Below are 144,179 nucleotides of genomic sequence, written 5' to 3' on the forward strand. Positions count from 1 at the left end.
GCAATTTTACCTATCTTAAACAATCTTCAGACTAATTAGGGCTTATTAATTAGAACTTTTGTTAAAATAAATAAAATAAAATGAGTGTGGTTGTGAGCGCTGATTAGGCTCTCTGGTGTCAGAAATACATTTTAGTCTTCTACTAGCTGTCTCTCCATATTTGATTGGAGCAGTTTTGCTGCATCAGCTCTGCATGGAGGACCAGGCAGTCACCATACAAGTACAAACTGAATCCTTCATTCTATGTCTGCGTTTTGGTGACATGCCATACCTGCAATCCATTTAGAAATCACACAAAATTGCAATTAATTATCATGATTCTGGTACATCTTTAAATGCTGCATTCCAGAGATGTTAGAAAGTCAGAAATTCTGAATTCCTACTAGGAAAACTGTAATGGAACGGCCCCTCAAGTTGGAATTCCAAGTGGGAAACTATAACTCAACCCCGAGGTTTCTGAGATACAGTTATCTGACACCACGTTAACATAACCTGACTTTTCCGAGCTGGACCACTGGAACACACAGGTTGTAATTTCGACCTAGCAGCTGGGAATTTCTGACTTCCGACTTGCTTGTAAGGCAGCATAGTTATTAAAGCTATCCCAGAATAATTAGTATCATTTTGGATGTTTTTGGCTGTAGTTACGGCACTGTAGCAAGCAGGGTGGGGATTGAGTTTAGGTTAGGAGGCAGGGGGACTCAGGAATCCAATTAACCCTCACCCCTATCTGTCTATACCAGTTAAAATCAGTCTATATACCCAACTTGTAGGGAGGCTGTCTGAAAAAGGCAGTGTAAAGTTTCAGACTCATCCCCAAAAAAGATTATTAATCCTAGCACCAGTAGTGAGTATTTTGGTTTGCTTGTTTTTAGTGTGTGGTGATAAATACACTATGGCCAGCACCATAACCTCTTCTACAGAGTCCTTCCATAAGAGACTTAACAATTCACAGACATTATTCAACTAGTGTTAGTTATACTGCTCCTCCCTCATGACTGATTGTGAAGCCTGAACTTGCAGTGCCCCAGGTCCAAACTGTTGCTGGAAATGTATTTTAATCAACAATCGCTCTTCTGACAGGTATGTGTAAAATCTCTGGACCTCACGCGTAACTCCTCTGATTTTAGCAATTTTCAACTATCATGACAACCAAGGTCACTTTGAAGACAGACTGACGCTGTAGGAATGTCTTTTCACCAGGGTGGAAATACAAGGCTGACTTGGCATTTTGAGGGCCTAGAGATCTGGAGAAATGCTATTTCAAAACACTGACAATAAGGCTGATAAAAAAAAGTTCCATTACTATTTATCAAATATCCACAAAATAATATTATGAAAATGATGTAAGCCTAATAATTGGTTTTGATTAAATTTCATTTAATTTGTTCCATTATTCACATATTAATGAATAAGAGGGTTCAGGGCGGAAATGTTGGACAGAAGAGGTCTGTAGCTTGATCTTATTGGAGTAAATTCCAGTCGAGTGTATTTTAAATTAAATTTGTTGTCCTGAACCCATGAATGTATTAAACAAGGGAGAATAAATGGGCGAGTGAATATATCAGTATCTGAATCGGTCTTCAAAGATCCATTATCAGTCGACCTCTACTTCAAACTTGTCCTGGTGCTGAATCAAATTCTGCTTTCAGTAAAGGAGTGCAGAACTACCTGCCTACATCATGATGGCCAAAGGGAACACAAAGGTCTACTAGTTCAGTGATCATTAACTCAGTTATGCCTGCCCACCCTATCATGAAGTGAAATTGTGACTAAAAAATATTTCTCAAATCATCCAGTTTGTAATTTATATGATTTACAATGGAGTTTAAAACCTGTGTCAGTATACCTACAAACAATCTGCTTCAGGTTGCATCCAAGGTTCAAATCCAGTCTGAAATGGACTACTACTGGACGTATCACACAACCTCTGTATGACTACCCGACTAAGGAGGGACTTCATGACCAGCACATAGAGGGAACAGTCCCACTGTCCTCAACCCGAGGCCCCACTGATGCCAGCTGTGTTGGATTAGGCTGTGATCACATAGGACGCTTTTTTGAACACGCCTGCGCCTTTTTTCAGTCATTTTCAACGGTTCAGGGGCGGCAGACGCGCATCCTCAAAATATGCGCCTGCCGTATAGGATGTAGTGTATTTTGGGGCGCTTCCCTGGGCTCCACGTTGAACATGTCTCAAGTTTAGCCGCATTACATCAATGTGAAAATAGCCCTTGAAACGTCTCTATCTAGGAGGAGCTCTTGGATGAGATGATAAACCTGTGGATGCTCTGTTCTCTCTAGGAGGAGGGCATGTACCCACATCCTGTTTCACAATGAGCTCCTCGTCCTCTTCTTCAAGAGCAAGCAGAGACATCACTAACTTCCTCTGGTCCATTTTTAATTTCAATGTTATAACCTTTGTTACTTCAGGTTAGCTAGCTAACACGAATGATGTAACGCTCCTTGTGCCCTCTGACCTCTTGCTCTCTGTTATTAGCGACACTCACAGCTGAGCTTTGCATTGAGCAGGAGAAAAAAGCTCCTATCTGATCACAGCCTTATCCATCTGAGAAGGGCAACTAACGTATGATCATACAACCACTGGTTCTAATCCACTTAACTGAGAGTGGTGCTGAACCACTACTGCTACTATAAGGACCATATTGGAAATGAGCGTAGCAAAGATGACTTCACACACCATCCTCTGGCTGGACCTGCGTCTGATGATATTCAATGTCAGTTTTTCAATTCCAAATCGAGCGCTCAGTCTGTCCTACGTGTTGTACTCGTCGTCATCGCTAGGTTCTGATTTGATATGGTCTGGGTGTAGTAAAGGGAAGTGCTGCGCTGTAGTCCTGGTACAGACGTACCACTCCTTAATGTTAGACACCTGAGGTAAGGCCGGGTTGACCGACCGCTGGCTCCTCCGCGGGGTCCTAGTGCCCTGCTGCCGCTGGGCCAGCCGGCTCTTCAGGCCAGACAGCGAAAGGTCAAGAGGCATCGCCATGGGAGATGAACTCCGCAGCAGGAGCTTATGGTCCACTTCTCTGGCTGAGCCGCTATCCAAGTCATGATTGGACAAGGGAGGGAAATGAGCGTTGCGATCGGCGAGCGACGGAGAGTGGCGATTCATTTTGAGGTCGAGCGGCTCCAGGAGAGCCTGGTGAGGTTGTTGGTGTTGTTGGTGCAGGATGGAGTCGTAAGGGTCCTGGGGGTCGGAGGTAGGTGACGACTTGACGTGGACCTTCATGTGTTTGCGCAGGGAGCTGGGGTGGGTGTAGGACTTGGTGCAGCCGAGGGCCTTGCAGTCGTAGGGCTTGGAGGCCGTATGGACCTGCGAGTGTTTCTTCCGGTCGCTGCTGTTGGCGAAGCGTCGCTCGCAAAACTCACACTGGAACGGCTTCTCACCTGGAACACAAACATCGTATTCACCATTATCAACGTCCGGGACTTCTCTATGACTATTCATTGACATATAACGTATGATTTTAAGTGGTAATATTGAGAATTGAAAATTGCAACATTGCATATGACTCTAACTTCTAATGTTGTAGTATTACAAAAGTGACTGTAAATTGACAGAATTTTTTTTACCTGACCGACCTGGCTCAGAAAAGGTTAAATTAGAAAAATAATAAAATTGCCGCATATTGCTGCGCTGATTCTAATGCAACCAACCATGCACTAATGAGGTATATCGTTGAAGTCTGTGTCAGGCTGTTGCATCACTACCTGAGATGAGCCCTTCAACTTTTATTCTACTCTAAGGTCTGTGTTAAAATAATAATCAGATCAGAGTGGACCATCACTATTATAAATACAAACCTTTACATCCTTTAACTACAATTAAAATTCATTCATGTTTACCCTATACTGTCAGCCCTTGTATTAACAGCTCTTTCAATCAATTTGATGATGTCCTACTGTTTTGTTTTTTAATACAAATGGAAATTAGAGATTGCAGATTTAAATTGCTAGTAATCTTTTCATGTTGATAAAGCCTGAAATAAAACGACATCTTTAAGGAATGTTGTCAAATGAAATGTATAATGTATGCCATCTGAAAAAGCTAAATTCACATGATCAATCAATCAATTTCCCATAATCATCACCATCATCATCTTCATCCTGATCCTGACTCATTAAGCATTCATAGCTGTGATTCCTCTGGGAAGGGAAGAACATATAGAACTATGGTTTGTAGTATTAATATAGTATTAAATATTAATTTTAACTTTCTCTCTGTACATTAAGTTGCTATGGAACTAATAATTCTAATTATATTCTGTTTGACAACATAGGCCACGTGATTTTAAACGAAATTTAAAAAAATCACAGTAAACACAGTAAAAGCACGGGTATTTGTGTTGTGCAATCATTCTAATTCCGCAATCGTCAATTTCCTATCATCATCACCATCCCAATGATTACAGCTGGCTCCAGTCACCTTACATGACTCCAGAGCTGCAGTCAGAGCCGTGATTCCTCTAGGAAACAAGGGAGCAAGGAAGGACGGATATGAATCAGTACTGAACTGAGCCCATGTAAACATGGAGGGGATTCCTGACAGACTCAGAACATGATCTCTATTCATCCCTTTATGCACACTCTCTCTCTGTAAGCAGCTGTCCTAACTGATGACATGGCTGTATAGAATATAATGTCTATATCACACTGCTCTGGGTTTTATCACGGACACATGACACCCTACCCGTGTGCGTGCGCGTGTGGATCTTGAGGTTCTCGGAGCGTGCGAACATCTTGCCGCAGTTGGGAAACGCGCATGAGAACGGTTTCTCCCCGGTGTGCACGCGGATGTGGTTGATGAGTTTGTATTTGGCTTTGAACGCCTTCCCGCCGCGCAGACACTCGTCCCACATGCAGACATGGCTGAGGGCCTCGAGCCCCGCCGCTACGTGCTCGGTGGTGACGTGGTCCACCAGCTCGTGCATGGAGCTGAAAGTTTGGTCGCAGACGGACGTCGCCGTCCGCTCGAGCCTCTGTCTCGAGGAAGTTCGCTCGGTCCATTTGCAGATCAGCTCGGTTTTGATGACGGGGCCTTTGGAGTAGTCCAGCAGGCCGTCCACTCCTCCCCCGGGAACGTTGTCGGCGGAGGCGGTAACGTTGGTAGCGCGCTGCTGGGGCGGCGAGACGATGTTGGAGGCCCCGGAGTTGTTGTTCCCCAGCGGAGAGACCAGGCCATTGTGCCTGGCCACAACAGCCACCCGCTTCATGCTAACCGCGGCGGGCTTCCCCCGCTCCAGCCGCCGACCAGAAGCCTCACTTCCTCGGTAAAATCGTTTAAATCCGAATAGGAAACCGTTCAGTGCCGTCTTCCCTCCTTCCTGCGTGTTTTGGTGAAGGGAAGAGCGCATGCGGCAGTGTCGTTACCCCCCGCTGCTCGGTGTTAGATCCCGGGAGTCAGAGCCTCCATGCTGCTATTCACTGTGAATGGAGGGGAACGGAGTCATAGGAATACAACAGGCCGCGTCCCAACACTGTCACGCGGCGCCCTTGTCTCCTTCCCTTCTCCACTCCTCCTTTCATTCCTTTTCTTATAGACGAGCCCATTCCAAACCACAAACCCGCAAGGTTATCATAAAACATGCAACTACAAACACACGTTGAGTGAATATGACTACAAATGTACATAAGCCCCTTTCACACATGAAACCTGTAAAACTGCCGAAACCAAACCCCCTTCATTTTATCCCTGAAATGTCTTTAATTTCTCATTACATAAACATTAATTATCCATCAAAAATAACATAGCTTTAAGAAAGTACGGTTAGTATCATGGTTTAATAAGGGGTTTATTCATGGGTTGGTTCGTGGAGACACTAGAAATTAAGTTTTTTTTTTATTTTAAATGCCTTTTGTGCAGGTTTACAGGGTTATTAATGGGTTATTAATGGAAAGTTCCTGTCTCCCTGAATTTTATATTAAAATAGAAAGTAAGCAGTCAAACATGAAGGGGTGTTTAAAGTGGTTTTGATGGGGTCTCCTCCATTAATAACTCCCTTAACTCATTTTAAGGGGATTTTGCATGAATTAAGGGGTGAATTAATGTAAACGTAAGGTTGTTTTAAAGGATTACTGGTTTGTAGAGTTTGGTGGACTACAACTTGTAACTTAGCTTAGGCCTACTGGTTCTTAAGTTAATTAAAGTTAAACAACATGGAGCTATAAGCTGATTTCAAAGTAAGAACCCCGTCTAGATTAATGGTTCTCGAAAACGTGGGTGTTAATTGTTTATGGCAAGGAGTGGTACTCTCCATAGCCTTGAGTCCAGATTGATTTTGTATGATCTGTCTAAAAATGTATCACATTGACCAAATAATATCTTGTCAGTCATTAGTCTGAAATGGCAATGATGTAACATGGGTTTTTGGTTGTGGTTTCTGACAAGGAATATAGGCATAAGGTAGGCTATAAAAATGAAATGTTTTTAGATTCCTTGGTTCTTGAAGGAAAGGAAATGCTTTTAGTGCCAGGCATTAATCCCGTTCATTCTTCTGGAGACATAGCTTCCACTTTCATTACTTTAATGAAATGTCACATGCCGGTTGCTGTACTTTGTTATAGGCTATTCATTTGTCTTTATGCTTTTGTAGTTCATGGCCCATTTGGCTGAAATGATAATAGCCATATTATTTGTTTTCTCTGAAGGTTACATTGAAGTTTGTTTGGTTTTTGCTGAAATAGAATAATCCTAATTGCTAGTAATGCAATAGGAGCATACTCCTATAGAGTAAAACTGCACCTTGCAGACCCATCCTTAAATGCAGCACATAGGCCTATATGTAACATAAAAGGCGTGTTTTTCTTTTGAACATGTCCGTGTGTTTCCTCTCCCTGTCTTTTATGTAGCTATCCAGAAAGGCTGTTTTTTTCCAGCAGGTCTGGGGCTTGTTTTTTCCTCCAGGGGCCGAGGCTGTCTTTGAACTTGGCCCGCTCCTGTCGCGCTGTCAGCGGGGTGGAGACGCACGGAGCCTCGGTGACCAGGATCCAGATTCTCTCTCAGCATTTATAGGCTACAGGACAAAACCAAGTGCTGTGTTTTATCTGTGGCCTTTGAATGTTGCCGGTCCTCAGCATGCCCGCTCATTTATATCGAATAAGGGACAGTCTTGTGGTCACCCCGTGGAACACTTTACTTCCTAGCCTAATAAATACCGAACCTAGCCGACCACTGCCTCATAATATGGACCGCCAATTCCCTAAACTATGACAAAGTCTCTGCAACTAACATCGTTTATCATCAAAACTTCCAATCCACTAAATAGGCTAGGCCTATTATATCCACTACATTTCTGACTGATAGCCTAACTAACAATAGGCTAGGCCTATAGGCTATTATTAAAACTACCAACTTAGAGAGAACATTGGTGCTGAATGCTACCCGATGGGATTTTGTTTTACATGTGGCTTTCAAATAGATTTCTAGTCATTTGGCTTAATCTTTGCTCTCTATTACAGTTGACAAACACACACACACACACACACACACACACACACACACACACACACACACACACACACGTGGGCGGAGCCAGACTGGATGATAACTTACCTGATTGGCTGACAGACGGAGACAATTGTGAATGTGACCAATGAGAAATACTTCAGTGGGACCCCGGGCATGTAAAAGGTGATGGTATGAGGCCTGCTGGTCAACTGGAGCACAGACCATCAGTCCTTGTGGCATAGAAATACACTGGAGCCTATACGAGCCAGAATTTACTAATCATCACGATAGATATTTAACTGGGACAACTTTTATGAGAGACTTATTTTAGACTATTACATGCTGGTGCAGTAGGTAGCCTAGTTAACATTTCCTTCCCCTGTTCAGCAAGTTTTGTTTTGACTTTTTGACTGACCGCTGCTCGCGCTCAGTTCGGTTCCGGACTCGTGCCTGATGTTTCTGGAAGCCGGTTTACAGAGCACGAGCCCCAGGGGCCGCGCCACCTTTCTCACGAGACACCCCAGCGCGAGCGACATGCAGCAGCTGGACAGGGAGCCCGGAGCCTTCATGGATGCCGGTGTGCCGTTACACATGGGTACCGCGGCCGCCTACAAACTCAGCCCCGACCACCACTCTTCCCAGGGCCAGACCGCAGCAGCCTTCGCCGCCCAGGGCGCCCCCCACGCGGCCTCATTCGCCAGCTCCACTCGGGACTTTCTGCTGAGAAGCCGGGGCTTTGGGGGAGAGTCTCCCGCCGGGCCGGCCGGTGACCAACAGGTGCAGCAGCACCTCCTCCGGACTATGACCGGCTCTCTGCACCAGCACCACCCCGGCGGGGACGTCCAGTCGCACGGACACAGCCACCTCCTCTTCCCCGGACTCCACGACCAACAGCTGGGCGGGAGGCTGGCCGGGCTGGCCGCCGGGGTCGGTGATGTGTTTAGTCGGGAGCAGTTCCACCATGTGCCCGGGGCTAGAGCTGACCCTTACGGTCAGTATGGGGCGGCCATGGCGACTGGGTTGAACATGGGCATAGGGATGGCCCACCACCCCACCGGGGCGTTTTTCCGCTACATGCGGCAGCAGTGCATCAAGCAGGAGCTGGTGTGTAAGTGGGTCGATCTGGACCGGACCGGAACTACCGACTCTCGCTGCTGCGGGAAGACCTATGGCACTATGCACGAGCTGGTCACTCACGTCTCTGTGGAGCACGTGGGGGGTCCCGAGCAGAACAACCACATCTGCCTCTGGGAGGACTGTCCGCGCGACGCCAAGCCGTTCAAGGCCAAATACAAGCTGGTCAACCACATCCGCGTGCACACCGGGGAGAAACCGTTCCCGTGCCCTTTCCCGGGCTGCTGCAAGGTCTTCGCCCGCTCAGAGAACCTGAAGATACACAAACGGACACACACCGGTAAGACTGCTTGTAAACCGTTCAGAAGACGTTGCATTAGCATTTACTTTTATTCAGTGAAGTGAAAGCTCGTGCAGCTCTAAATGGCATCCTATTCTTATCCGTGTGTTTTCGTTTTCAGGGGAGAAGCCTTTCGTGTGTGACTTCTTCGGCTGCGACAGACGCTTCGCCAACAGCAGTGACCGCAAGAAACACATGCACGTGCACACGTCTGACAAGCCGTATGTGTGCAGGATGTGTGACAAGTCCTACACCCACCCCAGCTCCCTGCGGAAGCACATGAAGGTAAACACCGGCCTAGCACGAGTTTACGCGCAGCAACACCAACTTTTACGCACGGCAACACCAGCTTACGCACAGCAATTACGCACGACAGCTAATGATGATTTTTGTTCTCTTTCTGCTATTCTTTGCTGCAATTTTGTGCTTTAACTATAAGAATACTAATGGTATTTTGATTTTTTTTTTGTCCGCAGGTCCATGACTCTTCGCCTTCTCTGTCGGTCTCTGACGGATCTCCGGCGGCCAGCAGCGGCTACGAGTCCTCCACCCCCCCGGGCATGGTGTCCCCTGGGTCGGACACACACAGCAACATGTCTCCGGACTCCGCGGTGCTCAGCAGCTCTCACAGTTCCATCTCGTCTAACTTCAGCGAGTGGTACGTCTGAGGAAGGCCGCAGCAGCTCAGACAGTGAGACAGAAACTAAGACTGATTTCCCCAAAGTCTTTGAGGGAGACACCTCGCCTTTTTTTGTGCGGTTGTGCGGGGATGTTTCTGGGTCTCCCTGGGCCAAACGGACGCTGTAGACGAGGCATGGGTCTAACATTGCACTAATTGAGGCTACAAAGAAAAATAAACCAATTGTTGGATATTTTTTTACTCTTTTGTCAGTATTTTATGGAACTGGTTTCGACTGTGTTTCGACTGGCGTGACTTGAATGTGACTAGTCTATGTAGATGTCAAAGTTTAACATTGTGCCAGTTTTTATTGTTCCTATGGCACCATACCGGAAAGTGTTATTATGATGAAACAAGCCCGCTTATTTCAATAGCCTACATGGAATATTTAAAGATCTATTTTGTAAAATGCATGCAAGTAATGTAAGGCATACCGAAGGTTTTTTAAGGTATGTATTAAAGTGGCTAAATCTCTTCTCACCTATAAGATTGTCTCCTTTCTTTTTTTCTGCTTACATATCAGTGTGTTGGTATAATATATAACCCCACATCAATATCCATCTGGCTTCATCACAATGTTAACTTTCTGTTGGATGTCTATCAGTCCTGCATTTACATTCAGTCTGGACCTAAACCCAAACCAAATGTTTCTGTTGTATGGAAACTAAAGAAACAAAAGGTTCTTTGTAACGTCTGACTGGTACAACCTTGACAATTAAAGGAGAAAATAAAAATCCACTTGCTTTTCCTGAACTTTTTGCCAGGTAAACCATCACACTGGTCCGAACAGTCCGAACTGAATCTGTCAACTTACTGTAGTTGTCACAACAGAATGTGTTTTCTTTTTCTTTCTTTCTTTCTTTCTTTTTTAATATAGCTGGTAGTTGCAGTAGTGAACTGAGCTTCAAAATGAGAAAAACACCAGGCCTATTCAAATTTCAGAATGGAATTCGTCTTAGTGGGTTGCTCATGTAGGTCACATCAAACATGAAACAACACAAAAAATGGTAGGACATCAAGTATAAATTTAGGCAGTGTGTCTATAAGAAAATGGTATACGAGAAAAAAAATGGTTGCAAAAACTATAGGCCTACTAGTTTTAGTGAAACTACTACCCAACACAAGTGAATTATAAAAATCACATTTAAACTCTCGTTTCTTTTTCTTTTTCTTTTGCTGATTTTTTGTTGTTATGCCTATACCTACTGCTGTCAGGCTTTAAGCATTATAGGCTATACAAATCCACATTTTCTTTTCATCCGCTATTGACAAAATAGATCCACTCTTGCTGCCTTCAAGTGCCGTTGGAAATGTTGAAATTACGATAGACCGCACATGGGCGACCCGAGAATGTGGTAAATCTGACTGGGAAAGTCTGGATTTTATGATACCCAAGTTGCTAAGATGTGACATTTAGAGGCAGAGAGCATGGAACCTTGTCAACAGCTGATGGTAAAAAATGTATTACGTATTTTACGTATTTTATTATTATGTTATTGTTTGGCATTCATCGTTAATAATGAATATTAGAATATTAGAAATATTATTTCTATTTTCACTCTTTATTTAAGTGTGTGCAACAAGTCGTGTTTAGGAATTGGGAGCTTACCAGGAGCATTTGAAGGTAGCAGATATTCAAAGTATATTTTGGCCATCATGTGGATAAAAGAGAGATCCAAGGCATTCCAAAAGTTAGTTTAAAAACATTTGTGTATTTAACATGTATGAATACATTTTTTACCGTTTTTTTTTATATTTTGAAACATATCTAAACATATTAGTTTAGTAACAATTCAAATGAACAAATTAAAGGCGATGTCAGTATAACAACAAAGACATATCACTGCATTATTCATGAGATAAATAACTATCTTACAAAACAAAAAAATAAGTAAAGATACAAAATAAACATAAAAATACAAAAACACAGAAAATAATAGTGCTCATTGGATTGGTAATCAGGCGTCTTGCAAAAAAAACCCCAAAAACATTATGAGATGTGGTTTTTCTACATGGGATCTCTACTTGGACGTTTTCGAGAAGACTTTCTTATCTCGCTGTGATTGGACAAAGAGGAGACGCCCTTGCTGAAACGTCATCACGTCAGGACGGTGACCCTCGCAGCTCGGCAACATGGCGGCGCACAGCATCCCTGCAGCCCTCAACAGACTCTTGTTTGCTGTAAAGGTGAGACGACCGGAGCGTGTGTATGCTCTTCTCCTCCATGTGTAAGAGACGTTTCACAGCAGAAACACTGCCAGCTGTGTGTTTACCACGCAGCGCGTGAGCACCAGCCTGACAGCTGCTTGCTCGGTTAGCTAGCCTGGCTAACCCAATACACCAGGAGTTAGTACTGTTTGGTCTTGACAGCATGGAAGATAACTACAGCCCGGGAAAGTCCAGCTGAGCTGATGAGATATCCCGTGACATTAAAACTGTAATAAAACATTTGTTGTTGCACAAAGTTAGATCAATAATTAACGTCGTTTGGCGTTTCCTCTGTCGGTGGCGCTGGCGGTGTCAATGTCAAACCCGCGTTACCTTTGCCAGAGCCAGACAGACGATAGCCCCGTTACTGTCCGTCATGTATTGTATGAAGACAACTTCACCCCAAATTTCAATAAAAATCTGGCAATGTTTAGTGTTGCCGTGCTTATCGACAAACGCACACGCCTGGAAGAACATGGCGTAAGGTATGCACGAATCAACAGGGATACTCTTCAATTCGACATACATCCAGTTTACAGCGATTAAGTTTAACGTCGTTAGAGCTTCTGGAGTTGGTACACCTGTTATACTCGAAAGCTTCTTCAACCAAAACCAAAACATATGCTACAGCTGGATGGGAGGTCTAGCTCGCTAGGCTAATAGCGACCAGTGAACCAGTTAAAGTTGGGAGTTTAGTGAAATGAGTGCTGTTTGGTGGATTGTACGTATGCCGAATTTACTAGAAGATTCTTGTGATCCAGACATAGTCTTAAATCGTGTTTTACAAGGTACATATGCCCACTACAAGTCAATGTTAAGTTGCCTGAGACTGTAGTTTTGTGTGACCTTCTCTCGGCAGAACGGTAGCCTACTGTACATATGAGAGGATAGACGGATGCTAGCTATGGCGTGATGAAGTTGTAGGTGTGTGTTCAGTGTTTCTATACTGCTATGTTGTCACTTTTCAGAGGTCTAATTGATGACAGCTGGCATCATCAATTTCTCTTTTTTCCCCATGGATTTGGTGTGTAGGCCATAGAACCAATACAGTGGGATCTCAAGCTTGGACTAAATATGTAGCTGGGAGACGCTATGAGCCCCACCAACACTATAGTCAAATAATAAATAATAATAATAAAGCTGAAGTGGGGAAATTACAATTTAGGCATTTAGCCGACACTCGGTTAGTGCAACAGTACAATAAGTGACTCAGAAGGGCAAATAGCCAGATCATTCAGAGTGCCATGAAAACAAAAAGGACCACAACATTAAACAAGAAACGTAAAGAAAAAACATCAGTCATATCAGCAGTCGTGTCGTATCAATAAGCAAGTGTAAGTATAATAATGTAATGACAAAATCACAGCAACAGCAACTAAGTGCCTGACGTGTGTGTGTGTGTGTTGTGGAGGATACAAGCCTTGGTTCCAGTAAGGGATCATCATTTGCTCGCAGAGGGACAGGAGGTCAGGGGGCAAGGTGGAGTGAGGGACAGTCAATGAATGAATCATATCATATAGTATTATTATGTAAATGTTCAGCCTCCAAACCTTTATGGCTCATTTGACTGATTGTTAGTCAGGGGTAAACGTTATGAATTTTTTAAGGTTTACATTTCATACTATTATAAAGCTACTACATGAGTTTTTATATTACCTGTGGCATTTAGTTCCCACATGCCTAATGTATTGTGTTTCTGTGTATGTTTTGCAGCATGCATCATTCCAGTCCAGATGCTGTACGGTGGCCAGTAAGGCACAATACTCCACCGTCTGCGATCCCAATGAAAAGGTGATGGGTGTCGTCATCCCTTCCCCTCTCTGTTTTCTAAAACCTCTTTCAAACGGGACTAGTGAACCCCGAAAACCACCAGAAAGAGAGAAATCGTGAGGATAATTCCATAAGCTATAGGGAGCAGAGTAGAGTTGAATCCTCCAGTGGATATCCAGTCTAAAACAGAATCCATGTTATTCCATTTCACAGTATGAAGAACTAAATCACATTCCAGCGGTGTTGGAATTAACAGGTGTTCGGGGCAAAAATACCTTAGCAATACCCTTTTTTATATTTCATCCTAGCCACCTTAGGTAATATGTAATGCAAATATATTATTTCATAGTCTAATAAAAATGCCCTCTGGCCAAAAAAAAAGTTAATTTCTTACCCTGCTTTCCACATACTCCCCTTTCACTTGTCCGTGTAAATATATTTCCAGTACATCTCTCTCTCCACCTCCCTGCTATCTCTCCTGTCACTCTCAAATGTCACACAAATAACCTTTTAAAAACAAAAATAATTTGTTTATGCTAAACTGTGCTTGCCGTTCTAAGAAAGAGTCTCTCTGCAGCTGGTCTGGGTTCACCTCAGTGAGAGGAAGGTTGAGAATGACAGCGGAGGGTTTGTTGTGAAAATGAGTGGCTCTGCTAATCTGTGTGTTGTTTCCTTCCGTAGACCTTTGATAAGATCCTGATCGCCAACAGAGGAGAGATCGCCTGCAGGGTAAAGGACCGGCTCATACACAGCTGCCACCCAGCTACTGCTAACTAGTCAGCCACCCATCACACTCAGCTGATAGACAGGCTGATCACTGTTTCATCTACCTGATCACATTCTACGCCTGCACTGGTTATTTATGCATTTGACAACTTTGAAAAATGACTTTTCATCTCGTTAGATAATTTTGTTATAATATACACCTATTTAGCAATAAAAATGTACAATTTTCTTTTCTTTTCTTGGATGTTCACCAGAGGTGTGAGCAAGTCAACTTCGCTCGAGTTCCAGTCAAGTCCCAAGTCTTAATGTAGATTACCAAGTCAAGTCCATGTCATTAATGTCAAGTCTCAAGTCTAAATGTAGAACAGCAAGTCAAGTCAGAACAAATCAAGAGTCCAGTATCAATTTAATATCTTAAAGTCGAGATGAAACGGCATTTCGAGAGCATCTAACTTCCGTATCGTGACGTATTTCCGAGTGAAACAGGAAAGACAGGCGGGACATAACGTTGGGAGGAATTTGATTTGAACGTTGAAAAGTGGGTGTGCTGTTGCTAGCTAGCTAACTAATGAATCTTAGCCTCTTAGCTCTGTGCGCTAAAAGTTGAAGATTGATTGATGGGTGGATGTCATGATATTATTGGTTGAAATTAGTTACGGGCATGCTTACGTAAGCACACGGCATATTTTGTTTTACAGGAAGAAAACATGATTGAATTTTGATATAAGAATACAATGAAATTGATTTTTTTTTTTTTTTTTGGCATATATTGTTAAATAGGTGCACAGTATGACCGGGGATGTGATCTAAAAGGGTTAAAAAGGCATTTTTCATTTCATCTCGTCTTTAAAGAAAACTAAATATCTAGGACTTTTCAATGCAATATGGTTTTAATAGGATAAAAACTTGGTAAGAGCATCATGAGTTTGATTTCTATAATCAGTTTCAACTTCAATACATTCAATCATTCCATACAAATTCAGAAAACAGAATTTAAATTCAGTCGTCTGCTGGAACAAATCTCATCACTTTCAATCTAAGTCATTTACACAAACACAAGATCTCAAGTCAAGACTTTAGAAACCTTTTCAAGTCATCAAAGTATAAGTTCAAGTCAAGTCTCAAGTCTTCTCTTCATGCATCAAGTCAAGTCTCAAGTGATTAAAATTGTGACTCGAGTCCAAGTCATGTGACTCGAGTCCCCACCTCTGATGTTTACATAAAAATCCCATTTTATTTACTACCTGGAAACAGTATATTTGTAGTGGTTACTTCATGGTGTTGCAGTAGGCGTACATAAAAATTCTGACCATTAATACCATCACAGATTTTTGAACAATCCACCCCCAGCCGCCCCTCCCGACCAATCACATTTCTCTCGCGTTATGTCCTGCCTCAACATCCTGTGTCAGCAGGAAATCCATCAAATAAAGACAATTTGATATTGTGCCTGTGTTGACCAGGGTAGTAATGATTACTTTGGATGTGTTGGCTCAAAGGCAGAGTTCAAAAAAGGACATTAAGAAGGTGATGTAAAAAATCATATTGTCCTTTTTTTTATACTGTCCATTTATAATTTCACAACTTTCATTATCTATATTCAATCAGAAATAGGCTAGTAGGCTAAATCGTTTTACCAGCTTTGTTTTTTTATTTTGTTTTTGAAATTGTCTCAAATCCTATTCCAAGTAGCTTTAAAAAGGTCTTGTAAAGTTTAGCATTTGGCTTTATGAAACCTGCAGATAGCCTGATATGTACAGGAACTGTCCATGGATGGATACCAACATGGGGGGGAATATGTTGGCTTAATTAATTGCTCATGTTATGCCATAGGTCTATTGTTTCTCCATGTGATACGCAGGCTGTCCATAACTATATGATACTGATTCTAGACTGCCGCTTCAGCGTTAATGTTTTTGTGTTTCTCTGCCAGGTGATCAAGACATGTAAGAAGATGGGCATCCAGACTGTAGCTGTTCACAGCGATGTAGACTCCAGTGCCGTGAGTCACCATCTCTATTAACCTCCCCTTCACCTCAGTCCTCCTGAATGCCTAGGTCAGACTACAGGACTGGTCTTGACTAAATGCTTGCCTTGCCCTGAGAAAGGTGTTCACACCAGGTGACAAGCCCTGATATCTGCTTAATACCGTTGCTTGTGCAGTAGTCTGCCTATAAATGCAGCAAAAGGTTAAAAAAAATTGTTAATAGACTTCTCTTACTGTTCATTCTAATTCTTTTTACTCCTTGAGCTTACCTTCCATTGGCAGTTGCCAGGGTTAGACTGGACCGACCAAATCAAACCAAGACCAAAGTCTAAGTCTCCAGTCTTGAACCCATTCACCCTCCCCCCCCCCCAACACACACACACACACACACACACACACACACACACACACACACATACATAGGGTTAGAGTTATGTCATGTTAGGAAGAGTTAAAGAAACGGTAACTAGTAGAGGGAGAAGAATAGAGAGAAGAATAGTCTCTAAAATTGCCTCCACATCGGAGTCGGAGCAGTCAGAGCCAACGACAGTATTTCCAATTTAAACTAGACAACATCTGTTAGTAACGGATTGTGCTCTACATCACTTTGGATGTAGCCAGTGAATATGTAAAATAGCACTTAGTACAACTATATAGTCAGGAGTGAAGGCTGGACGCCCCCTTTTTAGCACTTCTATGGAAAAGCAAGCTGAAGGCCAAGTGGTCTAGTGATATGTACCCATCCCCCTGCAACAACACACACACACACACACACACACACTTTGCCATCTTGTTGATCCAGATGCTTATGTTAATCCCATGGAATTTGTCCTTGTGGTGACAATGTCTGTCACTCACCCAGCATGGGGGATTGAGGAGGTGTGTGTGTGTGTGTGTGTGTGTGTGTGTGTGTACCTGGTGGTTGTGGTATTGTATCATTCAGACCACACAGTTAGTGAAGTTTTGTGGCCATTAAAAACATACATAAGATTTGAAGCCAAAATATTTATTTTTTTTGCAAATTGTAAATATTCTATGCAAGGTTTAGTATGTCTAAAGCAGTGTGTGCATCTGAGTCTCTGTCACAATACCTGATGAGGTGGTGTGTATCATAAAGTGAAGCTGATTTAACTGTGTGTGTGTGTGTCTTCAGGTCCATGTAAAGATGGCTGACGAGGCGGTGTGTGTCGGCCCTGCCCCCACCGGTAAGAGCTACCTCAACATGGACGCTATTATGGATGCCATCAGATCAACTGGAGCACAAGCTGTAAGAATTTGTATAATGTAACTATAATATTCATGCTTGCCAACATTGAGAGTCCAGAAACGGGACGATTTTCAAAACCAAAGCGGAGAGTCTTGGGGGGGTCCTCCCAATTTGATCAAAATGCGAGATAATTGGGAGAAATGAGTGTGCAAATGAGATGTGTTAACAAGACAGTGATGGTTAGCTGACCAGATACTAGTTAGTTGTTACTTAGTTAGTTGGCTAGTTGACAAGCTGACATTGTCTAAACACAAAATCAATCAGATGTCACACAAAAACAACAAAATCAATCAGATGTATCAGTGGTGAAATCAGTTCTCAGTCAAAAACGGCACAGAAACCATGTCTATTCAATACCGTTGAGATGGTCATGTTGTATGTTTAGAAACACAGTCAGTTGTTCTCAGTCCAAGAACTGGGGACCTCCAACATGGCTGCTAGAGGGTGTTTTACAGCACCTGAAAGCCCTCTATAGCTGTTTCTTTGTAAGCCATAGTAACAAACAATATGAAGAGATGCTGTTTTTTTCTCTCTCTCTCTGTGAAGGTTCATCCTGGCTATGGCTTTCTATCTGAAAACAAAGAGTTTGCCAGGCGACTGGTAAGTAACACACACACACTTTCATACAAACTGTTTCTCTCTTTTGACACACACACACACACACACACACACAAACTGTTCTTATCTGTAACGTTAAAGGTGTGAGTGATTGTCAAGGTGAAAAATGTGATATCTTAAAACAACAGTCACCTCCAAAAGATTGCACTGGTAAGAAGTGAAAAGGATTTCAAGAGTCTAGATAAAGACACACAGATAGTCTAAAACAACACACCATAGTCCCAATTAAAGCTGGTACTGAATTGACTAGCTCGCTTAAACCTGGATGCAACATTTTGCTGATTGAGTTCCCATTTACCAAAAATCGGAATCAAGTTTAATCGCCAGCTATGTTGACATATACCAGGAAGTTGCTCTGTTGACTTGGTGGACAGAGCACAAATTCAGCAAAATACACTGACAAGCCATAATTTACATAACAGGGTAACTGCAGGTCTTTAAAATTTCTGAAAATTTGAAATTCGATTATCTAAATTTGAGGCATTAAAACATTTTAAAATGTCTTAAATACAGTTATTAGAGGTGTTATTTTTTTTAAACTTGTAATACAGGTTTATTTTTTCATCAAGTTTCATTTTGATTCATAGCTAGTCGTACTGATTTTTTACATTCAGTGATATTTAGTCAAGGCGGAGTTGGAAAATAAGACAAATGCCCTGAACAGGGTTTTGGAGGATGAGATTATTGCTAATATTATTGGTTTGAGCTTTTATGTACGCTTATTGGTACGCCATGAAGTAGCCACTAACTTTTTTTTGCTTTTTATTGTTATATAGATGTACATTATGATGTAGAGCAGGGGTCTCAAACTCAATTTACCTGGGGGCCGCTGGAGGCAGAGTCTGGGTGAGGCTGGGCCGCATCAGGTATTCCACAAGAAAAGCTTTGTTAAAAAAAATCCAATCTTCTCAAATGTCTTTATTTTTATTTTTTAACACAAAATAAGATTTAAACGTCTTTATTAACAGTTCTTTAACCTCAATGGGTTCTTCTGAATATGAATTGTCCTGAACATGAATGGAACATTGAAGAACATGAACTGTTCTTCTGAACATGGCTTTTCCGCTTTTTGAACGTCATTTCCGCTTCTTTTTCCTGTGACAGCAGCACGGTGGTCGGCGGATAATAGCCCGGTAGCAGTCTCCTTTGTTTTTGCGCTCGATGTTCATGTCTTTCATGATGACATGAACACCATGGCATTTGTAGATGGTAGAAAGTACCGGGATAGCGAGCGCAAAAAGGCGACTGCTCCCGGAGTATTATCCGCCGTGCTGTTGTTACAGGAAAAAGAAGCGGAAATGACACCGTGCTGTTGTTGTTGTTGTAAACGTAGTCATAGAAACAAAAAAAACAAATGACATCATATAGAAATATATGTAGTGTTCATCGTGTGAGGCAATGCAAATAGCGCGATGCAAATAAAAAATAATGACCCACAAATAACGGTGCGACCCTATAATTGGTCCGGGTTACCGGGGACTGTTATCGCCGACGGACAGGTGTCGCTATGTGACTGCAGACTACATTAGGCTACATTGAGTTCCTTACTTTTCTTTTATCCCGCCGCGTACGCATCACTTTGATTTATTTTGTCAGAGAGAGACATATATACGTATAATGTCCCGCTGGGCAGCAACTTTAAAAACTTTTTTTTGGAAGTGTTGTGAACGCAGCGAGCTGGGACGAATGTCCGCGTGTGCCCAATAGAAACGAGGCAGCCAGCCAGGCACGGAAGAAAACTCTCCATGGCAACGCTGCTGTAACTTTCACTCATTGAGAAATGTTTCTCTGCTTGCATCAAGCCCGGTCGATGTCCCACCCCCGAGAGCCATATACCCCACCGTGATTGGTAGGTTCGTTCAGCTCCGCACACAATACTGTAAAGTGCCATCCATATAAAACTTGCGGGCCGCACTAACATTAAACTTTCATATTAAGGTGGGGGCCACAAAATATCGTCTCGCGGGCCGCAATTGGCCCGCGGGCCGCGAGTTTGAGACCCATGATGTAGAGAATTGGCATGGTGAAAATGTCATTTTTCATTTCATTGTGACTTTAACATACATACACATAGTGTAAGTCAGTCGGGTCACTGTTAGGATTGGGACTTTAGCCGTGTGTGTGAGAGTGTGTATGTACCATCAGCGGCCTGTGTGTGTGTGTGTGTGTGTGAGTGGGCCATCAAGGGCCTTGTGTGTGTGTGTGTGAGTGGGCCATCAAGGGCCTTGTGTGTGTGTGTGGAAATGGAGATGTCATAACATTAGCAGCTGAATAGACCCCCAGAGTGTGAGACAGCGGGGGGACAGTTAGTGCAGCTTTATGCATTGCAAATGCCCCCCCCAACTCTCATGCATTGCCCCGGGGCCAGAGGGGGTATGAGTGTGTCGGGGGTAGATTGGGGGTAAGGACCCTCTTAGCATGAGAAAGAGCCTGGAGCTGAATAGAGAAGAAGGATGGCGGCGGGGGTGCTGGAGTGTGATAATAATGTAACTAGTGGTAGAGCACAGAGAGACAGAGAGTTTTGCATCATAGAAATATATACTTTTCATGCTCAGTCTATTTATTGAATGGACTTTTATAACATTTTCAACTCAGGAGCTTGTGTGAGAGTAGGAATCTCTCCTGAAAGCATATTATCACCCATCAGAAGTCAATTTTAGATCCTGACTGAGAATCTTTGCGGTGTAATGAAACATTTTTATAGAATATAGTGTTTTGGAGACAAATATACCATAAAATACATGATTTCCAGCTGACGAGGACATCGAAATGTATTGATGTATTCACCTTTTACATTTTAGTCACTTATGAAATAGGACACCATTATGTCCACCATTTAAACATAAGGAGAAGAAAACCAGTCCACAACTTTTCACAGGTTCCTCGACTAATTAAAGAGCTACTTCATTTGGGAGGAGTGTGACTCATATCGTCTTATGAATATTCATTCTTTAGAGTAAAACTGTTGGGAGCTCTCTGTGTTCATCAGCGTACTCCAAGATGTTGTGGGTTTGAGTTCAGCTCCAAACTTAGATGCGTTCCAACCCTTCTGCTTCATCCTGTTGCTGCTGTATGCTAATTGAACAGAAATACCTCAGAAACAAAAAGCACAAAATTTTCAGAGTGCCGCCCAAGCCAGTAGTCTTAAACTGTAGTAGTAGTAGAAGCAGTAATATCATTAGTGATAGTAGTAGCAGCAGCAGCAGTATTAAGAATTCTTTTAAGCAGCTCCTAAAAACCCACTTCTATAGGCTGACCTTTTCATGACAATGTGGAAAATATTGAACGTTGCACATGTTTTACTGTATATTTGTGTTTTGACTGTGTTATTTTATGATAGTTTTTGAAGAGTTTGTCTCTTTTTAAAGTTGTTACTGTGTGTCCTTGTATGTCTTTCATGTCTTTTCTTTCTTTTTATTCACTCTTTGTGAAGCGCTTTGTAAACTGTGTGTTTTAAAAAGTCATATATACAGTAAATAACATTTTACTTACTAGTAGCGGTCGTAGTAATAATAATGGTAGTTGCAGCAGTAGTAGTAGTATTTTATTTTATTTGGGAAACATAAAAATACAATTAATTTATATTTGACCCCACAGGGTAGCACTGGAAAGTCATACAACACAACACGTAATAAAAACAATCTGAACTTCATAGGATATATGGGGCACTCGCAAAACTGCCTTAATACTGACCACTTCAGTTTGTTCTACATTCGTTTCATTTATAAACATAACATAGTGGTAGTAGTAGTCTTAGTAATAGTAGTAGTAGTAGTCCTAGTTGTGTTTGTTTGGGGGAATCAGATATTTCAAGTTTCAAGTTTTTATTTAACACTCATATGGCAGTTTTACATCCAGAAAACTGAAATGCATGAGCATTTACAATACCCACGTCAAAATAAAAGCATGGTAATTGAACCTTATTTTATAGTTTTTCATTTAAGAGTCTTATTAAAAACGGGATGGGTGACTTCCTGTATCTTTCAGTGCGCGTCTTGGGAATCAGTAATTGTGTGCTTTGTCTGGTCTGTCGGTTGGATATTTGGGCTCTGGTGGGGGGGGAGCCCAGAAGGCTCTGTGCAAAGTCCCTACACAGTTCTTCTGTCTTGGAGAGTGGGTAGTGAAAGGGTTTGGAGTGCGTCCTGATAACTGGAATATGCCCTGCCAATAATGATCCGGCAGGCGCGTTTTTGGATGTGTTCTATCTGTTTGGACATAGCCTCTGTTAGATTTCCATGCCACACTGGAGAGGCATACTCCAGTGTGGGGCGGACATATCCAGTATATATTGTTGCTAAGTCTGAAGTGGTAACACCAGACCTCCTTAACCTCCTCAGGAAATGCAGCTTGGAATTGGCTTTCTTGACCATGGCAGCAGTATGATGGTTCCACTGTAAGTCCGACTGTATCAGGACTCCAAGCACTTTCACAGTATCACAGGATGGTAGTTGTTGGCCGGACAGGAAGAGAGGGATGGGGGGCGGTGCGCTGATATTGGCTCATAGATATTGTGTATCATTATTACTCCACTGTTCATTTTCAGGTGATTCAGTGGTTAAACTATGGAGTGATTATAGTGCAAATACAATTTTCATGTGTTTTCTAGGATTCACAAATGTGAATAAAGTTTTGTGGAGTGAAAAAAACACATACACTTGGTGATTGAAGATCAGCAAACAAAATTCACATGTGTAAATGTATATCCACAAATGCACACCGTTGTGTCTCACAAGTACAAAACCTGTATTTTGAGTCACGGATGTGCATTTGCACATCTGTCAGTCTCATCCTGTGGATACAAACCGATGCAGAGACACAAATCTTTTTTTGCATTGTTATTCTGTGGGAAGTGGAGGGAAATCTACATGTGCACGTGCACCCACCAATCAAATTGAAGTTTCGTATAAGATTTGAGCTACTACAGGCAAATTAAACCAGAACACAGTCCACCAATTGTTATGTTACAATTTAAAGCTTTATTCCACAACTCAATATGGATGCTTAAATTAAGGATATTTATTTGATATATTTTAAGACAGAATTGGATGCTACTCACTTGCACATTTGCCATGGCTCACACAGGCTCCCACTCCACCTGCACTTGCCAACATTGAAAGGTCAAAAGATAATTATGCTGCTAATTGATTGGTTATTACAAACTCTTGCTCTGATTGGCTATAGGAAACTTCAGCTTGATTGGTGGGGTGCATGTGTGGTTTCCCCCCACTTCCTACGGAATAATAGTGCAAAACAAATTTTTTTTTCATTTCACAAAACTTCATTCACATTTGTGAATCTTAGAAACCACATGTAAATAGTATTTTCACTATATTCAATGATTTATTTTAAATAACATTGAATGTTGGTGTTGAAATAGCCTTCAACACAACTATTTGTCACATTTGCTGCATTTGCGGCATGGATACAGAAGTGTATTTGACATATTACCTCAGGAAAAAGATGCAGGTAATATTGAACCCAGTTATCAGCATTGTAGGTGTATCAGATCTAGAAATGTAGCCAGTGTGTGAGTATATACTGTATATTTCTCTGTAAAGTGTTTTTATCATAACATTGACCTGAAACCAACCTTCTCATACATGAGAGGTGATTTACAGATGGTTTGTTTGATGTGAGCAGGTATTGTTGGCATCTTTCCCCCAGGCCGGTGTGTTTGGCTTCATTTCCACACTTCCTGATGGAATCAGCAGAATTAGCGCTGCTCAGATGTCTGCTGCTCATTGTCCTGTATGGGAACTGCTGGGCCCATTCACTTTAATTGTGCTATATTAGCACTGATTGGGGCTCAAATCTGCATAGCAATAACAGCAACAACAGACATTCAGCTTGCTTGTGATTGGCCTGAGGCAAGACCAGAATGTAACGGCCAGGAAGTTATATCCAACCACAACAATAACACAAAAAGGCCCAATTGAGAGTAGTGTAAATGTTTTATTCACATCTGGCTTTGAAGAAAGCTGCAGCAGACCAGATTCTAACTGGTTACACTTAAAAAAAAAATCTCTAATTTTGCTTTAGTCTGTTACCATAAGATTGGGGGAGGGGAGGTGCGGGGGGGCTATGTTTACATGCAGGGAGAATTCTGTTTCTCACTAACCTGGTTTTGGGTCAACATGTAAACATCATAACTTGGTTAGAATAACCTGGGTAAGATCATACTCTGATTATGAGAAGCCTGGTTAAGAGGCGCAGGTTGGAGTTTATTTCTACAAACATTTCTCAGAGGCAGAGCTGCTCTGGAGGCAGAAATAATCTCATTGGTTGAGTTAAACCTCAGTGGGCAGAGCCAAAGAAACGGGTTCAAACTAGCCGTACTGGCCCATAGCTATCTAGGTAAGCTAGTTAGCTAACTGCGGACCTTCCAACATCATGAATGCCATGGTCATGAATGAACAAAAAAAAGAAGTTATTGCCATTTCTATTTTTTGTTATATTTTGACCAGAGCTCCTGCTCTGCCATTCAAGTTTGCCAGTTAGATAAGTTGCACACCGAAAAACTGTGGTACTTTGGCTCCGCCCATTGATATATAACTCAACCAGTGAGATCATTTTTGCCTCCCGGGCAGCTGTGCTTCCAGGAAATTCTTGTTTAGAACTAAAACTATCTGTTCAAGATACCTGCCTTACACCCATATTAAACAGGTTACTGTGGTATGGAAACTATTTTTACTTTTGGTTTTCACTGTCAAACTCAGCATTATGGCACAGCATTATGGGTACATTTTGATGCCAACAAAAACATGGTGGCAGCAGTACTGACTCTCTCTTTTGGGATCATCATTAGCTTCCCCTGTATTAGAAGTAAGCTACTATTACTCAGTTAAAGGGAGTGATTATTATGTTGCCTTCGTGTTGCTAGGCAGCAGAGGGGGTGATGTTCATTGGCCCAGACACCCATGCTATCCAGGCAATGGGAGACAAGATAGAGAGCAAGCTGATCGCCAAGGCTGCCAAGGTCAACACTATACCAGGCTTCGATGGAGTCGTGAAGGTATGTTCACACACACACACACACACACACACACACACACACACCTGCACACGCACAGGGCAATGCATGTATCCAGCAAGAGGAAAAACATGCATCTCTGTGACTCACATAAGCAGACAGACTCACACAGCAATATCCAAACCAGCGCACATATTTTTACGTGCAGACATTAAAACACAATTAAAACTATCAATTTGATCTCCATAAGCGATCTACGTATAGATATTTTCAAACTGGTTCAAAAGGAGCAAAAAACATGTCACCCAAACATTTAAAACACAAATAAATGCAGTATGTATCTGTAACCTACAATTTGAGAAAATGTATACTGACTTGTAACAATGTTGTTTACGCAAATTCGTGAATAAATGTCATAAATTTGTGAATAAATATATTTCTATTTTATTCGTTTTTATTAGTTTCAATCTATATTTTTACACGTTCAAGCTTTCGCGCTTTTACTTTGAAAGTAGATTCACAAATAAAATTACAACCAAAAATGCAAACATGCCAATTCACAAATAAGTTTAAGAAGTGCGAATATGGTTAAGCTACATAAATGGGCATGTTTGTGTGAAAATCTTGACATTTATATTTAAAGATTTTACTATGTAGAAATCGTGACATGTTAATGAAAAGTGAAAAGCATTTATGCACAAATTTTGTTACATATTTCCTAGTTTACATTTTTCAAGCTGCATTTATTTGTGTAATGTGACATACTTGAGTTGTGTGACATTTGCCATTTTTTGCCTCATTTTGAAACCGTCTCCATTAAAAACTTCTAAGACTTATCTGATGCCTCTCCCTCTTCCCACCCCTGGTATCCTCTCCTGTTTGTTTTAGCTTCAACACCTAGTATACTCACACACACACACACACACACACACACACACACACACACACACGCAGAGTTCTCTATAGGGATCTATACGGTATCACATTCCCTCCTCATGGGGTAACAACAGCATTTGCTGTTAGCTAATGATAACCCACATCATAGTTTCTTGGAGGCATTATAGTCTGACCGTACTTCTGGTAAACAGCACATCACAGAAAACTTGGGGCAACTACTCTGTGCTTGATTGATTCAAGAACCTTTCCAGTTTAAGCTTATCACAGTCTGTGCAGTTTATGGTCCTAGTGTAAAGGCTAAGGCCAACTGTCCCCTCTAGGGGCCGGGGCCAGTCACAGCACACACCAGTCTTAAGTCTCAGTAGCTCAGATGCAATGCAGATGTGTATAAGATATACGAAAGACAATGGACTCGTTCAGTAGAAAGTCTGTGTTGTCAGTAACCATAACTCTCTCTGTTTCAGACTGTTGAGGAAGCTGTGACGATTGCACAGGATATTGGTAAGTAGTCACTTATCTAGACGCTGAATGTGTGTGTGTGTGTGTTGATGTGTGTGACAGACCAGACCCCCACCCAGTTTTTCAGTGTAGGAGTTATCTACTACTCAGAGGACCCCCTCCCTCTTCACTTGGCCAAGGGAGATATTAAAGGATAATTTCTCTTATTTTCAACCTGGGCCTTATTTTCCTAGTATTTGCCACCATGCCAATCGATTCTGATCAAAAATGCAATTAATTAATTAAGTGTATAGCTATGTAACCTCTCAGTTTGCAGGGAGCGCTGGCCTTGAAGTCGTGTCCATTAATTTCTAGGTCATGTACAGGAATATGTACCAGCACTCACACAGAGATATGTGCAGAAATATGTGTAGGCTGTTGTGTTGTTGCCAGGTTACCCAGTGATGACTGATGGTTGTTTTGTTGTCCTGTTACCCAGTGGTGACTGACAGCTGTGTTGCTGCCAGGTTACCCAGTGATCACTGACAGCTGTGTTGTTGCCAGGTTACCCAGTGGTGACTGACAGTTGTGTTGCTGCCAGGTTACCCAGTGATCACTGACAGTTGTGTTGTTGTCAGGTTACCCAGTGATCACTGACAGCTGTGTTGTTGCCAGGTTACCCAGTGGTGACTGACAGTTGTGTTGTTGCCAGGTTACCCAGTGATCACTGACAGTTGTGTTGTTGCCAGGTTACCCAGTGATCACTGACAGTTGTGTTGTTGCCAGGTTACCCAGTGGTGACTGACAGTTGTGTTGTTGCCAGGTTACCCAGTGGTGACTGACAGTTGTGTTGTTGCCAGGTTACCCAGTGATCACTGACAGTTGTCTTGTTGCCAGGTTACCCAGTGATCACTGACAGTTGTGTTGTTGCCAGGTTACCCAGTGGTGACTGACAGTTGTGTTGTTACCAGGTTACCCAGTGATCACTGACAGTTGTGTTGTTGCCAGGTTACCCAGTGGTGACTGACAGTTGTGTTGTTACCAGGTTACCCAGTGATCACTGACAGTTGTCTTGTTGCCAGGTTACCCAGTGATCACTGACAGTTGTGTTGTTGCCAGGTTACCCAGTGATCACTGACAGTTGTGTTGTTGCCAGGTTACCCAGTGGTGACTGACAGTTGTGTTGTTGCTAGGTTACCCGGTGATGATCAAAGCGTCGGCGGGAGGAGGAGGAAAAGGAATGAGGATTGCCTGGAATGAAGAGGAGACAAGGTATTCTCTCCCTCTGTCTTTTTGTCACTCTCTCTATTTGTGTATCTCGCTCACCCTCTCTCCATGTTTTCTCTTCCTGTCTGTCTCTTTCCTCTTTCTCTGCCTTGTATCTCACACTATAGCTCTTGCTTTTCTTGTCTATTTTTTCTTTTTCTGTATTTTTCTTTCTCTGTGTCTGTCTCTCTCCATCTCTCCTTCTGTCTTGTTGAGTTTTTTTTTAAATGCAAAGTAACTTTTCCTTGCATCTCTCCATCTCTTTGTGTGTGTGTGTGTGTGTGTGTGTGTTGTCGTTGTTCCAGGGAGGGTTTTCGGTTCTCGTCGCAGGAGGCAGCATCCAGCTTTGGAGATGACAGGCTGCTCATTGAGAAGTTCATAGACAACCCTAGACACATAGAGATACAGGTATCACACACACACACACACACACACACACACACACACACACACACACACACACACACACCGAGTTATTCCCTGATTTTCTCAATGTGTCTGTGTATAGGTGCTAGCTGATAAGCATGGTAATGCTCTGTGGCTGAATGAAAGAGAATGCTCTATCCAGAGGAGGAACCAGAAGGTGGTAGAAGAAGCTCCAAGGTCAGTAGGAAACCCAGTCTGGTGTCACAAAATTTTGTAAAATGAGCACAATTGTATGTCTTAACATACAAAAAAATGTGCTCTTGAAAGTAATGGTGTGGAGGTTAGGGAGTGGATGGGCGCATACATTTACCTTCAACTTCGACAACCTGGGTTCAGTTCCCAAATCATGTCAGCAGGTTTTCTATTGAGAGCGAAGAAAGTTTGTCTCAGTTAACCATGACCAAAACCTTAACCTAACCAGTCTAAAACTAAGCTTAACCCTAACCAAAGTTGTTTTACTTGCCTAAACCTAACCGTAATTTTGTGGTGGGGGAACATAATCTTCACATTATTTGTGTGAACAACATGTTATCTGTGTTTCAGAGTTCATGCTTAAGTCACAAATTTTCTGAGACCATGTTGAGGAAAGCTCACCATACCTTGGTTTAGTAGGACTGAAAGAAACTATTAAGCAAGGTTACTACAGTCCAGGGATGAGTCGTAAAAAAGGAATATTCAACTATTTGTTCCCATGGACAAATGTCTACATTTGTAATTTGGGTGTTAAAAAATATTGAGATATATCATTGATTAATAAGAATGAAACTATGTAGTTGTGTTGTCAGATATCATAATTTTGACTTGTCATAGAAGAGACACAAATTTAGATCTTGTATAAGATATAATCCAGTCCAAATCATCTAAGCCTAATGTGTGTTTATGTTAATAAAATGGTAAACAAGAATGTTCTCTGACAGTGAGTATATAGCAATTTGAAAAGGTTTCCCAGGTTCTTCTGTCTCAAGGAGATCTTTTTTGTTTTACTCCCCATTTTGTGGACTGTGTGTATACTATTGGTACAGTTAACGTGAATCCCAGTTCCCAGCGTGGTGTGTGTTTTCCAGCACATTCCTGGATGCGACCACGCGGCGGGCTATGGGCGAACAGGCAGTACAGCTAGCTAAGGCTGTCCAGTATTCCTCCGCCGGCACCGTGGAGTTCCTGGTCGACTCCCAGAAGAACTTCTACTTCCTGGAGATGAACACACGACTACAGGTCCGTGTAGCGCTACATGTATACATGTATGATAGTTGTCAATAGCTGGATTTCCATCCACATATTTCTCTGCAAAATGATGATGTATCGAATTAGAAAAAGCTGACTGGAAACAGCAGAATTGAACAAAACATTTTTTTTTTGATGATAAAGAAATTATGCGATAAATTGTTGAATATGTAATGACGAAGGCGTAGGCAATGAATGGATAAATTTCATTACACAACCGTTCAAAGGTGGCTCTAAATTGTCAAAATATGTAAATTATCTGTAAAATATCTGTCCTCGAGAAGTGTCATACATTGTTTCTAACATGTACAAGTCTCTGTTGTGGATGTATGACCATGAGACACAAGCCACAACCTCTTCTCTTAATAAAGCCTGGTTCTGCTGGCAAGAACTTTGGCTTTTTTGCCTTTCTGACATGTCTAGCTTGCAATTCATTGTGCTTGCACATGGGCACGGAAGATCAGGGGGGTGTTAAATATACAAGACTTCGTTTATATTTCATATTGATTTTCACTGGCTTTCACCTGGGCCACCGCAGACAGTAAGGCCACAGCGGAGAGAAGGTGTGCAGAGAAGGTCCAAATCAAAGACTACAGCAATTGGATTGATGTTAATCATTGACATTAGCTATCAGCTACGTCATGTTGTTAATGTTATATTTATCTCCAAACCAACAAAGTCTTATTGTGTAAATTGTATCCTGCTATAACTAGTTTTAACGGTATCAGTTTTAACCAGCTAAAGTCACCTAGTGCTAGTAGACACAGCTAACATTAACAATTTGACTGTTTCTTTCAATCTATTTGCTTTAATCTTAGATTTGGACTTTCTCCAGCTATGCTCATCTCTGGAAGATGTTCCAGGATAGTTTTGGTGTATATTTTAATTTTTTGTCAAATGACCAAGTGAGTCTGCCATCGTTCACATCTGCTTCACTGTCTTCCATGTAGGGTTGTTTTTTGATGCTCAGGATTTATTCGCTTCAACCCAGCTGGAGGAAGCTTCACGAAGAAGCACACTGGTTCATGTACATAAAGTTCTGTCTACTTTTGTTGACCCCTGACCTCTGACCCCAGGTGGAACATCCAATCACAGAGTGTATCACCGGCCTGGACCTGGTGGAGCAGATGATCCGGGTTGCCAAGGGTTACCGACTGCAGCACAAACAGGAAGACATCCCCATCAACGGCTGGGCCGTTGAGAGCCGCGTCTATGCCGAGGTGTGTGTGTGTGTGTGTGTGTGTGTGGTGTTTGTCTGAATAATCTGTGTGGGTGTATTTGTATCAGAAATCCTTGTCAAGTTCTTATAGTTCTAAATATTAAAGTGATGTTGAACTTTGGTAGTATCTTGGGTTGTGTATCTTCCTCCATGATAAAACCCCAAATCACCAATTCTCTATTTATCTGTTGCTCCGGTAGTGGAGACTGGAGAATTGCATTTTTTTCTCTCTCCATTCACTGCATGGAAGAAATTATTAACTTTTGGTGGAAATCCTACATGTAGAACTGGCATATATTGACAACTGCATAGCATTAGCAGAGGTATGCGCTCCACTGAGTGCCATCTAGTTCCCCTAATTTTTTCTATGTTTTCGATTTTGCCCATGAGTTTCTATATTCTCCGTCTTCCTCTGTTAGGACCCCTACAAGTCCTTTGGTCTCCCCTCCATCGGACGGCTGTCTCAATACCAGGAGCCACTCAACCTCATCAATGTAAGTGTGTGTATGTGTGTAAAGCTGCACTAGGCAAGACTTTTGTGTCAAAATGTAACCACGTTATCAGTCTAAATCACAAAATGGGGCTGCAACAGATTGTCCTGCTTCCACTAATCAAGACTATTTGTCCAAAATAAATTTGGCTGTTGGTATGGTCACTGGTGGGCAATTTTCTCCACACAGAAAGCGAGGAATCAAAACTTGCTGCAATATGCAACAATCCAATATTTCCCCTTGAGACAGGAAGTGTATTGTTAGTCCCGCCCTCCTCCCTGTCAAGTCAAGTTTCTAATGAAGTTGCAACAGTGTTTCATATCATGAAACAAAGACAACATGAAGGTTAAATAATCACCACTGAATATCCACATTACCTTTTTCTGCTCCTTGGTCCGTCAGGTTCGTGTGGACAGCGGCATCCAGGAAGGCAGTGACATCAGCATCTATTACGATCCCATGATCTCTAAGGTCAGAGTTTATAGTCAATTAGAATGTTTTGTACAGCCTTATGATTTTAAGGGTGAGATTGTTCAACAAAAAATTAGATTGCAGTGTTGGATATCTGCAGGCATGTGTCATTATTTGACTGTTAGGCTCAATACTTCAATATGTTTCAGTCATAGGAACATTTTACTGGTCTGAACAGCCACAATTCCGCAAGGGTTTGGATTGGTAGTCTTTAGAAAATGGCTCTACAACCATTAGTATTGGTCTCAGAAAAGGTCTTTAACAGTAGACCATTGTGCTCTTTATAGCTGGTTACTTATGGTGCTACGCGAGCCGAAGCCCTTGCCAAGATGGAGGTCGCCCTGGATAACTATGTCATCAGAGGTAGACTGACAAATTGATGCAGCGCAAATACAGTTAAACAGGGCACACACCTCGCACACGGACACCTGCTCTATTCTTCTCTCCCCAGGCGTAACCCACAACATTCCCCTGCTGCGGGAGATCATCACCCACCCCCGCTTCATCTCCGGCGACATCAGCACCAACTTCCTGCCCGAGGTCTACCCCGACGGCTTCCAGGGCCACCAGCTGGAGGCGGAGGGTCGCAGGGAGCTGTTGGCCTCGGCGGCAGCGCTCCACATCGCTGCCCAGCTCCGCTCCCAGAAGTTCCTGGGCAATCTGAGGTAAGGACACCGTCTTGTAGACAAAAACCCCGATTTGTATGTGTACCAGACTGCTCCAAGGGCAGGTATTGGAAACTAGTGAACAAAAGCGCAAAATTCTTGATAGAATGAATGACATTTTTTTTTATGTGTAAATAATACAAAAATATTTGTAGTCTATCACAAGAGCCAAAAATACAATATACTCAGTTATATGTTCTATATGCATATGCGAATAACTACATACAAGGCAACCATCAGCTGCTTACAATGTGTTCTTGTGGTTGTTATTTGTCCTTAAAAATTAATGATACATATACAAGTAAAAGGCAAAATTGAGGAATCGCCAACATGAAGTGTCTTCACAGAGTTTTGCATTATGGTCCAACTGATGTGGGTTTTTGAATACCAATATTGCTGATGGTAGATATTCAGTATCTTTAAATTTGAAGTATTGATGAGTAGCTAGCTTGCACACACTGCCCTCGAAGCAACAGGTGGAATAATAAACGGAGATCAAATGACCATAGAGAGTGAAGGAAATCTTGTCTAGTCTAGATCACAATGTAAACAAAGCTTTTCAACAGATTGCCATTCTGCAATGACGAAACGGGATTTTGCATGTTGTCACACTTGTCCTTCAGGTGCAAACCATGTATGATGAGGCTACATGGAGTTCTAGGCCTTGTGAATGTTGACTTACACTACTCTTGCACTTGTAAGTCACTGTGGGTCAGAGTGGCTATGTACACACTGTCAGTTTTTGGGAGCGACCACAGTATTTACGAATGCGAGTGAATGTCATTAATGCATGGTACATTAGAATAGAGTGACTACTCTACGGGCAAAGGGAGTCACTCGATGGCTATAAATAACGTCTGTAACCATAGTAATGTTTATGCTTCAAACCAATATGGCTGCTGCCATTGCCAGGTTAGACAATATTTTCAATTCACTTGACAATACTGGTAACAGGAGATGTCAATTTATCCATCAAGTTTTGATAAAACCGCCATGGACAGCATCGTCGCACACTCTCTTCTTATGAACTAGTTAGTACTTTCAAGCTGTCTGTGGGCCGCAACATTTTGGGTTGCTCCTCAGCCTGCCATTTTTTTCAAATGAACAATGATAACATTAGGTAATGTAATGAGTGTTGCACCTTACATAACGTAACAACCAGTTGTCCAGTGCGGTTCTGATACACACCATTTGGACTAACTGAATCCACACTCAAATTTAGGAGTCAATACCTGAATATTTCTGGTAGTGATCGCAGTTGTTGAATGCAGTTGTCACTCTCATTCAAAAGCGAACTGTGTGTGAACTTTACAGGATTAAGCGTATTTAGATTTATTTGCAGTGCATACATGGCCAGTTTCACCTAAATGTCAACATTATAACTGTAAAACAACCATTCTCGCACTTTGGAATGCGGATTGGGGAATTGAATGGCAGCTTGGAAAACTCTAACCTTTCTTTTTAGTCTTTTTCATTTTGAGCGAATAGATTTCTTGGTATATCCACAGCTAGAACAGTACATCGCCTGGTGAAAATGTGAGAAATTATTCCTCCCTGTAGGAAATTAGTCTTTTTGACAATTTGAACACCAGATGTCAGTGTTCACTCGCCGCCTTTCATTTTTGTGGGAAAAATAATTTGGACAATGATAATAAAGATATAGGGAAGATGTGGAAATAGCAAGCAGATCAATATTCCTGACCATGTTGACGTATAGATGGAATGGTTTTTGGAGCTTGTTAACAAAAGCAAAACAAGTCATAACATAAAAGGAGTCTCAACTGTGGTGTGTGTGTGTGTATGTGTGTGTGTTTCAGGGTGTCCGCCACCCATCAGGAGCATAGTCGCTGGGAGCTGTGTGTGGAGCTGGGGAAGGAACGTCACACTGTGGAGGTTACTAGATCAGGAAATACCTACACTGTGAGTCTGTCTCTCTCTCTCTCTCTCTCTCTCACACACACACACACACACACACACACACACACACTGTAATATATAGGGGTGTGGGTATCACTGTAGATGTTTTGACACCCCCCTGATGTACATCTGGCTCTGTGTTGAAACTGAAGTTCTTTTCCTGCTGATCCTTCAACCAAAACACACACACACATACACTCTTCTCACATAACAGTGTCTCCCATGGGTTCACACAGGATCCTATAGAAACTCCACGCCAATAATAGCAAGAATAAGAACTAACTAGCTAAATCATAATAAACTTAATATAAAGAGTGAGCTGAGAATAGTAGAGATAACCAAAAAAGAAGGGATACACTGATCAGGTTTTTTGGGGGACAATTACCAATTTAGCACAGGTGTAATGAAGTGATCACAAATCCGATCACCTATTGAAATGATGTATTTTAGCCAGACCTACTAACAACAACACATCATGTATAAGTGCCCAGCCAGCAGAAACAGCCCTGCCTTCTGTTCATATTGTCCCTATGGCTGCCTAACCTTCAACTGTTTCTAATCATATAGGCTATGAAATTCATAACACATCATCAGAAATTAGAGCTGGGCGATATAGCGAAAATATCGATATCATAATATCAGACTAGAGATCCTCTGGGATTTTGGCTGTCATAATATTGTGATATAGCTTAAATGTTGTCTTTTCCTGGTCTTAAAAGCTGTGTTACAGTTTCCTTTTTACAATTTGAACTTATTTGACAGTTCTAGCATTCTAGAGTGAAATTAACAGCGAATGCCTCTACCTGCTTCTCCATCATATCCACATTATCCACATTTCTCAAAATGTTCTCATGTGTGAATATCTTCTGAAAGTGCAAGTACTCCCAAAAACTTTGTCACATTATCGATATCCAGGCGTCGGGTCAAAAATATTGTGATATTTGATTCTGGTATTGTGAGCTGTCAGTGTTGTTGAGAAAGTAGTGAAATGAAAAGTTTAAAAGCAGAAAGGCCACTTAAAGAACAGATGGATGCGCTCTCTATTAATCTGTCTCCATGAGCCTTTCATACCCTGTGACTGAGTCTCCCTGTTACCATGAATAAACCAGCTAACTTTGACTGAGCATTAGTAGCTTACTACTAATACAGGGGAAATAAAACTGATGATGATCCCAATAGTCATAGTAACCAGGTGGAGAACAGAATTCTTCGTGCATGTTACCATAGCCAGTGTTTGCCTCTGTCTGTAGGTGGAGGTGGATGGAGGGAGGGTGGAGGTCAGTGGAGAGTGGAACCTGGCCTCGCCCCTGCTGCCGCTCACCGTCAACGGCACACACAGGATGCTGCAGGTAACACACACACACATGCAGGTTCAGATTTGTATGTGAACAGTACATACTTTGTCACATCTTATTTTCCATTAACCACATATTTGCAATTAATGGTACTAAAGCTGTTAATGTGTTTTATGCCAGTGTGTCACAATACTAACCTATTATGTTGTCACACTACCATGTATGAGTGCAGAAAAAAAAACTGTGGGAGCAGTATAGTAATGGAAGCAAGTAGGGATGGGACGATATATCGAAATTCAGTATATCGCAATACAAAAAAGTGACAATACGTATCGTGGGGCAGGAAATGAAACACGATACTAGCTATAATTTATTCTGTTGTAGTAATCACAAATGAGTTAGCTTGCTGCAATTTCACAAGCACTCCATTGAAATTATGTTGTTTAAACTTTGTAAAGACATTTTTAAATTGTTGTTTACATTCTAGCAATCCAATGCCATTGCTAGAAAGATTTGTGGCTCAGAAATAAACAAAATTCTGCACAGTTGTACTTTGTTGTCGTTGAACTTTTATTTATTACATCATATCGTGGTTGTATTGAATAGGGAAGCCCATATCACGTATCGAACCGTATGGTGACATGAGTCCCATCCCTAGAAGGAAGTTAAAGGCAAACTAACCGGCCGTTTTACAAGTGTGTCTTGTTGTTATACTCTTTAGCATTTGGATAATGGCATGGGTGTTTTGTCACATATTAATGTCACCAACACAAGCTGCTGTTCTGTAAGGAACATGACTCTTCATACTCAAGTTAGTTTCTATAGTAAGATAGTTCAGAATATCCCATGTATTGTAAGGGTTTGGTATTGTGATATTATGGTAGCGCTGAAGGATCATGCAACAGACCATAACACAGGATTGAAAGCCATTTTTATTTGTTCAAACTGTAGCCCAGCTGACAGATAATGTCTCTTGGCAACAAGCTGCAGTCACACTACAGTAATATTGTGCTGGATAATGAGTTGTGTAAAGACTCATATAGCTCTCGCTAGTGGAAGTCAGGCTTCTGATATGGAAACCAGGCTGCTAAAGCTATATTCATGACATGATTATAGAATTTGTTTTGACAGATTCTGCTTTGTCTTCTGTTCCTAGTGTCTATCCAGAGATGCTTCAGGAGAGATCACTCTGCAGTACCTGGGCACATCGGTAAGGCTGCCTGTGTCTGGATGTGTGATTGTAATTATACACACACACTCTCACCGTTCACTTTATTCGGTCTACCTCCCTGATGCTCCTCCAGACAGCGAGTCGGATATAAATGAAGCACCAGTATGCAGCATTCAGACACGGGGTGGTTCAGCTACTGTTGGGCTAAATGTTAGAATGGACAAGACACTGATTTAACCCATTTTGAACGTAGTCTGACTGCTGGTGCATCCTGCGTTTTTCTCTCTTGATGAGAGAGGTCAGAGTCTATAACAGTAGTGTGCAGAAGGGCATCTCAGAACTACAACGGATCCAACCTTGACGGGGACAGGCTACAGCAGCAGAAGACCATGCTGGTTTGCGCTCATGTCAGCTAAGAACAAGAACACGAAGCTACAATGGTCACATGATCACCAAAACTATTTATTTACACATTGACACTATCTGCAATTTACCCCCTGTAGTCCTCTCTAGCCTTGGCAGCAGTGTTACTTGTGTTGCTGTAGTAATGTTTGTGTATTGCTCATATTTACTCATTATAATCGTTTGTTCTTCTTAAGAGAAGAACACAAATGTCAGTAATTTCTTCATACATTCTTTCATACCCACTATTACAGTCTACTTAACATGTTCAAATTGTCAACATAATCCCACAATTATTCATAGGCTATTGCTTTTATTGTTTGATTATTTTCTACTATTTTTATTTCTTTTTATATTCTAGATGTGTGCTTATATTCTATCTCATTTTCCATTGTTCGGCTGTGAAGCCAGCTGTCATAAAGATACGCTGACTATGTTGAACTTGCTTCATGAGACAGGCCCTTGGTTTCTGTTGACATGCTGATGGCAGGCTGACAACATGAATCCTGGTTTCTGTTGTGACTGGCGGTTGGTTAACAACTTGTCAGATGGAAACTTACAGCAGGACAAAGATGGTTCAGGAGCATGACAGTAACTCAAGTTCAGTCCTCTCAACCCAGTAGAGACCTTTGGGATGAGGCGGAGCAGGATGTTTGCGACGTGAAGATCTGCAGGAACCGAGTGGCGCTATCGAGTCAGTATGGACCAAGATGTCTGCAGCACCTTATTGAATCCAGGTCTTAAAGAATTCTGGCTGTTCTGCCAGCCACCAACTAACAGGACGATTGCCAGTGGCACAGGAAGTCCTTCCACTGTCATTGTTTAAAGACCCCCTGTGGTTTTAGCGTCAAGCTAACATGAACCTAATGTCTTCCTGCTTTTGTGTTGGCTGTGAACCCCTGCATGAGCATACAATGTCCCGATAGCCAGTTGACAACCATGCAAGATGGAGCCAGCTAAAGCAATGGCCTCACTTTGAATGTGTCGCATTCTTAGCAATTTGGCGTGCTGAGAAGAACTCCTGGAACGCTGATATTCTCCAGGTTGTCCCAACATCCCTACCTTCCTGTCCTCTTCTGTAGTCCTATCCCTGATTTACACTTCCTGACTGTGTCCTGTATTCCTGGGAACGTCCGGGAAAACTACGGTAAAGCTGTGGTATTTCTACTGAATCTGCCTGTGGGGTGTTTCTGTCGGGGAGGATTTAGACACGAGGCTAAAAGATGGTGCGGTGGAATCTTTGGAAGGGTTGCTCTTTCTGTTTGAGCAGCATTGTGTTTTGCCCCAGAGATTGTTTTAAGGTAGAGAAGTAATATCTGTTTCAGCCAGAGGTGTTTGCAGAGTGAGGTCACTGATGTGCCATGGAGTGAGCTCAGGCCTTTAGTTTGCTCAAATGTTAATAGAAAAAATGTCAAACACGATTATCATACTCAATTTAAATTAAGTACCATAGACTTGACTAGACTAGCTGTTCCTACTGGTCCTTTAGAGGTCATAGATTACTTAATGACCCTTTAAATTTAAATCATTTCCTTGAAGTGAATGTAATTTGGGCCAAGCGCCTCAGCTCGCTTGCTGGCCTTCTTGCTTGATGACACGATTTATGTGACATGAATTTTGCTGAAGAAACCACAATACAATATTGCCGAAATGCTGTAAACCAAAAAAATCTATATTCCAGCGCACACCAGGATATTAGGATTGACACTATTTTATTAACAAATTACATTAAAAACAAAAAGGAGCGAACTACGCGTTTCGCATGTTGCTTCATCAGATTCACTCTGTGCTTGATTGCCATCAGGTGTGTCTTTAAATAATCAGGTGCTGATGAGCGGAGAATCCAACAGGTTCACATTCCCCAATGCAAATGCACTTCAAAAAGTCAACAATAATAGGCAATAGCAAATATAATTCTACCGTACAAAATTAGATATAAATATTACATTTCCATTTCCATAAGATAATGAGATACAATTAATGTTAGAGTACAAAATACATAGTCTGGCTATTTCATCTCTAATACTACAGAGGATATAGATCCAGAATGCATACATATCCATAAGATAAAGTGCAAAGTAATATATCAAAAACATTACAAACATTAATTGTATCTCATTATCAAATGGAAATGTAATATTTATATCTAATTTTGTACGGTAGAATTATATTTGCTATTGCCTATTATTGTTGACTTTTTGAAGTGCATTTGCATTGGGGAATGTGAACCTGTTGGATTCTCCGCTAATCAGCACCTGATTTTTAATGATATTTAAAGACACACCTGATGGCAATCAAGCACAGCGAATCTGATGAAGCAACATGCGAAGCGCGTAGTTCGCTCCTTTTTGTTTTTAATGTAATTTGTTAATAAAAAAGTGTCAATCCTAATATCCTGGTGTGCGCTGGAATATTGATTTTTTTTTTGGTTTACTGTGGTTTACCCTGCACCAGCTGGCACCCAGGAGAGAAGCACTGCTGTGCACGGGGTATCTTCAGTTTATTGCCGAAATGCTGTCGAGTTGAAAATCACTAACTTAGACTTTCTCCTCCATTGGTCCTTCCACCTCTAGACAAGTTTGAATTTATAGTGTGCTCCCTCTTTCTCTTCCTAAGAGGGCTAAGCAGTCTAATGAATCTCTAATCTGCTTAAAGAGGCTGTGACTTAACGAGGATGGATTCAGTTACTCAGAGCCAGGCCTGTTATAATTAAGCAGCCAATTAAAATGCTGGAGTGGACAAAGGCTTGGCTCGGGTGAAAAACAGGATGGAGGATGTCAGTCTGCTGAAAAGGAGGAATAATAGGAGTGGAAGATGAGGAGTGGTCAGTGTTGTCACACGAAGCTACCGAGTCAAAAATGACTATAACTTCAGTAATAACAAAAATGAATGCTGAAGGTTAGGGTTAGGCATCAGAGGCCCCATTCATAAGAGTTTGCCAAAATATACCCTAAATATTTCTGGAATGCAATGAGGCACAATACACCTTATTATCATCATGATGTTTAGATAGCACGTCCAACTCCTTTATAATCAAAGAGGCAAGGGAAATCCTGTTTTACACCATATGGGACCTTTAAATTTGGCTTCCTGAAACCTGCAGATACCCTGGATTTTATTACTGGGGGAATTCTCAAAAAACAACTCTATTTTAGCCTGGCATCAGCCTAAAGGTGCATCCTTCTGTAGTACTGTGCTCCTGCGTTTCTAATATCTGTGTTGTGTTGTGTTGTGTTGTGTTGTATGTGTGTGTGTGTGTATGTAGTTTAAGGTCCATGTTCTGTCCAAGCTGGCTGCAGATCTGAGTTCCTATATGCCAGAGAAAGTTCCAGAAGACACCAGCAGCATCCTGCGCTCGCCGATGCCCGGTGCAGTGGTGGCCGTGTCCGTCAAGCCTGGCGATACGGTAAAAAAATGTTAACAACATTTTAAGACCTACAGTAATTCACATTTTACTTCCACCTGAATTAGTGTGTGTGTGTGTGGCGTCCATGAGATTGGAGACTTGGGGAAATACAATGACACACAATAATTACCAGTGCATTTTCAACAGCGGGGGTGTTCACAGCTTCAGATTTGATTATTCTGTAGTTGCCATGACTAAAAGTCAATTATTCAGATTTTGATGGCGTAGTATGCAGTTTATTGAAATCCTTATTAGACATGAGCATGTGCATTATCGTTGTTCAGGTTTAAAAAAAAAAGGTTTGGTTTATAGTTTTCATCAGTTTAAGTGTGCAATTGTCATATATGAGAATAGCTTTTATTTCTTTCTAACAAAATGTGTTTTTAGACGGAGCCTTGGAGTGACTGCCCTGTAGGGAAAAATGTATTTCATGGTAACAAAGTATTAACTCATGTGCATGACATTCTAGTGTGCACTATATATAAAACCCGCAATGCAGTTGCATAAACAGTGTGTAAATAGATTTAAAACATGCACATGTAATAAGTTAATATATAGAGCCCATGTCTGAGTCAGGATGTTGTAGAGCTCTAAGTGTTGACCAATACAAATCCTTTATAAAGTCTATAACATCCCTCCATTCTGCAGGGACCATCAGTTGGGTCCATCAGCTCTCAATAATGTCATCCAGTTTCTTACTATCAATAACAGGAGGCAATGCTTTGGGAACTCATCCTCTGTTTTTACCTGAAGTAAAACTTCATTAATGAATCTCTATCCATTGTACCTTATCAAAAGCCTGATTCAACTATATATAAATTCAACAAAATATCAGGCTAAATAAACTAAATCAGTGCAATCAGCAAAATTCAACTTATTATGGTAAGTGGGTGAGATCAGTTTGAAACTTGTAATTAAATTCAATCGAGCACAAGCTTTAAAAACATGCATTTCATTAAATTGTTGGCGTGTTAAATTGTATGCCCAAATTATGAAATTATGTGTGCAAAATAATGAAAAAGATGGCACAAATTAACCAAAATGGGTGAAGGATATGTATCTTCATCACCATCTGGTGCCCTCGATGTGGTAAATTGTAGCTTCGAAATAGATATTTCCTTCTCCTGCAGCTATTCCCAGGTTCTGTATCTTAATAGTACCGCTACAAGTTTTTGAACTTGACTGATAATGGGATAATGAGCCTTTGACTTTGAAATAACCAGCATATCCTGCACATAAATGTACTACACATTATAATTTAATGCACTGTTACATGTGTGCTTTCTTCTGTAATGGAACCTCGATCATGCTGACCGAACACACACACACACAGCAGGGGTCTAAGATGAATGTACAAATGTGTTTTTTTTAATCATAAATATTATATGTTGTGTATCGAGCCAGGCATCAGTTAATGCAACGTGTGTGTGTGTGTCGGTGTTAGATGATGATGTTGGATGTCAAACGATCCTGTACTGAGAAACAAGCCTCCAGCATTATGGGGTGAACTACACTAGTGGTTCGCAACATGGGGTCCGGGGACCACCAGGGGTCCTTGAGGGGGTTCCAGGGGGTCCCCAGCAAATTGTCAGTTGCTAAACTTCACCATTATTTCATTTACAAGAAGTTAACACAATTAGAGAATGTAGAGGAATGACTATTTTGATCATAGTTTGACTGTTATCTCTCTACCTACAATACAGATAGTCATGGGGTTCTGGACAAAATTGTATCTGATGTGTGGTTCACGATTCGATTCAGCCACGATTCATACAAAGTATGATTGTACAGCACCATTTTTTATTTGGCAAAACTATACATCTTTTTAGCAATGTTTTTCTTGCAATGGTAAAGAAGAATAGTAGCCCAATCAGAATAAAAATGCCTCATATAACCACCTCAATCAGAATAAACTGGCCCATTCTGAATGAAATTTCATTCTGTTCTGTAGGCTATTTGATTTTACACCGCAAATTATTGTACTACGATATATCATGGAGCTGATCTCCCCTGACTGAGGAAAGAATGGTGCTCACATGCCTCACCCTGCTTTGATGCTCGCCACCATCCTCCTCATCTTCATCATTCTTATCACTATTTCTAATATTCTAACATTTACTTGCCCTTGGTTCTGAGCAACAGATTCAATCATTAAATATTTTTTATGTAACAAGAGGAGGGGTGCTTTCAAGTAAATTTCTTTTAAATTGATGAAAAATAAGCTTACATTACTTGATAATCTTGTCTTTTGCGGGGCCCTCAGGCTGCCGGGGCCAAAGGCAGTCTCTTTACCTCATGGTACGACTGACCTGCTTACACACTCTGCTCTTGTGTATGTGTGTGTGTGTGTGTGTGTGTCTAGGTCGCAGAGGGCCAGGAGATCTGTGTGATTGAAGCCATGAAGATGCAGAACAGCATGACTGCTGCCAAGACAGCCAAGGTAATAAATAGGCCTTTTATCCAAAATGTACTGTATGTGTTAAATGTTTTTGCAAATAACATGAGCTGAAAAAACTTCAATATTAATGTCATATTAAAATTCAAGCCTTGCATGGCTCTGTGTTCAACCATTCTGTGCGTGCGCTCTCCAGGTGAAGAGCGTCCACTGCAAGCCGGGGGAGACGGTGGGAGAGGGAGACCTGTTGGTAGAACTGGAATAAAATACCACCTTTAACACTTTGACCTCTGACATCACCACCGTCAGGGTCAGCCTCACCCCCCTTCCTCCCGTCCAGAGAGGGATTTCCACACCGGCAAACCGACGGGACGGTGATAGACGTTTGTAGATGAGAAGGCGTGTTCCTGTGTTTCTCTCTTTGGTTTCGGTGGTTTAGTCCAGACTGTAAATGTAGCTTTTTTTTAGCTTCCATACCAATTGAAAAGAAATATGCTGCCAATGAATTATGCAAATAATTGGATATGTGTGTGTCGGACTAATGCACTACTCTCTGCTCTAATCTACAAGTATATGGACGGACGAAGTAATCGGTGCTAAAAGGAATGGCAGCACCTTTTACACTGCAATGAATGACAAGTTAGGCAAGTCATTTTATCTTGTATCCAGATTTCTCAAGCTTATTCCAGGATGTTTTTTGTTAAATTTTCTCACTAACGTCGCTGGTTTCACGAAATGCAACTTTAACTTTTTATGTAACTTATTTCAAAATATTTGCTAGGAGCAAGGGATATTGTATTAGAAGTCCTTGTTTCATGATCTTTGTTTGAAAGAAATCATATTGACGTTAATTGAGTGAAATTTATTGAAATTAGAAAAATGATCTGCCAGGGCAGTGATACAATTTGACTAAAAATACCCTGAAATAAATTTGGTATGTCTGGATACAAGGTAAAATCCCTTTCCAACTTGGTCATGTTTTGCAGTGTACCAGTCATTTCCCTGTCTATCAGTACAGGCAAAAGTACAAAAACCAGTACTTCAGCCTGGCTTGTTGATTGGCTTTTGGTCCGATTTAGACTCCAGCTGTGCCTTCTGCCCTGCTGTTAGTTTGGTGTTAAATACTGAATACTTACTGGTAGAAATATACAGGGCTGACTTGCATTCACTTCTAACTAGGTTACATCATTAATCTCAACTCTGATAGACTCGTACATGGTGTAGTTCTTCACATTTCAACGCAACTTAGGCAAGAATAGATTCCAAGCCAGTTTCTGATATTTTAACTTTGATTTAGCTTGCCATCCTTTTGCCCAGTCTCCACAGTAGCACCCAGCAACGTTTATTTTCCCCCCATAGTGACTTTAAACGAAGATGTCTTGTCCTTTTCTCCACATTTGAAACTCCTTCATGGTACTGGGTCGGATACTTGAATGCAACTGACTTCCACACAGCTCCTGTGAAACTCCCTAGTCTGCTTTTGTGTATTGTGTGGTTCCCAGGCCTTACTTTTGCTTTGTGTTAGTGATACACGACATGCTAGATAAGACAAATCAAGTGCTCCTTTTTCTTTTCCGCGTATTCCCGATGGAACTGCTATGTTGCCACGTCAGAAACCACAGATCAGACGAGAACTAAGACGCTACAAGCTGAAAGGTCTACCGATGGACAGGATGCTGTAAGAGGATGCGGTGCTGATGTGAATTCATGTCAGCTGCATTTTTCTCTCTCACTCAGACCGAACTCAGCGTTTTGTTGTATATAAGATATGCTACAAAGCTGCATCCATACTCGACCTCTTCAAGGACCAGACTGGCATTAAGCTGCTCCCCAAACACCATCCGTTCACACTGTGAGCAACTGGGTTGATGAACTTGGTTGATGTGTCACTCTATTTTGACTGACTGTGGGCAGGGCCAGAGGCTCAGACTGCATCTATGTAGCTGTCTGCAGCTGCGTTTTTAACAGGCAAAACGTATTTTTTTGCTGCTTTTGTATTGACTTTTATACTGTTGCATTGTTTTGATGAGTTAATATAGCTAGTTAGCAAGTGCTAATTAGGTAGCATCAATCAAAAAGAAGCAGAAATTAGTCAATAAAATGATTTCAGAGATTATCATCGAGCCCAGCGATGCAGCCGTTCTCCAAGCATCGTTTTCGAGACGTTTAGTTGCGGAGAACTGGGAAGCTTTGAATGGCTGGAATCAACTTCTTGCCCATTCTTGCTAATTTCCTGTCCGTTTTTGTTCATGACACTAAATCACATTGGTAGGAAAGCAAGGAACTGTGGAAATCTGATTTGCTGTTGATGTCCTAGGATGGCGAAAAGTTCACCCATGGCGACATGGGCCGAGTCTCCCCGGTCACTCAGCTCTATAGGAAATTAATGGACTTCCAGTGACTTGTCGGTCGTTTTGCTCACAGTGTGAATGCAGGGTCACAGACACACAGTCAGTGTTTTGTTTTCTGACGTTATGGCGGCAAGCTGCTTCAACAACTGATGCCTCAAAGAGTATTGTAATGAATAAACTGTAAGAATAGATAGTAAAGAATATTTGTACCTTGTAGCAGAACCCATCACTATCCATCTGCCAGTGTGGTTCTACTGTATAGATATATGGGTTTGACGGATATGGGTTTTTGAAGATATTTTTTGGATTAAAGCTCTCCACAGCTGAAAAAATTGCACGTTGTTGGTATCATTATCATTGATAATTCATGTTTGTGCATGCTTGTGTTCGATCAAAATGTCACATTAGAATCAGTTCAGGTTAAGGTCTTACTTACTCTTATACTCCACACTGGTTCACCTGTTGTCAAAGCATTCAGTCTGATCACCTCCTCAATTAAAGTCCCCATGAGATGAACTCCCATTACCTTTACTTCCTGGAAAACTGAGTATCTTTCATGGTGACCTCATGCTGCACCAGTAGACATAAATACAAATTCCAACCAATAAAACCAGCTGGATTTTTACATTAAAAAAAACTTGGCTAGTGCAGCTTTAATTTTTTGGGCATACTGCATCTGTATCAGTGGCTGACCTCTGACCTTTATGGCAGAGGCTGAGTCGGTACTGATTTGAATGATGGTGTGACTTTGTATTGCAGCCGAGAGAGAAGAGAAGTGAAACAAAAAAACTCCAGATAGATAGAAATAGCCACAGCACTCCAGTCTCTTTATGGCTGTTAGCTTTGCAAAGTTATCAATCTGACCTGTTTCACCTTCCGCTGATGGTGGTGAGAAAAGGTGTTGGGCGGGGAATCTAAATTAAAAAACTATACATTTAAGGTTGTACATTTCCAAAATGTGGATGTAACCTACAGACAAGTACAAGAAGAGCTGACCTTTCATAGTCAGTAGTCAGTATTGGGATTCTGTTGACTCTTCATGGAATATGGATTTCACAGATATAATGCAAAAATACTGTTTCTTTTTTTCATCATTGGATCTTATTGCTTCAATAGCAAACAACAGCAAATGAGACCCAATTTAGTTCAGTCAGTGACTATAAATGTGGAAAAAGGCTGTTGCACAACAAAGACATGGTAATCTGCCTTCACACTGCTAGGCAGTCACTTCTAAATCCACAATGTTTTTCCATTCGTTTCTGGAGAATTATTTTGAATAAAATTAGATTATATTTGTTTTGTTGGATGTTTTTGTCACTGAGAATGGCAATAAAGCAATAGCATCATTTGAAGTGGATCTTGCCCTTCAGTGTGGATATCAACAGTTTTTACCTCTATACTGTGTACATCAGTGGTTCTCACCGTGGGGTCCGGTGAGGGGTCCTTGAGGGGGTTCCAGGGGGTCCCCAGCAAATTAATTTTTAAACTTCTCCATTTATTTCATTTATAAGAAGTTAACACAATTAGAGAATGTAGAAGAATGACTATTTTGATCATAGTTTCACTGTTATCTCTCTACCTACAATACAGATAGTCATGGAATTCTGGACAAAATCATATCTAACAATAAAAATATTCCCAGATTTGGGTCCAAGAGAAAAAATCTCATCAATCCGTTTCCCTAATGTGTACTAAATTAGGGGTCCTTGATATGACAAAGGTTGAGAATCACTGGTGTACATTACCTCTACCAACAGCAGTACTGATCTGGGATCAGCCAGTCACTGGCCATGTAAACATCACTTGGGCTTCAGAGCCAAACTAGCATCAGATCAGGTCTCCTAAGATAATTTATTAGATCTGAAGCACCTCATTGATCCAGAAAGTAACTCTCTCACATATTAATTCGTTCATTCATTCGTTCACTCTGTTAGCCTATCTGCCTCTAGTGGCCGTTAGGAGGCATGACACTGTCTACAGACACTGACCCAGGATCATTCACTCGCCTCCTCTCTGCAATACTGCTGAACTGTCTAGGTTGCTTTGCGTCTCTGACACTGTGTCCTTGTTTTTTTTGGTGAGGAGGGGAAAAATTAAAGTACTATAGTGCAGTTTGAACTCTGAGTATTTCGATCTGTATAGTAGGCTATTTTTCAGACCACACTTGCTCTGGTAAAACATTAGCATGCACCATAGCAAACTAAATCCTGGACATACAGAGGGAGAACCGCAACCAGTCTTCTCAATTCACAGACGTAACATGGAGCTGATTTGGCAGAAGTCTGCGTTTTCTTTTGAGAAATTGACGGGCAATGCTGGCCAAAGCTATAGGGTTAGGGTATTCTAGAACAATAAGGGTGCATAGGGTTAGGGTTCAAGCATGTTTGGAGTGGTTTATTTGAACTCTGGAGCCAGGTGAGAACAATTTGAACTCAGGTGACACCATATAACTGCACTGAGACACCTGAAAATGCAGGTCTCATTATCAATATGCGTTCTTGTGTCCTCCATGATGCGTTTTCTGTAATATCTAACCGCCGAAGCGCGATTCCAAAACAAAAAAACGACAGGACGGAGGACAGATAGAAAACCCGGAAGTTGTCCTTGCCAACCTCAAAATATCGACGATGCATCGATGGTGATTTGACTGACAAGAACAAATTGAAAGCCCCAAGATTCATTGCGACAACGGCGAGCACCTTGCGAGCAGCGCTGTGTCTACAGCACAGAGCCGGTTAACAGGTGGGGAAATTAACAGCTGTGTGTCTTGATTAATCAGCACGCGACATAAAGCTAACAGTCCATCTCAAACTATAAGGAAGCTTCTCTGTGCTCTATACTTTCATGAGAAGATTGTTCTCCACGAGGACACAAGTATCGACTTGGCGTTCATGGATTTGATAATCAGCCCGGGTCTCAGTCCTCTTCCAAGAGAACTGCGGCGCGGTTTGTTAAGAGTGAAAACATAATCTGCACCAGCTACAGGAAATTGGCCCAAAACCCAAGGGTTTATGGGTAGAAGGAAACAGATGTGGACATAGCCAGCAGTTCCTCATGTTTGGAAAGCCTAGCAGAACAAAATAAAGTCTGGACTGGATGCTCATATGCAGCTATTTCTTCATGTGTTCTTAACTGAACAACATAACATAACAATGTTGATGGCCATCTCTATCTGGGAATATATAAGTTTAACATTGATTGTGAGACCTTTCTATGCATGAGGCTCCATGAAGCTCAAGGTTTGTTTCACCTACCAAGCTCAACCAAAACCTTTCAATACTTCAAAACATTTTGACCAAGCCTCCTTTGGCCCCACTGAGGAAAGGCGTCTCTCGATTCCCATACACACACACACACACACCACAAGACAACAACCTGATGAAAATTCATTCTTTTATGTAACAATGTTGTTTTGCAATTTACACATTTTTACAAATGTAAATAAAATACGTCCCCGGGTTTCAGTCTCTTCATTCGTTGGATTCCCACAGGTCGGGTTTGGAGGAACGTCTTCTTACCAGTCAGTTTCCATCTGTCTGACCAGGAATGGGCAGAAACAGGAGTGACATCCCTGCTGTCTATCTGCCTGTCTCTCTGCCTGTCCGTCTTTCAGTCTATCTGCTTGTACAGCCTGTCTCTCTTTCTGTATTTTTCATGTCTGCCGCTTTTACAACCTTCACATCCCTCTATCTGTCAGTTTGTCATTCTTGATTGTTGGCGGGAAAGCACCAATTATTGTCTGATGAATAAAACATGTGGACTGTTCCTGTCAAGAGCTTCACATCCAACTCTGGCGGCTGTATTAGCTCCAGACAGACAGACAGAGAGGCAGGTAGACCAATGGGGAGATAAACAGAGAGTTAGGCGGGCAGGAACAGTTTTCCGCTTTAATATAAACCCCTAACCAGCAGGGATGAAGGTTTACCATGCAGCCAGTGTCTTCACACCGGGAATTCCCATAGGAATGTCCATACAGCACTGGGTGATGTAAGAGCCATGACAGCACCTCATTTATGGCAATAAAAGAAGATAAAACATTAGTAATAAACAGTAATAAACCTTAGTACAAGGGAAACCAACTAAGCGTTTGATAGACCTCTGAAAGGTACATCGCCCTTGGAAATGTTATTTCAGTTGAATAACATTCAATTTGTTTGATTCTTTATATGTTCAGCAGTGAGTTAAAGTTAAAGCTAAGTTTTTTTAAAAAGTGTGTGTGCTTGGCTTGGTTTGTGCTTTCCATTCTGTATAATAAGGAGCAGGCATTGTTTCGTAGAGATACAGCGATGATACACTGAGCAGGACAGAAAGAAATTCCAATAAAGGATTGAGTAAGCATGCCGCTAAAATGCTTAACATTTTGATCCCAAAGGGTCTTTGTCAGGCTCTTTTTGTGGACCCTACCACCTATTCATAATTTAATAGGAATCTAATAGGAGACATGATGTTATGGGACACCAGACAAGTGCGAAATCAAAGGCTCCCTCCATGTCACCACATTCAAATTTCAAAGCTCAACTGAAACCAATTTTGGGTAGATTGTCCCGTTGGTCAACTTCCCTGTTAAGTGATGAGAACATAGACAACACATAGCTATAGCACATACACTATGTTGAGTGATAGCAGGCCACTGGCATTATCTCAAAAGTCAAGTGAGAAAATTACTTGTAGCGGCTCTAAAGCTAAATGGTGAATTATTGGAAACAAAATAAAGAAATATCACTCAACACAGTGCATGCTGCAGTGTTAGCATGGAGCCTACTATCACTCATCATAGCGTATGCTAAAGTGTTAGCATGGAGCCTACTATCACTCACCAGTGCATGCTAAAGTGTTAGCATGGAGCACAAAAGCAAATGATTTATTGGGGGACACATGGATGATTTTGGTGTCTATGTTCTCCATAGGTAAGGGGGAATCTACCAAAGACTCACTGGATTCCTTTAAAGTGATGTCTGATTATGTCCACCAGTCCCAGTCAATGTGAGGTTCAGGTTTGTCTGTCAGCCTCATCGGAAACATTGAAAACAAGTTAAGGTGAGGAGGAGAGGAGCTTTAAGCCTTTTCAAATGTGGGTTCATGAGAATTGTATAGAGAGACAGTAGAAAGCCACTGTGTCCTTATCAGCAGTATTGGCTGATAGAGAGCCACAACGCCATATTGCTGCTGTCACATGACAAAGTCTTACTGCCCATTTCAATTTTTTCTACTTCAATTTAAAGTTTATATTCTCCTTTATGTGCGGAACGAGTTTCATGACCCCGAGGTCCTGAAAAGCTTGAGAGTTACAAGGTTTACATCTGACAGCAGCAACATCCAGCGGTGCAGAAGTTGTAGCTGGAAACAAGAGCCATACTGTATATCTGTAAAGACTGGTGTCGCTGAATCAACAAAACCCCAACAGTTCAGTTTTCACCTTCTGGCCAAAAATTGCTGTATCTTTGAAAATTGATGATTACATTTTCCATCCTTAATTAAGATTAGAGAATTAATGTAATGTCTCCAGTCAAGCTAAAGTTAGATGATTCATCTGCTTTGTAAGCCTTTGTAATTTGGCCACAAAATAACAACCCAATAATGTCTAGTGCTTCCTGATAGACATTGCCATTAGTTAGTACTGCCCAGCACTAAAATCAATGTAGACACTAAGTTTTGCTTAACAGCAAAATTTAGTTCTATGAAATAAAAACATAATTTCCGTAGTCTGGGTAAATTCCAGATCTCTCAGCGTCACACCCTTTTTAAGATGCAAAGTTTTGGATAGATCTGACATTTAGACAAATTTCTGCAGGTTTTACCATGAAGTAGAAACATCACTGTAAGCATATAGATACACATGGCCCAGGTACCTGCAGGGAAAAGCTAACTGGCCAGTATTACTACCAAACCTTCAATCTGTTGGCAGTAAAGACAGCCAAATATGTCAGAGTCGACATAGTGAAGACAAAATACCAAATGGATGTGTAGGCTTGGTTGACTGGCGCTAAATATAGCCTACTCAGCAAACATGCAGACAATGAATGGATGTCTGCAGGTCATGTAAACCTAAAGGGTTGGATGTGAATCAAATGCTTGCTGGGTTTGGTTTAATAGTGACTATTATGAGGGACTGTAATCACTACCAGAAGGAAGGTCCAAGAGGAAACACTGGTGGTGCTTCTCAATGTGATAGGGCTTGCTGTATAAAAAATGAATTAAGGCAATATTCCACTTAGTTTTAACATGGGGGTTATTCTGCATTTGAACACTACAAATCATCCAGCTGCATCTGATCTTGGTGAGTAGTTTATATTCTGGGTTTCATGGTGGTCAAGAGCCGAATAACCCCCATGTTAAAACTAAGTAGAATATTGCTTTAATGATTGTAACAAAGCTCAAGCTATCAGTGGGATTTAACAGTGATTCAAATGACATAATGTAATGAAGGGAACAAAAGAAATCTCAGTAAATTCTGGTCAGTTGGACGTTGAAGTTGGTGGCACCTTAAAGTGTGTAAATAGAATAAATAGCAGTAAGCTGTGGTCCGACAAACATATTTTCATCACTGCAGTGTCAGCCGGGTTGCTGGTTCACTTCATACAACACTACTGCACCTGATGCGCTGCTGCTACCTACAGGGTGGCTTCAATTCACTGTGAGGACAATGCTTTGAGTCAACCAATAGGAACACTCTGAATTTATGAAGGCTCCACTTTAGTGTTTTGAGAGCCAATTTATGAAAAACACCCCAAATCAGTCCCAGGCCCAGTGTGAAAAGGAATATACTTGTGCTATCTGTGGTGGGAAACATACAGTACAACCCCAGTACTGTCTGGCTGTGAAGGTTTTCTTCTCCTCCCTCTGCCCTGCCCTTCCTACATCTCTCCATCACACTGTAGCAAACCTAAAGGGTAGCAGCTGCTAATGTAATAGCTAATGTAATAACTTGTCAAAATGCACTAAAATGCCCCTTTAAGTGGTTGAAAATGTAATAAAACCTGTTAATGTATTAAATGAATGCATATTGTGAAAACATCATACTATTACATTACATTATCATAAGGGTGTAACCTATTTTTAATTGATGAATGTAATAACTCATGCGCATAAGAAGTACATTCCTAATTAGCCATTCTTATTATTGCATCATCATTTAAAAGTATGTTGCACCCCTTATGACATTATAATGGCTGGTTAATGTAAAAATGTGATGATGCTGATTATCTAGGAGCTTATTACATTAACAGGTTTTATTTCAGCCCATTTAGAGGGCCGTTTTTATTACATACTGACGTTATTATATTATCCATCAGTTATTACATTATGAGTTGCTACAGTCCCTGCCATCCCTCCCTCCCTCCATACATTCCTTATTCCATTCCTCTTGTTATCTAAACCAATGCGGAGTGATGACAGTTTGTACATTTCCTTGTATAAACCCTGATCCAAAGCGAGTAGAAATCTTTTATTCCTTCGCTGGCGGTCATGGCAACATAGGAAACATGAACAGCCCCCCCCCCCCCCCACTGTCACCATTGTCTCTCTGCACTGAGTCACATGGTGCTTTATCCCCTCCATGTCCACCTTCTCTCCCCTCTCCCTTCTTCTCCCCAGCCTCAGACCGTAGTGACTCTCATCACCAGCTCTCGGTGGCTGTCTCGGGGCCGCGGCGGGGCGGGGCCCAGTCCCTGCTCCTCCGGATTCTGCTGCTCCATGAAGGGCCGACGGTGGCCCAGCAAGTGAAGCAGGCTGTACGTCCAGCGGTAGCTACGGTTCTGCTCCGTCACCGGCGACAACGAGTTCCCGGTGTTGTTGCTGGGCTCTGACTCCGACGTCGTCGTCATTGTCGTGGGCGACGTCCCGGAATCCTCCTCATCCCCGTGATGCTGCGCGGCCGCGTGGCCGGCGGCGGTGACCCTCGGCAACGAGGTGGCGGCGGCTACGGCCGCTAGCAGCGAGGAGGTGGAGGGGGAGGGGCGTTCGGTGCCCAGTTGGCCCCCAGACGGAAGCCTGATCCTGGGGTCAGCTTCGGTCAGGGCTGGATGTCCCCTGGGAGTGGAGCCAGGCTTCTGCTGCTCCTCCAGGTCACGAGCCTGATCAGAACAGAACCAGAATCAAGTTGAATCACAAATGAACACTGATATAGTCCAGGCATGTTTAAAACAAAAAAAATTATTATTGTGGGCGTCCTGGTGGCTCAGTTGGCTAAGGCCCATACCATGCACCCACAACATTGTGGGTTCAAATTTGGCCTGGGACCTTTGTTGCATGTCATCCCCTCCTTCCCATCTTTCCTGTCTCTCTCTACTGTAGATTATCCAACAACAAAAATGAAACAAGAAAATGTGCTTAGTAGAACACAGACCTCCATGTCTGACAACACCCTGCAAAGAAGTTATGCACCTTTTGGTGATATGCCACGCCCACCACCACGCCCCCTTTTGGCCAATTGACATAAAAAGTAAATCAGTTTTTCCTTGGCCCATAACTAACCTTCATACCAGGTTTTGTGTAAATCTGTGCCCAACTTTTTGAGATATCCTGCTAACAGACAGATGGACGGACAAACACACAGACGCGGGTGAAAACATTAGCTCCTTGGCGGAGGTAATAAAAATAAGCTTAACAATGATTGTTATGGTGTTTCTGCTTTCCTGGCTACCTTAACAAATACATAAATTTGTGCCTTCATAGCCAGCTGAGCCACACTGCTCCATGCTGTGGTAATTCAAAGTGCATTCAGGAAAAAGGAAACCCCTGACAGAAGGTTCAGTGTTGTAATGGGTTCCCTAATCAATTCCGTACAGCTATACATATCAATATATTATTTGTATATTTATATACAGTATAATACAGTATATGACATACAGTGGCTCTGTCTCAAACTCAAAGACGCTTCCAATTTAGGTAGGAAGTAGAATGTTTGAAGTTGTAGTACTGTCTCATTCGGATAGGACACATAGGAAGCATCCTTTTAAGATACCTTGTTTTGGCTGATTTTGAAGGAAGCATACAGTGGTTTCTAAGGCGGAGTAGGAAATCCCACAATACCTTGCAACATCAGCAAAGAAGAAGAAGAAGAAGAAGAAGGAAACGTCCCCAACATCTGCTAAAATTAATAGCTGATGGAAGGCCCCGCTTCGACAAAAAGTTTTCCAAAATGAACATATGACCATAAAAAATAACATTGGCCTACATCCAACACTTTCACCGTTTACATGGCAGTGTTTCCATCAGAATTCTATTCTAGACTAATGAAATTCTTTTAGGGTTAGCAGCTAAATGCGGAATGAGGTCAAAGCCACACACTGTGTTCTGGTGCGTTAGATTCGGAATACCTTATCGTAGTTGAGGACCTTCCATCTCTGGTTGACCGCCTGCCACCGGTGGAAGATACGGAACACTGACGGACCCTCATGAACGATCAGGACTGGAATACACACACATACACACATATCAGTACATGACACAAACTCAGTGTCTCTCTGACTTTCTCTTTCTCTCTTTCTTTCTCTCTCTTCATGCCTGTTGCCCTCTTCTCTCTGTCCATGCTTTTGCTCGGCAACCTGCCACTAGTGATGAGACAGTGTGTGTGTGTGTGTGTGCGTGTGTTTCAGACGTAGGCAAAACACCTGGCAAATACTGAAAACTTGAAGAACCAGCAATTATATAAATCTTATCTCAAAGTGAGGTGTCCACTTTTGAGTCTGTTTTAACGTCTGACATGAAAAATCAAGCACCATTCAGTAGTACATGTTTTAAAGTGTTGACAGGGATCTATAAACATCCCAATGCAGTTAACTTTGGAAACTTTTTGACTGAGCAATACTAGCTTACTTCTCATACAGGGGAAACCAACAAAATCAACAGTGAAAGCAGTAAGATGTTTCCATGCCACATTTGGGGGTGAAGGTTTAGACACAACTGTAGGCTCCTAAACTGCTGAAGCTTCTGATCTGATCTGCTTGTAATAGCACAGCTACAGCAATTATATTTTAAATAGTGATGAACTATGGTGGTTCTGATATAACTTATGGGCAATAACTTAAAGGAATAGTTCACCCAAAAAATTAAAATTTGGTCATTATCTACTCATTCTCATGCCAGTACAAACGGGTGAGTGTTTTTTTCTTCATACAACTTACCTGGAGTTCTCCAGGCTCGCTGCTGGAGGAGCTTCTTCCAGTGAAGTGAGTGAGAGCGATCGTCAGGCGTCAGAAGACTTTGATTATACTACACGAGCTTTATGGAGTAATTTTATGGACATTTATTGCCCTTTTTGAAGCAGAACATCCGGCTCCCCATTCACTCCCCATTCACTGGAAGAAGCTCCTCCAGCAGCGAGCCTGAAGAACTCCAGGTAAGTTGTATGAAGAAAAAAACACTCACCCGAGTTTGTACTGGCATGAGAATGAGTAGATAATGACCGAATTTTAATTTTTGGGTGAACTATTCCTTTAACTATCCAACATGCACTTTAGACATTTCAAAGTTAACCTATGCTTCAAATACTGTAGTCTATCAGCTCTTTGGCAAAGGAGTAGGTAGACTGAGTGGTAATCTAATAATAGGAATATGTGAATAATCAACTCACTAACATAATGACTTATGCGTTATCGAAATGATGGTAGTAGGTGCGATTACTTAATTTAACATTATCCTTTGAAATAAGGGACACACACTCTCTCTCTCTCTCTCTCTCTCTCCCTCTCACCTATGCAGACCACGTCCATGAAGCCATACATGGCATAGCAGATCTGGAAGAGCAGGTCCTGGCGTTGCCAGCGGGCATGGGGGCTGAGCGATGACCAGACCAGCCAGGAGATGCTGGCCACCAGGAAGAGGCTGCCGAGCACCGCTGCTGCAATCTGCACCTTTTCTATCACTGTCAGGGAGATGGACTGCCACTGGACAGACACAGAGACAGATGACAATAATGCATGCATGCTGATTATCAAAAAAGTGAGCCATCGTATTTTATTTTTTATTGTTTTTTTTTTATTATTATTTTAAGATCTCCAATCCAGGTACCCCCACTGACTCTGTATCAGCTGGTTCTGAAGCTCTACCAGTCCATCTACAAGCTGGCTCTGAAGCTCTACCAGTAACTCTACCAGTTGGTTATGAAGCTCTACCAGTCCCTCTACCACCTGGTTCTGAAGCTCTACCAGTAACTCTACCAGCTGCCTCTGAAGCTCTACCAGTCCCTCTACCACCTGGTTCTGAAGCTCTACCAGTAACTCTACCAGTTGGTTATGAAGCTCTACCAGTCCCTCTACCAGCTGGCTCTGAAGCTCTACAAGTCCCTCTACCAACTGGCTCTGAAGCTCTACCCGTCCCACTACCAGCTGGTTCTGAAGCTCTACCAGCCCCCCAACAGCTGGCTCTGAAGCTCTACCAGTCCCTCTACCAGCTGGTTCTGAAGCTCTACCAGTCCCTCTACTAGCTGGCTCTGAAGTTCTACCAGTCCCTCTACCAGCCTCCCTACCAGCTGGTTCTGAAGCTCTACCAGTCCCTCTACCAGCCATTCCACCATCTGTTTCCCTCTACCTAAAGTGATCTCAAAACAAAAAGGAAATTCCATTCCAACCACACCTCAAAGCAAACTAGACTTCTATTTGAGTCCAGACAGACCTAACACTGGCAGAACTGACAGAAAACTGACTGACAGTATACAGACTCAGTGACACAAGCTGGACACAGGTTAAAATATTACTGCCAAATTGTGTTGTCATCACACATGAAGGGAAATGGACAGCAGTGAATGAAGAAAAATATCATTATAGGTAGACAAGCAGTTCAATTTGACTGTTATTGTTCTGTAGTAAATGTGGTTCATTTTGTCACCTTCTGCTGTGGGAACATGCTATGGAATATGCTATGGAATCACCCTGTCATAACAATAAATCACCCACTGAATTGAATTGAGACGGTTACAGGTGTGTGTGTGTGTGTGTGTGTGTGTGTGTGTGTGTGTGTGTGTATGTGTGTTCGAGAAACTTTACATCATGCTTAAAAATCCACAGAGAAAAGAAGAAAGAAGAAACATCCTCAATTCACAATAAATGATAGTTAACACATCAAATACATCCTGCAGACTTAAACCACACATGTATACAACCTGTAAAATTCTATATTAACAGTTACACCAGCTGGACGGAAGCTCTAGCTTGCTAGGCTAGTGAGAGAGAGAGGGTCAGGGAAAATATCAGAAACAAAGGTGAGAAAGAAAGACAGAAAAACAAACAAAAAACAGTACAAAGACAGACAGAAAGAAAGGAAGAACAGGGAGAGAGAAAAAAAGAGACAGAAACACCAGTCGAGGTGAAAACAAAGGTATAACATCACACACACACTCTCTCACACTGTCTCTCATTCTCTCTCTCATACCTGCAGTGGGATTTTGGTGCACACAAACACACCACACACACACACACACACACACACACACTCGAAGCCAGCCAGCCATCCAGAGAGTGTGTTACCTGCAGTGGGTTCTTGGTGCTGATGCTGATAACATGGTATTTGTAGTAGCAGAGTTCGCAGCTCCAGGCTCCTCTTTCGCTGATCCATTTGATGAGGCAGGGCTCGTGGCTGCAGCGCACCGAGCCGCTGCAGCGGCACGGGCTCAACAGCTCCCCCTGCAGGACAACACACATCATTACAACACACATAAGCCAGACGACGACATAAGATCAATATACCTCACAGTCTGATAAAATGCTGAGAAATTATTGTGAATGTGACCCTAGCCCCTCAGACTGGCACTGTCCCTGTAAATGTCCATGGGTTTCCCACTCTCCAGACAGCGTATCATGTATTACTATATCACTCACAAAAGTTACTGAGGGAACGTAGTATTCCCGTCAGAATGCGTCTATCGCACAAAGTACTGTAGGTAATTTGAAATGTATAATTTAGAGGTCAATCATGCTTTTATCTCCTCTTGTTTAGATGACTGCAACTCCCCATGTTGCTGCCTCAGTCAAAAGTCTCATGGTTCAGAATGCAGCAGCTCCTCTGTAGAATTCTAACTGGTGCCAAAGAGACCACATATCCCTGTTTTTAGCATCTTTCCACTAGTTATCAGTTAATAAATATACAATTGATTTATAGATCTTATTGACTATGTTTAAAGCTCACCTAGGAGCCACATCCCTTCCGACTAGACTCAAGACTAAAGGTGTTTGATGCTGACTGTCCCTCAGAGACTAGTTAGATATAGAATTGATTTATAGATCTTATTGACTATGTTTAAAGCTCAGCTAGCTATAGCTAGATTACAAACCTCTTAGTTCCCTAGGAGCCACAGCCCTTATGACTGTCCTCAGTCTAGACTCAAGACTAAAGGTGATTGATGCTGACTGTCCATCAGTCTATACTCAAGACTAAAAGTGACTCAAGACTACAGACCATAGACCTCTTTTCATGTAATGTTTTTTTCTTTTGACTACTTTAATCATGTTGTTCCCTATATTTTAGTTTAATTTATTTCATTGTATTATTCACTTTTTATTATTAGTATTCATCATTGCATATTATTATTTTTTTTTATCCACTTCTTCTGAATGTATTATCTCCTTTTTCAATATTTTGCTATTCTTGTTTGTTCTTTGTAAAGTCAGCATTTAGATAATACATATATAAATGTATTATTATTATTGTAGTTGTTTTTGTTGTCTCCAACTGTGGATATTTATTGTGATGTTTTGATTCACTAATATGTCCCCCAAAAGGTAAAAATGTTTATGCCTTTCAGACCAGGTCAAACCATTGAGCATGAATCGTAAAATGCCCAAAATGCATTATCAATGGGAATATCAACCAGTTTTACTTAATTCCTGAAGAGCCAACATAGCTATCATCATGACAGATTAACAAAATAAAAACAAGACGTCACATTCAAATAAAGTGATCATTAGTCTGTGTACATTTATGTGCATGCATGTATTATGTATGTATGTGTGTGTGTATGTGTGTATGAGCTCATGCAGTCTGTGTGAAAAGAAACCCCTCTCTGATTAATCCTGAACGCAAATTCTGTTACATGTGGAGAAGAGGTGTGTGTGTGTGTGCGTGTGTGTGCGTGTGTGTGCGTGTGTGTGCGTGTGCGTGTGTGTGTGTGTGTGTGCGTGTCAGAGTGAGATTTGCGTTTCAGGGCATTCTAGCGTGAACCTGTCAGTTATAATCCTCTAAAAGGGAGAGGAAGGAAGAGAGATTGAAAGAAAGACTTGAGGGAAAGAGAGAGAGATAGTCAGCGAACATACCACACACACACATATACATTGTATATGTGTGTGTGTACGCCCTCACTGCCAGAAAAATGTAAAGACTTTGAACATTTCTCATCTAGCTTTATTGCTTGCTCCAACCAAGCAAAGTAAAGTTAATTCATGTCATTATAAGAGACATTGCTAAACCACAACAGCTACTGAAACTGATACTGGAAATACATTCAGGTGCAAACTCTAGTTCCAGAAAACAACACGCCTTCAGTGATTTTTACTTCCTGGAACTGCATTTTGTTGTTAGGCAACATTAGCCAAATACTGTCTCGATTTGTATTTTTCCTTTCAGAAAGATACAGTAGATACAGTGTGAACTAGTAATGTGTTGTTTATAATGTAGTAGTGTAATGTTATATCATTCATTCATTTTCTATACCCACTTATTCCTATTCAGGGTGGTGGGGGTTGGAGTCTATCCCAGCATGCATTGGGTGGAAGGCAGATGTTGATTGAGCTAATGTCAATCAATCAATCAATCAATCAATCAATCAATCAAATAGACATAAAATAGAATAGAATAGAATGGAATAGAATAGAATAAGCAATACATTACTTCCATAGTTCTAAACTTACAGTATTTTGGACGTGGTCACTACTGCTGTTGTATTAACTGTGAACTCAGTAAAATCACATTTCCCACATTTTAATGAAAGTCAGATGACAGAGGAAACATGACAACATTTCTGTTGTCATAATCACGTCAGAGAGCTAATCCAGCGGATTATTTGTCAGTAATGGATAGTTATGACGTTGAAAACATTGAAGACCAATCACCCAAGAACAGCACTGAGCAGAGCCAGATCATTGTTTTCAATTGATAATGTAGCTGTACTTTCGTAAACAGCTGTGCAACCAAAAGCAATGTGTACTGTGTTTTGCAAGGTTTTGTGTCCACAATTCAAATAATTTAAACTTTAACACCCAATGGGGCAACTAATCGGATTTGGTCAGTTAGTGACCGGAGGTAGGAGGTTTTGTGAACACCAAATTCGATTAACAAGCAGCACAAGAACTGAGGAGAGGTTGATTTTACCCAATGGCAAGGGCTTTCTTCTTCTTCTCCTGGATGGGAATGTCTTTCATATACAGTTGGAAAATGAAAACTTCCTGCTTCTTTCTTGTTGTTTACTTTCTTCTTCATTACACTGTCTAGGTTGCGCCCTACCTTGTGCGGAGCACAGAGCATTCTGGTCTGGAAGCTCTATGAGGGGGCACATGCCCCCCAGTGTTTGACATCTAACACCTCTTGAATAGAGCGACAACGAGGCTACCATTAGCATTATCAAAAAGGGTTGATCTTCTGTTCCTTTTATTAACAAGCTTATGAGATGTCTTACTTGGACATGTTTGACATGCAATTTTTCGCTCCGCTCCGTGCATATACCAGGCCTTGATAATAAAATAGCTGATGCTTTGTCCCGTTTCAAATTCCAGGAATTCAGAATCCTGCCCGAATGCCTCGCTATCGAGTCTGCCTTGCCCAGCTTTCAATCAAACCATCCTAGACTAGGAGAGACCCTGAATTCCTATATGTCCACTAGGGCTGGACCCGAATATTCGACTATTCGGATATTCGTTTGTTGGGTAGGTATTCGGTTTTCAATTTTGGGATTCGGATATTCGTTTTTTTATGTAATTTTATATGTAATGATCGCTGCTTGGGTGTCTATATAGTGACGTCACACTTCCGCTCTTGCGGAGTCAGAGCTTGACCTATATTACAACAACGTCTGCCCTTAATAAAACTACAGCTTAAGTATGTAAGTGTGTAAGTTTTTTGTCTGGTGTTCATCTCTTCTTCTCTAACGACTCCCCGGAGATCATCCACATCTCTACAAATGGCGCCCGAACTGTCTCGTGATCACCTCGGATTTAAGCTGTGGCCACTCTCTGAGTGAGGTCGGACTGTTGTTTGAGTTCAAGTGGATTCAGCAGATTATAAACGGTGCTAAGCTACATTTTCCTTGACTGCTAACTGAAGGAGCTACAAGACCGCTAGCTGGCTGGTTGCCAAGAGGTTGCCGCTGAGTTTGCTATCCCGTTTTGGACCGTGTAGTATGTTTTCAGCGCTGTGTTTTTGTGAGGAGGAACTGTGACTATGTGTGAACTTTGTTGGGTGAACTGTTGCCCGTGTATGGAAAGCCAAGCAATTTGAAGGTGTGTGACTCTTAACACACACCTCGCTGTTGACTACTACCGAAGCTCCGGAGCCCAAAAAATGGTATTTGGGACAGCCCTAATGACAAAAGCTTCCCACTATATGAGACTTGGACTGGCTAAAACGAAATTAAATTAAAAACGTATGATTCTGCATGGTCTAACTTTACTTGTTTCTGCACAGCTTTCTCAGCTCCTGTGTTGCCGGCTAACATCCCCATGGTTTGTGCCATTATAGCTCACTGTTACAAATTACGCAAAATGCAGCCATCTTCCATTAAAGCACTTGTGGCAGGCATTCAGTTCCATTTAAGATGTATGGATCCATCAGTCATAAGCCTGCTCGGGAATCCCTCCATACGTCTCCTCTTCCACGGCCTAAAAAGAGAGAACCCAGAAGGCAATGATAAACGTCTGCCTCTTACCTTTTAAGGCAGGGTTCTTTCGGTTTGTATGTGGATTCACTGTTGGAGCCTGTCTTTCTCACCGTATTTTATGGCTTTCTGAGGTGCGGGGAATATACTACTCGCACAGAATCTTTTAATCCACTGCATGATCTTACCATTTCATATCTCTCTGTTGACACACATATGTATACTATCCACCTTGAGCACTCCAAAACAGATAGAGAAGGTAAAGGAACATCCATAGTCATTGCCCAGATTGATACTGCTTTCTGTCCCCTCTCCTCCATGACCTTTTACCTGAGATGTTGCCCTAATGTAAGGAAAGATGAGCCCTTGTTCGTGACTGATAAAGAAAAAGCCATGACCAGGTCCTGGTTCGCTTCCTGCCTTCACCTCCTCTGTAAACGCTGTGGTCTCTCCCCCGATCTGTACACCGCCCACTCCTTCCGAATCGGTGCGGCTACTTCAGCAGCCGCAGTGGTCCCAGCGTGCACTCTGAAGGCCATGGGTCGTTGGTCTTCCGCAGCTTACGAACGCTATATTCGACGAGGAGTTAAAGACATCATCACAGCCCAAAAAGCCATGAGTGCTAACAATTGATGCATGTTGCCGTTGTTCTGTCGATAAATTGCATGTTAAATAAGAGAGAATACTGCATAGCGTGGTCGGTTGGGTTCACTTATACTGATTCAGGGCATTGGTTTGAATCATCCTTAGGTTCATGCAATTGTAGAATGACATCTTACAGGATGCATGCTTGTATCTATTCTCTGTAAGTCCGTCTTATGATTTAGCCAAGATCAGCAACAGGCTGTTGCTTCATATAGATTTCTCACATAACAGTAGAATGAACTCCATCAGGATGCATGCTTGCATCCCCTTTTAACTCAGGCTCTTCTCATGCCACCAGTTGAGGTCTGCAACAAGCTTGTTCCTACACATTGATCTTTCTATTTCTGATCAGCTGGTGCCTTTTTAAGAGTCGGCTGCACCAGTTATGTTTGGCTTATAGATCTGTGGTTTGGGGGATTTGCACGGCGCCCCTGCTATACCTTCAGCATGCTTGCTGGGTAAGTAGGGAGCAGATAGAGCAGAGTCATAACTGCCAAACATAACTGTATTACCATTTGTTGCAATAAATGGTTTTATCTTGTGACTATAGTGTTCCTGACTGAACTGCTGTTGCCAGAAACTCTTAAAGCTTTAGCTCCGTTTGCTCTGGAAGAACAGTGCCCTCTTTCTGTTTTGTGCCGTAAAGCAAGCAGATTTCCCTCCAAATCCGACCAGGTGGAGAAACAATGTAAAATACAGTGTCTGTCTATCTATGTTCCGTATTGATTTGCATTCTGAATTTGAGTTCCCTCAAAAATGATACATGCATTAGGCCCCGTGTCCCCCAAAGACCTGTGAAAAAGCGCTGGCGATGTTCTGTCATTAATTCCAATGGAAAAGTAGCGCTTTCAGCGCCTACGACCCAAAACAGGTGCCTCACCTCTTTTTAGCGCTGGGTGCCGTGAGCGCACCATTTGTCAATGTCACTTCAGAGTTCTACCAACCAATGAGGATGAAGCAGGGGCGGGACCAAGAGCCGGCATCCTACCGTTTTGTTGCTATAATGTTAGCTAGGCTATCGTTTAGCATAGCAACAACACCAGGAGACATGTTCTCAGCGCTCCTCGCACCAGCGCTCACCTGATGCAGCCAAAGCGCTCAGCACCAGCGCTTCAAGTCGGTTGGTGGACACGGCCCCTTACTCCACTGGTGTCTCCATTTTCAGCCAATAGCTGGTATTTGATTCTGAACTGCTGACTACTAGGCTTACCTCAGTCAACCGTCGTGTCACACACACACACACACACACACACCTAATCTTGCTTACACACATTAGTACAACAAGCTAGGTATGGGAGACTGTATGTGGCGTGTGTGTGCGTGTGTGTCTGACTTTCTACTTCACCTTTTACTAAAGCAATTCATCTCTCAGCAAGACAATGTGGTCAGACTGCATAGAGCTCTTCAGAATGATCTCTCTCTCTCACACAAACACAGTTGAATGATTTCTTCTCTCTCTTTCTTTCATACACACACACACACACACACACACACACACACACACACACACACACACAGCCTGGGGTTCAGTGAGTTGCTAAGGTAGAGACTAGTGGCTGTGAGAGAGGCATGCAGGAAGAGAGAGAGTAACTAGGGGGCTTTGCACACTCGACTGGAGTGTGCCACTGTGTGTGTGTGTGTGTGTGTGTGTCTATGTATGTGTGTGTGTGTGTGTGAGAGAGAGAGACAGAGACAGCGAGAGGGAGAGAGAGAGAGAGAGGGAGAGCGAAATCGAGAGAATGTGGAAGTCATTCAACTGGGGCCAATCCGCTCTCCTACTGTTAGCTAGCAGCCAGTTTGTACAGCTCCACTCCTCTTAAGTCCAGCATATATATATACACACACACACACACACACACACACACACAGTACACACACTATCTTTGTTGCGAGCACGTAAAACCCAAATATACCATCAGCCAAAGAAGCCAGAAAACACACACACACACACACACACAGACAGACACACACACACACACACACACACACACAGAGTGTGTGTGTGTGTGTGATAGAGAGTTGTTAGAGATTTCCTAGGGGTTGAGGATGGCATTTCAAACAGAGTTATAAAGAGAGACAGTTGAGTTGTCACACAACTGTTCCCCCAAGTAGAGCAACAATGGAACCCATGACAGTGAAGGAGAAGGGCTGAGTGGAATACAGCCAAAAAAAGAGTGATAAGCTGTCAGTTTCTAATGTTTTGTTAGTTTCCATCTTTGGTGCTAAGTGCTCATTGCTGTGGTGTTTCTGCCACAGAAATAGAATGGATACAACAGTCATTCTATTGTTTGCCATGGTAATTTGGTTTGTACAGCATAAACTGGTGATGGAAGTTTATTGCTATGGTGACAACACATAGTCTGGACGGTAAGTAACTGTGCAGATGTTTTGTGTTGTAGAATTGTGAATATTTGAATCTGTAAGTCAGAGTCTGAGGTCAATGTAACATTATCAAAGATTGTGCTTCTCTCGCAAGCTCCTCTAGTCAACATCTGCACATTAGCAAACCTAACTGGTAAGCATCATCAAACAGGTTCCTATACTGAGCAGGATTTTCCCCCTTGAAATAGCATTAACTCATCCAAAAATTATCCTACTCAATCATGACTTAGGCCCATTGGTAGTCTGTGTGACAGTGTGTGCATTTGCAGAGACCCCATGCCTTCTGCCTGGATTTTCTAATTTCTGAATGTTTGGGACGTTTCTGGGCGTCAACATTTTGGCAGCCGGTGTATGTGGCTGCAACCAAAACCACTGCTAAATCGTTTTATATCTAAAAGCCACGCTGGCTGCGGTAGCGGTCCCGAACTCTAAAACAGAGCAACTGGTCAGAGCTAGTGTGTATCGTGAGCTGGCAGCTAGCTACCGTTAGCGTAGCTTCGTTGTAGTAGAAAAGCTGATAGCTAAACTAACCGGCACCTACCTTTCCAACAGAAAACAGGCCAACTCTGCGTTGTTCTTCATCCCCATCCTCTCCTTCAATACTCTCCAACGGATGAAAGCCAACAGATTCACTCTCGTTTTGGAACAAGCCTTGTCTGCTTTTTTACAGGTTTTTACCTTTCTGGCAACCGCAGGGAAGAGGGGTCAACTTTGAAAGTTGTGTTTACAAGCCACAAGCAGCAAAATCCTACTCAGTATGCCTTTAACTTAACATAACCCCTTAGGGTTAGGGTTAGGGTTACCCCTTATATGTTATAAACGAACGTAGCGCAGCCTACCTTTAGTGGAAAAGTTAGCATACGCTAACTAAAAAGCTAACGGACATCGGCTGAGACTGAGATTAATGCTGCCTTCAAATGGAACTCGTGAGCTCGTGGTTACGACATGGGAAGTCGTGTACACGACTCGTGAACTCTGAGCTTTCAGAAAATTTCCACTTCCGAAGTCGTGAATTCCACAGGACGGGAGCGTTCATATGGACTCTTCTCGTGAACACGGTAAACACGACCCCATTTGAAGGCAGCATAACTCAACTCTAAAGGCCCAAACGCACTGAAAGCGTTTGACGCGCGTTTTGAAGTACACCTATTGTTTTAAATGGCCGAACGCGCAACAAAAGCGTTATGAGGCGCGTCAAACTGCCTTGACGCCCCTACTCCGACCTTGTTTCGATTTTGGAGCGTCAAATGAGGACCCAGCGACCAAAGCTGTTTTTTTCTGCAGCCGTAGTACCTGTTTGGAGAGTGCTCCGGTACAGTAGGTGGCGTAGTCCGCCAGTAAAACCAAAGAAGAAGAAGTGATATGTAGCGGGGAACTGACATCAGAGCTTGATCAAACTAGATGGCCACCAAAAAAAAAAAAAAAACTAACGTTAGCCAGCTGACTTGAGGAGCAGCCAAAGCATGGACGAGGAGAAGCTCATCAATGAAGTCCAAAAACGACCTGTGATATATGACTGCAAACTACTGACTGTTTACTGTTACTATGGCAACAGGTGACAGCTGACGTTAGCTCCGTTAGCTTAGCTTAAAACTTTATGAACAATACAATTGTAATTCTGCAATGCTAAATGAAAACAACTACCACTGCCAACAGCTATACTACTATAGATCTTAACCGTTGTGTTGTCACATGTCAGATACTAAAAATAAGAAAAATAAAAGCTTAGGCTCTTGGTAGTTACGTTAGCATAACAGACCCACCCCGTATCATCTATCATGAATGTTTACTGACATCTACTGGTCATAAAACTTAACTTGCTACATAAACCTAACAACAGCAATTAATTAACATAGTATAGAGTTATGATTAGCTGTGCTTTATGTGACTTTCACCCACCTGGAAGAAAAAATAAAAGATGAAATGAGATGGCTGGTCCCCAGTGGCTTTACTGGTGTTCTACTGCCAACCAACTGACGAAAGCAGCAGCACTTACCCAAGAGTTGCCCTCCTGCCTTATGTAACGTAACGTTATAGGCTACTCAAATAGAAATGTATAGAAAATTATGGGGGGTATCTGTAAAGCATACAAATTTGGGCCTGCCTACATATAAATAGCGACCTTTTCCCAAAATACTGCTGGTTCTGTGGTGTTGGCCTTTCAAATCTGATGCCTGCAGTGCGCCATAGGAGCATTAATTGACGCGCGTCAAATGAGGCGCGTCAATTATCGCTTTCAGTGCGTTTGGGCCTTAACCACTTCTACTAACTGTGCCCAGATGTCAAAACTTTTGACCTACTTAAAAAGACAGCAGCAACTGGTACAACTGATAAAAGACCTAGTGGTGGCATGAATGACAACTTCATTCAGCTGCAATGCTTGAAATGTTGCCAAAGCTGTTGTTCCCCACTAAACAGAAATGTTAAAAAGAAGTTAGTATAAAAAAATACCACTGCTTATAACCATGTTTTCATATTATTACAATTGGAAGTAGAAAAGGTCTCTGGCCATTTATCATTAGTTTCTTCAAAACCTTCTACTGTACACTCAGCATTGTAAAGACAGACGTTCAGCCTGACCTTGTAGGACCTGTTAGGTTTGTCCGTATAAATGAGCTCTGAGGGAGAGGAGGCAGTCATAACTGTTGTTGGCTTGTGTCCAACAGCATCATGGAGAATGTGAAGCTCTTTGCAAGTGTTACATTGTACACACATCTGACTTTATCCCACATTTCCAGCATCTTCTTTTTCCTATAACCAGTCAATGACATCCTTTGTACTGTTGGAATATTTGGTCAAGGTGTCAGACAGAGACTTAAGCAAAACAGTAAACTGAAAAGTAGGCTGACAGCGCACTAACTCAACACATCATCCATGTGAGATTGAGACTTAAGTTCCATGTACTACTATCCACAAAATTAATACAATTAATAATTAATAATAAATTGTCGCTGCCATTTTTTTAACAAATGCAACACCACCATACTGAAGAACAGTGTTGCCATTATCATCAGCATCATACATTAGGTACCCTTTGCCTCTCTCAGTTCCTTTCAATAACTGTTAACACGCATGTGAGCATGTAAGTAAAGAGGTCTTTACTTATGTACTGCTGTCAAATATGGTGTAATGACACATTCTAATGCTATCAAATACAAACCAACCACACAAACATCAATGTTACAAAACAGGAAACCCAATATTCTTCTTTAGTGCCCTTGTTTAACTCAGTGTAGGAATTCTGCCACTTCGTTCCCTAAAAGTTGCTTAAAGTAGAGATTGAATGGGAAGTAGTGAAATGTGCTGATAAAATTCAACTCAGGAAATATAGTGTGTGTATGTGGTTATCAAGTGGCCAAAACCACGGGTGAATTTTGAAGCCAATAAGGAAGTGGCTGAAAGCTGCAGTTCCTATAATGTCTGCTAGGGTCGGCTCCAAAAAGACTCTAAATTCCGCCCAAGTCCATGCAAGTCAATGGGACCACAGCCCAACTTCTCACTCAAAATATAAAGTCAATACATTTTTTTCGACAACAGATTATGGTCTCAGTAGCTAATTTTACTTCTTCTATGTGTCCATGTGGTGATTTTCAAAATAATTGCGTCATTAAAGGGATATAACAGTTATAAAACAGGGTAGTCTTCCGAGTGATTGACAGGTCGCCTGTCCAGTGATCGCGCAGGTCGCTGATCACGGCTCAATAGCCGTGGGGTTTTTAGGAAAGACCTACCAGATACCAGGTGTTTAGAACTACAAATGTAAAAGCTTTCATTAACTGGCTATAGGTTGAATCACTGTTGTGATATATCAATCAGTGACAGAGACAAGCAAAACTGACATTTATACATATCAAAATGTTGCTGTTTTTTCTTTAAATTTGCCCTCCATCCAGATTGAGAACCAGTGTTGTAATTATCCTCTGTTTACCCATGTTTGGCACAGTTATGGTCTGATTTCCACAGCTCAAACAGCCTACAGGTTGGACAGACGGGGTGATGCAATTGAGTCAGTTAATGTTTTGGCACAACCAATTGTCCATTTGGGACAAATTAAGTTGAATCTTGAACCTCTTCCTCCTTCAACCCTCTCTCTTGCTCAGAATTTACATAAGAGTGAAAAAACTGACTGTAAGAGTTCAGTCTAACAGTGTAGTTAGCCTGGATGCTACAAGAGCCAAACAGGGCTAGCAAGGACTTAGGCTCCAAATCAAACTTGCCACATGAAGTCATGCACCTCCGTCCTTCAGCCAAGACAAAAACTACATGAGACATGATTCACATTTGTTATCAGTTGGGCAACAGTTTGAAATACACACAGCTTTCATTGCTGTAATTACAATCTCATCCATCCTCCCAGGTGTCCCTGCACTTGGAACTGTCCATCAGCAGTCCAGATAGCTGAGTTAATCTCAGCCTACACCTCCTTTCTGCGTCTGCACTTCCTGCTCCATGGAACACTCTGCTGACTACTCTGCTGCTTACAACTTCAGCCAGTCACCTAGGCTTTTAGCCACTCTCCTAGGCCTTCAGCCACTCTTCTAGGCCTCCAACCACTCTCCCAGACCTTCAGGCACTCTCCCAGAACTTCAGCCACTCTCCCAGACCTTCAGGCACTCTCCTAGACCTTCAGCCACTCTCCCAGACCTTCAGCCACTTTTCTAAGCTTTCAACCACTTTCCTAGACCTTGGCCACTGTTCTAGGCCTCCAACCACTCTCACAGACCATCAGCCACTCTCCTACACCTTCAGCCACTCTTCTAAGCTTTCAACCACTTTCCTAGACCTTAAGCCATGCCCGTAGACCTTCAGGCACTCTCCTAGACCTTCAGCCACTCTTCTAAGCTTTCAACCACTTTCCTAGACCTTCATCCATGCTCGTAGACTTTCAATCACACTCCTAGACCTTCAACCACTCACCTAGACCTTCAGCCACTCTTCCAGACCTTCAGCCACTCTCCTAAGCTTTCAACCACTTTCCTAGACCTTCAGCCACTGTCCTCCTGGGTTTCCTCCGGGTACCCCAGTTTCCTCCCACAGTCCAAATACATGCAGGTCAGGTGACTCTAAATTGCCCATAGGAGTGAATGTAAGCGCTTGATGTAGTATGGTATATGATGTAGCATATGTAGTATGTACAGTATATTGTTATGATGTAGTATGTAGTATGGTATGTAAAGCCCTTTGAGACATGCTTGGGATAAAGGGCTATAACTTAGATACCTTTAAGCACTCTCCTAAACTTTCAGCGACACTCCTAGGCCTTCAGGTCGTGGTGGTGGTACATATTTGCTCATCTCAAATGGGAATATGGTTTGCTTCCTATCTATCAGACTGCACTTACCAGGTATTGTGGAGAGGAACTCTGTCTTTACTGTCTTCACTGTGGTCCCCCAGGGCTCAGACTTGGGTCCCCTCCTCATCTCTCTATAATAGATCGCTTGGCCCTGCGATCAAATCCCACAGCTTCGTACCACTGCTATGCCAACGGCACTCAGCACTACTTTTCTTTTCCATCCTGTGACACTCAGGTTGAGTCACACTCTCGCTGACATCTCCAAATGGATGTATGCCCACCGCCTCATACTCAATCAACAAGGCAGAGCTGCTGTTTTTCCCTGGAAAACTGCCTACTACAAGATTTCGCTATCACTATTGACTAGACCATAGTGACCACCAGTGGTTGTGTTAGACTTTCTCGTTGTCCGTCATTTTGACGGACAGGGTCGTAAAAATTCCGTCATAATCTATTATTACCCGTCATTTTAATTTTCATTTTTTTAATGATAATGAGACCTATTTAATAGCATTTAATTTTCAAAAAACAATCGATCATAATAACATTTAATATACAGAAGAACAAACTTAGATTATGCATTTATCATAGGCTACTATAAAGCAAGGAATCTCTGTCTGTCTATCTGTCCTTCGCATATCTCGAGAACCGTTCGTCCGATCTACTTCACACTTGGCGGGTGTATTGCTGGGGACCCAAGGACATGCAGTGTCGGATTTGGTGCAATTTGGACACGCGACACGTTCAATATTAATAAACTTTGAATAAACAAGCGAACAGCACTCTGTGCAGCAGTGGCACGAACGGGCACTGCACTAGTAAGAGAGAAAAGATGAACAAACGGAGACACCGACCGTCCTGAACAGTCAAATATGAACAATGCAATTTTACAGAATTAGACAATTACAATTAAAATATGAACAAACCATTTACAAGAAATTAAATTGAACTCAATTGACCTGCTGTAGCCTAGCCTGAACTCAAACCTTCCTCCTGGTCCGCACGGACTTAAACTGGGTGCTCGCTTGAGCGTAATCAAATGCATCAAGGGAGATTGCTGCAGAGGCGATTGTCATTAGGTTTTGCGTCTTTGCCTCGGACAGACGGCTTGTCATGGCCGTTTTAATTTTGTTCTGAAGGCTGAATCCGCGCTCTGCTGCCACACTGGAGACTGGAATAACCAGCACCACTTCAGCCAGAGTTTTGAACTCAGGGAACATTTCTCCCAGGGAAGTGATCAGATGTCGGCAAGACTCTCTGAACGTGGGATTTCCCGATCCTGCAAGCACTCGCTTCACCGGGAGGAAATCCTGCAGCATGCGCTCCTTCTACAGTAAACAATAGCTAATTAATATGCACACTCGCCACCAACTGGACAGGGGGGTCTACTACAGGTGGTCTACATGGTTAAGGGTTATTGACAGTGTTGCGTGTGAATTACTTAACGTTAGGGTAGATCGCCCTCAGTGTAATCTGTCAAAATGACGGACGGCCTTCAGATTTTTCCGTCATTGTTAAAAAAATTCCATCAATGATGGAAAATATTCGGTTAACGCGACCCCTGGTGACCACACTACGAAAAATCTTTGTGTGACTTTTTGTGATGCAAGGCCCACATTGCAGCCACAGCCCGATCCTGCAGGTTTCGACTTTAGAACATCTGTCGAATCAGACCTTTCCTCACCATGGACTCTCTTTGTTCAAGCTTTATCATCTCCTGTCTGGACTACTACAACTCCCTCCTAGCCGTTCTCCTAAAATGCTCTCTTCAGCCCCTACAACTCTTCCACAACACTGCAACATGCCTCATCTTCAAACTCCCGAAATTCTGCCATGACACACCCCTGCTACACTCCCTCTGCTGGGTACCTATTGTTGCTTGTATCAAATTCAAACCCTGGCATACAAGGCTGCAAAAGGATTTGCACTCCATACCTGCAGAACATGGTCCAATCCTACACCCCCCTACCTTCAGGCCATGGTCCAGGCCTTGGGCCTCATTAATAAAACTGTGCAAAGATTCCACACTAAAAGGTTAAGTAGTACAAAAGAGGAAAAAACTATGATTTATAAAACCATGCGTGCACTTTCTGTCATCCAAGTTTCCTTCCTTATAAATCCCAATCAACATGAGCCTCAACAACGAGCCTCACATCCGACTCAGTCAATTCCCACAATTAGTCATAAATGAATGAAATGCCCTTTATGAATAGTGATATGCATGTAAATGTGCTTGTCATTTTGTTCTCTTTCGGTGACAAAATGACAAAGTCGGAGGGTCTAGACTAAAAAGAAATTTCAGAGTGTGAAATTGAAATGCTTGTTGGGAGGTCGAGGCAGGGTGAGAGCTAGTCTATTATTTGGTGGCCTCAGTTTGGGTATCATCAACCAAAAAAAGTTATTTGATTGGCAACATGTCACTGTAGCTCCCATACAAAGGTTGATGCCAAGAAGCGCAGAGCTCTCCCCCCTTGACTGAAGTCTCGCCTCGATAATGGGAAACCCTAATTATTTTTAGGGGTTGAGTCTGATGAGCTCTTCCAATAGCTCTGCCCTGGAGAGCAGAGGGTAAGATGGCGGCAGGTGTGTCAGGTGTGCTGGCTGCACTTCTAGCATATGGATTCATTTTAAATTCTATAAACACAGGCCCGTTTTTTAAGGGTAAACCTGATTTTAAAGAAGCCAAAGATTTCTACGATAAGCTAGATGCATCACCGAAATGCTCTGATCAACACGTTCATCTACCCTTGCCAATACCAAGAGAGACACTGCAAAACCAAAGCTAAACGCCAAAGGAGCAACTGTATCATAATAACACTATGCCTACTCTTATCCGGAGATATCCACCAATGTCCAGGCCCGAACGCAAGCACTAATGCCAGAGTCAACAAAACAACTCAGCATGGGACGAACGACTCGGGCCGACAGGTACGTACTCACAGACCATTTACAGGCATTGATCTCTTGTACCAACCTAATGTTCCTGCTTGTGTGTGCTGTCCGAGCGCCGGGGGGATGCCGGTGGCGGGACGCAGCCGGGCAGAGGGCGGGCGCCTCTCGGCGGGGATGGGGCTCCCTGCAGCGGCCGAAGCAAACAACAGGTGTTTGGAGCGAGCATCTTTGGACCTTTGGACGACGCGATAAGCCGAAGATGTACAAAACTGTTCCGGGAGTGCGACTGGGCCTGCATTGACAACGCCGAGCTCTGGGAGTGTCACCGAGAGGCAATTTCGCGTGGAAATCTACTCCCAACTGTGCCTCGCGCTCCCGTCCTGCCGGCGGCAACTACGAGTGAGTGCTGTCCAACAGACACGCAACACGGAGTTCATCACAACATCCAAAACAAACACAGCTGGACAATGAACACTCAACACAGAGTTTGCCGTGACTCTCGCAGCCAGACAGCTGGAGTGAATCTGGTCATCAAAAAACACCGCAAATTATTTTTTTTCAAAACTGTAAACCAATCTAAAGTTATTTGGGATCCACAATCCAAACCCAGGGGACTTTTAGGGGGTCATTTGAATATCTGTAGTGTGATTTCCAAAATTGACAAAGTTCACCATATTCTCAGTGATTCCAATTTAGATTTTTTATGCTTGTCAGAGACATGGTTACATAGTAACTCGCCATCCGCTGCAATAGATGTACCAGGTTATAAGGTATTTAGACGGGACAGGTCTAAGGGAAAGGGGGGTGGGGTGATGATTTACATTAAAGACAACTTTCACTGTGATCAAATTAAATGGTCATCTGACAATGACTTAGAATGCATAGGTCTAACTGTAACTCTCTCACCTCAAATGCCCTTTGTCCTTGTTGTTTTGTACCGCCCACCTTCCTCTAACAATGAATTCTATGAAAATCTGAAAAACATATTCAAAGAGTGCGATTCTAGGAAAGAAGTCATATTGATGGGTGATTTCAATATCAATTGGGAAGATAGGAGAAACAGGAAGGCCCTCAAACAGATCACAGATAACTTTGAGTCAACTCAATTGATTAATGGGCCAACTAGAATAACCACCTCTTCCCAAACACAGATTGACTTGATCTTTAGTAGTAGACCTGAAAGAGTAGTAAAGACATTCAACTTTATCACTGGGCTCTCGGACCACAACTTGACATTACTATCTAGAAAACTCACAAAGAAAAGGTTCCAAAGTGGTCATACACTATCTGAGCAGCTCAGGATCCCTAAAAGTGAACTCGAAAATTTTGAAAGTGCCTTATTGCCGGGGTTAAATGCGGAGGAAGACAGCAGTATATTCATACATGAAATTCAGAGTATAGCCCATAAATTCACAAAAAGAGTCAAAGGCAAAAAAAATCAAAAGAGGTCACTACCCTGGTTGAACTCTGATTTACTGAAACTGATGAAGGAGAGGGATCTTGTGTTGAAAAGGGTCTTAAAATCTAAGCAGGTGAACGACAAACGCAAATTTATTATGCTGCGGAATAAGGTTACTAAAGAGATAAGAAAAGCTAAAGCAAACTTTTTCATCAGTATCATTAGTGAGGCGAAAGACAACGCAAAACTAATTTGGAAGCAGATTCAGAAGCTGATAGGGACCAATCATCTTAGGTGCAGTAAGCAATTGGACCTAAAAATTAACGGTAACCTATTGCAAGATCCAGCGGAATTGGCAAAAGCCTTCAATGAATACTTTATTGACTCTGTCGCCGAGATTGCACAATGTTTCCCTAACACGTGAGAATCTTATTCCAGTGAATATCACTTTGCCCTCTTTTAACATTAATTACATCACAGAGAGTAAAGTACAAATGACTATAAACTCACTCAAACCTTCCACAGCTAAAGATATCTATGGGATGGACTCAGCTATGCTTAAGTGCCTTAAAGAATCTTTAGCCCCCCCCCCCCCCCCCCATTACACAGATCATTAACCTGTCAATCTCACAGGGGGCATTCCCAAATGTTTGGAAGACAGCCGTCGTATCACCCATTTTTAAGTCAGGTGATCCTCAGGCTATTTGCAACTACAGGCCAATCAGCATCTTGCCTGTAGTGTCCAAAGTAGCAGAGAAGTGGGTAGCAGAACAGCTCATCTCCCACTTAAACAATAGTCCCTTTTCACTGCATCCCATGCAATTTGGTTTTAGAGCTCATCACTCTACAGACACTGCTAACTGCTTCTATCTAGAAAAGATAAAATCACTGATGGACAAGGGAGGTGCTGTTGGGGCTGTATTCCTTGACCTGAGAAAGGCATTTGATACAGTAAACCATAAGGTACTCATTGCCAAACTGTCCACATTTAACTTCTCCCACGATGCCCTCAAGTGGACAGAGTCATATTTAAATGACAGAACTCAATGTGTGAAGGTCCACAACCATCAATCAGCTGCTCTTAATTCCCATACTGGTGTCCCACAAGGATCTGTACTAGGACCACTTCTGTTTAGCCTTTACATCAATGATCTACCCTCTGTGTGCTCTGACGTGGAGATTCAGCTATATGCTGATGACACGGTGATCTATGCACATGGCAGCACAAAACAACAGGCTGCAGCAAAACTCACCAATGCACTGGGCCACATCACAGCTTGGCTAAAGCAATCATGCCTTCAACTCAATATAACTAAAACTGTCAGCATGTTTTTCTCAAAAAAGCCATGTACCACTTTAGAACCACAGCTATCTTTCAAATCGCATGTGAAGAAAGTATGTCATAGGGTTAAGTTTAACTTATCTAACTTCAGATTCATCAGAAATTCAATGGTCACTGACGCAGCCAAGTTATATATGAATGCAATGATAATCTCACACCTCACATACTGCTTGACAAGTTGGGCACAAGCTAATAAAACAACACTTAAGCCACTTGAAACATTGTACAAACAAACTCTCAAAGTTTTGGACCAGAAGTCAAACACCTACCACCACTGCCTCATTTTAAGAAAGTATAAACTTTTGAGTTGGGATAATCTAATTAAGTATGCAAATCTTTGCCTTGTCTTTAAAATCTTGCATAACACTGCTCCCCCTCCGCTTCAAACATTCATCACACAGAGGTCAAATACCAACCAGGCAACCAGAGGTTCAACTCGAGGAGACTGTGTTGTACCCATTAGAAAAAGTGCCTTTAGCCACTCTGCATTCTCAGTTAAGGCGTCGCAGGAATGGAATTCAGTAGCAGCGCATATTAGAGAACTTAGTACTTACCGTTCCTTCACAGGGCAGCTGAAATTATGGCTTATTAATAGCCAGCCATGTATACATTAGTACTACAACCGATTAGGGGTGTCACGATTCGATTCGACTTTCGATTTAAACTTCTTTTTTTTCAGCACTGACGGCTATGCCATTGTTAGACTATCGAGTCTTGATTTGTAAAGATCAATTGGTTTTATGCCCTGACAACTGTCATTTACATTTTCAAATTCTTCTTTAAAAAGATGGTATCAAGTGTGATATAACTGCCATATTTTTTGGAATGTACCACACTAAGGCCATATGGTCAAATTTTTTCAGAGTTTTTCCATTAAAAAAAAACACAACTTTCCCTTTTATTTGGTACCAAATACATGGCAAGGCGATTCAAGGCGTCTCCTTACTTCAGTCAGTGTATGACAACAAAACAGATCCTTCCTATCTTGGCTGACGATATGCTTTCAACATACATACAAAACCTCCAGCGCTTCAGCCCACACAGTAATAAGATCAGACAATAATAGTCGCCAAACAAATATGGAAAAAGTCACCAAACTTATATGGATAAAAGTCGCTGCAACCCGGCCAGTCCTCCTACCGACTCTTCGGCGCACTGCCTCCCGGAAAACAGCATCCGTCTCCGGCGGTGAGAGCAGGTAGGTCCCGCTGTTTAGTGAAGGTGATCTTGTGTCTTGTTTTATCGAGCAAGAACAAGCGATTTTGATCAAAGGACTTCAACTCACAATGTCTTCGTAACTTTCCACTACATACGGCGGGTCAGGTTCTGTCTCACAGCACAATCTGACAGCTTCCAGAAGGTTTTAAAAGCGTGACGCTTAGCCGGTGAAGCCATTTTTACCGGTGGAGGACGACTAAACCCGGGGAAAATCAAACGTCTCAGTGTCACCAGATATACAGTATTTTACAGAATCGCGAACCTGCTTGTGATTTCGAAGGTCGAAATCGAACGCTCATTTCAATCGATTTTCGATTTAGAATCGAAATTGTGACACCCCTACAACCGATGCTTCTGCTGGCATCTTGCCAACTGTCTTGTCCTGCTTGCTTGTCTTGCCTCTAGTATGTGTATTTGTCTTGTTCAGTGCATGCTATTGTCAATGCTGATGTGTATGCTATGTGCTCTAGTGTCATATATGTGCTTTTACTGTAGGTGTGTTTGTTCTGTCCGACGCATGCTATAGTCTATGTTATTGTGTCCGCTCTGCTAGTGTCTTATGTACACTATGCTTATATGTGCATTTGTTTTGTCTACATGCCATTGTCTGCTAATCTGTCCTTTCTTGTTTTATTGTCTCTCTTGTGTCACTTACTTAGTTCTTTATCTCTGTAACACATGCATTTTAATTCTACCTTATTTGAAATTTTAGGCTGCCTTTTAAACATCTGGCCAGGGACAGCAGATGAAAACTAGCCTTTCTGGCTAACTCTGGCTCATTTACAGTTTGACTGTTGATTGATGTGCATTGTCCCTGAAAAAATAAACCAATAAACAAACAATCACATTGTGCCAGAAAAAGAAGGTGACACCAACATGCCATTAGAGGAAGATGAGACTGCTGCGGGTGACCAGGTATTATAAATGTGCCTTTTGTTTTTGGAAAGAGTGAACTAGGGATGCACCGATCCGATACTTGGCATCTGTATCGGGCCGATATTGGCCTAAAATGCTGGATCGGACATCGGTGGCAGCTAACGTTATAATCCGATCCGATCCAGAGCAATCAGTTCGAGCCCCCGGAGTAATAAACGGGCGTAGTCGCCTGCCGTAAAACATGCCTGAGTTTACACGTGACGCGACACGAGTGAGTGAAGAAGTTGGAAAAAGAAAGCGAGCGTGCAGGCAATGTGATGATGTAAACATGTCAGCGGTTGGGAATTATTTTAGCCACAAAGGGATGCTAGATGGCTATGCCATTACTAGCGTCCCAAAGATCTTTATCCAACTCACTTTACCAAGAATGTCATCTGGCGACGCCTTCCAAACGCCTGCTCCTTAGCTCAAACTTACATCGAGTGTCCTTGGGCTTAGTATCGTGTACACGCCACCATAAAGGTTTCAATTAAGTCTTCCGTTTTCACAAAACAAAGCTTTTTGGAGATGGGGGCTAAAGCTAATGCTACCGCGCTGATGACGCTGACGCGACCTGTGTGTGCGTTAGCGTCAGTGACTGTCAACATTGTCAGTGAACAGAGGAACAGGCTGACAGCAGAGAGAGGTGAGATGCTTCTGTTTCTGAAGAAAAGCCTGCCTCTTGTCCTTAAGTGATTAAAACTAGACTAGACTTGGCACACACTGGATGTTATGCCCAGAAAAAGCCTATGTGTAGCAGTATTTTTTCTGTCAGCTATTCACACTAAAGAAGAGGAAAAAAAATATAAGCAAAGGCTGTATGGTTGTTTCAATATTGTTTTGTAGCAGTATGCACTGGTCAGTTTATTGCTCTTTTGCACTTTTGGGAGTTTTTTTGCACTGTATCCCTATATTGCAGCAATCTTTTATATATCCTAGGAACTGTCATTCCTATTTTGGTCAGTTCTTTTGCCCTGCTGCTTTTCTTTTTTTTAACAATAAAATTATTGTTCCCATGTTATTTACATGTTGTATGCAGCTGTGTAATTACAGAAGAAAAAAAGGGGTCAATATCGGATCGGTATCGGTTGATACTCAAAATTCTGGTATCGTTATCGGATCGGCAGTAAAAAAACGGTATCGGTGCATCCCTAGAGTGAACCCAACTACGCATTCAACATTTCACACTCATTTTGTTTTACTAAAAAATGTGTAACATACCCAAGAAAAGATTTGACAAGTGTTTTATTCTCATTTGTGCGCCTGGCCCCAGCGTCTCCAATGCGCCCTATGTGCCAGGAAAGAAGCCATAACACATCATTATGAACCATCACTGCATTCAGTCCAATTGCCTAACACCTTGAATTTGTAGCAATGAATTGGGACATGGGACATGCAGCTTATGAGCCCATAATGAAAGTTCATCACAATAGGGTTTTTGGGTAAACTAGATGGCGTTTAGACTAAAGTAACAAATAAATTATTAAGGCCTGAATATTCCTCTGGGATATGATTATCAGAAATCTGTGTAACTTATATGGAGCATAAAGAATTGATTGAAAGTGTCAATAGAACATTTTACTTTATTCCACTGCTTTGCCACCCCAGTCACCATTTCTCAGTATATCCAAAATGTGCGTACCCAACATTTCTAAATGAGGCCCTTGGTCATCTCTCTACCTGGTCTCCACTCTTTTCCCTTTTTTTTTTGGTGGAATGACCTTTTACCTTCCTAGTCCAGTCAGAACAGCAGTTCCTCCACTCCACATCCTTTGCCATAGACTGAAAACTCATCTCTTCAAGAATAACCTCTGGTCACTGTCTCCCTACTGAATGACTGAAGAGCTGCCCCGTGGTCCACCAATCTTACACATGATGGTTCTGTGGTCACAGGAATATTGTAAGGGCGCTAAGCACTCATAACTATACGTTTTTTATTTTTTATTTTGGTGGCCTAAGAATTGAAGCTTAAATGCCTATGCCTAAAATGTAAACGTGAAAAAATAATCCATGGCCCTAGAAAGACACATTTAGACCTGATCTTCAGAAGTCACTAACGAAAGACCCGATCAGGTTTTATTTTTCACTTTGTTGAATCCAGCTGCAGATAGAGGAGTTAGAGTACCCTATTTTAATTTGAATGAGACCAACGGTGTTGCCCCCAACCCCGCCCCCGTCGTCTCTCTCTCTCTCTCTCTCTCTCTCTCTCTCTCTGTCTCTCTCTCACACACACACACACACACACACACACACACACACACACACACTCTCTCTCTCTCACCTGCTCGGGTCCCTGGAAACAGATGCGGCACAGGGGTGTGCGGAAGCCGCTGTCGCTGCAGCTGTTGAGGGACATCCTCTCGTCCAGCTTCTCCTTAGAACAGTCCTCTGAGGAGCTGTAGTCCAGGGAGCCGGCCTGTCCTCCGCCAGCAGCCGGCCAGTCCTCCACTGCTTTCGGCTGCAGAGACACCTCTGACCCGCGGGCTTGGAGTTGGCGGAGGGTCTCTTGGGCCGGTGGTGGTTGTCGAAATGCCGCCGGGTTGATTCTGTGGAAGTCTTGGGTAGCAGGGCTGCCACTAATCGCATGGCTGTCTGAGTGTAGTCCGCTCATGGGGCTGGCGCGGAGCTGTGGCCTGAGTGCTGAGAAAACCTTCAGGTCGCCGCTGGACACAAAACAGCAGCAATATAAGCGGCAGCAGCGGCCTTCGGGCTTCCCCCAGCCGCCTACCAGCATCGGCGGGCGGCCCAACAATCCCATAAAGCACCGTAACGTTAGAGCCAGTACGACAACCAACAACATGTGGCGGTTCTTTCAGATATGGTTAAAGGATAGGTTTCAAATCTGTAGCCTAAAACACATAGGCCCCAAACGATATGTATGTATTTAAAAAAAAAAAAAAGAGATCTTACTGTTATTTGGCCAGCATGAACCCTCTTCCGTGGACAGGGAGCAGAATCACATTCTGTTGTTTATTTCCAAACTGTTTATTTACCGAATCCCCCTGCATTCTGTCTGGTAGGCTACCTGTCAATCAACTAATTACACTGACAACTAATAAACACCAACGAATAAGATGAGCGGGTTCTCACAGACTACATCATCATGGCTTAAATTAAATGTTCGGGGAGAAAGCGCTTTCTCTCTTTTTAAAATCTTTACATCCACAACGCCCCTATGTAGCATCCATGCAGCCTTTTCCATTGTTTACTGCGGCTCATTGTAGTAGCTCTGACCCATTCATATCCACCATCCACATACTCCCATATGTGCAGTCATTGGTGCCATATCCATGATTGTCGTGGGGTTAATATGGCCAAAACCAGTCGACGGTTAATAAAAAAAAAAAAAAAAAAATCCCCCCCTTTATGTCCACGACAAACCCTCTTCCTACTGTATTCCGGTAAGCCATCCACTCTCCCAAAGCTTATGATATTGTCATCCCGTTGTCCTTTGATAAATCAGTCCCTATGGTTTCCCGGTTTCATCCCTCGACTGTTGGCCCAGATAACCCGCTAACGGAGCCGTGTCCGCTGTGAGGAGCGTACCGGCGGCTCTCTCACCGAGCCCCGCATCCCTTCTGTCTCTGGCCAGTAGCCTTTCAGCCAAAGCCCCATCTTCTAATGGCAGAACCCCCTCAGATCCACATCAAACTCACTCTCGTCCCTTATTATTAATATTATTAATAATATTATTATTAGCCTATTATTAAGAGGTCTCACAGCCCGGCGGGTTCAGCACCTATTATTCCCGGACAGCTCCCAGGCTCCCAGGCGCGATCACGGCTCCTAACAGCCGGGGGCGCGCAGAACTCACCTCGGTGCAGACAACCCACAGCCAGCCAATCAGGATGCAGGAGAGAGAGAGAGTTTCATTTTCTTTTTCACAATTAATGACTGATTATTCCAGCAGCGGTCTGATGGGAAGTAGGCTGACTGATACATTTCGGTTGTGTCTGTCTGTCTGTCTGTCTGGACACAGCGGTCCGTCATACCAACACAGGCAGCAGCGCTTCAGTCTGATAAACTATTCATGTCTTCCTATGTATATTTCTGTATTCTGTGAAGCCTTGAACCCACTGAACCTCCCCAGCTTAGACAGCCAGGACTCTGTGGCCAGCTGGTTATAAATAGAGTCTCTGCTCCTCTCCTCTCCTTTTCTCTCCTCCTCTCTTCTCCTCCCCTCCTCTCCCATCTCCTCTCCTCTCTTTTTTTTTGTTTGTTCTGCTCTCCCCTCTTTTCCCTTTCTCGCCTCCCCTCTTCTCCTCCCCTCTCATTTTCTCCTCCTCTCCTCCTCTCCTCCTCTCTTCTCCTCCCCTCTCTTTTCCTTTTCTCTCCTTTCTTCTCATTTCTCCTCCTCTCTTCTCCTCCCCTCTTTTCATTATCTCTCCTCTCTTCTCTCATTTCTCCTCCTCTTCTCCCTTCTCATTTTCTCCTCCGGTCTTCTCCTCCCCTGTCTTTTCCTTTTCTCTCTTCTCTCATTTTCTCCTCTGCTCTTCTCACCCCCTCTTTTCATTATCTCTCCTCTCTTCTCCTCTCATTTCTCCTCTCCTCTCATTTTCTCCTCCTCTGTTCTCCTCCCCTCTCTTTTCATTTTCTCTCCTCTCTTCTCTCATTTTCTCCCCCTCTCTTCTCCCCTATTTTCCCTGTCTCTGCTCTCTCCTCCTCCCCTCTCTTTTCCTTTTCTCTCCCCTCATCTACTCTTATTTTCTCCCCCCTCTCTTCCTTTTCTCTCCTCTTCTCCTCCTCTCTCTTTTCCGTTTATCTCCTCTCATCTCTCATTTCTCCTCCTCTCTTCTCATTTTCTCCTCCTCTCTTCTCCTCCCATCTCTTTTCATTTTCTCTCCTGTCTTCTCTCATTTTCTCCTCATCTCCTCTCCTCTCATTTTCTCCTCTCCTACCCTCTCTTTTCCTTTACTCTCCTCTTTTCTCTTCTCATTTCTCCTCCTCTCCTCATTTCTTCCTCTCTCCTCCTCTCCTCTCCTCTCATTTCTTCTCTCATTTTCTCATCCGCTCCCCTCATTTTTTTCTCTCTCCTCCTCTCCTCTCATTTCTCCTCTCTCCTCTCATTTACTCATCCTCTCCTCTCATTTTCTCCTCTCCTCCTTTTCTCTCCTCTCTTCTCTCATTTCTCCTCCTCTCCTCATTTTCTCCTCCTCTCCTCTCCTCTCTCCTCTACTCCTCTCCTCTCATTTTCTCCTCTCCTCTCCTCTTTCCTCTCCTCTAGCCAAGTGAAATGTACATCTGTGCTGTCTATCCAGTCAGTCAGTCAGTCAGTCAGTCAGACAGTCTGCATTCCTTGGACCAGTCAGTCATCAGTCAGGGAGTCAGTAAACCAGTCAGTCAGTAAACTAGTCAGTTAGTAAACAAGTCAGTCAGCAGGTCAGTCAGTATTCAATGGACCAGCCAGTCAGCCAGTCAGTAAACCAGTCAGTCAGTCAGTATCCTAGAGTAGTCAGTTCTAAATAGAATCAGAGGACTCCTCTCCCTCCTCTCCCTCTGTTCTGTATCTCCTCCTTCACCTCCGATCCTTTCCTCGCCTTCCTTCTCTGCTGTGTGCTCTCTCCTCCTCTCTTCTTGTCTCATCTTTTCTTGTCTTCTTTCATTCTCCTGCATCTCCCGTTCGGTTCTATCCTTTCCTCATCCCTTCCACTGCCCATGTGCATGTGTTGCTCTCCTCAGTAGTTTACAGACTGTTCTGCCATACAGTGTCAAAATCATTTTTAATCTTTTTGTATCTTTTTTTAAGTGTTTTTTTTTTTTTGCTGATCACATGTTTTCTGTCAGCACTGCTTTACATTCATTCTGCTTTGTCTGATATTTTGGAATCTAAAATAATAATAGGGTTAGGGTTAATTAGGGTTTGGGTTAATAATTACTATTGAAATTGCAATATTAATAGTTAATCTTAATTAAACTACAGCATTATACCTTTAGTTAACACTAAATTAATAATATTGATCATTTAACTAAGGGTTGAAGGATAAGGTGAGGTCTTAACAGCAGAGGTTCATGCGTTATCTAATATAGACACAAGACCCTTTTAGAATCAGCACACAATTTATTGAATAAGAGTATTAAAATGTAACACAAATGAATACAAATTATGTACAGGCGTGTGTGTATGTATGAACATGGATGAGAGTGTGTGTGTGTGTGTGTGTGCGTGTGCGTGTGTGTGTGTTTCTATAGGCTATGTGTGAGTGCGATGGGTGCATAGCTGGGTAGGTGTGTGTTGGTAAGAGAGAGAAGAGCAAAGGCTCATAAAGGAGGGAAGGTTGTATAGGCTTAGTGGTCTGATCTACGTATATATTCTTTGATATTATGAGATCATGAAGTCAGATCACATTAGTGGAGGTAAAATACATGCAAACCATAAGTTTGTGTATTTATCTTATCTAGCATGAGAGATTATGTGGTGTTAACAGATTAACAGTATGTAAAGGCAATGCATTTACAAACATCGGTAATGCTTAATTTTCCAGGTCCGCAATTTCCTAATAATTTCCTAGAAAGGAACTGTTAATTTCTTAGGAAGTTTCCTGGAAAGAACCATGAAATTATATTCTAATTATAGGGAAAATAGAGAAAGAGTTCAATGGTAGTTGGTAAATTCCTCCAATTTCTTCTGTTGTTTCCAAGACAGAACCATGAAATTATGTAGTAGTTATATAGAAAATTAGAAACTAACTACAATTAATTAAGAATTCAACAAATAACTATATTATATAATTATATGAATAATGACTTCTGATAACTGACCTCTGCCTATTATTTTTCCAATAGTTTATATTTTTGCAGTTCTTTCCAGGAAATTATTTTAGAAATGTACAGTATCTTATCAACTCCACCAGACTGTTTACATTTTCTATATAACTACAACATCATTTCATGGTTCTTTCCAGGAAACTTCCTAAGAAATTAACAGTTCCTTTCTAGGAAATTATTAGGAAATTGTGGAAACATCTAATATCCAGTAACATCCAGTTGTTACTTGGAGTCCTTTGTCACGTTGCGCGCGATCAGTGGCGCTGCTAGGAATCTTGGGACCCCTGACAAAAGTACATTTTAAACAAATGTACAACATAATAATATTAATTCAAACTGACAATAAAAATCTATAATCCCTGGCATGTTAAAGAGCCCCTGGGGGCCCTCTGAATTGTTCATGGTACCCTCCCCCTACCGGAACCCCTGCATGAAGTTCAAAGCTCAAAGCTTGTGGTTTCAAACTCTGGTTTCCCAGGGCAAAAAGGATTGTCCCGTTGTGTCCTGATGTCTGGTTCGGAGATCCAGCCGTGTTTCTGTTGGTGGCGTCTGTCATGTGGAGAGAGAGAGAGAGAGAGAGAGAGAGAGAGAGAGAGAGAGAGAGAGAGAGAGAGAGAGTTTTGTGCACTCCTCAGCGTGTCTTCTGCCGTTGCGCAGGGAGTTTCCTTTCACATCTGCAACTTGGTCTGCAGGGAAGAGAGGATAGATTTCTTGTGCAGGCCTCTGGTTCTGGCCTGGTTTTGATCGCTCTGCTTTCTTAGCAGAAGAATTTCCTTTCACATCTGCAGTTTTCTTCTGCAGGGAAGAGAGGATAAGCTGTGCATATTAACAGACAGCAGACAGTATAGGCCTTGGGCCTGCATGGGTCAGAGAGCAGGAGAGAAGGGAAGCCGACAGGGGGAAAAAAGAGAAATTAAATAAATTCCACCTGATAGGGGTCCTTAAAGGGGTACTGAGTAATCTATCGACCTTTATTGACGATCTAAGAATGAAATTTGAAACGTTGCTCTCCTCTCCTACTCTCTCAAAGCCACGGAGATGATCATTGATCCACGGTAGCCAAAATAATGGGCTGCCCAGTATTTTTTTACATGACCTTAAGCATGATGGGATGGTATGTAATTGTCTGCATGACCACACCTGTGTACAAGCACCAGCTTTCAGTATATACTATGTATTCCTCAGTTACTCGTGTTTCCTTTATTTTGGCAGTGACTTGTAGATTAGTAAAATAGTAGAATCTCTCCTGAACTTTTGTTCATTAACAATGATAATATGGTAACACTTTACATTAAGTGTTCATTAACTATTGTTAACTAATGCATTTACTAACATGAATTATATATGAATAACATTAGCAAATATTAGTTAATGTTAAATGCACATGAAAAACTGCATTCATGTTGTTATACATGTTTGTTAATATTGTTAACTAATCTAGTCTTGTTTATTTATATAGCCCTTTATCACAAGCATGTCTCAAAGGGCTTTTACATGGCATCCTATATCCTATATCATGTCATATAGGTTACATACTTCATATACATCATATACATACTATACATCATATACTACGTCATATACATCATTTTACTAGATTACATACATACATCATATACCATACTACACAAACACACTATGGGCAATTTAGAGTCTCCAATTCACCTGAACTGCATGTCTTTGGACTGTGGGAGGAAACAAATGTGTTTACTAACATGAATTAAGCATTAACAGTGACATTAAGAAAGATGAGTTCGTATTAAATGCACAATAAACAACTGCATTAAGTAATGTTGTTATGCATGTTTGTTAATGCCAATGCATTGTCTAAATTGAAACCTTAACTCTTCATGTATTACTTAAACATATCCTGGCATTAACTAAAATGACTAAGTCACGACAAGCATTACATAGCGTGAATAGTGTGTTATTCATGTAATTTAAGGTTATTCATGTAATATGAATTTATCTTGGTTAATGTCACTGTTCATGCTTAATTCATGTTAGTAAACACGTTAGTAATATTAATATTGTTGTAGTAGTAGGCTAATTAAAATACTGCAGGCTAAAAACAGACCATTCCTGCACAAAAAAAAAAAAAATTAAAAAAAAATACAAATTTCTTCTCACAATCTAGTCAGTGGGCCCACACTCCTTTCTGGAACAGAAGCCTGAATAAATGGATGAATGTATAGATAGGTGGATGGATGTCTGATACATGGATGGTATAACTGGATGTAATATTATGTAAAACCTTCTCCACATTTCACTCATGTCACGCTTCTGGCAATATGTCAAGTTTCAGCTGAACAAAGCATGGTGTAGATGGCTGTTTCACATGCACATGCTCAGTCATCCCTATGTATACTTCTGTTGGAGCTTTGGAGAAAGAGAGAAAGAGAGGATTAGAGAATACTGTCTAATATATCTCCTTCTTCTTGACGCATAGACACACACACGCATATGCACTGGGTGTGTGTGTGTACATATGTCCTTTTGCTGTGCTCCAGTGGGCTTTAATCCCAGGGAAGTGACAGGCTGCCACACTATCTCCCAGATTACACCTCACTGAGCCGACAATACAGAGCTAAAGGTAGCAGACACTTCAGATGACAGCCTCAATCAGACCACATAGTCAATCTATTGCAGAAGGACAGTTACACAGAGGCAGTGTTAGATCAATATCACAGTCGGGACGTGTGTGTGTGTGTGTGTGTGCGTGTGTGTGTGTGTGTGTGTGTGTGCGCGCGTGTGTCTAAAGAAATGAATCAGAGGAAAGTGAAAGGGAAAAGGGCCCAGGGAATTACATCATTTCTAATTAGTAGTTGCCTATCGCTGTCTAGCTCCATGAAATCACATATTCCACAGCCAGCCTTGTAGAAGAGCTTTAAATGGTAATCTGTTATGATATGACAAGCAATTAATGGCTGCAATTACATTATCTTAGATTTTATCATATCTACAATATTCTATGCATATTCGCATTGAATGCTTTGAAACTTCAAGTCTGTGTAACAAGCCAGCAAAAATACCAGCAAAGTTGACAAGTAAATTAACATTCATTTTACTAACAATAATTAAATTTTGTCACAACATAGGTCAGTTTGGCAGTGTGGTGGAAATGTTATAATGCCAGAATGACTAGCAGTATCAGTGTGTCATGTTATTGTAGTCAGCTTAAGCAAGCTTTACATTAGAAATGATCTATAGCAACATGCAACATCATACCACTATAGACTTACTAATTAGGAAATCTTTTGAAACATTTAAGATGTAGTGGCTTGAGTATGTGTCATAGAGATTCATAGTTTGTGTGGTAAACCCCTTTCAAATAGAAAGAAGATTATAGCTGCAAGCAGCAATATGGCAACCGGGCTAAATCTAGCCAGTTAGTAGTTTACGCGAGAAAAAAGGAAATTAAATTTTTTTGTATTCATTCAGAATTGTTTGTAAGCCTACAAGCCTATAAAATCTAAAACAATGGCATAACAGTTTAGTCAGGGGAAAGAAAGAAATAAGAAGAGAATGATTCAGTGTGCATTATATCTTTAAAAAAAAGTCATTAAAAAAATCAGGATTCAAGAAAAAAAGTGGAAAAATTCCAATGCTACAGTTTTACAGTTTTTGAAAGAGTAATGGACTTCATAATTTGCTCTAGGTTGCAGCATATGAAAGTTTCTTCTCACTTACATTTTGGGCCTACATTTTGGTGAAACTTGCAAAGCCATAGCATGTACGGCGGATTTTTTATGAATTTTCAAAGTTTTTAAATTTAGACGGTTGCTATAGCGCCACCATGGGACCATGGGGAGAATTGGCACCAAACTTGAGTATACGTCGTGGACCTAACCGGACTGCTGTGCAAAATTTTGTGCATTTTCATTCACAGGAAGGCAGTTTTAGTCAGAAGAAAGAAGAAGCAAGAAAGAAAGATGGAAGAAAAATAATACCAGCAAAAACAATAGGTTACCGGCCCTCTGGGCCCGGTCGCCTAAAAATGCAGGTGATTTGAGAATGATGTTCCAGTTTTGTCACTGAACCAGACACGGACACTCTCCAGACCTTGGCTGCACCTTAATATCCTGCCCATGAATATCAAACAGGAGAGGGGATAAGGTGCATCCTTGTCAGAGTCTGATGCCCACCTTCAACGAACTTGACTTAATGCCAAGAATGTGACTTTTATGTAATTTTCACTGTATCCTGACTTTATACATTAGTGTATGCAGTTGGTCTGCAACAAAGACATTTACAATGTTATTTGAACTAGCCTGGTTAAATAAATGTTAAATAAAATAAAAATAATTTAAAAAAAAACAGGTGAGTGAACATAAGCATGTATCATTTACTCTTTGGTGGATGGGCATATAGATAGATAGATAGATAGATAGATAGATAGATAAAATATAACATAAAAGACAGATATAAATGTCAGATCACACAGTCCATTAAAACACATAGGAAAAACAATACATTCCAAGAGGACATAAATATTGCCAAAGCCAATAAAGCCAAAGCCAATAAAAATGTATTGTGATACCAATATAATGCAGTGCCAATACATACGATGAGATATAGGCTTATACAGTACAAGCCAATACAGCAATACAAAGCCAAGTCCTGCTTGTTATGAGTGTTTCTCAATCGCAAAGGTGAGTTTGTTTTCCATCAATTTCAGCATATGGAGATACTGTTGTGCAAGTTTACTCCTACTCACAGGTGAAATGTTAAGAATAATTCTAATCCTAATTCCTTGTCCAAAAATTAACAAACACACAGAATATGAAAACATATGGAACAGATGACTAGGGCTCGTGGAAAGGTGGAGCCATTGTTCGACTCATGTTATCTGTGTGTCAAATAGGACAAAGATTTTTTTTCTATTTATCACAGCATGACAATAAATGCACTGTTTCTTGATTGCCTGTCTTTTTTATTATCACAACACACATTTAAATGAATATAATTTCTTAAAATGTCAACATACCATCATGTGACTTGGTAGGTCTCTTTAAAATGATTCAGACCAAACTATGGAGTTTCAAGTGTATTGATTACTATGTCATGATTTTACAGTTTATATGTACAAACAAATCCAAAATTGCATTTGCAGACAAATATCTGTTTCACATCTCTATGACTAACGGCATGGTGGAGCTGAGCCTTTATGTTCAGGTTATGAGTTACCAGGACTATCTATGTGCCAAAAAAGTTGGCAAAAGAATTGGTAAAAAATGTACTGGTAAAAAAGTTTACCAATCAATGCCTGAATTATTGGAGTAAATACAGAATAGTGCAAGGTATTGTGGGTATTGGAGTCGTTATTGTCACAACATAACAGAAGTTCAAATGGCTGTATTTTCATCCAATCTCAACATATCAATGTGGGATAGCAGACATCTTTAAAATTATGTTTCCGACCAACCTGTACAATTTCAAGTGGATTACTTGCTTTGTCATGATTTTACAGTCAGTTGAACTTTTTGTGCAAATTTTTAAAAATGGATAGGTTAATAACTTGGCCATTTTTAGACCAAACTTGGTCTAATATACAATGTACAATGATGTTCAATGAGTATGTGTACCATATTTCATATTGATCGGACCTACTGTTCATGAGAAAACGTTTTTTAGTTTTTTTGTTTGTTTTTTTTAGATAATTTTTCAGGAGAGCCAGGAAAGTATACTCCAGCCAGGAAACATCAGGACTGGAGCTTCAAAGGGGTGCGACCTGTGCTGCTGCTGGGTTATATATAATCAATCTTATTCAAATCCACAAATTCAGATTGACAGTTATCCAGATGCTACACTGTACCATTTCTTAATGGTCTGCAATAAAACAGCTACTGATCCAGACACTAAGCCAAAACAAAACATTTGATTCGGAGCAAAAAAAATTGGAAAACAGAAAAAAAGGCAATGTTTTTTTGTTTTGTTTTTTTCCCGTTTTCCAATTCATTTTTTTTTTGCTCCGAATCAAATGTTTTATGGTCACGATTCATCTCGTAGTTGGTTGGCTTGGTTACAGGCTTAAAACTCTTTATATAAGGATTTTCTGAAACGTCAATGGAGGAATGAATGGGAAATTCACTTCCTGGAACCGGAGCCGTTCAAAAGTGGGCGGTCACTGTTGAGCTCTATAGATGAGTTTCCGATAAGCGTCACATAAAGTGTGTGCGCGCATCTCAGGGGCAGAAAGGCTACCGGTAGCCACTCAGTTCACCTTAGTTAGTTAGTAATCTGATTTCCCAGAAGCGATAGTATTTTAGTTAAGTAAGTGCATGGCCATATATTTTAACATCATGCCTCGCAGTTGCTAGTTGCTAGTCGCAGTTGCACCCTAGATTGGAAAGAATAAAAGCAACCCCCGAAATCAACAGTTACAGTAGGGTCCAGCTGCAGCCCTGGACTGGCTACCGTTAACGTTAATGGGTAAAGGCTGTTGTGTCCGTGTTTTCCCGAGAAGAGAACGCATTTAGATCGGAGGTCGGTAGTTCCAACTCTGAACTACCGACCGCAACAGCCTTTACCCATTAACGTTAACAGTAGCTATCTGACAGCTCTAGTAACATTAGCAGGCTAGTTCATACTAGCAAAGACTTCCATAACCCCTATCCCTAACTTCGCCTAGCCTAGCCAGGGGCTTCTCCGGGTCTGCAGCTGGGTGCTAACTCAGTTCGCTAGCTTCATTCTTCCCTGACTGACACTTACCCGGCCATACAATTTGTTGTCAGACGTCGCCTTTTTCAGTATTCACACTTGATTGATGCTGGCTGGGCTCTTAACACACAAAACTCACCAGAGATGTAATGTCAAATTTGTTGCACATGCCGACGTGTGAAATGTGAATTTACAGTATCGACAGATTTGTATGCTCGGAGACTGTCTTTTGTATATGCTAGGCTTTTCATATACATGTCTGGCCATTGGATGGGTGGCCACTTGGCCATGTCTACAAGCCATTCATCAACTGGATTGAATAAGGGTCCGGCAGTTATTCACCAGTACTTAAAACAAGTTTTTCTAAATAATCTGCGCAATCGGAGTCTGACAAACTAGCCAGGTACACCATTGTTGTCCGTTTGTTTGCTGTTACCAGTGCGATAAATGACAGCCAAGTTGCTATAGCTACGATAGCCACAACGGCTTTTCTGCCCCTGAGCTGCGTGCGCATCCTCGATTGTTTGTAAACGGGAAACTCATCTATAGCTCCCTTCTCTATGATGCTGTCCCAACCTCTATGCTATTCTCCTTTCTCTATGATCTTATCCCTCACTCACCTGAACCTCTATGCTTTTGAATCTTGTTTTCACTTTAACTTCAGGAAGTAGGATGGAGGAGTAGACGACCCTAATCTTGACCTATATCTTCTTTCTACTCTGGTCTTACATTTACCTTCAGTCTGGTCTTATGTCTAATTCTGATCTTTGGCTCTGACCTTTGATGTTTTGTCTTGATTGGATTCTAACCTTGGTCTGTATTCTAATCTTGACCTTTCCTTTGATCTTTGGCTTTGGCCTCCTCTCTGGCCTTGACCTTTGTCTTGACCTTTGAGAGTGGGCCTTTGGCCTTGGTCTGGACTCTGGCTGGGTTTTCATTTTGTTTCATTTTGTATCTTTGTTTATTTGAACCCTAGAATGACCTTGAATCTGAATTGGTGTCTTCTTTTTGACCCTAATTGTATATGTTTAGGTGTATCTTTTTAGGGTTTAGGATTTTATTTATTTATTTATTTATTTTTGACAAAAAGTGTGGTTGAGCTTGTTTGTAGGCTGGTGTGGTTTACTCATGGTAAGACCAGGAGTTTGGTCTAGTGGTAAGATTGTGGTCAAGAAGCCTTAGGAGGTTGGAATGTGGGAGAGTGGGGTTTGAATCTCGGGGATGTGGTGATTCTGGATAGGAGTTAATTTCTGACAGAAGTTGATTCAGGGGGCGGAGTTTGTTGATGAGGAGGGGAGCAGTTGGCTCAGCACCATGAGTAAGGAGGACAGAGAAAGAGAGGAGTAGAGGGAGTTAATTTTGGGGGGGGATAGACAAACAGCATACATTGAGACAATCCAAAGGTGTAAGGAATGAAAGCATGCATGCATGCAGGCTGGCCACCACTCCCCTGGGTGTAGAGTAGTTATGATTTGTGTAATTTTCATGAGTCATACTCAGTTGGGTGTGACCTGCATAGACTTTGTGGGCATGCCCAGTTAGAGGCACGATCTGTGCAGATTTCATGGGTGTGCCTATGGGACAATCTAGATTTACAGTGGAAACAGTGGTCTGGATAGGATGAATGAGGATGGAGGTTGGATAGGGGGTGTCTGAGATACATGTGCTGGCCCGTGCACTGCCCTCAACTACGCCATTTCAAGCACATAGCTTTCGGGCTGTGTGTGGGGAGTAGTTGTTGTAATTTAAGTTCACCTAACTCTGAATGGCCCAAATTGTTCCACTCCACTGCCACAGAGGGGCAAAACAGTCCCCACTAGGAAAAAGGACAAAGAACCACAGAGGATGTCACCGGCGAGGCTCCTGGCTGAATGGGTGGGTCTGGTCTCATCGATAAGACTAAAGCCTGATTTATGGTAGGGCGCTCGACACCTAACTCAGCTGGTGTGTAATTCTCCTTTTCCCTCCATGGGGTTCCATAACACAGAGGCGGTGTTATGGGTACTAACAGGTACAAACATGATGAGTGGGTCCAAAAGCAAAGTCAAATTGACTGACCTAGGGGCGCTAGTGAGCCAGCAATGGAGTAGCACGTGCTGGGAAAAGCTCCTGCCTAGCTTCGTCTAATTTATTGTTTCATTGCACACAGTTTCCACATTTGATGTGAAATTTGTTTTTTAATGCATGTAAGAATACTCCGGAGCAAGTTTGAGCTATATTCGTTACGTCAATGGCCACCAATCTCCGTAAATACAAATACAGCGGTCCCTCGAGCACTAGGCCCAAAGCCTCCACGTCACAAATTTCTACAGACTGCTGTGATCTACCACTCAGCCCACAGACAGAATCGAAAATGGACACCATGGATTTGAAAGCTGACATTCTCTCCTTACTGAGAGTGGACATTACTGCTGTTATCAAGTCAGAGCTAAAGAATGCACTCGCTGAAGATTTTAGTTTTCTTAAAAGCGAGCTAAAAGAGGTTAAGTCTGAAATTGCAAACAGCACAACGGCTATTGCTCTGAAATGGATGCTATGAGGACCACTGTCAATGACGTGGAAGAAGGCTTGTCAACATGGTCGGGTGAGGTTACTGCGCTACAGACTACAGTGGCTGAACTCAAAACTGAGATGGTGAATTTGAGGGAGAAGTGTGAGGACATGGAGGGGAGGATGCGGAGATGTAATATCCGAATCGTGGGCGTTGCAGAGGAACCTGGTTCAAACTCCACTGCGTCAACTTCCAAGCTTTTGAAAGAAGTGTTACACCTGGAAAAAGACATTCAGGTCGATTGCTCGCACAGAGGTCTCGCACAGCGAAAGTCCAGTGGAAAACCACGGGTCATTGTCGCCAAACTTCATTACTACCAGGACTGCGTTGATGTGCTGCGCCGAGCCCGAGAGAACGGCCCGCTTCGATACAAGGGAGGACCGATTGCCATCTTTCCAGACTATACCGCGAGTGTTGCCAAGGCCCGTGCTGCGTTCAATGACATCAGGAATCTTCTCCGAGGCCGACGTGACATTCACTATGGTGTATTATTCCCTGCTCAACTCCGCATCTCGTTCAACGGGGACGACAAGGAATTCCTGGACCCGGAAATAGCAATGGCCTACGTGAAAAATACCATTACAACAGCAGAGGCCGCACTCTGACCCTTCATAATTTGATTTCTTTTGTTCTTCTTGTCTCAACCTAATTATTTTTTTCCTCAAGCGGATGACACTATTTGCAAGGTTTTATGACAGGTAGTATAATTTTCTTTATCACCTATGTAGCCCTTATTTGCTCCACTGGCATCATTGAACGTTAAAATGTCTTGATGCGCTTTCTATTTTTTTTTCCAACTGAAGGGGGTTTGGCAGGAGCCGGCCTGCTGGACACTAATTCATACCTCACTACCAACACATTATGTGTGGATTTTTCTGCGAGGGGTGTTATATTCACCAAGTTCAGTTAGGTGCCAGGGGTTGGGGATCTACCAGACCTGTACGTGTACTTGTTTATTGTGTTAATCGTTTTACATGTCTTCAATTTTACTGTTTTACTTTTTTGGGGCGTATCTATAGTATACTATCCATTATTACCCCTAATAGGGATCCTAATAAGTAAAAATGTGCCATTTGTAATGTCTAGCATAGAATCTGACTCCACAGGGCGTTATGTTATTGTAGTTGGTCGATTGTACGGAACATTTATGCTCCAAACTTTGACGACAATGCATTTTTCATTAATATTTTCTCCCGACTGCCAAACATGGATACGCATCACCTCATTTTAGGTGGGGACACAAACTGCGTGCTTTCTCCAAATTTAGACCGTAGCTCCTCTATGGTATCATCCAAGTCAAAATCGGCGCAATCAATCGAACTTTACGCATATCAGACATATGGCAATTCCACAATCCTACCTCTAGAGGTTACTCCTTCTTTTCTCCAGTCCATAAGACGTTTTCGCGAATAGATTATTTTTTTATTGATAAAAAGCTTCTCCCTATGGTAACTGATTGTGAATATCAATCCATAGTCATTTCGGACAATGGCCCCTTGACAATGAGAATGCGCATTCCTGGTGCAGTGCCCAATTATCGCTCTTGGAGACTTAACCCTTTACTTCTTTCCGAAGAACGTTTTGTAAATTTCATAAAATCCGAAATTGTATTTTTTCTTGCCTATAATCAGACCCCAGATGTGTTGCCCTCAACGGTTTGGGAGTCGATGAAAGCATACTTAAGGGGCCAGATTATTTCATACTCTGCAATGCTTAGGAAAGCGGACACTGAATGCCTCAGGCAGTTGACAGATGATATTTTGAAGTTGGATACAGTGTATAGCCATTCACTCACGGATGATGTGCTCAAACAACGTTTGACACTTAAAATGGAATTCGATCTTCTCTCGACACGCCAAGCAGAGAATCTTATTTTAAAATCTAGGCACGGCTTCTATGAGCATGGGGAGAAGGCTGGAAAAATTTTAGTGCATCAATTACGTCAGAGGACCGCCAATGTATACCTGAAATAAGTGATGAACAAGGTTTAAAGCACACCGATCATTTAAAAATAAATTCATGTTTTCATCATTACTACTCTTCCCTTTACACGTCAGAGCCACCAGACGACGAGTCTGCCTTAGATAATTTTTTTCATAATCTTGATATCCCCAGAGTGGATCCGGAATTAGCCGTGGAGCTGGAGGACAATATTTCTATTGCAGAGATTGTAGAATCGATTAGGGGTATGCAAAGCGGCAAATCTCCAGGACTGGATGGCTACCCGTCTGAATTCTATAAGACATTTTCAGAACAACTTGCCCCCCTTCTCCTCTCTGTATTTCAGGAATCACTTTCCTCTCAATCCCTCCCCCCAACTATGCGCGAGGCAACCATTTCGCTTATTCTAAAGAGGGACAAAAATCCCCTTCAATGTGGCTCGTATTGTCCGATTTCACTCTTGAACACAGATGTAAAGCTTCTTGCAAAGCTCTTAGCCCACCATCTTGAATTGTCCCTTCCCTCAATCATTTCTACAGACCAAACAGGCTTTATGAAGAACAGGTACTCATTTTTTCATTTTCATTTTCTTCTAAATATTCTTTACAATCCCTCTTCATCCGACACTCCAGAGATTTTACTATCACTTGATGCTGAAAAAGCTTTTGATCGGGTGGAGTGGGATTACCTCTTCTACACTCTTGAAAAATTCGGTTTTGGTCCAAAATTTATATCCTATATTAAGACTCTATATTCTTCCCCACAAACAATAACCTATCCGCTTACTTTAAATTGCAACGAGGTACGAGACAGGGGTGCCCAATGTCTCCTCGCCTGTTCGCGGTCGCTATTGAACCACTAGCACTAGCCCTGCGACAGGATATCCATATCAAAGGAATTGGTTGTGGAGGCCGTGAGTATAAATTATCGCTTTATGCGGATGATTTGTTATTGTACATATCGGACCCTTTGTCAAGCCTTCCTAGACTGTTAGACTTATTAAGTAAGTTTGGCAAAATATCCGGCTACAAAACAAACCTTTTAAAAAGTGAGTTGATGCCAATTAATGCAACTGCCAAGAGCACCTCCTTTAGTTCAACTCCCTTTAAAATTAATACAAAGAAGTTCAAGTATCTGGGAATCTGGATCACACATAATCACAAAGACCTTTATAAGGCTAACTTTCTGCCCTTGGTATCCTGTTTGAAACAGGACATTGAACGTTGGGATTTGCTGCCCCTCTCTCTGTGTGGAAGGATCAATACAATCAAGATGAATGTGTTACCTAGATTTGTATACCTGTTTCAAAGTCTTCCTATTTTTTTTACCACATTTTTTTTAGGTCCATAGATACACTTATATCAACCTTCATCTGGAACAAAAAACCCCCGCGTATACGGAAATGCATATTGCAGAGGCGTCGCCCCCAGGGTGGTATGGCACTCCCAAATTTTCAGTACTACTATTGGGCAGCCAACATTAGGGCGTTGATGTACTGGATGAAGGACGTGGACGATCCTGATGCCCCTAAATAGAGAGTTCATCCTGTGGCCCCACCTCTTTACCAGCGTTACTGTGCTCCAAACTCCCATTGGTAAAGCCCATCTCTTACTATAGCAACAACCCCATTGTTGCACAGTCAGTAAAAATTTGGAACCAGTTTAGGTGGTCATTTGCACTTCACAATCTCTCACTATCCGCTCCGATAGTTAAAAACCACATGTTTACCCCCTCGACATCAGATGGAGTGTTTAATATCTGGTCTAGGAGTGGGATCCCATTATTACATGACCTCTATATAGACAATAATTTAGCATCCTTTGAACTGGTGAACTAATTTAGTATTCCTAGATCACATTTTTTCAGATATCTACAACTACGGAGCTTTGTAGCCTCACATTCTGACTGTTTCCCTCTATATCCCCCCACGTCCCTATTAGACTCTATTTTCAAACTCAGGACAGACCTCAAGCAGATTATAGGTAGGATATATGAGCTTCTCAATCTACACAATTTGACAACTTTAGACTATCTTAAGAACAGGTGGGAAGAGGACTTAGATGAACAAATTCCAGAAGAAATCTGGCAGAAAATTATTCGAAGAATTCATTCATCATCCATCTGTCAACGGCATGCTGTTGTACAATTCAAGGTAGTACATCGACTTCATTGGTGTAAAGTTAGACTGTCTAGAATTAGACCAGATTTGGGTCCTACATGTGATAGGTGCAAACAAGCTCCTGCAAGTTTATTACATATGTTTTGGACGTGTCCAGGACTACATCATTTCTGGCAATCTATTTTTGATACTTTCTCTAAAATTCTAGAGGAGCCAATAGACTACTCCCCTTATATTGCATTATTTGGTGTTGCACCGCCGGATGTCAAACTAAATAATTATAAGTGCAACATGCTGGCCTTTTGCACTCTGTTAGCCAGGCGACTAATACCGTTTAAGTGGAAAGACCCTCTTCCCCCTACTTACTCTCAATGGATCAAAGAGGTTATGCAATATCTGAAACTAGAGAGGATAAGATATTCTCTCCAAGGGTCCGTACTGAGATTCTATACGATTTGGTAGCCCTTCCTGACATTTGTGGAAAATATGGAAGCCGAGAATGTAACCCCGTAGTACTTTTTTATTATTATTGTTATTATTATTATTATTATTCTGTATCTCAGTTTTTTTTCTATAATTTTGGAATATGACTAGCTTTATTTCATTGCTGCAGGTCTGAGGGGTGGGTAGTATGGGCGGGCTCAGGGGTTTGGTACTGTTTGTACCTTGTATACTGTGAAAATCTTTAATAAAAAGACCTTGATTAAAAATTGACTGACCTAATGATCCTTACTGAATCCTCCACAGGAGATGACGGGGAGATGCTCGGCGCCACTGGTTACCGACACGGACGGGGAGCAGGCATGTTCGAGCACACCCCCACATACCACCTTCCCTGACAGTCCAGAGCACTCCGGGATTGGGAGTTCAGGGGCCATAAACCCTAATCCTGGGGGATTCAAACGTGAACCGTTTTCCACCTCTCAAGAATGATAACATACAGGTCGACAGTTTCCTGGGGGCCACGCTTTATCATTTCCTAAAAATCTGCGAAAAAAACAGTGGTGCACCCTGACACCAAAGTGCTGATCTTCTCGGTGGGCATGAACAACAGAGACCAGGACCTCGAGAGGACATCAATCAAACAATTGCGGGCCAGATCCACGAGGGCCAGATCCACCTTCCCTAACGCCAACATATACATCCCTTGTATCAACCACTCTTACCATCTCCCACAGAAACAACAGACAAAGTAAGGGGAGTGGGGAGTGGGGAGGGGGAGTGGGGCTACACCAGGGTAAACATAATGGGTTTCACATACATTAGCAGCAGAGGTTGGAAGGCAGGGATCCTCTCCCTTGCTATCCTGCCTAGGATTAAAATAAATCATAATTTTAGTAGTGCACACCAGCGGGAGAAGACTGCAGATAATCTCACATTAGAAGAGAGACATCAGACAGTTACAAAACAACCCCAATATCATCATTAAAGCGGCTGACAAAGGCTCAAAAATTTTAATAATGGACAGACAACTATACGCACTTGAAGCAAACAGACAATTGGCCAATACAAAATATTACAAATCCATCCCAGATAGCATACAACCACAGGTACAAACACAAATCAGAAACATAGTCAAATCACTCCACACCAAAGGATACATCAATGCAAAACAGAAACATTATCTGTACTGTCCGAGTGACCCCTGGCCAAGGCAATTTTATTTACTACCCAAAATACACAAGGAGCCAAAAACATGCACAATATTTATATCATATTTATTTATGATTGACATTGACAGTCTGTATACTAACATTAACACAGAAACAGGTCTACACACAGTGAAAGCTGTTTTGGACAGGTTCCTGGATAGGAGCAGACCGGACCGGGAGCTGATTTTGTGTTCGATAATAAATGTTACTTGCAGGTGGAGGAGACCGCCATGGGTCAGAGATATGCACAGTCATATGCAAACCTTTACATGAGTGAGTGGGAGTGAGAAACTCTAGCGAAATGCCGACTACAACCGTCCTTCTATTTGAGGTTCCTTGGCAACATAATAGGAGCATGGCCTCATGACATCAACCTCTTCCAGGAATTTATATGTAGATACATTAAATAACCACCACCCATCCATCAAGGTCAAATACACAATTGATCACAATAAAGTCAATTTCTTGGACACAACAGTGTATTTTGAACCCGTGAATAGCACAACAAAGAAGATGTTAACTGAAGTTTACTTTCAACCCATAGACACTCATGATTTATAGCATAAAGCTAGTTATCATCCAAAACATACATTCCATGACAGTCAAATCACAAATAATCTGGTTCCACAGAATCTGCTCCAAAGACTCTAACCTACAGAACGCCATTTCTACTTTATTTCAAAGCCTGCAAAGGAGAGGTTATTTGGAGAGGTTCCTCAGAGGAATTAAGAATGCAACGCTGGTGGCTCTCGCTCCCACTCACTCAGCCGAAAGAACAGCCACAATACTTACCCAATCAAACACAAGTGCGCACCAGTGGGAGAACCTACCTGCTCCAACCACTTTGAATGCTCCTGCTGTGCCGATGAGACTCCTCCCCCTGGTCACTACCTTCTTGCAGACATACGTTAAATTATACCAGTTAATCAAAAACAATTTCCAAAATACACAGTTAAATTACCCAATTTTCGACAACCAAAGAGTAATATCAGCACTGTCATCTGACGCACAGCATGGGCATTTTAAAACACGGAAGTTCATTTCCTACCCACGCAGCAGGGCTGTGTTCTCAATGGCAGGTTTCTTCGCACTGAACACAACGAACGTGGTGCACTGTATTACATGCCAGATCTGCCAGCTACTTTACATTGGTGAGACAGGTAACAGCATCAGAACAAGATTAAACCCCCCTAACGCAGCACTTTCAGACCCACTTGGTGGAACAGCTCATGATTTGTGGGCCATAGTTTTTCCAGGCATCAGCGGATGAGGAAGCAGCAACTTTCTGCACACCCCCGTTGCCAGTGCACTGAACCACATCAGTAATCAGCCTTATTTATTCCTGAACCTAACCCTAACCCTAACCCTGAATGGCCCAAATTGTTCCACTCCACTGCCACAGAGGGGCAAAACAGTCCCCACTAGGACAAAGACCCACACTGTGTCACTGGCGAGGCTCCTACATGTCTTTGCCGTCACATTTGTTTGTGTTTGATGTCCACCTTTTATTGTTTCTTGCACAGTTGAATAAAAAAAATGTTTAAGGGTATCAAAATTCTGTGTAATAGCCATCATGTACAACATCTACACATACTGTGTGCAAAATTTTGTGAAGATTTGATCAACTTTGCAAGAGAAATAGCAGAAAAAAATGGTTTTGCATAAAATGTAAAAAGGCTGAAAAGAAAACCAATATATGCAACGAATTTGTGCTGAGCCACAGAATCTGCATGTTATCGCGCTACCATCTGTCTGATCAGTGTATTTTGTTTTTTGTTCTGAGTAGTGGAGGAAATTTGAAATCTATCCACCAAATTTGATTGCTCAGGTGTTCCGGTCTCTGAGGTAGATTGTTTCAAGGCAGAAAATGAAGAGGAAGAATCCTAACCCTACGGGCTTGAAACCCTAACGATAATAATAATAAATACATTTGTAAAGCACATTCCTTAAATTTACGAAGAAAGCTAGTGAGGGCTGACTCAGCAAAATTCAGAAACCATGGTGGACTCCCCAACAAACACATTAGCAAAATTACATCACAAGGAGATTGATAAAATGTTATCAGATAAATGCATGAATGTATACTGAACAAAAATATAAACGCAACACTTTTGTTTTTGCTCCCATTTTTCATGAGTTGAAATAAAAGATCTAAGACTTTTTCTATGCACACAAAAGGCTTATTACTCTCAAATTTTGTTCACAAATTTGTTTAAATCCGTGTTAGTGAACACTTCTCCTTTGCCAAGATAATCCATCCACCTGACAGGTGTGGCATATCAAGATGCTGATTAAACAGCATGATTATTGCACAGGTGTGCCTTGGGCTGGTCACAATAAAAGGCCACTCTAAAATGTGCAGTTTTTATCACACAACACAATGCCACAGATGTCACAAGTTTTGAGGGAGCGTGCAATTGGCATGCTGACTGCAGGAATGTCCACCAGAGCTGTTGCCCGTGAATTGAATGTTCATTTCACTACCATGAGCCGTCTCCAATGTCGTTTCCGAGAATTTGGCAGTACATCCAACCGGCCTCACACACGCAGACCACGTGTAACCACGCCAGCCCAGGACCTCCACATCCGGCTTCTTCACCTGCAAGATCATCTGAGACCAGCCACCCGGGCAGGTGATGCAACAGTTGGTTTGCAAAACCAAAGAATTTCTGCACAAACTGTCAGAAACCATCTCAGGGAAGCTCATCTGTGTGCTCGTCGTCCTCACCAGGGTCTTGACCTGACTGCAGTTTGGGGGGGAAACCTATTGGGAAACCTATTCTTGCCCCATGCTCACCTTCGATGGCGTCTGGCACTTTGGAGAAGTGTTCTCTTCACAGATGAATCCCGGTTTCCACTGTACCGGGCAGATGGCAGACAGCGTGTATGGCGTCGTGTGGGCGAGCGGTTTGCTGATGTCAACGTTGTGAACAGAGTGCCCCATGGTGGCGGTGGGGTTATGGTATGGGCAGGCATAAGCTATAGGCAATAAACACAGGTGCATTTTATTGATGGCAATTTGAATGCAGAGATACCGTGACGAGATCCTGAGGCCCATTGTCGTTCCATTCATCCACCGCCATCACCTCATGTTGCAGCATGATAATGCACAGCCCCATGTTGCAAGGATCTGTACACAATTCCTGGAAGCTGAAAACATCCCAGTTCTTGCATGGCCTGCATACTCACCAGACAAGTCACCCATTGAGCATGTTTGGGATGCTCTGGATCGGCGTGTACGACAGCGTGTTCCGATTCCTGCCAATATCCAGCAACTTCGCACAGCCATTGAAGAGGAGTGGATCAACATTCCACAGGCCACAATCAACAACCTGATCAACTCTATGCGAAGGAGATGTGTCGCACTGCATGAGGCAAATGGTGGTCACACAGATACTGACTGGTTTTCAAAAAATGCATATCTGTAGCCCTAGTTATGTGAGATCCATAGTTCAGTGCCTAATAAATGTCTTTTTTCAAGATAAAACTGCACATTTTAGAGTGGCCTTTTATTGTGACCAGCCCAAGGCACACCTGTGCAATAATCATGCTGTTTAATCAGCATCTTGATATGCCACACCTGTCAGGTGGATGGATTATCTTGGCAAAGGAGAAGTGCTCACTAACACGGATTTAAACAAATTTGTGAACAAAATTTGAGAGAAATAAGCCTTTTGTGTGCATAGAAAAAAATCTTAGATCTTTTATTTCAACTCATGAAAAATGGGAGCAAAAACAAAAGTGTTGCGTTTATATTTTTGTTCAGTGTATATATAAAATGCCTTTTCAGTTGTCTTAAAAGAAGATGTTTGATTACTCTTTTTCTCTAATCCAGGATTTTAAACAGTCAAAGAAGTATAGCTGTAGATCTGAAAGGCTTTTGTACCTAAATGCTCTGTAATATAAGCTGGGGCCAAGCCATTTATTGCTTTAAAAGGAATCAGTAAGGTGTCAATTATGCTGCTGCATTCTCAAGCAGTTACAGATGAGAGAGTTTTACTGTGGAGGCATGAATACAGAGTTACAATTATAGTTTCACTAGCAGGGACCACGCCACAACAATATGTCATTTAAAGGTTTGATGGAAATTCAGAGGTATTGGATGTTGAGGACAAGTGAATGGATGGGAGGGGTGAAGGTGGAAGGAGGATGTCGTCTGTTAGGCTGGTCTGGGAGGACGTACTGGAGACCGGGCGGAGGGAGACTCAGTGTGGGGGTTCCATCTCAGGCGTGTTCCCTCCAGAGCTGATAACAGGCCCCCATACAGTACCTAGAATGACACGTGGGAGAGGTATGCACGGATTGAGTAAGAAGGGATGAGGGGAGGAGGGAAGAGAGGATGAAGGGATGTGGGTAGGGATGAGCGGAGGGAGGGATGGGGTAGGGATGAGGTAGGAAGGTGGATGGATGAAGGGAAGAGAAAGGGAGGGTGGGTCGAGAGATCTGAGACAAACGAGGCAGGATGGGTTGACCAGGTATAAGTAGGCTAGGCAGGTGATTAGAGGTGTGGTTGAGGCGTGGCCCTGCTCCCGAACCTAAGTTAACTAATTAACTTCATTTCACTAGCAGGGACCATGCCACAACAATATGTCATTTAAAGGTTTAATGGAAATTCAGAGGTATTGGATGTTGAAGACAAGTGAATGGATGTAAGGGGAGGGGTGAAGGTGGAAGGAGGATGTCGTCTGTTAGGCTGGTCTGGGAGGACGTACCGGAGACCGGGCGGAGGGAGACTCAGTGTGGGGGTTCCATCTCAGGCATGTTCCCACCCGAGCTGATAACAGGCCCCCAAAAGAGTCAGATTTAGATTGAGCTGAGTTGAGTGTGAGCTTGACGGAGATCGTTAAGATTGTTGCGGATATAGGAGCGATATGCCTGAGATGACCAGCGGCCAAGGACCTGGATGGTTTGATCCGAGATGCCCAGTCTGGCTGCTGTGGATGTTGCGCCGATGCGGAAGGAATGGCTCGAATAGTGTTCTGAAGATATGCCTGAAATGTGGAGGACTCTGTGTAAATGCTTCTGGAACCAGAATCGAGTGGCCATTTTTCCTGTTTCGGTGAGAAAGAGCGGGTGTTGAGGTGATGCCTCGGCGGCATACCTAGAGCTGATGTATTTGGCCAGCGGCTCGTATGGGTTGAGATAGGAGTCGAGGCGGAAAATGTAGATAGGGAAAGAAATTCTCAGCTGATCTGTTTTACTCCTTCGGAGCGTGAATATGAGAGAGTTGGAAGTGTGGATGGTTATGTCAGATAGACTGGGATGACGAGAAGGATTATAGGCAGATGAAGTCGGGGCAAATTCGGAGCGCCTCAGGAAGCCGAAAAAAGCCAGCAGGAACATGGATTCTAGGCTGAGAAGGTCAGAAGTGAGTGGCAAGCGTCTGGCCGGGAGAGCAGGTTCCTGTTTGCGCAAGCCTTTGATTAACATGGTAACATGGGAATGGGAGGTAGGAGGACAATGGAGGCCAGTGACTAGTTTGAAGAAGAAGTTGATTCCTGCTAAGTAGGTCTGGATGATGGAGGACCGGACCGGACAGAATGAGCATGGGTGATAAAATTGCAGATAGACATGACGTCCAGAGAGGGAAATGACAGCTGGTAGGTGGCGTGGTATGCCTTGAAACAACTCCAGCCAGTTAGGTAGGCTGAGAGAGTGCTTGGGGCGAGGCTGTTGAGGATAGCTTCTTGTGAAGCGTTAGAGAGGTTTCCCAGCTGTGGAGCTAGTTGAATGTTGTGGCTGAAAACGGTGGGATTGGTATGGGATGAAAATCCGATTCTGGGGCCAAGTGTCTGAATTTCTGGAATGAGAAACGAGACAATGAATCAGCGATGCTGTTGTGGTGACCAGGAATGTGGGCTGCCCGGAGGATGAACTGGTGTTGAGCCGAGATTAACATGAGTCTGCGCAGGAACTGCATGATGGCTAGAGAACGAGATCGACCTTTGTTTAGGATCTCTACGACTGCGGTGTTATCGGAGTGGATGAGTATGGACTTCCTAGACCATTCATGCAGCTATGACAATGGGGTATAGCTCGTGAAGCGCAGATGAAGGAGAGCGGGACTCGGAGTCGAGAGATTTGAACTCTGAGGGCCAAGCAGAAGCGAACCATCTCCCTCCAAAGTAGTCACCGAAACCTATGGAGGGAGCTGCGTCCGTGTAAAGTTGGATGTCCTTGGGCTGGGTGATGAAGTCGTCGTAGAAGAAGGAAATGCCATTCCAAGAAGACAGGAAATGTTGCCACATATGCATTTCCATTTTGCAGGCATCGTCCAGAACGACTCTATCATGGAGAGAGGGGACGGCTGCAGCTTTAGTCAGAAGGTTGGACAGGAAGGATTTTGCTTGTGGAATTATGCGAATGGCATAATTGAGATGGCCAAGGAGGGCTAGTAGCTGGCGTTTGGTGCATCTGTCTGCCAGGAGATAATTCGACAAGAGCAGAGTGATGTGCTGTATTTTCTCTGAGGGCAGAGATGCCTGGAAGGAAATTGAGTCCAGGGTGATGCCTAAGAACTCGATGGATGTGCTAGGCCCTGAGGTTTTCTCCTCAGAAAGAGGGACACCAAGTTCTGAGAAAACTTTTGTGAGAGTAGTGAGCCCGAGGTGAGGAGGTGAGGCTGGTGGAGTGATGACGAGGAAATCGTCGAGAAGATGAAGTATGTAAGGGAGTCTGTGGTTGTTAGTCAGGAACCAGCACAGGGCTTCTGAAAGAGAGTCGAAGATCCTAGGACTGCTTCTGCAGCCGAAGGTAAGGCGCACAGAAAAATAATATGCACCTTTCCAGCAAACACCGAAAAAACGCCAGAAGTCTGGATGGATTGGCAAGACTTTGAATGCACTGGTGATGTCTGCTTTAGAAAGCCAAGCTCCGCGTCCTGCTAAACGGATGAGGGTGATGGCATGGTCGATGGTTGCATATTGCATAGAGAAATCGGGACTAGGAATGACACTGTTGATGCTTGGAATGTGTGAGCCATGTGGGGAAGACAGGTCCATTATAAGCCTCTTTTTTCCGGAGTATTTCCGAGTGGCAACGCCTATTGGGCTGATGCGGAATACTGGAAAAGGAGGATTGTCGAATGGGCCTATCATGAATCCTTCCTTGACTTCCTTGGCCAATAGGGTGTCGACAGTGTGAGGTTCCGCAAGAGCGGACTGAAGGTTGTGAGAGACGTGGGAAGTATCGGGAAGTACTTCTATACCTGGATGGAAACCATGTGTGAAGCCATCGATGAGAAAGTGAACGAACTGTCTATCTGGATGGTTTTGTAGAGCAGTGGCAAGGACATGCCGTGCTAGTCAGTCTGCAGGTGTGGTTGGATTGTGGGGGCAGGTACTCCTGGCGTGAGCGCCTCCGCAGAAGGAGCAGACGTGCAGGAGGCGGCAGTTGGAAAGAGTGCAGCCCAGGTGGTTGAAGTTGTTGCACACCATCCTGCCTCCCTGGTAGAGGATTGGCCTTCCCCGTTTGTCGACTCCCTTCGGCATGGGGATATTGACTGAAGGACGTATGTCCGCGGGCCTAGGGATGATGGGAGGTGGGGGTGCAGCTTGTGATAGGCGGTTGAAAACTGGGGCGTTGCGCGAGGAAGAGGGACATGAGCGAGGTGGTGGAGCACTGACTGTGTATGCTGTGGCGGGGTGGGAAGGGGCTCCGCATAACTCGCAGGAGAGGGACGTGCGGGCTGCGAAGATGTGGCAGTAAAGCTAGGAGTCGAGGGCGCCCCAGTATGTTCCCTGGTTAAATTGCTGTATCCGGCCAGCTGCCTGGTTAGCAGAGTGGACGTGGTAGCTGTAAAAACCGGTCCCTCCAAAACGTAAGGCCATGTCAAGCACGATAGATAGATAATCATCTAGTTTGGATCTCCGTGCGGGAAAGGCTGAGCAGATAATGTCACGGTAAAGTGAAAGTGCAAGGGTGAATTCTGCAGGAGTTAAATCCTTTGACCTTGAAGGTAATGGGTGGCGGAGCTGCACTGAACTGAAGTTAGTCTGCATTTCCCTGGGCTGGCTAGTGTCAACAATGGAAGGCTGAAGGAGCTGGGCTAAATCTACGTAGTTACCGTTGAGTATCTGCTGGCGTAATGCAGTAGAGACGGGAGAAGGGCGACAAACTGACAAAGCTGGCTGGGTGGGTGGAGCTGCTGTGGCTAGAGTGTAATTATTGGCACAAGGATAAAAAACATTTGGGTGTTGGGGAAGGGAGGGGATGGGGATGGGGATGGGGATGGGGATGGGGATGGGGAGGGGGGTGGGAGGTGGGCAAGGACAGACCAGTTGGAAATGAAGGAGGAGGCTGGGAATAACCGACTTGATTAGCCTGTGGCGGGGCCCCTTGAGTTGCTGGAAGGGGCTCTCGTGCTGCCGTGTTGGCTGTGAAAGAAAAGGGGGGAGTGGAAGCTGTGTTGCTGTGAGTGGCTGAAGGAAGGGTAGAGGAAGGGATGATGGGATGAAAGGATGTATGTGCACAGGGATTTTGTGAAGCCTGCGAAGACAGGGATGAAAAGAAAGCTGAGATCAGCTGAGAGAACTCTGAAACGGAGGCAGCAGGCACAGGGGGACATACGACCTGCCCCCCACCGGGGGGGGCTGATGATGCAGGCTGCGGCTGTGGTGGCGGAGGCTCTGTGACGTCACACCTGACGACACGGGCAGTGGTTGGCTCTGGCGAGGAAGCCGTAAGCGCGGGAGGTACGGTGTTTGTTGTTGCTGTATTGATGGAGGCTGAATATAGTTTAAACAGTGTGGCTTTATTGTCGCCGCGGTGGAAGGGAATACCTTTCCCTCTCAGGAAACGTTGGAGGTGGGCGACGGTCCAGTCTCTGATGTCGGGCTCTGTTTGTGGACGAGGAGACTGCCGAGTGGAAGATGAGGGCGCACCGCAAGTGCGTCGTGGTGGATTGCCGAGGACTGTAGGCCTACGTGAGGGGGCTGCTGCCAATGAGAAGAGGGTTGGAGCCGGCTCCTACGACCATGCCTGCTACGTCCATGGTTTTCGGCCCTCACTGAAGGAGGAGAGGAGGCCTGAGATCTGCTGGGAGTCGGAGAGATCTCGTTGGTGGAGCTTGTGTGGAGAAGCCGACGGGGCCATGGTACGTTAACCACTGAGTGCAGGCGACTACGCTGGGGCGCTTGGCTGTGGTCTGGTTGCTGTGGCATGTCTGGTGGAGGATAACCGGTTCCGAACAAGTCATCATCATCGTCTGAATCGGGTGGATTGAGCCGCAGTTCGGGATCCATGGTGAGTTGACTGTTTGAAATCGAATTTCTGAGTTTACTAATGCTGTCGAGAGATCTGAGACAAACGAGGCAGGATGGGTTGACCAGGTATAAGTAAGCTAGGCAGGTGATTAGAGGTGTGGTTGAGGCGTGGCCCTGCTCCCGAACCTAAGTTAATTAATTAACTTCATTAGTTGATATGTGGCCAATATTAGCCTTTTATTAAAACTCAAACATTTTGAGTGCACATTGGGACACTCTCATCGACGTTAAGATGTTTTCGGTTGCGGTTATAACTGTAGTTAGTACTGTATTATTGTAAATATGTATAGTTTGAAGTAGTTAGTTTGGATAGTTTGAAACACTGTGTGAAGTTTATTTTATGTTAAGAGTTATTTCTTTTTACTTAGTTTGTTTTTCAATACATTTGTGGTTTGCATAATTTAAATAGAAGAACTCATAACACACTTCAGCACACAAAACTGTAAGTGTGGATAATGGGACAAGTGCGTCCCACAGCTGGCGCTACAAGTCCTTCACCCTCTGGCCTCGGTTCCTCCTCCTGGTGGAGGCCCAATCCCAATGTCCCCCCTACGGACTGATCCCTGAGCCCTCACAGACTTAATTGATGTCACCTGTGTGCGCAGCTATAGTGCCTGAGTGCGAGAAGTCATGAGGGCTTGAAATGGTATAGGAGGAATGGGACAGCATGTAACGCATTATGTAATAACACCGCATTATGTAATAACTTGACAAAATGTAATACATTTTCACGTCATTATGTAATAACACCCGCATTTTGTAATAATCTGTTGCATTTTGTAATACACAGCCTGAACGCAATATGTAATAAATTTCCCCGCATTTTATAATAAATTATTACATATTGCGGTGGTTATTTGTCATACACAGTAGCAATTCAAGGTGCTTTACAAAGATTAAAAGATTGATAAGAACAATTAATAAATAAATAGTGATGTAGATAAAAACAAGATTTAAAATAAGTTTAACATTTTTTAAAGAACTCAAATAACTAAAAACATCCATAAACATTGTGGTTTTGAGTCCTGATCAATCAAGCAATCAAGTTTTTATTTGTCACGTGTAATCATTCAGGTACAATCACAGTGAAATGTAATCCCGTCAATTCTGATTCAAAAGTTTCGAGGATTAGGCTACTTTTAAGATCGACAGGGAGTCTGTTTCAGAGATGTGCAGTATAGTGACTAAAGGTTGTTTCACCAAGTTTAGCCCTGGCACTGGGCTGTTACGGTGAGGTGTGGTGAGGACCCAAATGCAGGCACAGAGACAAGGGGCTGGAGCACAGTTCAAAAGACAGTTTATTTACTGGACTGGTAGCTGGAAGCTGGAGCGAGGGCCTGGGCAGGCAGTCGGAACCCGGGAGCTGAGGATTGGCATGCAGCTGGGCCAAGGCAGGACAGGGAAAGAGCAGAGGTGAGCCAGGCAGAGCGGGCTCCAAAGAGCGGGGAGCCAAACTGATCCGACGAGGGAAGTAGGCGAGGCAGGAAGGCTGGAGTCTGGCTGGCAGGCTGAACGGTAGCCGAGTCCTTAGAAAAACAAAGTGTATGATCCGGCGGAGAGTGGATGGCAAACTGGGGATGATATGCTGTGGGCTGATGAGCTGATGGAAAGCAGGTGAGCAGACTGGAGAAGAGCAGATCACAGGCAGGTGTGGAGGGAAGGAGCAGAGAAGGGAGGAAAGACCAAGGGCATCTAGTGGCTGGCAGGAGGATGGCAGGACTGGGGAGTGAAAGGAGCGGTGACCAGGACACAGGGGCAGACCATGGCAGACACAAGGGCTAGGGCTAAGAGGGCAGACACAAGGGCTAGAGCTGAAAGGGGCAGATCATGGCAGACAGGGGCAGACCATGACATGGGCACTACTAACAGCCCACTCCCACTTGACCTGAGAGGCCTGGCAGGAGTGTACTTAAACATGTCTGTAATGTATTTGGTCCAGATCAGAATCAACTATAACTCCGGTCTAATTTAATATTTGGGAAGTTTAATTTAGCTTAATTGTTAAAAATATAACGTGTACAGATGAAGACATCCATTTTGGTTAGTTATTACATAATGCACTGTATTATTACATTTTCATCATAAAAAAAGTGCAACGCCCGCATTTTGTATAATAACCACCGCAATATGTAATAATTTATTACAAAATGCGGGGAAATTTATTACATATTGCGTTCAGGCTGTGTATTACAAAATGCGGCAGATTATTACAAAATGCGGGTGTTATTACATAATGAAGTGAAAATGTATTACATTTTGTCGAGTTATTACATAATGCGGTGTTATTACATAATGCATTGTTACACAGCACTTTGTGGCATCACGTGTTGCCTTGACGACGTCAGACGTTACTATTGCCCATCAATTAATCAATTTGTAATTTACTATTTGTTTGCGTATTTGTCTAAACAGCATTATTAAGCTAAAATGAAATAAATGTTGACGAATAATGTTAAATAGGCCTAGGTATATGTTTTGCAACATTGCTAAGTTTATACTGTGCTAATGGATATAGAAAATACACTTCATTCTACTAGAGGTTAAGCTGCACTACATCATTACAATATGTAAAATATGTAAAAAAAAAAAAAAAAAAAAAGATAACAAAAGAAACAGTAGGAGGTACATTGAAAGCAAAAGTACTTTTAATAAAGCTTAATGAACACAAATAAGCACATAAGAAAGGTTACATTACATGCTGCTTATATTAGCAGCATCTAATATCCTTCTTAATAATAATAATAATAATAATAATAATAACTTAGATTTATATAGCGCCTTTCAAGAGACCCAAGGACACTTTACACAGTGAGGCAGACAAAACAAATAAAACAAGAACAGAAAATAATAATAGCAATAATTGCCAGGGATGAGAGTTAACTAGAGGCCATAGGCCTTGGTTAACAGGTGGGTTTTCAGGATTTTTTTAAAAGTGGCCAGAGATGGGGCGTTACGGATCTCTGCCGGGAGAGAGTTCCAGAGGGTGGGGGCTGCCACACTGAAGGCTCTGTCCCCAAAAGATCGCAGGCTGGTGTGGGGGGTGGAGAGCAGACCCATGTCTGAGGACCGCAGATTCCGGGATGGGGTATAGGGATGGAGGAGGTCAGATAGGTACTGAGGGGCAAGGGCATGGAGGGATTTGTAGGTGAGGAGGAGGATTTTGTAGGAGATGCGGGACTTGACCGGGAGCCAGTGAAGGTGGATGAGGGTGGGGGTGATGTGCTGCCAGGGCTTGGTGAAGGTGAGAACCCTGGCAGCTGAGTTCTGCACATACTGGAGCCTGTCCAGGGCTTTGCTGGGTACCCCGAACAGGACTCCATTGCAGTAATCCAGACGGGAGGTAATGAAGGCATGGATGAGGGTCTCTGCCACGGAGTCAGAGAGTGATGGCCGAAGTCTGGAAATGTTTTTGAGGTGGAAGAAAGCGGATTTGGTGATGGATTTGATGTGTGACTGAAAAGAGAGGGTGGAGTCCAGAATGACACCCAGGTTGCAGACTTCTGGGGATGGGCATATGAAGCAGCCGTCCACGTCGAGAAGAAGATCTCCGACCTTCCGGAGCAGCGCCTTGGGAGCCACAACCATGAGCTCGAACGCTTGTTGCTGTTAAGCTTGAGTAGGTTAGATGACATCCATACTTTTATTTCATGCAGGCAGTTGACAAGAGACTGTGGGGGGACTGTTTGGATAGCTGAGTGGATGGTTTAGTGCTGAGATACAGCTGTGTGTCATCAGCATAGCAGTGGAAGATTAGACTGTGGTGGCGGATGATCTGACCAAGGGGGAGCATGTAGATGGTAAAGAGGAGGGGTCCAAGCACAGAGCCTTGAGGTACGCCTTGGTTGACTGGGGCCGGGGTGGAACTGGAGTCACTGATGGTAACAAACTGTTTTCTGTTGGAGAGATATGACTGGAACCAGGAGAAAGCAGCACCGGTGAGGCCTAGGTAGTCGGATAAGCGGTTGAGGAGGATAGTGTGGGAGACTGTGTCGAAGGCTGCAGAGAGGTCCAGGAGGATGAGAATACTGATGTGGCCGGAATCAGCAGCGATGAGGAGGTCATTGGTGATTTTGATGAGGGTGGTCTCCGTGCTGTGGTGTGCTCTGAAGCCAGATTGAAGGGGTTCATAGAGCTCATGGTTGGACATGTGCTGATGAAGTTGGGCAGCAACTGCTCTTTCCAGGATTTTGCTGAGAAAAGGAAGGTTGGAGATCGGCCGGTAGTTGTTGAGGTCATCCGGGTCCAGACCTGGCTTTTTGAGGATAGGAGTGACTGAGGCCATTTCGAAGCTGGAAGGTACCATGCCAGACTCCAAGGAGGAGTTGATAATGTCCACCATGATGGGGCAAAGGGTAGGTAGGCATGCCTTGACCAAGGCTGTGGGCATGGGGTCCAGAGAACAGGTAGAGGCCTTGGCCTTGCTGACCAACTTAGCAACTTGAGGAGCATCCACAGGGGAGAAGGAGGAGAGGCAGGGAGTGACGCCCAGTGGCTGAGGTGTGTGTGGAGGGGGGGGGGGGGCAGGCGCCAGAAGCTGCTGGTGGATAGAATCCACTTTGGCCTGGAAGAAGTCCAGGAACTTAGAGCAGAGGTCGGGGGCACCTGAAGGGTGGGGGGCATCGAGGGGGCGGAATAGCCGGTTGATGGTGGAGAACAGCATTCTAGGGTGGTTCTGCTGGTTACCAATGAGAGTGGAGTAGTATTGTGTCTTGGTCTGGGAGAGAGCTTCTTTATAGGACCTCACATGGTCTTTAAAGGCCTCAAGGTGGACAATGAGGCTGGTTCTTTTATAGAGCCTCTCCAGTTGACGACCGGTGGCCTTCAAGGTGCGCAGTTCGGAGGTGAACCAGGGGGCAGGACAGGTGAAGGAGATAGTCCGGGTTTTGAGGGGGGCAAGAGAGTCAAAGCTGAGGGATAAAGCAGCATTGTAGTGGGCTACAAGGCCATCCACCATGGTGTCGGGGGGATCAGAGGCCATATGGCTCGCTATCATATTAGTTAGGGCTGGTGCACTCACTGTCTTGATGTTCCTGAACGTGATGGTACATTTTGTGCGCTGCCTGGACAGGGGGACAGGAACGGTAAAGAGGATGGCATGATGGTCAGATACAGCTAGGTCCAGGCACTGGAGATGGGAGGGAGTTGTACCAGTGGAGCACACCAGATCCAGCGTATGACCTTTGGCGTGGGTGGGACCTTGAACTAGGGCTGCACGATTATGGCTAATCGTGATCACGATTATTTATCACGATTATTCATCCATTTTGTTTTATTGCACTTGAGCATTTTAAGTTAACCGAAATGCCTTCACATTCATAATGTATTTTATAAACTTATAAACAAAAAAACATTCAAATGTCAAAATCTTTGAACCTGTGATTCCGGTGCACCGGGTCCGTTGTTTTTTTTCCGGGACCATCACCTCTGTAGCCTTAGTTTTTGGCCATTTGTATTCTAAGACACTTATTTTGTAAGAAGTCTATTTGGGTGTTTGTGGGCTTTTATTTTGAAGTTTCCCATAAGGACCCACGGGAGAATTAGTGTAAATAAGGAAGTAGTACGTTTGCCAGTGCATCTCTGGTTGGAGATTAAAAAGGAAATATTTTACCCCGTAACCCGTGCTTCCTTGTATACTACACTTCCAAGCTAATGGAAGAGTTTATACGCGCTTTGAAAGGTCAGCGGCAAACTGGGTCAAAATTCAAGTAATTTGAGTTTTGATTACGTTGACTAATCGTTGCAGCCCTACACCAGAGCAAGCTAAACCCAGCGTGAATAATCGCCCCCGGCCACAATCAATTAATTGTGGAAGCCAATATCGTCATCGCGATTAATATATGATTAAGTGTGCAGCCCTACCTTGAACATGCTGTGTGATGTTGAAACAGTCCAGCAGTGACAGGAATTCAGCAGCAAACGTGCAACTGCTGGAATCCACATGAATATTGAAGTCACCGAGCAGAAGTGTAGATGGAGACATGGAGCAGACAGAAGTGAGTAGCTCAGATAGCTCGAACATGAAGGTAGTGGAGGCTTTAGGGGGGCGGTAGATAAGGACAACCTGGAGCTGTGAAGACCCAGCCAGTGTGAAAGCAACACACTCAAATGAGGTGACATTGAGTACTGGAAGTTCTTTAACCAGGATGTCGGCTCAATGTATAACAGCCAGCCCACCACCACGACCCATGGAGCGGGGATTCTGTAGGTACACATAGCCTGGGGGTTTGGCTTGATTGAGTGTCACAAAGTCCTGCTGATTTTGCCATGTCTCGGTTAGGCATAGAAGGTCGATCTTCCTGTCTGTGATGATGTCATGGATGAGTAGTGCTTTATTATTTAGGGAGCGAGTATTCAGCAGCATGAACGTTGCAGTGTTGTTTATAGATACTGAGACAGGCGATAGGGGAGGAACAACACTGTCAACACAGACCAGGGACCTCAGATTGCCAGTGCGCACGTGTGGTTTGTTGCGATGACGTCGTCGCAGTGCGATGGAACGCCTGTCAGACAGTACAGGGGGAGTAGCAGGATCAGAGTAAATGAATTTACATCGGGAGGCCCTGTGCATATAGCGGGGGCGACACAGGAGTCCGAGGGATGCGATGTTGGCGAGGCAGTTTGGAGTGATGTGACTGAAGAGGTTCAGGAGTTCCAGTGTGGAGTATTTTATGAACACCATTTCAGCAGCAGAAGAGCGCCAGCTAGCTACCGATACCGCGAGCCGGGGAGGAGGGACCCAGCCTCGGACCACAGTAGCGGCGCAGCAGTGAAGCCAGAGCAGGATTACGGGACCAAAAGAGAGGTTGGGGATAGTTCTGATATCGTGGCAGAGAAGAGTCCAGTCGGGGTAAACACAGAAGATAATCCACAGTTTGTTGAGTACGCCGCTGAATCGCTAGCTAGCGGGGATAGGCTAAACAGCTGGTCGGCGGCTAACAGCTAACAGCTGGTCGGCGGAGAAGGTGAGTACACAAGACCAGAAGTGTACAACCTTCAAACTGTTAGCAGCACAGGACTGGAAAGTGTTGAGACAAGATAAGAAGTGGCGGAGACAGTCAACACCTATTCCTACTTGCAGTGAAAAGCACAATTTTGCCTCGGATTGAGAAGCGGCGACATACACGCCAGCGTCCTCTCACATCCGGGATTAAACGTTTAGGAAAACTAAACTTTCTTTTTTCTCAAATGAGCTGTTTATTCTGTTTTAATGTTGCAATGTTTTCTTTTTTAACTGTATCTTGCATGTAGTTTAACCATTTCATTCCTGTTTCTCTCTAAGTTCTTGCTAATTGTTTTTTGTGGTTATTTTTCCTTAATTATGTTTTTTTTTTCTTTTGTATCGGATGTATTGGCTGATATTTTCCACATACATGAATATTAACGTCACAAACTCTATGAACTGTGGGTAATTCCCTCAAGCAAAGTCTACAGAAATGCAGACTTGCTGAAAGTCAGCATAAAAGGCTCATATAGTCCACCAGTGAGCCCTCGCGCACTTACCGATTTCACAGTGGGACAGCCCTGAACCCTCGCGGACTTGTCGGGAACGTGCGTCAAAGTAATGTTCATACTGGTTTACCGGTAAATAAACAATTTGATAGTATTTCCCATCTTTGCTGAGCAAGAGTTTTAGGAATTAAAGGCCTGTCCCATATAGACGCCTGTCCCAAATATAGGCCGGTTGAGTTCAGTGTTTGAAGCAAATAAAAGCCCGGGCTATTAATTGAAGTTTTACGGTATGTCTCAACTAATGTATAGTAGGACCGATTGGCCTTTACAGCAGTGAACTCCACCCACACCACAGGTGTTGCTGACTGAATGTAATGAATTGAATGTATAGGGTGATGTGTACACTGTCTTATTTACACTGTCTTGAGAAAGGTCTCCTTACAGAAACGTCGACAAAATAAATTTTAACGTGCAAAAAGGATACGTGTGTGCGGAACCCTGTCATTTCCTTTAGCATTGGAGGCACTGCCAAATGCCAAGACATTAAATCTTGGCTCTAATACTGTTGCCTTTGCCAGTATCCTTATCGACTCCACTGCTCCAAAGTGTTGCCTGAGGTTTGTAACAAGGTTGTTTGTAAGTTCAGTTGCTGTTGGGGACGTCAATCTGTGAGCTCTCTCATTAAGCTTATGGAAAATCATCCTGACTATGGGTATGATTTTTGAGGCTGTGACCACTTTTTCTGCTGACAGTTCAACTGTGGCATGATTAAATGGAGAAAGAGCCTGGAGGCACTGGCTGATTGCTTCAAGCTGTCCACTAGTCAGGGGGTTATGCTGGTGTTCAGTGAGGCTAAAGCAGTTCCTACTGCTTCACGCTGCTCATATAGCCGTTGAAGCATGAAGAATGTGCTGTTCCATCTTGTGTCTACCTCTTGAATGAGCTTCATTTTGGGCTTTCCCATCTGTTGCTGGATTGCGGACAGCTTCTCTGAAAAAAGCAACAAGTTTGCAAGACTGGCCTCGAATCTCATTCAACTCCATGGTTTGAGAAAGGGCTTTTTTTTTCACCACCAGATTTAAGGTGTGGGAAAAGCATGGGATGTGTCACATCTGAAGACGTTTAGCACACAGAATCATGATTGTGTAAGGTGGATACTTTGGTTTCCTGTTTCATTTTGTCTAGCTTGGAGTGACCTTATTTTGTGTTCGTTTTGCATAATTTTGTTTGTTTGTTTTCCTAATTTTAATGATTTTTGCATATTTTGATTTACATTTTGCATGTCTTTGTTAACTTGGATTGAGTTATTGTGTGATTTCATTTTAGGGTTAGCTGTTGTAGTGTGTGACAATTAAGGCTGCCTGATCCACCCCTACCCACTGCCTGATCAGCCTAATGCTGAGCAGGTGCGGACTCCGGGTTGACCAATGGGAAGCGGAGGCGCACAGTATACAGCTGCTGCTCTTCTCCAGAGGAAGGGGGGAGCACTCACCAGAGAACTGACACAGCAGGCTGAAGGGCCAGAGCCCCCACTGGGGAACTATTGCCACGCCAGAGGACGGCAGCCAGAAGCGCAGCAGCACTGTGTTCCCACCGAGGCCTTTGACACACACCCTGGGTTGGTAGGCTGGAGCCTGCCTCCCAGGCAGATTGTAAGTGACAGATCTGAGACAAGGGTATGTGGGTGGGACACTACAGAGGTGCTGGCTGCGGGTCCTGGAAAGGCCCTAGTGGTGTCCTGTGGCAGTGGTCCCAGGTACCAGGTGGATTAACCTGGTTGGGTCTGATGGTCTAGCGGGGCAGAAGTTTGAGGCCTTGATTTAAGTGCAGATACTCACCAGTTGTTTCCCCCCCAGATTTCCAAGCAGATTGAAGGAGCCACGCTGCCCCTGGGAGACCTCCCATCCTGTCTGTGCTGAACTCTGGACTATTCAGCATCACCTTTTCTCTGGTTTGCTTGTATCTTGCACCAACCATTTCCTTCAGTGCATGCCTTGTAGGAAACGCATAGTTGGGGTCAAGCCTCTGAACGAAGGCCCTGAATCTCTCGTCTTCCACCACTGAAAACGGCTGTGAATCCTTTACAATCATGTCCACCAGAGCCTCATCAAGGTCCTTTTGTCTTCCTATTGAAATAAACAGATGAATATATTAATTGTATTCTCTATTAAGCCATTATCAAATGCATATTACTCCGAATAAAGCTGGTTTGGTTTAGATTTATGATTTATTTAGATAGGCATTGTGATAGTTAGGCTGATAGTAGCCTAGAGCATATTAAACTAGAAAGGTGCATTTTCTGGAGAAAATGCATGTGATTGCTGAGAGTGCAAACTGTGGCTTGTCAGTAAAAACACTGGTGCACTTTAGTGTGGGTACAGCTCACCCTTTCTGTTGGCTGTCTGTGACCGGTCTATCACTCTCCTCTTTCCCTCTTTCTTATCCTATGGCTGTATCTATGTCACATATCTCCACTTGTTGATTCTGTCTCATCTGCTTCACTCTCTCCCTGTTCTTCAGTTGCTGTCTCGCTCTCCTGGTAAAACAGGGATAGGTAACATCAACTGACTGCATCTACATACTGGTGCTGATACTGGTCCTATATATGTACCAGTGGCTGTGTGTGTGTGTATGTGGGTGGATGTGTAGTGTGTGTGGCAGACTATACACGCACTGGCACATACTGGTACCAGTAACTGTCTGTGTATGTGTGTGTGTGTGTGTGTGCGTGCAGGTGGATGTGTACCGGTGTGTAGTGTGTGTGGCAGACTATACAAGTACTGATACTGGTACACATACTGGTACTATACACGCACCAGTAGCTGTGTGTCTGTGTGTGTGTGTGTGTGTGTGTATGTGTACCGAGGTGTAGTGTGTGTGTGTGTGTGTGTGTGTGTGTGTGTGGCAGACAATGCACGTACTGGCACTGGCACATACTGGTACACGTACTGGTACTATATACGTACCAGCAGCTGTGTGTGTGCATGTTTTTGAACATGACTGTGGATCGTCTGTTCAAACTGAAACGGCTGAAGCAAAGTATAATATGTGTATGTAATGTTAAAACTGAGAAATGTGGCAGTTTAAAACACTTCTGTGAAGGAGCTGTAATAAGTAACTAGAAAAGGCTAAATTTTCTAAAGAAAATTTAAGTGTGCTTGCCGCCCTTGCAATGCCCCTGCCCTTAGACTTGGCGTTCACTAGCTTTGCTAAGCGGTGCAGCATTGCAATTGTTAGCATTTTGACAGACTAGACTCAGTAAACAGAGCCAGTTGAGTTCAAAGGCACTGGGAAACTTTTCTCATCACTGCACAGCAACATGTTTGGTATCGAACGAAACTACAGATTCCCAGCTTTCCAAGGATCCTAAACCCATCACAAAGTCGGCGCCGAGGCTGACAGAAAGCCCATGTGGGGAACTCATGGTCTCTGTCGCCATCTGCTGGCTGTGTCGAAGCACTGACATGAATGAGCTCGACCATTTCATTTCATGTCATTTTATACAGTAAGGTCAAGTTTTAAAAAATGCTGTCATCACATTGAAATGGTTACTATGAGGCCATATTTAATCACACATGAATGCAATTGGGCTCTTTGGATTCACAAGTGCATCAAGCCAGCCATTAAAAACTCTGCACTAGACTTTTAATATACAGAATAAAAGTCCAAATACATCCATACTGATCTGATTCTACCTTAGCTTCAGCTACTGGGTGGGAGCCTCCCGATCTCCGCGGAGAAACAAGGACAAAACCAAACTTCAATTTCTGGCTCTGTGATCCTGTGATTGAGTCCACACGGTTCTCAGGTTCTCATCCTTTTACAATGTCCCAAATGCATCAAGCCAGCCCATTTGGGGAACTCATGGTCTCTGTCGCCATCTGCTGGCTGTGTCGAAGCACTGACATGAATGAGCTCGACCATTTCATTTGTATAGCCTAGTAAGCTCATGCTACTGTTGCTTGCTAGTTAGCTTCAGCTACTGTGTGCTAACGTACCTCCCGATCTCCGCAGCGCGATTCCCTCTGTCCCAAATGCATCAAGCCAGCCGGTAAACGGTCCGTCTGTCCCAAATGCATCAAGCCAGCCGGTAAAAAACTCCGCAGTAGACTTTTAATATACAGAATAAAAGTCCAAATACATCCATACTGATCTGATTCTACCTTAGCTTCAGTTAGCTTCAGTTACTGTGCGGAGAAACAAGATGGCGGACAAAACGAAACTTAAATCGGACAAAACTAAACTTAAAAATCTGGCTCTGTGATCCTATGATTGAGTCCACATGGTTCTCATCATTTTACAATGTGTATATTGTGTCTAAAATAGCATTTAATCCTTAATATCTCAAAAACCTTATGAGGGATCTCTTAGAAAAGTAATAGCACACGATTCCTCAATGAGCCGCACGTTTTGATGTCTCACATGTCTATGTACTGTAAAAACTGTAGGAGGAGTAGCGTGCCAAACTTTTTGGCGGAAAAATAATAATAAGTATGTGAGATAATAAGAGTGTGCTCTGCCTACGGCAAGCACACTAATAATAAGTATGCAAGATAATAAGAGTGTGCTCTGCCTACGGCAAGCACACTAATAAGTATGTGAGATAATAAGAGTGTGCTCTGCCTACGGCAAGCACACTAATAATAAGTATGCAAGATAATAAGAGTGTGCTCTGCCTACGGCAAGCACACTAATAAGTATGCAAGATAGTAAGAGTGTGCTCTGCCTACGGCAAGCACACTAATAATAAGTATGCAAGATAATAAGAGTGTGCTCTGCCTACGGCAAGCACACTAATAAGTATGCAAGATAGTAAGAGTGTGCTCTGCCTACGGCAAGCACACTAATAATGTTAGAAATGTAGAGATAGTAGGAAGGCTATTTTGTAAAAGCTGAAAGGTACAGGGAGTATGAAGAGTAGGTATATATTCAGTAGAAATAAACAAAGTAAGAAAGTGACAAGTAATATGTTAGAAATGTACTAAAATTTCATAATAGTAACAAGTACAAAAGTAAGAAAATATGTAGGAAGGCTTATGTGTAAAAGGTGGAAGGAGTATGAAAGGTATGAAGACTATTTAGTAAGAGGTGAAGGGTACAAGGAGTATGAAGAGTAGGTATATATTCAGTAGAAAAAAAACAGAAAGTAAGAAAGTGACAAGTAATAATGTTAGAAATGTACTAAAATGTAATAATACTAAGAAGTTAAAAGGTATGAAAATATGTAAAAGACATGTTGAAATGGAGAAGAGTAAAATAGAGAGCCTAAGTCCCTCCCCTTCCGCTGTCCCCCATGGGACCTTATTTCGGAAAAAATATGTATGGTAGTCAACGGCAAGAGACAAATAATTGTTTGATCCCGTTTGAATTGTGCCATGACTTACACATATGATGTTTTGTCAATTTAAAAGATAATTTTGCAAGTCAAGAAAGTCGCAGTTTGTTGTAAAACAGTACAGTAACGTTTAGTTTTGTGTGAAACCGCTCAGTGAACTACATCTCTCGTCTCGCACAATATACATCACCAACACCAACATGGAACGAAACATACGAAACACACAGGCATCGTGTTAACGTTAGCCCCCACTGTACTAAAACTATCCTAAACCAGTTTAAATCCATTCTTACTGTCTACCTTCCAGGTTGTGTATAATACTCCTGCTATCTGAGAGGGACTTAGCTTCAGCAGCTCTGGGTAGCTTGTGGAGAGAGGAAGTTACGTCACTTGCGCGACTTTTGGGTGTGTAGTCTTTCTAATTACGTATTTTTACAGTCTTATAGTTCAACAGTTTTACGACAAACTGCGACTTTCTTGACTTGCAAAATTATCATTTAAATTGACAAAACATCATATGTGTAATTCATGACACAATTCAAACGGGATCAAACAATTATTTGTCTCTCGCCGTTGACTACCGTACATATTTTTTCCGAAATAAGGTCCCATGGTGGTCCACCGGAAGGGAAGGGACTTAGGCTCTCTATAAGCAGAAGAGCTGCATGTGTAAGAGAGCAGGAGTGCAGCAGAAACTAGTGTGAAATAGAGTGGAACACTAGTGTCAAACAAACGTTAATATCTCAAAAACTATACATCGCATCGCTTATATATTGACATTGTGAGTGAGAGCAGAAGGAGCTGAAGGGTTTGATGTATAATATATGTATGTAGTGTTAAAGTTGTGCGAACTGTCACAGTTTTAAAATGTGTGAATTTAGTAAAAAGTACAGTCTGTAAAGTCTGCTAGAGTGAATTGTGACATCACTTACTCTAGGGTGGCTCCATAGGCTGCCATTATAAAGGTTGAAAAAAGTATAAAACTTAAACTGCGATTTCTCAAATGGAATGAATGGAGTTTCTAGCTTAAAGTATGAAAGAGTAGTTAGAGTTCAAAGAGGGCATGGTTTGAACAGTCCTCCCATAGACTTACATTATAAAAACAGCTACTAAAACGTTGAATAGTTCAAAAAGTATAAAAGATATAAAAAAGTTGAATACAAGTAATAATGTCATAAACAAGCTGAACAGTTTGAAGTTTGAATGAAGTTTCTAGCTGAAAGTATGAACGAGTAGTTAGAGTTCAAAAAGTGCTGAGTTAGGGGTGCCCCGGTGGCTCACCGAGTAGAGCACGTACCATAAGGCTCAATCCTTCCCGTAGCGACCCGGGTTCAAATCTAACCCGCGGCCATTTGCTGCATGTCCTCCCCTCTTTCTCCCATACCTTCCTGTCTCTCTCTCACACTATCTCTGTCAATAAAGCATAAAATGTCTAAAATAAATCTTAAAAAAAAAGAGAACATTCCGTCCATTGACTCCCATTGTAAGAAAAGATTGTGTTGCACAACCTGAAAAAGCTCCCACACAAAAAACCTTGGTCTCTTTTTCTTCCTCCCTCCATTTCTTCAAATCAACTGAATCTCTGTGAATATTGCCAAATCTCTCTCAATCAGTTAGTAGAGCCTAAGTTATGACAAGTGATTCGAGATCACTAGTTGCTGTACATTTGACATGGGGTCACTTTGGGGTCGACCCCCTAGCGTCCAACCACCAAAACTTTGACACATTTCGAGACAGTATGACGTAATGAAGCCTTGTTTGCTGAAATCACCAACACGGCAGTGTCGCAAAGGTTTCGAAGCGCTTCAAATCGCCGTATCGAGTCCGCCCGTCACTACAAAGTTTGCACTCAGGCACTATAAATCGACCGGCATTCAGCTGCAACTTCGGTGGATTATCGATATGTCTATTGCAGGGATCATCAATTAGCGGCCCGCGGGCCATTCCTTCTATCTAGAGCTCGCTCATTCAATTTGAGAGTGATAACATTTGTCCAACCCCAAGACAAGCTTTAGTTCCTAGTTTCAGGTGGTGGGGCTTCCCTTTGTTTACATCTGGATTGCAGGTTGTGGCTTTAAGGAGGTGAGGTGATATGTGGCGAGAATAAAGGACCAAAAAAAACAGTTAAATGTTGAAATGTATTGAAAAGGTTTGACTGTCTGTACCTAGACCCCCCTGCCCCACCAGTTTATAATTAGTGCTCTGCATCTTAGCTGGATGATGCTCACTAAATGCACTGCTCATAAACATGCAAGCAAGAGGTGGCAGTTTAATAATTGTGATTGGGGCCTCCGCATCAAAAGAAATGTCATTAGAGGCTGTGACTTGGGCCCCCATAATCATAAACTGTGGCCTACAGGCCTATATCTGTCAGGGTCCCGCCTGACTGCACATTTCAAATGAAATTCGTGAAATGTAAAATGCATTGAACACGGACACGGGACTTAGAATATTTTGGGGTCCCTGGTGGTCTGGGGCCCTGGGGCATGTGCCCTGCATGCCCAGTCAGTGATACAGGCATGTTGCTACTAACATTACTGAGCCAATTCCTCTTTATAAAACAGATGAGTTATGTTCATGTGTGGGGTCTCAGGATAGTTTGCTCTGTATTGACTGCCATTCCAGGTGCAAAAGTAATGAGAAATCTCACTGACTTGTTAGCTAACATAAGATAGTTAACTTAGCAACAATCCACTTTAATAACCAATGTCACGTCAGCGTCGCTCAAACTTATAGTCTGAAAAGCATAGCTGTATTTTCAGATTTTTAAATATGAAGTGAAATTATTCGAGGTCAACTTATTATCTTACCTGATGATTAAATTAAGTAGTGGTAAATGTCGAAGTATTTCACTTCAGGCCACTGTGTGAGATCATTTATTCAGCTTTATTGGAGTAATGAAAAAGGACATTGATGGAGGCCAATTCAGTTCATTTTTTCAATATACATTTCCCTCTCTGTTGAAGGCAGTGTGCCGAAATAATTCTTTGACAGACTTGTCTACTTGAAAACAGGAAAAACCTTGTCAGGCTGTCCATATCTGAAAAGATTTCCTCTCGACCGCCGCTTTTACCGGTTTGTTAGCGATATTGTTTTCCCCCATGGTGGGCGTGGCTTTCGAAGTATGACGCGCTCCGCAGTGTGTCGATGGGGAAATTGTCATCTGTCGGGTAAGTGTCATTGGGAAATGAATGTTATGAAAAATGACATTGGGAAATGCTAACTTTTATTATGAAATGAATGAAATGCAACACTGTTATTAAGGGCTAATATGAAATGTTTATAAGAATAATTGAATATTTGATATAATTGATATGTTTTAATATTTCAAAATAAAATGGTACATTTAATAATTTCATTTTGAGCAATTCCAAATAAAATGGTACATTTAATTATTTATTTATTTAATTATTTATTTACATAATAATTACATTGCGACTGTTTTGGTCCTCCAAAACAGGGTGGGTCCTGGGTCTTCTCCTCGGTTGTCTTTTTTACAATAAATGCAATAAGATTTATATGTGCTGTTTTGTGAGAGACCCCCTTCACATTCACAAGACTACCTGTTAGGGCTTAAAGGGTAACTTCGGTATTTTTCAACCTGGACCCTATTTTCCCAACTTTTTGTGTCTAAGTAACTAATGGGGACAACAATTTTTGAAATTGGTCCAGTATTGAGCGAGATCGCGTCAGCTGGCAGCTGCATAACGGGCTGCAATATAATCCGATGGGGCAATTGTGAACCATCAATGTACGTCCACTAAAAGTGCTTGTTTTTGCCACTGACAGGCTCAGATTGTTATTATAAGTGTCTGACAACATTATGGAAAGGACCCTACAGAGAAATGAAACGTTTTTCTTTACCTTTCGCTTGATCCGGTATGTTTGTTATTGTGTGTAACCAAGTCTTATAGGCTTATTGCCTATTTCACAATAAAGCCTACGCTTAAAAAACACAACACCAGCCTAGGGTTGGGCGGTATCCAATTTTTGACACTGTTAAACCTTCCCCAAATTTTCCCGCGGTATACGGTATTACCATCTGATTAAAAATCACATTGTATGGCTTAGAGGGAGCCGCCAATTCCAAATGATGAATTTATGTAGTCGCTGCTATACTGTTTCCCGCCACAAGGTGGCTGCAGTGCACTTCAACTGTGATTTTCACACGACAAAAATGTGATACATGTTCCAGTTCTATTCTCTGAACAACTTCAGAAACGGAATAGCAAACGTTGCATATTTACAACAGAATATTGAAACAATAACAACAAAACATGTACAAAATTAACAACATGCCATCTATCTTTATTTCTAATTCCCTCTGTTTGATAAGTATATTTGCTCCTATTTTAGTACAAAGCCTCCTTGTATTTTGATCTGCTTCTGTTACGGTACGTTAGGTAGACGTTTTTTTGTTACTGCAATGCATTACGATAATTACGGTAATCGACGACGGCATGCTCCAGAGACTTCCACCGGCCGAGCCGTCTTGTGGCACTTGTACGTTACTACAAACTACAGTTACAAACAGGCACCAGGAGTTTACCAGTATCCACCGTTGTTTGCATGTAAGCTGAAGCTAACTGAAGCTAACTGAACCTGGGCACCGATGTGTTCCCGGTGATCCGGCCGAGATTTCGGCGGGGGTCCGGGGCTTGGATCGGGAGGATCAATGCGGGCCGTGGGCGCGGTGGAGAGGCAGCGGCGGAGAGAGGAGACGGACACGGTCCAGCCATGTACTAGGTTTTGACCTAGTTTTTTCCCCCGGCCTGTATTTGAGGCCGGCCTTTATTTGTTCGTGTCGACCACGGCCCCGGCCATTATCGGAGACCCGGCTTTTAATTGACTACAGGCCACTATTAGAGGAAATACGGTATTTACTTTTTCCAGCTTGAGCAGGGCACGTAACGGACTTACAACTTTGCCTGCGGTGCTGAACACCCGCTCTGATGGTGAGCTTGTGGCACACGCGCACAAGTACTTTCGGGCCACCCTCGACATCAGCGGAAAGCGGCTGGCTCCATTTGACTTCCACCAGAGAAGGGGATCTTCGTCTCCGTGAATCACAGGCTCGCGACAATAGGCATTCATCTCTGATTCTGCTCGCTCCTCTATGGTGCCTAGTCCGACGGGACCTGCCGCGCCCGCCGCATCAGCTTTTTTTTGCAAGAGACTGCCCAAAGTTATCTTTTTTTTCATCTCTCTCCTCTTCTTCTGCCAGAAATTTTTTTATGACGGTAATGAAACGGACACCGTTGCTATTTTCAAATACCCCGGGATACCGTATTACCGTATTACCGCCCAACCCTACACCAGCCTATAGAAAGAGTAAACTACAATGTACCATGTATTTACCAAGCTTTTGGCTCCGTTAATTTGGCTCTGTTAATTTGGCTCCGTTAATTCACCATTTTTAACTGAGACCGGGGCCAACAAGTCGGTCCAACTCTCTAGACAAAACCATGACACAACTTTCAGGGACCATAACGGCCATCCAGCGGGGAGATTACCGGACTACCGAGGCTACTGTTACTTACTGGCAGCAGTGTCCTCCACCGGGGAAATGGTCCCTTTACCAGGCGAGCTGTCCCGTCGCCTCCCCGCCGCCGTCCTGCTTCTACACCCCGGAGGAAGTCGTTTTTCACGGGGACCCGACTCTCATCGGAGCGGATCTTCAACCCCAATAAGAGGAGAGGAGCAAACAGAGGCCGGGGTCAGAGCCTCTCAAGGCGGGGAAGGAGGATGAGGAGGACGCGGCTTTATCCAGCAGCACCGGAGAGGACAGTAATGGGCCGAGTAGGTGGAAGTCATGCAGATTGTCTAAATAAATAAGTATAATAGGCTAAATAAATATATCATTATATATAGATTATAATAGGAGATTGACTTGTACACAATAACAAACAGACCGGATCAAGCGAAAGGTAAAGAAAAACGTTTCATTTCTCTGTAGGGTCCTTTCCATAATGTTGTCAGACACGTATAATAACAATCTGAGCCTGTCAGTGGCAAAAACAAGCACTTTTAGTGGACATACATTGACGGTTCACAATTGCCCCATCGGATTACATTGCAGCCTTTTTTGTGGCTGCCAGCTGACGCGATCTCGCTCAATACTGGACCAATTTCAAAAATTGTTGTCCCCATTAGTTACTTAGACACAAAAAGTTGGGAAAATAGGGTCCAGGTTGAAAAATACCGAAGTTACCCTTTAAATCAACTGAACAGCTACTTCTGAGAAGACGCCATTCAAATGGGGAATGTCAAACTCATACAAATATTCACAGCGACGCGTTGTGAACCTTGAATGCACCCCTCGAGCTGTGACAAAGCACGTGACATGTTCCATCCTCTTCCGCTGAAAACCAGGAAGAGAAGTTAAACAACTGATTGAGAGAGAGCTGGATGTTGTTTTCATACTGTGTTATTATTTCTCAATAATCTTTCCATCTAAACCCAGAGATGTCGGAGTCCCCTGACGCCCATAGCCTGCTGTCTGCGTCCTCCCAGCTCAACCTAATGGAGATAGACGCGGTGAGAGACTGTCTGTTAGCTGTTTGGTGCTTATTACGACGATGGTAGACAGATATTAAGCTAACAAAAATACCTGAATGCTACAGCGCAGACGTACAATTATCTATTGTAGTAATATTAGGTCCCTTATCATGGCCCTTGGTGTAGTGATTAAAACATATAGGCATGCTCATAGCTCCCAATACGGACCCAACACGTTCCGTTTTCTTGTATGGAGAGCACGTCACGCCAAACTCCATTTAAAAAATTCAGCAATTTAATGTTGCGTTGCTTATCGGCAAACACATACTGGTAGAACATGACTTAAGACCGTCTTACGAATTGTTAGGGTATCCATGTAAATTCGGCATACATAACTAATGGACTAATATAGACTATTGTTTGTGGTGCGTTCAACACTGAAAGCTATCAGTACTGTCTTACTACCCACTGTGTAACGTTACATGAGTATAACCTCCACTCCATTAGTTTCAGGCAGCGTAAGCCTTACATGTGCACTAGAGAGCATTAGGTGATACACTGTAAGTGTAGGGTAGAGACAAATCAAAATGAGAGAGAAGAGGCCTTTTTTTTATTATTTTATTTTATTTTTTTTATTTAACACTGTCCTGACATTACAAAAATAGGTCTATTTCAATCTTTCAAACATCACTCTAAAACACATCACATACAACACACATAAAACCTACATACAAACAGGGGTATTATGCTGCAATAAATTCAAAATGTGTTATTAAAGATAATGTCTTTCTAGCTTTATTATTAATACATTTCAGATCATTGATGTCTTGAAAGTTAGATTTGACATCACTCCATTTCATTTCACGAATATGGAATTCCAAACAGAAATAGATCAATAATGCATGCCACATATTTTGTTTTGACATCAGACATACTGTACAAAGAGATAAGTTTACATTTAGAAGATGCCTTCTAAACAATGTGTGTAATGTATTTTATTTCGATTTCATTGGCTTAATCTGACCATGGAAATATCTAGGCTCTTCTAATCAGATTGCTCATTAAACATTGTGTGAGATAGTAGTAGATGAAATTATTATAAGATACTTCCCCATTGAAAGACTTTATTTTTCATTTTCAATATTTTTAATTATCAGTGTGGTGATATGAAAAACCTGACTACTTGCGATATATCAGGGAAATTTGGTATACTTACGTTATCAAGTGCTATGGCTATTTTTTCAAACAGGAATTTGTGCTTGTCGAACGTTTTGGGAGTTTACGGGTGTGACTTGATACATTATTGCATGATTTGAAATATTTATTGATCAACACTGTGGGCATTACAATAAATATCTTGCATGGTGTATTGACTGAAGCAAGCGTCTGCTCTCGCTTCAACACATTACACTTTGGAAGAACAAGATAGGTGAAGCTTTATTTTCCAGGTCCACAATTTTCTAATAATTTCCTAGAAAGGAACTGTTAATTTCTTAGGAAGTTTCCTGGAAAGAACCATGAAATGATGCAGTAGTTATAAAGAAAATGTAAACAGTGTGGTGGAGTCCATAAGATACTGTCAATTTCTAAAATAATTTGCTGGAAAGAACTGCAAAACTATAAACTATTTATTGGAAAATTTATTTATTTATTGGTAGAGGTCAATTATCAGAAGTCATTATTCATATAATTATATAATATAGTTATTTGTTGAATTTCTTAATTAATTTTAGTTCATTTCTAATTTTCTATAGGCTATAACTACTATATAATTTAATGGTTCTGTCTTGGAAACAACAGAAGAAATTGGAGGAACTTACCAGCTACCATTGAACTCTTTCTCTATTTTCCCTATAATTAGAACATAATTTCATGGTTCTTTCCAGGAAACTTCCTAAGAAATTAACAGTTGCTTTCTAGGAAATTATTAGGAAATTGCGGACCCGGGAAAATAAAGCCTTACTACAAGATACTATTGTGAGTACTGCTTCAAGTGTAACATCCCTAATTCCCATTGCTGTGACAAACTGTACTCCCTTTAAAAGACATGTTTCCCTGGCATTGATTTCAAGCTGGCTTTTCAAAAAACATTTCATTACAAAGAATGAAAGTAGCCACCTGAAAGTAACCTACCTAGCTGCCTAATAGTGAACGGAGATCCCTTATTATCTCATCCCCTGTTCTGTTCAACCTCTGTCCTCCTCAGATTGACGATAAGGAGTTTGACATTCCCCAAGTGGACACGCCTCCCACCTTGGAGAGCATCCTCAATGAGGTGCAGTACATACCACCTGTGCACCGTATGACACTGCATCACACACTGTCGACAATGCACCTTATGTTCCTGATGAGAGTTCAGATTCTGTTCTGCTTTCCCCCTATTCTATATTGTTCTATTCTATTCCCTTCTGTTCCTTTCTTCTTTTGTTTTCTTATGTTGTATGCCATTTAGCTTGTCTTGTCCTCTTTACGCTTGTAAATCTACCTGTCCATCTGTTTCACGTTCAAATGTATGGGAGGTCCTGTCCACTTAGTTTATCTCTGATGTGTCATGTGTAAATCTTTGGTATCATATGTAATGTCATTGTGAAAATGCCAAGTCAGTTTTCCTGTGCAAACTCAATGCTTTTAAAAAAAGAAGGTAATTCTCATTCTTGCATGTAAGACTTCAAACTATCAATTTTCATTTTGTTTATCCTCTGTTTAATCAGGTAATCTTGTTGATATTGAGATCCCTTTTTTTAAAGAGAGACCTGAGAAAATACACTATACAATGCAGTGTAACAGTCAGCAACATGGATCATAAAACATTACACATAAATTATTATATAAACAAAACAACTATAGACTTTAAAATCATTGCTGTAAAATCATTGAGGGGACAAGTTTACAACTTTACTTTGGTACATTCTACCATTGATACGCTCAGCTGACAATGACAGACTGATTGTGTTATGCATAAATTTGACCTAACAAATGAACCTTATGCTGCCTTCAAGGAGCTGTTGGAAATATCAGAATTATGAGTTGCGTGTGCATGAAAGATATAAACAAGGGGGAGTAATTTATGGGCAGAGAGCATGGAAACTTTGTCAACAACTGATGGTAAAAGTGATGGTTTTTAATTGTATTTTGAATTAAAATATGTCATCCCATATATAAAATCCCAACTTCATTTTAAAGATTCTAACAAAATAGGCTATATCTCTAATAATACTTTGTTCTGCATGTGTCCATATTGTGAGAACGAGGTGGTGGGTGAAGTATCTCTGGGCCAATTGCGGTAGATCAGTCTGGGTCCAATTTCCAGTCTGTTTTTTTGTTTTATCCCAGTCCTGGTTGAAGCTGGTAATTTTATAATTTTTTTATTTCGTTTTTCGTGGCTGGTAAGATTTGGGTTGACTTAGGTTGCCAAGTACCAGACTTCTGAACCTGAAGCCAAACTGCGAATTCCTTCAGAAAACACTTACCAAGTGCTAAACAATAATGGGCTGTCCCATCTAAAACATAACCAAACTCAACAAACCCACACATAAGCCTTCTACTTCCTACTCAACATAACACCAATCGGTGCAAAAACGTTTTTTTTTTTTTTAACTCAAACCTTCCCAAACACAAAACCATCCAACCAAGACACAAACCCCATGCCTTCTACCTTCCCAACTTACAACCTACCTATCCATCCATTCCTAGAACCATATCTCTAACACATTCCTATTGAAATTTACCACTCAAATGATCCTCCACTCAAACCCCACTTTCAAATCAACCATGAGCCATCCTCTTCTCTTTAATTTCTCCAAACTTCCTATCTAAAAACTACTGCCACTAAGATTCGAACCCAGGGCCCGTAGTTATCAAGCATCTCAGAATTACTCCTAGGAATCACAGCCAATTATTTTGGCAGAGGTATGAACCACCTTTTCTAGATGGTTCTTCTCCTGGGCCGATGTGTTCCTGTGCCAGACAGTGACCGAGAACGCCAATACACTCTCAACCAAAGCCTCATGGCCTCCTTGGAGACCCTGAACCTCTTTAGTTAACGCAGAATGAAGTCTCTGGTGACATTTCTTAATTGTGGTAACCGTGTTGCTTTCCCATGAAAGATTATATGAAATTATTGTACCCAAGAATTCAAAACTTTCTACCCTTTCACTCACATGCCCGTTTATCTCCAAGGGCTGTAACTCATGCTTATTTTTAGGAAAGTCTACTATCATCTCTTTAGTTTTACCAGCGTTTTAGCTCAAGATTGTTCTCAGAGCACCACCTAACGAGTGTTCTGATCTCATCTCTATAGGAAGATTCATCATTTTCACTCTGACAATTGAGATAAAACACACCCTTGGGGGGCGCCAGTGTTCAGGGATCTGGATTTGGAGACCATGTTATTTATCTTTACCACCTGTGTTCTGTTTTGTAAAAAATCCAGTATCCAGTAACATAGGCTTTGGCTGACTCTTAATGAAAGGAGTTTATCAAACAGTCTCTAGAGAAGAATCGTATTAAAGGCTGAGCTGTAATCACTAAACAAAACCAGGGCATAAGTACCAGGCCTGTCGAGGTGTTCAAGGATAGAGTGTAGACACAGAGAAACTGCACCATCAACTGGCCTGTTGGCCCTATAAGCAAACTGGTATGGGTCTAGATCTAGCTAACATTAGGTTTCTTTGGAACCGGTATGTTCAAAGCCGACTTAAAACATGGTGGGACTTTTCAAACTGTCAATGACCAATTAAATATATTAGTAAGAACAGGACCAAGTTGAAGAGAACAGTACTTGAGTGGCTGATGGCCCTGCCGCCTTCCTGCAGTTTTGTTTGCTTAGGAGGGACCTCACCTCGTGTTCTGCAATAGTGACAGGTGGGCCTATAGCTGCAGTACACACAATACACAGAGTTTACAAGGAATTTTAAGGGTCCATCCTGGACTCCCAGACAGAGGTATCCTGGTTCTTTAAAGAGGGCCCGGCGGTCCGAAGGCTCTGGCAGGGTTAGGGGAACCAACATTACAACAACTCTCCCCACACAACGCGGCGGCTGCACAGTTGAAATGGCGAGTTGAGAGAAATGCACTGGCCGGCGCATGTATCTCAGGCACTTCTCTATCCTACCCCTGTCCTCACTCATCTTGCCCAGACCCTCGTTTCCATTGCTGTTCCCTTCACTTAAAGGAGGACTCCGAGACTACACCATCTGCTATCAAAACAACTAATTCCCTTCAATCCCTCTTAAAAGAGGGCATGCCCACGAAACCTATGCAGGTCATACCCATGCCCCAAGCCTAGGGGTCAGTGCTTCCAGATAGACTTGTCATCAGATCAAATAGATTGTCAGCAAGCTTAACGGAAGGCATTTTCTATCTATACATACCCTTTCTATCTATCAACCTACATAATCCATACCCCACAAACCACCTGTTCTCTACTTAGGGTGTTAATAATGAGCAATGAGCAGCTCCTCTATAATCAGAACTTCCTGTCTTAAACCGTTCCCACTAAGAGGGTTAGGGTCTTGTTTTTTTCTTTCTATTCTGGAAACTGCTGAGAAATGAAATAAACAGGTGATATTGTAATGGGTGTTCATCCAGTGTCCTGCCTGTCTGAGGTGTGTTTGTTTTGTTGTCCTATGTGTCCCTGAAGCCGGAGGATGAGGATGAGCAATTCGTGCTAGAGGACACGTGTCTGCTGAACACCGAGAACATCGACGCTCACTCCTGTGACACCTCCTCTCTCGCCAGCTCCGACAGTGGAGACCCAGCACACCTCAAACGGCATGGCCACACAAATGCACACCCAAACACACACATGCCGCACAGGGGGGACACACACACACACACACACGTACGTACAGGGACACTAACATCCCCACCTCACCCCACTATAACCCTTCAAACACACAGACACACACTGGCTCTAAACTCGTAAGGTAAAAAAATGGGTGTGCATGTCTGTCTTGTTTATGTGTGTGTGTATATAGGAAGAAGAGGACAGTGGATTTGAATGCGACAGTCCATGGTTCAGTTCTCAGACACAGCCTGCTGAAGGGCATCTCGGCTCAGATCGTCTCTGCTGCTGTAAGACACACACACACACACACACACACACCCTATCCTAGACAAGCAGAAGTGTCCCTCCTAGCCCAAACAACCTCCAGATTGCGCTGCAGTTAATTTGTATTTACTTGCATCTTGAGTCGGAATGTGACCCATTCTAAAACCTTGGAGGAAATCTAGACCACAAACCGGCTGATTGAAGACCGTATCTGATGGGTGATTCGTCCCTGAGGTCATACAAAACAGATACATGTGAAAGAGACTCAAAAGATCAAATTTGTTGTTAAAATCAACTCGGAACGTCTCAGAAACTGAAAACTCCATGTCCAAGTTCATTAGTCTTAGGGGTCCAAGCACATAATACTGGGAACCCTATTCTTCTCCTCTTTCTCCTTCTCCTTCTCCTGCTCCTTTTCCTTCTCCTCTGCTAAAAATGGAGCTCAGAAATGGCGGCACTACCGCGCACATGTTTACGTTTTGGTCTGTAACTCCCACAACGTTAGTCTGATGTGAAACTTACATATATGTTCACGCATTCAAGCTCTACAACTTTGCCACTCGGACCACCCATGTGCACAATTAACTACCGAACTTGGCAGAAAAATGGTCATAACTCAACTGTGTGTGCAGTCTTCAGGAAACTTGGCACATAACTTCTGTAGAACAAATCAACCTTTATTTGCATAATTCTGCAAAAATTTGTCATGCATCCAGTAGGCATGGCTCAACACCAAATACTTCATTGTAACTGTGATTGGTCAAAAAGTGGAGCTGTAATTGCCTTCCAAAGTCAAAGCCTGTCTTTTTTCGAAGTCATAAACTGCCAAGAACAATAGGCTAAGTATGAGAGAGTTTCTTTTACTTTTTCTTCTTCTTGTTCTCCTTCTCTTTGTTCTTGTTCTTCTTGTTTTCCTTCTTCTGCTTCTTGTTTTGCTCCTGCTTCTTCTTCTGCCTCTTCTAAAAGTCATATTGGATTAATGTGCTTGGACTCCACTGTTGGCCGCTTGCGGCTTTATTTATTATTCATTTTGGTGCTGAAACTGATTTTATTTGGATACTGTATTTTTACAGAATGGATGTTCCTCCATACTAACACCATAATTGCACAGTTGTTTAATTTCTTTGAAAGTGGCCTAAAGCCTTCAATATTTAATGTACACTTAATAATAAATTGTGTGTCTGTTTTCCTCAGGACAAAGTGGATGCTGGACTGCCAACTGCTATCGTGAGTATTAGTTTGATTGAAACTTTGATGGAACTTTGGGGCATGATGCATCTCACCACTGTGTTCCAGCATTTTCTAAATTCCACTGATTGGTTGGAAAACAAGGTGACATATTCATTGCTGATTGGCTCAGGGGGGGCTGCATCATTGGCGGATGATGACATGTTTACCATTGTCTTGTTTTCTGACCCTTTCTTTGTCTCTGTCTTTCTTTCTGCTTATGTATTTCTCTCTTTGTCTCCGTCTTTCTGTCTGTTTTTCTTTTTTGTCTTTCTGTTTGTCTGTCCTGCCTCTTCCATCCACCCTAAACTGCATGCGTCCCTGTGTTCAGACGGTGTCGGGGGTCATCGCTGTGGGAACGTCTCATGGTCTGGCTCTGGTGTTTGGTGAGTTCAACCAAACCTAACCTAACCCCCCCTGCATGTACAGTAGGGGCTTAAAAGAGTACCTTGACATTTTGAATTTTGCTGTCAATTTCTTCACTTCTCACATCACATTATTATCAAACAGCAGGGTTGGTTAAGCTACCTATAAAATCTAGTTTTACAAGCAACCTGTCACTCAAAATAGATACAGTGTTGTTAACTAAAGTTACTTAGAAAAAAGTAGTTCAAACTAGTCTGTAAAAATGATCATATCTACATCTGCAGTATAATCTACATCCGTATGAGCTACTTATGGTATATAATACAAAATCACATGACTGCAAAAATACCACTGATGATGATATAAAATAATAAAAATAAAAAAAATATTTTGTTTGAAATAAAGTACACATGTAAGGAAAATGCACTGGGATGAAAGAAAAAAGGAGGTTGAGTCAAGACATTCAAAAATTATAAGTAATAAACTGATGAAAAATATGTAATTGTCTTTGTTTACTATGCCTTAAAATCACAAAAGCAATTAACTACTAAAAGCACTATTTCAATTTAAACTATTGCCAAGCTACTACAATTAAACTTAAACTCCTTAGGTTACTTTCATTCTTTGCAATTCCATGAAATGTTTTTAAAATGCTGTTTGAAAAGCCAGCAAAAGGAAAGCAATTCACAAAAAATTTCAACAGGGGAACCAAAGTTTGGCACAATTTCCAAATGGTAAGACAACATTTTAAAAATATTGCACGGGATTGCAAAGGCTGGAAGTCGCCTACTTGGTTGTCTCAGACTGAATGGAAATCCCGCTTGTTCAGTTGTTTATTGAGAAGTATCTAATCAATACAAGGAAGTAAAAGTTGTTTTGAACCCCATTATTGTGAAAATGTAACTATGAACCTTCACATCTTGGCTGCGATGTTAATCTCCCATAATCCTCTTCTATTATGCAAATGAATGAAAGTAAGTGCGCGGAGTGTGCACCCAGTTCTACTATCACTTAAAAGCCAGTTTGAAAGCGAGCATGAGCATTCCATTTTTGCATTTTGTTGGCTCCACAATCTGCTCTAGTTCTGTTGCTATGAAAATGCAATTTCTAAATGTAATTCCTAGAAAGCTCATTATTTGTGGACATGAACATATAGCTAGAAAGCTAGAAACCACACTAATCCATGACGGAGGCTCTATGGATTGATGGTATATTGGAGACTGACTTTGTGGCTGACTTTTTTTTGTTTTTTTGAGTTTTTACATCCATATGAGCTTCATTTCATTGTAGCGCTTACAGTTTGAAAGTCATAATTCTCTCATAATCCTGTAAAATTTACATTAACATGCAATGTGTCCAAAAAAACATTCAGCCATTCATTACTAAGTAGAATTTAAGAAAAAATTTGTGATTGAGGCCCAATGTGCAGTATATTATAACATTTATATATGCACTCATAATAAACTGTAATGATTTATGAGCAACACTTCAAGTAAATTGTTACCAGATTTGTCTTTTATTGAAATTGACACACATCAAAATATTTTCCATTTGAATTACTATAATTGATTGATTTTATTTGATTCACGTGACTGATAGACAGTGTGTGATCTTCCTATTGACTCAATACATGCCTGTGTCATTGACATCTACCCTCAGGACAGCTTCGCCTGTGTCTGACATGGACGCACTGACAATAGCATAATCCCCCTCATAAGAAATACACGAGCCGTCAGCCTTCGCTCTGACAAAGTTATTTTCCGAACCGTTGTACATGATATCATACAGGTTGTAATCGCAGTCGTTGCCTCTTTCGAAGATCCCCACCGCGAACCAGTTGGAGTAGAGCATGTGGTCGTAGGGCACGGAGAACATGACGGCCAGGACGTGGCTGTAGTCGTTCAGGTCGGGGTTGAGCAGGTCGTAGGTGAAGACGCCCACGGATCCGGTGGCGGCGCCGGTCGTCTTGTTGAACAGCCCGCCGGCGCTGGAGCAGGGGCCCAACATGGGCGGCAGCGGCACTTCGCAGCAGCCGCTCTCCGTGAACACCCTGATCGTAGAAACATCAGTACACAAGAGCTTCTTACAGAGGTTCATCTAAATGATCTAAATCAGTGATTCTCAAGGACCCCTAATTTAGTCCACATTAGAGCCACGGACCCATTTGATGAGATTTTGTTTCTCGGACCCAAATCTGACAATATTTTTATTGTTAGATATGATTTTGTCCAGAATCCCATGACTATCTGTATTGTAGGTAGAGAGATAACAGAGAAGCTATGATCAAAATAGTCATTCTTACTCAAGTCTTTTAGTGTTTTAGTGTTTTAAAATTCCAGTTTCCCAATTGAAACCAATGAATGAATGAATGATAAAAACCCACTCACTATAAACTGTTTTTAGGCTGAATTTTGTTATACCTTGTTTTTCTCTGGCTTCGATTGCTCTGTAGCCCTGTTTTGCTGTCTTGTCAGGTCTGTGTCTATAAATTGTATATAATATAATTAGCCTAAAGTAACCTGTTTATTGGGCCAGGAGTTCCATTTCCTGATTGAAGCTACTGACTGAAACAACAAAATGTGATGTGACCACCGCGCCTTCTTTAAGTACCATGTTGTGGTTTAAGCAGACCATCTGAGACTTGACTCAGACTTGTCCCTCAAAGACTCGGGATTCGACTTGGACTTGCCTTGGCCTTGCATTAAGTGTGTTGTGAGCATCTCTGATGTGATGATCAACAAGCTTTTTTTTTTTGAACAGTTGAGGTTTTTGTGAAACTAATTTTCATGGTTTTTGCAGGACTATGATATGAAAAGTTTCTTTTTATTTTATTTAACCGGGAAATGTCTTAAGATACAACATCTCTTTTACAGGAGAGACCTGGCCAAGACAGCAGCATCAACAGTAACAATCATAGCCAGACATGTAGAACAGAGCAGATAAAGTACAACAATACATGATAAAGTACAATACATGATAAACAGGGAAAAGGAGAGCCTTGTCTATTAGAACTAGAAGCACTGAACTGAGCAACTGCAATATGTCTCCAAAGTCAGTCAAGAGACAAAAATGTGGATTGGACGAGTTTCTTTCTGGTCTCAAAGGAAAAATATGTCAATGGAAATGCATTACCTTGGGTTGACAAGGGTATAGCAGCGAGAGGCGTTGTTAATCTCAACAGAGCAGCTGCGATGTGGCATTGTGACAGTGGTGCTGGAGAAGCAGAAAGGGAGGTGGCCAGCTGTGGAGAACAGAACCGAACCATCAACTCAGCAGAATAAACTGCAGTCTATTTGCTTTACCACTCGTTTCCATTGCTTTACCACATTATGTTGTTGAAACAGTAGGACAGGAGGCAACATTCTGGTAGGATCTGATCCAAGGCCAGCAGTATATGTGATTCTTAACCACTGCACCCTCACTGGGCACAGGAGGCATTGATTCTCAGTTGTTTCAAAATAGATTATACATGATTGCTGTTATCAAAGTACTGAATCTTTCTACTTTTATATTCTTTTGCCCCCACTGACTGCATTTTACACATTTAGCGAAGATAGCAGTACTCACTTATTCAGGTATGAAGACACTCCCAAGTGCTGATGCTGACTTTTTGCCTAGATGATGACACTCCGATGTTTGAGCTGCCAGGTTCTCGGTCTGATTTCCAAGCTTGTTTGAAACGATGTGGCGCTGAAGTCACCTTGACCAGGAGCTGGTTTTTATTGACTCAGGTAATCTGGACCTCCAGGCACCGGCCGACTCCCTCCTTATCTCCACTTCGCTATCCACTCCCTGCTCTCCACTGTTCCCAGACCTCACCGATAGGCCCACACCTTTATCACCTGAGCAAATACATCAAACCCCAGTGATAACAGCTTAGAGTGTGGCTCTTTGAACACCAGACTGATTGAATCAGGCTGATTGCATCCCGAAGCGCTTTTGTTTGAATATTTCTAAAATTGGAATCCTTTATTTATATAGGGCCATACATGCCAAGAGCAGAGAAAATAATACATTAATCATAAAATAATAAAAACATTTGATTTTTGAAACGGAACCATATGATTGCAATCTTGCAGTAAGATTTCAAGGATCTTGTCATGCCTTTTAGAAGGTATTGCACACAAAATGTCTTTCTTTCTGATGAACACAGTAAATTGACTAGGCTGGTTGAATTCTTATGTTCAGAGGCCAAACAGATCAATGTATTGATCTGTCTTTCTTTTTGATCTCTTTCATTATTTTCTCTGATGAAACTTTAGTAAAATACAGTCCCACTACCACCAACTCTTGGTGTCACATCAGCTGACCTCTCAATTCCCCAACACATGTACAAAAATGTCTGTAAGATGCCTTCATATTAAAGCTTACAGTTTGCAGTTAAAGCAATATTCCACTTAGTTTTAACATGGGGGTTATTTGGCATTTGACCGCCATGAAAACCAAAATATAAACTAATCACCAAAATCGGATGCTGCTGGACGAGTTTGTAGCGTTTGTAGCGTTTGTAGTGTTTGAATGAGGCCACGAAAATATCCTGAAAACTGACATTTAACAAGTTTGTGAACAGATTCAACAGCAGATCCCGCTTTTAAGACAATAAAGCAGTAACTGGTCAGTCATCATTTTGCATTTCTATTCTTGGCTCACACTAAAATTAGTATTTAAAAATAAAAGTAGATACGGTCTCCCAAACAGGAACTATCTCTCCTAAATGGTATCCCTCCGCTATGCTACGCTACGCTCTTCTATCAATAAAAATGCTATTTGGTGAAATTAATAATAATAATTAATATATTAATATGAATTAATATATGAATTTATATTACATTACATATCATATTATGTTGTTCTCTTCCTGTTCACATGGCACACCTGAAAATGAGAGCTTGCCCAGTGTGCCCCACCTTGTATAAATAAAGGCTGAATGAGTGTGTGCGTCAAACAATAGACAAAGAGCAGTGTGTATGTGTGCACTACTGAGGGAGATATTTTGATATTCATAAGCAGGTGAAGGGTAAATGTTAGTTTAATTAGCCAACTATTGGATAAGTCTGTCAGATTTAACATGATCAATCCACTCTCTCTGTCCCACTTGTAGATTCCCATCCAAGCCATGCATTTCTAGATTGTCAGTTAATCCTAAACATCTATAGGCAGCTGGGCCCATAGCCCAGGCAACCTATTGTTTTTGTACACATTCTTTATATCTATCTTTCTTTCTTCTGACAAAAACTGCTTTTCCATGAACAAAAATGCATGAAACTTTGCAGAGTAGTCTGGTCCGGTCGAAAACGACATACTATAATATGGGGCCACTCTTCCTGATGGTGGCACTATCGCAAATTACTTAAAAAATGCATTACCAAACAGCCATATGTGCTCCAGGTGTGCAATTTTCTGAGGATGTAGTAATGTGAGAGGAATATTTTAGTTTTTTTCATAAACCGGAAAACTAATTAAGTGGAACTCCTCAAACATCGAAAGTCAACTTCCAAATAATCTGCAGACATTGAAAGTTATATAAGGTCTTTAAAAAAAATCCAAAATTGATCCCACAGTGACTATAATTGTCTTAACTGTAAATTGTACTGTACACAGAGGTAGGTCATGAGCTGGGCTCAAACCCACGGGACTTTGTGAGTACATGGGATATGTCTTATTCTGCAAAAATTGAAAGTTTTTTCAAATATCAGCAGTCAATACAGTTTGACATTTGACAGTTTTCAAAGTTTCAGAGTAGAGTGACGCATTGAAACCTTAAGTAAATGTTGGTTCAATATTTGACCAATCTCAACGAAAATAAATTACAAAATTCTCATCACCACCTGGACGAGGTGTGAATTTTTTTTCCGAATTTTATCTGCAAAACTGAAATTTTGGTAAACTGTCAAACTTTTCACTACACTAGACAAATGTGGAATAATTTGCATATCATGCCAACACCTAAGGCATTTGAAAGGCTGAGCAGATTTTATTTACCTACAACAATATGATCTTTAGGTAGTAAAAAAAAGTAAAAAAAAAAAAAGGTAAAACATTTTACTAAAATAGGAGTTATGGCATACAATGTCTCATGTGGGTGATTTTGTGAACTGTAGCAATAAAATTTATGTCTGCACTGATATACAAAATATTACATCCAACTAAATTATCGTAAAGACCATCATCCAGGTTATCTGTGATACAAATGTAATGAAACTATACTGAAGATATATGCAAATGAGTGAGCAGAGAATTATGTTACAGGCTGCCATTTTGACAAAATAAATTCAATCTACTTTTTAAATTATTTCACTGCCTCCTTTGCTGCAAGCAGATTCCACAGTGCCAAAAGCTTTTCTTGGACATAAAGACCACCAGGGACCCTCAAAATGCAGCTGTTTTAAAGTCATTCTGTGAACAAAAACAACAACACATGTATAGTCACTTCCTAGCTGGCTCAATAAATTTGGGCTATGATGAGAACGGGTGTGAGATTGAGTCCTGGGTGGCGCAGCCATCACGTGACACTAGTACATCTATGTATTCTGGCAGGTTTATGTGAAGGTTAAACATTATTTAAATGAAGAAAGAAAAGCCAGCACTCATAATATCCTTTTGACTTTTAATTAAATGGGCAGCTATAGAGCACAAACGACGGACGCGTTTCAGCAATAAGCCATCATCAGCGTTGTGTTGCTCAAAGCGGAAGTGACACTTAAATACATATATGCATACAGTTCAATTAATTATTCAATCAATATGAAAAATACATGATCTAAAAGTCACTGTCAAAGAGAAATCAACGGACCAGCTTCCCCCACTCGGGCTATAGGCTATATCAGGGTTCAAGGCTACTTCCCCTACTTACCCACATTTCCGCTGCCAAAAAGTTGTGTTATGCTTCTGTCCATTGGAAATTTGTGCTGCATAACTAGAAGCATAGAGACACTCACAGAGGGAGAGACTATGACTAAGCATAAATCTTGGTAAAAAGCTAAAAACACATTACTACTCTGAAAACTTTGGACAGTATAGAAGAACTTAACTTGACTGAAGAGAAAGTTGTCGTAAAGGCATTCTTATCTGTGGCTTTTGGCATGATCGATGATTCAGAGACACTTAAACGTCCAAATAATCCCCCAAGCTTCCCCTTTAAAAAAGGCGCCGTATGTAAGATTTTTACTCTTCCATAGCACCAAATGACCATGACTCAACCATTACTTGGGCTGGTGTTGAAATTGAGTCTGATAGGGTTGGGCTCACACTTGGGTGTAGGCTGGTTGATTGGGGCGGAGGTGTCGGCAGTGCTGACACTTGTCTCTTTGTATTGCTATCCTAATGATGTCTGTGCAGGAAAAGGTACGGACGTCTCTGCCAGAGGGTCATGCATGCTTCATGTGTTGGTCCCTGTGCTGTTAGTGCTATTCATTTTTGGGTTATGGCTGACTGGCTGTTAGACCTCTACAGTCATGTCACTCTGGTTTTGACCAGGCTACTTGTGCATGCTTTGCTGTTTAATTTGGTCTTTGCCGTATGGAGCTTTTTGTTGCTTTTTTGCAGTTCATATTTATTTGGTGCAAGAATGTGTTCTGTATTTTTGGTGTTGATGTGTTCTTTGATTCTGCCTGTTCATTAAGTGTGATGGAGGATTGGGAAAACTTGGAATGTGTCAGATTTTTCAATTCTAGAAACATTTGTCAAGGTGGAAGACATTATATAGCATTATGCCTTCACCACCTTCCAGTAAGTAAATATCTCTACTTCAGTTTGACTTCTGTCCTCCTCATCTTCCTCATCTTCCTCTCCAGACGCTAATCAGGCGCTGCGGCTCTGTCTGGGTACCACGGCAACGGGGGCGGAGTACGGAGCCGTCTCCGCCCTCAGCATCAACCACGACTGCTCTCGACTTCTCTGTGGCTTTGCTAAAGGACAGGTATATACACTCATACAAACTCTCACAGAGACACTCACACACCATGAACAATGAATGTGCCGTGACTGCAATGAATCTGTAGGCTTCCACCGAAAAGTCATTCATTCCAAATGGGAGACTCCATTATGGCTGCATTATTGCATTGGGTTTGCCTTGCAGATGCAATGCGTTGCACTCTTTTGCATTATAAATCCATGCATAAACTAAACCGGACGTTGGCAGTAGAAGTAGTATTAAATTTAAATAAATATTCAATATAAATTCACTTTGCATGGTAATAAAGTCATACACAAAACATAAAGACCTATACCAAAATAATTAAATGTTCACATAAATCGTTTTCCCTCCATAATAG

At 42.3% G+C, this 144,179-nt stretch overlaps 5 protein-coding genes across 5 annotated transcripts in view; 3 read left to right on the plus strand and 2 right to left on the minus strand.

The window, feature by feature from the left end:
• Positions 1-7,924: 7,924 nt before the first annotated feature.
• On the plus strand, positions 7,925-9,553 carry LOC139921237 (zinc finger protein ZIC 2-B-like). The gene is made up of 4 exons (XM_071911432.2): positions 7,925-8,048; positions 8,127-8,885; positions 9,007-9,170; positions 9,362-9,553. The coding sequence occupies exons 1-4, from the start codon at positions 7,925-7,927 to the stop codon at positions 9,551-9,553; spliced, it is 1,239 nt and encodes a 412-aa protein (XP_071767533.2).
• A 2,112-nt stretch (positions 9,554-11,665) lies between these two features.
• pcca (propionyl-CoA carboxylase subunit alpha) lies at positions 11,666-43,519 on the plus strand. The gene is made up of 23 exons (XM_071911441.2): positions 11,666-11,751; positions 13,486-13,563; positions 14,224-14,271; positions 16,202-16,270; positions 17,409-17,522; positions 18,069-18,122; positions 25,021-25,152; positions 26,472-26,508; positions 27,639-27,717; positions 28,017-28,119; positions 28,220-28,314; positions 29,202-29,352; positions 30,438-30,581; positions 31,000-31,074; positions 31,474-31,542; positions 31,830-31,905; positions 31,994-32,207; positions 34,025-34,127; positions 35,375-35,473; positions 36,576-36,629; positions 40,258-40,398; positions 42,761-42,838; positions 42,990-43,519. The coding sequence occupies exons 1-23, from the start codon at positions 11,698-11,700 to the stop codon at positions 43,056-43,058; spliced, it is 2,136 nt and encodes a 711-aa protein (XP_071767542.1). The 5' UTR covers positions 11,666-11,697; the 3' UTR covers positions 43,059-43,519.
• A 9,153-nt stretch (positions 43,520-52,672) lies between these two features.
• On the minus strand, positions 52,673-75,230 carry marchf4a (membrane-associated ring finger (C3HC4) 4a). Its single transcript, XM_078288903.1, has 7 exons — positions 75,172-75,230; positions 73,203-73,388; positions 66,263-66,344; positions 57,609-57,764; positions 55,838-56,030; positions 54,462-54,553; positions 52,673-53,216 (listed from the first exon to the last, which is right to left on the minus strand). Exons 1-7 carry the CDS (start codon positions 75,228-75,230, stop codon positions 52,740-52,742), a joined length of 1,245 nt encoding a protein of 414 aa, XP_078145029.1. The 3' UTR covers positions 52,673-52,739.
• Positions 75,231-128,149: 52,919 nt separating this feature from the next.
• The window catches only part of vps8 (VPS8 subunit of CORVET complex), a 73,499-nt gene continuing 57,469 nt past the window's right edge, over positions 128,150-144,179 (plus strand). The window contains exons 1-7 of the mRNA XM_078288662.1: positions 128,150-128,300; positions 130,468-130,536; positions 133,903-134,033; positions 134,240-134,336; positions 135,508-135,540; positions 135,872-135,926; positions 143,700-143,824. Coding sequence (XP_078144788.1) covers positions 128,229-128,300; positions 130,468-130,536; positions 133,903-134,033; positions 134,240-134,336; positions 135,508-135,540; positions 135,872-135,926; positions 143,700-143,824 — 582 coding nt within the window. The 5' untranslated portion in view covers positions 128,150-128,228. The remainder of the gene's footprint in view (positions 128,301-130,467; positions 130,537-133,902; positions 134,034-134,239; positions 134,337-135,507; positions 135,541-135,871; positions 135,927-143,699; positions 143,825-144,179) is intronic.
• On the minus strand, positions 137,530-139,106 carry LOC139921233 (uncharacterized). Its single transcript, XM_071911427.1, has 2 exons — positions 139,039-139,106; positions 137,530-137,956 (listed from the first exon to the last, which is right to left on the minus strand). Exons 1-2 carry the CDS (start codon positions 139,104-139,106, stop codon positions 137,530-137,532), a joined length of 495 nt encoding a protein of 164 aa, XP_071767528.1.

This window comes from Centroberyx gerrardi, chromosome 15, assembly GCF_048128805.1.
Source record: "Centroberyx gerrardi isolate f3 chromosome 15, fCenGer3.hap1.cur.20231027, whole genome shotgun sequence".
Lineage (NCBI taxonomy): Eukaryota > Metazoa > Chordata > Actinopteri > Beryciformes > Berycidae > Centroberyx > Centroberyx gerrardi.

What these genes read in the sequence shown, in the direction of transcription:
- pcca (XM_071911441.2), top strand. Translation starts at nt 11,698, where the DNA reads ATGGCGGCGCACAGCATCCCTGCAGCCCTCAACAGACTCTTGTTTGCT. An exon ending in TGGAATGAAGAGGAGACAAG is followed by an intron (nt 27,718 to 28,016) that starts GTATTCTCTCCC and finishes TCGTTGTTCCAG; the next exon opens with GGAGGGTTTTCGGTTCTCGT. An exon ending in ACGATCCCATGATCTCTAAG is followed by an intron (nt 31,543 to 31,829) that starts GTCAGAGTTTAT and finishes TGCTCTTTATAG; the next exon opens with CTGGTTACTTATGGTGCTAC.
- LOC139921233 (XM_071911427.1), bottom strand. Translation starts at nt 139,106, where the DNA reads ATGCCACATCGCAGCTGCTCTGTTGAGATTAACAACGCCTCTCGCTGC. An exon ending in TATACCCTTGTCAACCCAAG is followed by an intron (nt 137,957 to 139,038) that starts GTAATGCATTTC and finishes TTCTACGATCAG; the next exon opens with GGTGTTCACGGAGAGCGGCT.
- LOC139921237 (XM_071911432.2), top strand. Translation starts at nt 7,925, where the DNA reads ATGTTTCTGGAAGCCGGTTTACAGAGCACGAGCCCCAGGGGCCGCGCC. An exon ending in CGGAGCCTTCATGGATGCCG is followed by an intron (nt 8,049 to 8,126) that starts GTGTGCCGTTAC and finishes GCCAGACCGCAG; the next exon opens with CAGCCTTCGCCGCCCAGGGC. An exon ending in ACACAAACGGACACACACCG is followed by an intron (nt 8,886 to 9,006) that starts GTAAGACTGCTT and finishes TTTCGTTTTCAG; the next exon opens with GGGAGAAGCCTTTCGTGTGT.
- marchf4a (XM_078288903.1), bottom strand. Translation starts at nt 75,230, where the DNA reads ATGGGTGATACGACGGCTGTCTTCCAAACATTTGGGAATGCCCCCTGT. An exon ending in CATGGACGTGGTCTGCATAG is followed by an intron (nt 54,554 to 55,837) that starts GTGAGAGGGAGA and finishes TGTGTATTCCAG; the next exon opens with TCCTGATCGTTCATGAGGGT. An exon ending in AGGTCCTCAACTACGATAAG is followed by an intron (nt 53,217 to 54,461) that starts GTATTCCGAATC and finishes TGTTCTGATCAG; the next exon opens with GCTCGTGACCTGGAGGAGCA.